Below are 118,150 nucleotides of genomic sequence, written 5' to 3' on the forward strand. Positions count from 1 at the left end.
GTGACACTGTTGGATTTACTTAATTGGAAGGCCTGGTAAGGACTAGATGATATTTAATTCAGTCCTTATAGTGTATTCTCTTTTTTCACAAAACTGTTTTGCTGTCTTGCTACAGTAATATGAAAGATATTGCCATATTAGGCCACAGCTGCTGAGATTAGCTCCGCAAAGCACAAAGACAAACTGTCTAAGGTAAATAAATTCATAAACGGACGCCCCTGAAATTCACCACTAAGCAACATATATCTCAAGTATATGTATTTATTGTAAGTGTTTGTGCTCAGCTTATATCTCAAGCTTTCTCACCCTGATTACTATACAGAATCTTCTGGTAAATGTGTTTGGGTTTTTTTTTTTTAATGTGAAACAACTTCTCTATTCTCATCAACTGGAGCAGACATTTTGACCTGCCTGGAACGGTTCAGTCTTCTTGAAGCTCTAGTTACTGACAGCACACCCATGTTGAAGAACTGCTGCTGTCTTTAAACATGCAGGGACACAACAACCTACAAATAGACACACAGTACCCGAGGGGATCCCAGATGTAGCCAATCATCTCTCAATTTTCTCACAGCATGTCACTGTAATATTTGGAATAGAGTTACAAATTAGAACTGGTAGCATTAGCGTGGACAACCAGCCACATGGTTGGCTATAAAATCAGCTCTTCATTCCTTCCCATCGTGAGCTTTACTGTATGTGTGCTGAAACAACCTCATTTCATTGCCTGAGGGGGGAAAACAAAGAATAACCTGTCACACACACTGACAGGTGTCTAAACGCATCTTAGGAAACTGGAAGTATATTGTGCAGACCCAGAGAGAAAACACACCTGGGTACAGTAGCTAAAGGCCAGCGTGTGTGTATTTAGTGTGTGTGGGTGTGTGTGCCAGAGAAAGCAGGACATGGAGGAAGATAATGATTGTAGAGAAAGAATTGGGGGTATGACAGCATAAATGTGAAATGGCATATCCACAGTGTGCATTTAACTACAAACCTCCTTGAACAAGTGAGTGAGTTAAAACCACAGACTGCACATTTCTGTACACATTTGATGGTTACAGCACCACTTAACAGGTGACCCTGACAACTTCACATTAATCTGGTAGCACTGTGTGCATCGGTCTGTGCTATGATAACGCCTGTGTAGTTATGTATTGGCCGGATTGGAGTGAAACGGATGGAGCTAAGCAGGTAGCTGCTGTCTGAGGAGAAGAGAAAAGCAGTGCGAAACAGCAGAGAGAAGCAGCAAAGCAACAGTAGGAACAATCACCATTCTTCTCCTCTGCTTAAGCCTCTTTCATATTGTGACACACAGAGGAATTATAGCGCAGAGACTAGGTCAGCCACTTATCCATCTCATCCAACACAGCAACAAGCCGCAGCTCCACAGCAATTACTACTTGGCTGAAACCGCTGCCAGAACACATTCACATTTCTGGTGCTGATGCAGACATAAGCGCGATAATAAAGCTGTGGTGCACAGCAGGTGAAAACATTCATGACTTTTGAAAGGTAATAGAGGAAATTTGTTGATTTTCATCTGAAGAGTATGAAGAGATATATGGGTTTTTTATTTTATTTAAACAAACAAAAATCCAATAAAAATGCTAAAAATTTGGGGATAACAGTCACTACAAATACAGACAAAAAAACAGCAAAATAAAGAAAAGAAAAAAACTGAGTTGTTCGCCTGAGGTTAAAGCTGACTGCTCAGTTTCTGCGGTGAAATGTCCCAGTCAGCCAAATTTGGTTGGATTTATATATTTCACACTCACTTGTTAATTAAACCTATCCTCATATGCCTGTGACAACACAAAGCAGTGAAACGTGATTAGATGCTGGAACAAAAGACAGGCTTTGGAAGCGTTTCTGTGTAAAATGGCATTAGGCTGGGTCTCATTTTGCACCAGTTAGATGGCGTACATAATCAGGATTAACTTTAGCACGAGGGGAGAGGGAAGCAGCGACACAGAGTGAGAAATGGGGGTCATGAGCAGAGAGGATTCACCCTCAAAGTCACTCGTTTAGCTGGCAGAGAGTCAAACTGGTGTAGTTATTGCCATATAATGAATATATGAAAAGCAAGGTTTCTATGGGAACGGTGGTTTAGGTGCACATAAGTGTTTCCCTTGTGTAAACATCCAGGCAAAAAGAAACATCCAAAACGTAATCCGTGTTTTATATTTTTGTGCCATTTTTGTTGAATTTTCTGCTGAAGGCAGAGGACACATGAGCGACAATAAATTGCACTTGTTGGATATGATCATTATATGAGCTCAGTCATCCTCATTGTAAAGATTTTCTGATTGTTTACCGTTCTGCTTATAAACATAAAACATTTCTGTATAAATATAATTTCCATTTCCCCGCTAATAACAACTGGGAGGTTTGGGAGACTTTGATAGACTAGGAAAAAGGGTCAGTCTGCTGTTGCCAAGGACAGACGGGATTTCTTCACGCTCTCACACTTTGGTATCTGCTGTAAAGTGAGAATGCACTCAAGCTGACCAGGGTTTAAATAACTTCTCTGTGTAGTGAAATGTAACCGCTTTCAGCAAAGCAAAGTGAGTTATTTAAAAAACACCACTATCCTAAGCTTAATTATTAATATCACAGCTACATGGATACTGTGAGGTGTTAATTTTTGTGGCATGACACCACACTCAGGATGTAAGAGGTGCATCACGGTTAGGCACACCTCTCTACCCAGAGTGCCTGCCCCCTTTCCCATCGTAGTTGGAGTAAAGGCAACAAATGAACAACATGATAACAGATTGATCCTATGTGTTGCTAGGCAACCTATCTAGCAGGCATGGAGTAACGGGGGCTGTATACTGTGGCAATGACAGCCAATTATCAGCTGCCTATCTTGTAAAGAAAGCTCAGTGCACTTTTTACCCGACATGCTGCAGTGCATTTGCACAATGTTTACTGATGCTTGGTGTTCACTGGGTGTGTGGTGAGTGGAAATATCACTTTTTGAATGCCTCCTCTTCAACATTCACCGACAGGATCCATAACACCAAATCAATCCCTTTAAGCATACCCCATACCTCAGTGCGTGAGAGCAGAGTGGGCCGGTGTTCTGGGAATCCATCCTACCTCAAAAAACATCCTACCCAATGTTTTCAACTGCCCCTCCGACAGCCAAACTCATCTGTTCTCTGATTGGATAATTAAATTTGTGATTGACATGACATTTGCCAATCAGATGGAAGAAAAACGGGGTCAAAATTCGTACTTGTAACTTGAAACTTGAGTGCAGAGTTTCACACGTATATTTTGGCTAAGTCCACACACAAATCTTTTTTACACACACACAAATTACTTTTACACATACAAATCCTGATTTACAAGTACAAAATATTTATGACCACAATTTGAGCCCATAGTTATGGTTATGGTTAGGGGTAGGGTTACGTTTAGTCACAAGTCACCGTAAAATTATAAAACGGGTAGGACGATTTGTCAGAGTAGGATGGTTTCTCAGAACACCGGTGTTATATATCTTACAGCTCCCTCTGTTGTCCTCTTTAAGCATTGCACCTTGCAACTGCAGGCTTTTGCTTCATAGTAAAGCTGCTGCTGTGGATGAAGCACCTTTATACATTTCTACTTGGGCAGAGCTTAGTTATACACAAATTTTACAGTTGACATTATAATCTAAAAAGAATTATATACACATATATAATGGGTTATTTATAGGGACAGATGACTATGAAACAGACGGATGACCAGGATGACTTTTGTCATTGCCGTTACAAACATTTATCATTTGAAGTCGAAGCTTGACCAGCTGAAGTATTATTCTATCACAGTGAGGATCTGCTAATTGGTGTTTAGTTTACATCATAAAGCAAACATTCATGAGTGAATGATAACTGAATTGTGTGTTCCAGTGGCACACTGAGTAACCTAATGCTGACAGCACTAGAAATTCAGTTTTCCAGTAATATTAGCACAGCTTAAAATTTGCTTATTCATGTGAATGGATCTTATTGTTCTTAGAATCGTGGGATGGAGGCTATTCCATGTGGTGTTTTTGATCAATTTAATATTTCATTTTATACAAACAAGAAGAAAAAACAAAAGAGTATTTGCTTAGCTGACCCTAAATTTTAAATTTAATATATCTTCCCCATATAGCTACTCGCCTGCTACACAGTGAACACTGGAAAAACTAAAATGCTGTGTAAGTTAATGTCTTCCTTTTAAATAACACTGAGACATTACAATACAGAAAGGGTAGGTCTTTAATTCTTACATAAATATATCACAGAGAGATCTTGCACAAATATTTAATCAGTAACAAGCTCATTTCTTTACATCTTAAAGTGCAGCGCAGTACAAACCAAATGAAAGAATGTAGCTGATGCATGATGCATCCTGGGATGTTTAGATTTGGAACAATAAAGTTTCAAACGATAAACCCCACTGAATCACAGAGCCCTGAAAATACCCGCTGCACTGTGACGTCGGTGCCTTGCAGACCTCAGTTTTGCATGATTTAGAGTTCAGGATAATATCTTATACTGGGTCTTGTACAGCCCCTCAGCTTATCATTTGTCTCAGGCAAGCTGCTGTTCTAGCTGCTCTCCGGTCTACTTAGCAGACTAGCGAGAGAGAAGGCCCCGTCCTTTCTGATTTGATGTCCCTCATGATCCAGGTGGTAGAAATATGATTCAGTTGAGTAAAAGTCACTTAAGTTCACTGGGTAGCTGATCCGGCAATGCTGTGTGACATGACATGCTTACTGCTCCATGTCATTATCATTCTGGAGCGTTTTCATTGCTAGGCCCCACAGAGTTACACTAGAGATAAACTGGCCTTCACTGGACCTATAGGGCCTGCTTGTCCCTGTGAGGGAACTGCAGTAATTGTCTGTAGGAGGCAGGTAGGGCCTCCCCGCTGGGCCTCTATCCATTGGCATGTTCCCGTTCTCGACATACGGACCATATGGCGCTTCCTGCAATACGTGGGGTTTGGCCAGCTTCGTACGATCTGTGGCAGATAGGGTTGCAGTTCTTTCCTGGTGGCCGGATGAAAGGAGGTGATGGGGAACCAGGGAGCGCAGCTCTGGAAGCGGGGTAGATCCTGGGCTCAGTTGAATGCTGGGAGGTGAAGTCTCTATATGTGGTGTTGCTTGTGATGGCGAAGGAGCCGGCGCTGAGGATTTCTCTAACTCTGTGTGGGGCATCATAGCAGAGAAATGCTGCTCACTGGCAGCAGCAGGTTTACTGTGGCTGACAGCTTTGGGTAATGACGTGCCGCCATCTGCGCTATGTGTCTGCTCAGAGTTGACAGTGACCTGACTCTCAACTGGAGGCCCCTTGCAGTGCATGTTGCTATGTCTTCTCAACATGGCAGACCGGGTGAAGCTCTTTCCACAGGTATTGCAGATGTAAGGTTTCTCACCAGTGTGTGACCGTATGTGACGCTGTAGGTCTCCTGAGCCAATGAAACACTTCCCTGTATTAATTCATAAGAAATCTCAAATGAATAACACCGTGTGCACATCATGTTTAAACAATGACAACATGGGGAAAAAAATGCTGTCATAGAAAAACAAGCTTTAAGAGCCTTAAAGAATATGCAGGTAAATGCCATTTACACTTTTGGCTTTCCATTGCATTCCAAGACCAGCTGGACTTGTTAGCTAATGTAATAATATTGCAACAACCTTGGTTGTAGTGTCGATTCCGAGTGTGTCAGTACAAATTGTTGTAAAACGTGGCTCTATAAGACTGAAACAATGTCTGTGAAGGAAACAGACAGCTGCTGTTTTGGTGTTGGGTCTACCTTTGTGGCAAAACTGTACATTGTTAATGGTAATTACATCCATCAAGGAACCTACGTTATGTTATGCATTAAAATTATGCTTACTTCCACAAAGGTCTTTAAGGTCAACTGAATGATTTGTTGGTTGAAAATGTATAAAAAGACTTATAACTAGTTTGGTGGGTATAGTCAGCATATAGATGAACAATAACAGTATTAAAAATATCATATCATAGCTGACCTCTGACCTCTCCTTTAAGGTCAAAAGATTAATCTACGTCAAAGGTCAAAGTGATAATAATAAGGCTACTGTATGTAGAGCTACTTAAAACGATGTTTCTTACAGCCATTGTTTGTATTGATGATATTTAGGAAATCATACGGGTAAATGGGGATTCTAAATATCACATTAAAGTTTGCAACCAAATATGGTGTCAAATTAGACCTCTGATCTCACATTCACATATCACATCTGCATTTCTGTCACGTTGACCCTAAAATGTGTTGATTTAACTGCACTAAAAGTACTTAAAGTGACTTTACAAAGTATTCAAAATACAATACTAGCAGTTGAATATTCTTTTTCTTTTTTGTGCATTTTGCTGTTTTTTGTTTTCAAAAATGGGAACTATTTAACCAACCAGTGTCGAGCTCCACCTAACAGTTTGGCTGCTAGGAAGTTTCTAATCCAGATTTTTTATTATTCCAACCTGAGAATAGATTTGATTTTCCATTACTAAAATACTGCTGAAAGTTATGTTAAATAACTGGGCCTGTTGTAGACTCTTAAAAATATTTTTTTAAATAGATTGTGACATTATAACTTACCACAGGTGGCGCAGCTATGAGGTTTTTCCCCAGCATGCCGGGCCTTGTGCTTCAGAAGCTTTCTGTGCGTGTTGAAGGACTTTCCACACTGGTCACAGGTGAACGTCTTGTCTGTCGCGTGAGTCCTTTTGTGCTCCTTTAGATTGCTCAAGTTGTTAAATCCTGAACAATTAACAAGGAACAAGAAATGCATTTCTCAATAAAAGCAGTTCAAGCTACTATTAAACATCAGCAGGAGCTCACTTTAGCAGCAAGACATTACAAATTCTCAGATTGTTGTATTATCAAATGACTGACTGAGATTATTGCTCGTGCTGAGAGATGCCACAAACCTCGGCCACATATGTCACACAGATGTGGCTTCTCTCCTGTGTGCACCACTTTGTGACGTTGGACATCCCCTGATGCAGTAAAGCTGGAAAACACAGATGAATAATAAAGGACAGTAAAGAAATCATCAGTTTTGATATCTCTATATCTCTATATGGTAAGTGGAAAATATCATATCATATATTTATTGGATATTATAGTATATTATGTGCTAGGCAAGAAAATTATATTTTCTTTCACTTTGTTAATTACTCACAGCAGTTCCTCATTAGTGTGTTATTATGCAACTACAATTATTTATGTGTGAAGTTGAACAAGATAATATTAACAAGCCTGGGAAAACTTTGGAAGCACTTTTTGTCTTAGTAAAGGCAAACTCAGTTAAACCAAGAAAATGCTTAAAGTAGAGACAGGGAGATGGCAAAAGAAGACAAATGAAGATCAATCCAAGTCACTTTACCTTTTCCCGCACAGCTCACAGATGTATGGTTTTTCCCCAGAATGACGCCGCAAATGTGTCTGTAAATTTCCAGCCTGTAAGACAGAATCCGTCTGACATCTGAGTTTAATATGAACATCTAAGAATAACTATTACATTAGAAGAGCACAAAAGAAAATACCTGTGAGAAGTTTCTTCCACAAACGTTGCACTGAAAGGGCTTCTCGCCTATAACAGAACAGATCAGTTTATGCCTAAGAGCATTATAATTCATTCCTATAATTCAACCTTAAATGTGTGATTCTAGAGCCGTTAAAATCAGGAAATACCGGTATGCGAGCGCTTGTGCAGCTCCAGGTTGCTCGGGTGTTTGAAGATCTTCCCACACACCTCACAGCAGTACTGCTTGTGTCCCGATTGCTGAGCTGTCTCCGGCACAGGCTTTAGATTTTGCTCCTCTTCATTCACAGGTGGAGGACTGGGAAGCTGTGCATCTGCAGCTGTGTCTGCAACCTCATCTCTGGCTGCAGTGCTATCTTCTACAGGAGCTTCTGGTGCTTGAACCTGGACCACTGTCTCTCCTTGAAGGCTCTCCTTTGAACAGCTAAGGACAGGTTCAATAACTGATTCAGTGCACATCTCCTCCAAAGCCTTCTGAGACCGAAGATAGTTATATTTCTTCAGGTAGACGGCCTTCTTTGGGCGCATTGGCTTGTTCATTGAGGAGTCTGGGTTAGGAGTGTTTAGATTATCTGAGGGTGTGAGAGAAGAGTCAGGGTTCCTGTCCACACTCACTGATATGGAAGACTGATTAGGCTGAACTGTGTTTCCTGAGTTCACGGGGGTGCTGTTGCCTGCCTGGTTTATCACAAGTTGACACTGCTGCTCTTCCACCACTGAAGGGCCCTGGCTTGAATTTGCACTACTGCTCTGTATTGCACTTTGTTTAAAGTACTGCTTACTGTAGAAGTTGCGGAGCTTGTACCCATGAACTAGCTGCTTTTCTACTGGTGCCTGAGAGCTGCTACCCATTTCACAGTGTGAGCTGCTGTTAGGCACAGAAATTGGCATCCTTCTGGTGTGGTCCATGTCACTGCTGAAGCCAGGCCTCTGGGATTCAGAGGGACAGGGCAGGTCAACATCGTTAGGAAGATTGCTTCCAAGCAGGCAGTCATGCTCTGAACCCAACATGCCTGAGAGCGAAAACGAAGGCATTTCCACTGGTGGAGGACAGGGCTTGAGGAAAGCATTGCACATGCTCTGCACATTCGGAACCTGCAAACACTGTGCGATATCTAGGAGTGCTTGCACATTATCTTGGTTAATATCAAGATGGGAGGTATACATGTAGTCCAATATCTGGCCAATGCCACTGACATCCTGGATAACTAGGTTGAACACGTCATTCTTCTGACTGGGGGAATTTTGGAACAAGGACCTGAAAAGATCAGAGTAATACTTAATGCATCTGGAAACCTTGAAGCAACTCGGTATGATTAACGTTTATTACAAACGAGATAATGGCACCTGAAATAGGAGCTGAAGGCGGCCAGGACGTTTTTGTGGGCTTTGAAGCAAACCCCTTTGACCACCAGCATGCAGTCACAGAGCAGACCCTGAATCCTCTGCTCCTGAAGCTGCTGGAGGAGGTAGGAGCTGTGGCTGGACAAACTGTCCATGGTTACTCAGCGGCTCCACCACTCACTCAAGTCTTCATCAAAAAGCGAGCTAAGGTGACACAAGTTTAAAAACAACAACGAGTGATTAACCAGAGATGTCATTTCTCCTGCCAGCGAGCCAGGAAGCGCTAAGAGCAGTTTCGAACATATGGGATTCAACAGCCGCGCAGAATCCAGTGTGTCTCTGCAGCAAGACCACCCATGCAAAAATTGGACACAAACTGCTAAGCTTTACAAAGCTACGCTAGCCACCCATGTTATTAAGCGGCGTAAATCGATTGAGCACAAAATCCCGAATGCATTACATTTGCAACCGAGAACTGCTCCTCGGTACTGTGACTTATATATTATCTTAGCCCATAAAGATGGGGGTCAAACTTACATTAAAGGATCCCAACTTTTATTTGGATGATAGGTCACTTTTCGACAGGCATGATAATACGTCACTTCCTGGTGTAGCTTGCATTTCGAGTTGCTAAACGCTAATAAATACCGCTAACCATTATACAGATATACCGTGTTAAATAATGGAACGGGTAAAGTCACTGTAAGGAGAGGACATGCTAAAAGTAACCACGTGGTTCATACTTGTAAAAAAAAGGTTACATGAGGCTCGTTTCCAGCCTGCTCGGAACTTTTCTTTGGTTGCATTTGCACAGGGAAGACTAATAATGTAGCGACCAAACGGTCCTTTTTTTTTTTTTTTATTAGCAAAATCAACATACAAACAAAATGCACCATATATTATACATTCAGAAAATACAATTTTCAACCTTTTTAAGAAGAAAAAGAAGACATAAAGACGGGGTCATAAAAGTTAACAGAATATTAACTCACTAAATCAAAATCTTCCAAAAAGGAAACAAAAAATGCAGCCTTTTTCTTTTTAACGAAAGTCAAAGATTTAGATAACAGGTTCAGGTCGTTTTTCCAGTGAAGTAAGGTTGGTTTGGTCTTAAAAAATGACATTTATGTATATATTGCTTACACAAGATTAATAGAACATTAACACCACAATTGACTTTCTTTTCCTTCAGAAACATTCCAAACAATATCATATTTAAGGTAAATGGGGTAATTTGAATCCCACTCGATTGAAGCCAGGCATGAAAATCCAACCAAAAGATTTGTATAAAATTGAAAAAAACAAAAACAAATAGATGGTCCTTTTAGTCAGGGTAAATTCATTCACCTGCACATAAAGATCTGTTACGATCAAAAGACAAGGCAGAGCCTATATTCTCATATAGACAAGGCAAAACGCCTTTGGGATAGCATATATGGCTCTGAACAGAAGTTCAAAAACCTTTATCTTTAACAAAGCGACTCTAAATTCTCAACACAGAAGCACAAATTCAAACATAATGGAAGATTACACAGCCACGAGTAATCCGAAAAATGCCACAGCAAACACTGTGTGGCAACTCCTTGAACAGTACAAAAAAAAACATTACAAAAGAACAGTGGGAGAAATTTCAGGCAGGTCACCCAGATCGCACCACTATAGAGTCTATATGCAACATGTTGGACCTGTGTTCGGATTTGGCAGGTGTAGCACTGAGGCCTGCCCAGGAAAAAAAAAAATCAGTGGCCTTCCCTGCTAAAACTTGCAGCTGCAAGGAACAAATGCCCCAAAAATATAAGGCCATTAGGAAATTGTCCTGCTTTAACAACTGGAGCCTGATTTCCATACGAAAACACCAAAAAACAAAACTAGGCAAAAAACAAAACCAAAAAGAGGAGGGGGAGCAATTTCAGGCAGATTGCTCAGACAGCGACGCCCTCCCTGCTAAAACTTGTTGCTGCAAGGAAAAAAAATGCTCCAAAAATATAAGGTGATTAAGAAATTGTCTTGCCTTAACAATTGGAGCCTGATTTCCATAGAAATCCACCAAGAAACCAAAAAAGACAATAACACGAGAAATCCAGATACTGTCAGCAGTGATGACACAGCAACCTTTACAGAAATCACAGCAGAAAACATGAAATATGGGGGATCGATCATTGTGAATAAAGAAATGGTTAATCAATTTAATATTGATCAATTGCACCTTAGAACACACATGCATCAACACTACAATGAGCGGGTGGAGGGAGGTTTGGAGTCTTCTCTCACCCCCGTTCTCTGCGGCCTGCTGGAGCGGGGGGGCTAGGAGGAGGAGTTGGCCGTCCGACTGCGGTCTGGAGTGTAGGGCCTCCCTGCTGCTGCGGAGCCGGGGCGGTCTGCCTCTCCCCACCGCAGGGAAAAGGGTAACACCACCTGGGTCTGGGTGCAGTTCCCTCCTCCAGGGGCAAGGGTACCTAGACCCGGTTCGTAAAGTACGCTTGGGGAGTGTGATCGTGTGTACAGCGTCTCTTTATGTCTGTCTCCACGTTGGTTGAGTGTGGAGTAAGTGCATATGAGAGCATGAGGGTGGGAATGGATGTTTGTGTCTGTGTGTGCCTGTATGTCTGTGTCTATATGTCAGGTTGGGTATCAGACGCCACCTCTCTGGGGACATCTCAGGCCCTCCAAGGTTTGGAGGCCTATCTCCACCCACCACCACTTTCCCTGCCAGTGGCGGACTCCCTCAGGTGTCGGTGCGTTGGTGGTTCTTTGTGTCTGGGGGTGGGCATCCAGGTACACACCGGCTCACTCCTTGGCGGCCGCTTATCGGGGCCTGGAGCCTGGGGCTCGCTCGGGCCACTTCGGAGGTGGGGTGTCCCCGGCCTCTCGGCCTGGGGCTCGGTCACTCAGGCACAGCTGGCTGCCGGCGGAGCTCACGGGCACGTCACTGCAACTCCCCCTGGCTTCTGCTCCGCGGCTGCTGAGTGAGCCCTCATCTGGGACTCTCCTCAGCTCTTACTGGGACAGTGGCGCGGCTGCCCCTCTGTTGGTTTTCCTTGGTCTCTTGTGTTCTGGGGGCCTCTGGATGTCTGGAGTTTTGATCTCCTCCATACCTGCTTCATGCCCTGGAGGACGGGGCTGTGGCTCCCCACACTCCCTAGCAGATCGTTACATGGAGAAACCTTTGGAATGCAAGCATGCTGATCCACACAGGTGTACACACGGGTATTCACAGACGCGGACTACAGCTTTCTTGGCCGCTGCCTCAAAGCACATTGTGCGCTGTCTATCTTGCGTGCTGCACAATATCGTATATTATTTAGTATCTACTGATATCTACTGCTAGCTAGTTTATTGTGATGGTGCCGTTTTTTTTTTAATTATGTTGCTCTTTGTTGTTTGTTTTCTCTTCTGTTTTTTTTCCTCCATACAGGTGACCCAGGTGTTTTTTTTTTTTTTTGTTGTTTGGTTTTTTTTTTTTCTTTCTTCCCCCCTTCTCACCGTCTCTTCTCCCCTTTGGTTTTCTTTCTCTCCCTCTCTTTCTTTCATTCTTTCTCCCTGTCCTATCCCCCAGTCATGTCTGTCCCGTTTGTAGCAACTGAAAATAAAATAAATTCATAATTATAATAAAGGTCAATCAAATGGACCAATATGGCAAGGCCATGATGATCCACTTGGTAAAATAAATCCGCTTGGCATCTTTCTTGGCCTTAAGACAACAATTCTGATGGCTAAAGATCCAAACGGGACACAAAAAAAAAAAAGATATCGATCAACTAGAATCGCATCAACAGAAAGAAACATACAGATTTTCGGTGGAAATCTGTGTGGAAGCACTTGTTATGTGAGTTGTAAAGGAATCAGGCCAGGTCATCAGTCAGGACAAGGGCGTAGATTTGGTTTTGGCATTGGTGGGGACCGAACCCTGCCCTGTTTTTTTTTTTTTTCCTTTTTGTCTTTGCTTCTTGATAACAAAAAAGGAGAAATATACTTGCCTACATATGCTATTCTACATGCTTTTAAACCATTTAAAATTACAATTCATAGTTTTATATGTGAATTATATAATGTTAAATTACTATTAAACAAATGACTGACTAAGCTTTAGTTTACTTCAGCCATATTCCATATAAATCAGGTATCATACAAAAATAAAAATAGCTTCAAATACAGTCATGACAATAAAAGAATAAGACTTCAAGGACTTAACAACATTAGTTCAGTTATAGTACACCGACATCTGTTATACTTTGGCACTATGGGAACACTGAATGACCTGGTGGTTTTTGTCCATAAAACTACTCATCTAAGATTACCACAAAGTAAAAGATCTCTCAGCAAAATTATGCAACATTTTAGCCGCACTATTGCCCCGATCAAATCAGTGAGCTGGGATTTTTTATTCTAAACATGAACTACTGTTACAGCAACAGACATGGACTACTGGTGTCCCACACAATAACTCAATGTCCACTAAAGGAGCCAAACACATGCCTTCTCTTCTCGTTAACTGAGATAAACTGCTGGCATATTGGTTTTGCATCTATACTGTCCAGTCTCTCCTGGTGGACCTTAGCCATCTTTTTAGTCTTCTGGTGCGCGTACTTCAAACGTGCAGACCCTGAATTGGGACACAGCCTAGTGTGGGGTTGCCTTTGCTGGTTGTCGGTCTGTCTCCATTAGTTGGCGTTCTCTGCATCTCCCTGCTTCACATCCCATGCTTCTCCCTGCATGTTATCATTTCAGGTTTGTTTATTAATTGCCCCAGTTTAGGTAATGTCTTAGTTCTGTCCTCGCCATCCTTGCTTTTGTTTGCTTTCACCTTCTGTAAATAAAGCTCACTCGCATCTCAGCCAGTACCTGCATCTTGGGTCCTTTTCTCACAACGCCACATGGCTTGCCCCGCACACCGACAGGACTGTAGCCAGCTCCACATGTCAATCCAGAAGCGGTGCACTGATTCACAGTAGAAAAACAAGTGATCCAGCTTTTCAATGTTATTTCCACAAAATGTACACACATCTAAGTTAAATTTCCGTCTTAAAAATTCATTGGTTGGGTAAATCTCATTTATGATTTTAAAGTTAACCTCTTTTACTTAGGGGAAAGAGGAAGTGAGACATACTTTCTTCTTATCGCCTTAACCTCCATGGTCTCAAATTCTTTAAGAATATAATTTCTTTTAACCAGATTAGGACAAATTTCATTTATCAAAACATTCCTGATCACCTTGTTTGTAAACCTGCTGTCACCAAATTCAACTCAGTCCAGTAAAAATTTTAGAGTGCACAATATTTTCTTTGATCATTGATCTCATAGGGGCTGGGATGGCTTTTATTAGTGATTTATATCTCTTAGCAGTGCATCTTACGTCAAACTTCTCACAGAACGTCTCATGTTTCTCAACCATAAAATGAGCTACAGCCCAAATCCCTTTGGAGCTCCATTCATCCATGTACACAGATTTCCTACACAGACAGACCTGTTGTTCCATATAAGGGTATTGTGAGTAAAGTTATGTTTATAAATTAATTTCCAATAAAGAAGGACCTGCTGAAGGAAAGCTGAGAGTTTAACAGGTAACGAACTGCAAACAAAGTCATAATGTAACAAAAAGTCTGTTCCACCCATTTCGCCAAAAATCATATTGGGTATAATGTTCCAAAAGGAATTTTTGTTCCCAATGAAAGATCTTAACCATTTCAATTTTAGTACACCATTCATAACATCAAAGTCAATGGCATTAGCCCCACCCTTTTCATAGTTTTTAATCATATCATTTTTCTTTATATAATGACATTTGTTCCTCCATATGAACCTAAAATTAAGATTTATAGATTTAATTCTTTTTGGAGATGTGGACAGAGAAAAGGCTGAATAGATTAGGATGGGTAGACTGTCCATTTTGGTTAGCAGAATCCTCCTGAACAAAGTTATGTCCCTCTGCAACCACCTGTTTAAAATTGACTTACGTTTTTCTATATTGGTACAGATATTCTTATTTTCTGTTAATAACGTATCCTTGGAAATTACGATGCCCAGATACTTCACCTCTTTTTTGATCTGTATATTACTTGTTGACTGCAGGGGACACTCATGCAGAGCCAGTATCTCACATTTATAAATATTCATCTGTAGGCCAGAAGCTTTGGAGAAGCTGTAAGGCTAAAGGAATCTAGTCCTCATTTTTTTAAAACAGGGTGGTATCATCTGCCACCTGACTGATTATTATCTGTTCACCCATCACAGTTAACCCGTCAATGTGACTGTTTTAATCAGAATAGACAACAGTTCAGCAACCATGATGAACAGAAGTGGTGAGCTGCTACATCCCTGCCTTATTCCTCTATTGACCTCAAACATTGAACACGTACCATGTTCTAGCAAAACAGAGTTGTTGTTGTCATTATATAACATCTCTATAACATTCATAAATTCCTCTCCAAAACCAAAAAGACTGCTTTTTTAATATGAACATAGGTTCAACTGAGTCAAATACTTTATAAAAATCCAAGAACAGGATGTATCCCCTCTCTTGGATTTTTTCACTTTACTCAAGGAGGTCCAAAACCAGGCTAATATTATTATGAATTAGTCTTCCTTTCAAAAGACCTAATTGTGTTTCACTGATAATGTTTGAGATGCCTTTCTTTAGCCTCTCAGATACAGCTCCAGACAGGATCTTATAGTCAGTGTTTAGTAAGGTGATGGGTCTTAAATTGTCTAAAATTCTTTTGTCCTTACCCGATTTAGGGACCAGGGTAATCAACCCTTGTTTCATGCTTGGCATCAGTTCTTTCTTCTCTATAGATTCTTTTAATGCATCAAATAATAAGGTTCTTAGGTCCTTCCAGAAGAATTGATAAAAATTGGCAGTGAGTCCATCTGTCCCTGGGGACTTTTTTTAATGCTATTTTCATGACCACTAAATCCAGTTCCTCAATTTTAAGCTCTGAATCACACAGATCTTTAAAAGGTTTGTCAATACATGGGATAAGCTTATGAATCTTATTAAAGAAACTATCAGCATCAGCTGCTGAATATTCTGAGGAGTACAGCTCGGAATAGAAAGTGAAGACTTCCCTTTTATTCCCTCTGAAATCTTAACATTCAGTCCAATTTATCAACAAGCTTGTGATTAAATTTCTCTGCTGTCTACATTTTTCCAGCTTACTAAAATATGATGAGTTTTTTTTCACCTGCCTCAAACCATTTTGCTCTCGATCTTATAATGGCACCCTGGGCTTTCTCAAGGTAAAGATCACCTGATTTAGTTTGTAACTCCATCAATTTAAAGGTTTTTCAAAGAACCTTTTTTTTTAAAACGGTTCTTTTAAAAACATTTTAAGGAACCGTTTTTGAGTAATTCTTTAATGAACCATTTTAAATCTTTCAAAATAGAATGTATGATAAATTAAATTTGAGTAGGGTAAAATAAATATGAGCACATAGACATATATTAGTGGTTTATTGCCATTTCATAGTATACCAAAAAAGGCATTTTAAACCTCAGCACAACATCACTACTAATACATGTCACATATTAGTCATTTAAACAGTAATAATTAAATATATGTTTACTAGACTATAAATAAATACATATAAAAACTATACTAAGATAACACAACAATTAATACATGTAATTTTTAATTAATAAAACATCAGAAAGTGATAAAAACACTTTAGAAATAGCAATAGCTTCATAACAGACCAATAAATCAACACATTTCCATCAGCAGATGTTTGCATGTTCAGTCAAAATATTTCAACACCAAGTTTTTGATTAAAATTATCAATGAACTTCAGCCTCACCTTATGTAAGGTAAGTTTCATGTTGGACTCATGGTCCTTTGTTAGTCCAGTTTAGGATATCTCTGACGTATGTATCATATCAAACATATGTCATATCAAAACAACCCCACACCTGCAGTTGTCTCAGTTTTTCACAGGTGTTTCCTGTCAGCTGGTCAACCTCACTCAGGTGGTCATGCATATCAGCCAACCAAAGGACAAGCTCCTCTCTTTGTGCTTCAAATCCCTCCCACTTTGAGACAAGGAGTTGAGAGAGAGAGAAAAGAGTCAATGAAAAGAAGAGAGAAAAGTGAAACACTCCTCAGAAGGTCTGACTCACATACCTGCAGTCGACCTGTGATGGACTCCAGTTTGGCGTTCACATCATCCCAGCAGCGGCTGCACTCCCTCGACAATGCCAGCAGCCGAGCCTGCAGGGTGCCCTGGAAGAGCCAGGGTAATGTTCGACTCCTCCTGGTCAGGCTCTCCAGCTGAGCCAAGGTCTCGCCTCCTGCCGCAGCCTCTGAACACACAAACAAAAATTCCATCTGAAGCAGGAGGTGCAGATTTTTTTTGCTGTTCTTTTCTAAATCCAGGCTTGATCACGTGGAGGTATTTGGAAAACTTTTTTGGCCAGCAGATGACTGTTGTCTTGCAGAAATAAGAACTGCAACCCAAATCAAATGTATGCGATATACAATCAATTCACAAGAACACATTATAAAAGAAAGTCCTGTTGTTGCCTGATTTTAACTGAATTCTTTATCAAAACAGGGTGACAGAATTAAAACGAGTGTTTGCAGCAAATGTGAGCACAAAGCCTCACTTTGTACAAGTCTGCTATTAAAGTTATTAAAGACGACGTTCCTGTTTTCAAGGTACAACTTGGACCTACTGTACGAATCTCATGGATACACACTAAATGAAACAATAGTGTGCACGACTCGAGATTCTGATCCCTCGTTCTCTCCTGGACTGAGACAGCTCTGAATAGCTGGAGTTTAATCTGGTGACAGCAGGTTTGTAAATAAGGTAATCAGGAATATTTTGATAAATGAAAATTGTCCTAATCCAGTTAAAAGAAATTATATTCTTATAGAATTTGAGACCATGGAAGCTAAAGTAAAAGAGGTTAACTTTAAAATCATAAATGAGATTTACCCAACCCAATGAATTTTTAAGACGGAAATTTAACTTAGATGTGTGTACATTTTGTGGAAATGACACTGAAAGTCTGGATCACTTGTTTTTCTACTGTGAATCAGTGCACTGCTTCTGGAATGACATGTGGAGCTGGCTACAGTCCAGGGGAATTCAGTTACCCCATTTGACGGTGACCGTAATAAAATTTGAAATGCTTGCTGAGAATGCAGATTTTGACTTGATGATTAGAACGGTTTTGTTACTGGGAATTTTTTTTATTCACAAATGCAGATACTTTAAAGCTAAACCATGTATAAACGGATGGCTGAGTGACATTAAACTTTGGGCTAAGTTGCTGAAACTTGTGAATAACAAGTAAGCCTGTAAAATTGTTGTATTATTTAAAAAGTTTAATGTATGTTAGAAGGATACCTCCCTATTTAATGATCATGATTGCCCCTTTTTTATTCATATTATTTGTGCCTTTGGTTTCAAATCCTACAATGACAGTTTTTTAAAAAAAATAAAAAAATAAAAATTTCCTTTTATCTTCATTGTTTTCTCTTATCTCGTTGTACCGCTCAACCGAGGATATTTGGATGCTTCACATGTTATATTGCTGTTTATAAATAAAGTTCATTTAAAAAAAAAGAAAAAAGACAGCCCGGGACTGCCCGGGACATTTAAACAATGGATACCTCCGTATATAAACAAATTCTTGCTTTTCTCCCTTTCTTGAATAACAGCACGGTAAAATAAGAAGAATGGCGCCTAATTAATTACATACTTAATAATACAGATTTAATAATATGTCACGTGAAGATTAATCAGACAGATTAACTGTTTACTGACAATTGACAGTGATGGCGGACATCATCATCACTATTCCAATCAATCCTCTCCACACAGACAATCATAAACACACTCGACTACCACTAAATCAAATTTAACCCGTACACAAACACGATTTGTAATGACGCTGGTTCAGTTTACAATAGTGCTCATTCGCTCGGTCAGCAAGTGGCGGTATCCTCGTACACTGGGGAGTAAACTGCCATTAAACGAAACAGGAGAAGAAGAGAACATCTGCACATGCGCGGTACGGATCGGGGAGTCCTGATCCGTAACTATCTTTTTTTTTTTAGTTTTTGTCTACATTATATCGAAATGTTTCATCACTGAAAACATTTTAAAAGATACTTATTATTGTTAACATCTTAACATATATTCCGTAGCTATCGTAAAATGCTTCGAGCGGAAGTAGTAGCCTTTCGCACATGCGTGGTACCGATCAGGTTTCCGGTACGGGTAGTGGTACCCTAATGTGTGTTTGGAAAAGTTTGGAATATAACGAATCCGCTTAACGTTTGCGCTCAAATACGATTTTGAGGCAACTGATTTAATCCGTCGGCTCACACCGTTTTGACCTCCACTTTTCCCAGGAGAGGGTTTGATTTTGTAGTGTTTTACAGTTTTAGGGGACCCGGGTCTGCCGCCGTTCTTTGGCTAACGTTAGCTCGTATCAGCGCTGTCACATGCGTTCAGCTTTCGCATGAGAGTTTAACCGACTCCGGTTTATAGGTCGGTGCCGCAGAGTCTAGGCCGGTTCAGTTTTGACCGTTATCGCTGCACTCTAGCCAAACAAGAGAGTCTTTGAATATGGTGTTTTTCACCTGCAACGCTTGTGGGGAGTCCCTGAAAAAAGCTCAGGTTGATAAACATGTAAATATCTGCCGGGGCTGCCAGGTCCTGTCCTGTATTGACTGTGGAAAAGACTTCTGGTAATTAATGACTGTTTACTGCTAGCCCAGGCTAACAGGCGCTAGATCAGCCTCGGTGCTAACGATTTGTGTGTGTTTGTCTACTAGGGGCGATGACTACAAAACCCACATTAAATGCATCAGTGAAGATCAGAAGTATGGAGGCAAAGGCTACGAGGCGAAAACAAACAAAGGAGATGTGAAACAGCAGCAGTGGATCCAGGTAAGATTCAGGGAAGAAAAAGAAAAACTCTGTAAAGCTTTTGGATCACTTAGGAAAGCCAACTGTTCTGCCTTTATGTCCTTTTACTGAAGAAAGTCCATGAAGCCATGAACAAACCTGGAGTCAGTGCAAAGCTAAGAGATGTCCTCCAGCAAGTCAGTACTTACGATAACGTACCGAGAAAGAAGGCTAAGTTTCAGGTTAGTATTACTTAAAACTGTACAAAGTAATCAGTTTTCACGTTAATGTTGATTCACTGTCACATTTTTCTTTTCCCATCAGAACTGGATGAAAAATAGTCTCAAAATACCAAACCCCAGTCTGCAGGAGGAAGTGTGGAATATACTTGCTGCAGCTGATAACGTAAGTTAGGCTTGTTAGCTCTCATGTTTTTAGTTTTTTCTGTGAATGTGTGCTTATTAAATTTGAATGTTACCAGGAAATGAGTGGAAGCAAACTGCTCCTTTTAACATCAAGTCTGCCATAAAAATAAAGAGTCTAGCATGTTTACAATAGCTGTAGTGATTGTCTTTAACTGCCACTGTCTGACAGGCTTCAGAGCCCCCACAGCCAGCTCAGCAGACAGAGGCTGAAGTCAAAGTACACACTAATGGAAAAGAAGAGCCGAATGGCCACCCAAGTGATGAGGGAGAGAAGAAGAAAAAACTGAACAAACGGGAACGCAAAGAGGCCCGACAGCAGAAGAATGGGAAAGCTACAAAAGGTGCTGAAAATACAGTCGCACAAGAGCTGGAGAAAGAAATGGTGGACAAAAAGAAAAAGGACAGAAAGAGAAAACAGCTCTCTGAAGAACCCAGTGATGATGATAACAGCTATGGCACTGAAAATGAGACATCAAGCAAGAAAACAAAGGGTGAGTCAAGATTTCTGAAGTGCTAGACATTATCTGTTACTGTCATGGTTAAACTGAGTTTAGGTATTCTCTAACACTCAAGCATTGGGGATGTTTACATCAGCAGCTTTGTGAAGTCTGGTCAGATTTATGTTTTTTTGTTTTTTTTTAAGTGTGTGTGTATTTCAACATTTATTAGATAACTCTGTTATCATCCTTTTCCAGTTGATGAAGAAACTGAGGATGCTGATGATCAAGAGGAGACTGAGGATCGAGCTGCTACTAAAGGTACGGTGGAGCTAGCAATGACTAAGATTGCCCTCCTTTATTAAATGATTAGTCAGTGATTAGGCAGCAGAGGTCAGTGTTGCCTCTTTTGTTCAGAGTGAGAAAGTGACCCTTGGTGATTAGTGTCTGTACTGAAAGCTGATTTCTGTTTCTCATCAGGTAAATTTAACTGGAAGGGGAACATCAAGGCAGTACTGAGAGAGTCACCTGACCAGGAAATGTCAGTGAAAAAACTCAGAAAGAAGGTGAGCCATGAAGTGTTTTCATTGCTATATGAAATGAGGATGTAGTTGTTTATGGTAAATGGCCTGTATTTGTATAGCGCTTTACTAGTCCCTCAGGACCCCAAAGCGCGTTACACATTCAGTCATCCACCCATTCACACACACATTCACACATTATTTGTATATCAAACTCTTAAAGTTTCAAAGATCTATAATCTTTTATTAACACTAAAGTAAAAGCTTGCTCATGTTTTTCAGATTTTGGCTGCCTACTATTCCTACACTGGTGATAGGAATTTTAAGAAGGAGGAAGAAGTGCTAGCACTTTTCAACAACAAGATCAACAAAAATCCAAAGCTTAGAGTTTTGAAAGATAGAGTTAGACTTGTAAAGTAGACTCCTTTTGACATATTGCATAGATTTTTTTTAAATTTCAAAGCCATCATTGTCTTATTGTTGTCTTTTAATACAGTTGACATGATGTTGAAGATAAAATGCTTTTACCACCGATTTAAGTGTCCGGTTCCTGTTTGACTTAAAAATTTTAGTACTGTTTAATGTATGACAATTGTGATAGATGGCTGCTCTGTTACGCATTCCAAGCTCGCGGTAAGGCTGGGAAATGGCACCTTATCTGTGGGATTGGATGTTCGAGTGGGGGAAGGGTAACGGGAGAGGTGCACCTGAGGTGAATTAGACTCTCACACGGGACGAAGTTAATGCACATTCCTCGGCACCCCGAACGGGGCTCACTTGGCCAGGGATACAGAAGCCCCATAGAGGCAAGACGCTTGGTGTCAGCCTCAGGTGAAGTTTTAATGCTGTCTGATTTTGCACGACTAGAATGAGCAGTCTCTTTACCCTGTACGCACACGCAGACACACAGACGCACACACAAACAGGAGGAAATCTGCCCAGCTTTATGAAGCTCAGCTAATCCCAGCAGGTTTAACACTGATGCTCATTCATCACACTGCTTACCTTGTAATTGTATATTACATACTTTGGGCTTTAGTCAAGCTGTAACTGAAGTTTGGTAGTATTAAAATGATGTTTTCTAGTCTACCTGGGCTCAGCTGAACTTAATTCTGTTGATTTAATCCAGACCCCCCAGAATGCTGAAACTACATCTTCACTGCAAAACAAATGCATTCATTCAAGCCTTAATCTGCTGTATATGATTAATAACATGCCGTTGGTATCAAAGTGAAATTATGAAACGTACAGCTCTGTGTAAAATGTTGTTATTTATATTTTACTTACAAAGAGCCAGACTTCCTCAAAAAAATATTTTTTTTAAGTGGTCTTGAGCAATAGTTCTTACAGTTTTAGTTTTTCTTTGGACATTCACTGCATTTCACTTATTTTCAGTCTAGTCTGTATAGCTCTCCATTTTCTTTCACTGATCTATGAATTATTCAAGCGTAGAAAAGCTACCTAACTCAAGGAATTTCCAGATGTTGTGCCTGCACAGGCAGCTTAAAAAACAACCGATTTTTATATTGTGTCTTTGGGGACTTTGTAATCAGCAGGCTGACCAGAAAAACCCAATATAATCCATTCCTGGTTATGTGATCTACAAAATGCAGAAAATAACAAGGTTTCAAAGACAAAATAACATTTTTGCATGAATAAAGTGTTTGCCAAAAAGAAAAGTTGGCATAGATTGACATGGTGTGCGATGTAGCTGAAGGATTTTAATATACTGGAATAGAAAAGAAAATGGCATCTGTTGCAGATGTGAAAACCAGCAAAGACTTGACACAGGAGCGAAAAGATGCATCTGGCCTTGTAGTTTTTGTTGAAGCCTCATCACAAATGGTCACTAAACGGCTCTGTCATGATTTGGAGCTCCATTTCAGCCAGCCTTGTTTGGAGATCGTTTAAAATTATTGGATTGAAGAGCATAGAATAGTACCATCAGATTTTGATCCACCAGGCAGTACAATTTGGAAAGTATCTGATTAGAAAAGGTTTAATTTTGCAGCATGAAAATGATCCCAGACACACTGCCAATGCAGTAAAAGCAGACCGGGAAAGAAAAAAACAAAAATCAGTGAAACACTATCAGTCATGGATTGGCCTCTTCAGATAGATTGGGTGGCTCAAGAGTTTTTTTTTTAAAAACTTATTTATTTTTGGTTCATAAAATTGTGATATACAGTGGGGCAAAAAAGTTTAGTCAGCCACCGATTGTGCAAGTTCCCCCACTTAAAATGATGACAGAGGTCAGTAATTTGCACCAGAGGTACACTTCAACTGTGAGAGACAGAATGTGAAAAAAAAATCTATGAATTCACATGGTAGGATTTGTAAAGAATTTATTCGTAAATTAGGGTGGAAAATAAGTATTTGGTCACCTCAAACAAGGAAAATCTCTGGCTCTCACAGACCTGTAACGTCTTCTGTCCCCCACTCGTTACCTGTATGAATGGCACCTGTTTGAACTCATCATCTGTATAAAAGACACCTGTCCACAGCCTCAAACAGTCAGACTCCAAACTCCGCCATGGCCAAGACCAAAGAGCTTTCGAAGGACACCAGGAAAAGTATTGTAGACCTGCACCAGACTGGGAAGAGTGAATCTACAATAGGCAAGCAGCTTGGTGTGAAAAAATCAACTGTGGGAGCAATCATCAGAAAATGGAAGACATACAAGACCACTGATAATCTCCCTCGATCTGGGGCTCCACGCAAGATCTCATCCCGTGGGGTCAAAATGATCATGAGAACGGTGAGCAAAGATCCCAGAACCACACGGGGGGGACCTGGTGAATGACCTGCAGAGAGCTGGGACCAAAGTAACAAAGGTCACCATCAGTAACACACTACAACGGCAGGGAATCAAATCCCGCAGTGCCAGATGTGTTCCGCTGCTGAAGCCAGTGCATGTCCAGGCCCGTCTGAAGTTTGCCAGAGAGCACATGGATGATACAGCAGAGGATTGGGAGAATGTCATGTGGTCAGATGAAACCAAAGTAGAACTTTTTGGTATAAACTCAACTCGTCGTGTTTGGAGGAAGAAGAATACTGAGTTGCATCCCAAGAACACCATACCTACTGTGAAGCATGGGGGTGGAAACATCATGCTATGGGGCTGTTTTTCTGCCAAGGGGACAGGACGACTGATCCGTGTTAAGGACAGAATGAATGGGGCCATGTATCGTGAGATTTTGAGCCAAAACCTCCTTCCATCAGTGAGAACTTTGAAGATGAAACGAGGCTGGGTCTTCCAACATGACAATGATCCAAAACACACCGCCCGGGCAACAAAGGAGTGGCTCCGTAAGAAGCATTTGAAAGTCCTGGAGTGGCCTAGCCAGTCTCCAGACCTCAATCCCATAGAAAATCTGTGGCGGGAGTTGAAAGTCCGTGTTGCTCGGCGACAGCCCCAAAACATCACTGCTCTCGAGAAGATCTGCATGGAGGAATGGGCCAAAATACCAGCTACTGTGTGTGCAAACCTGGTAAAGACCTATAGTAAACGTTTGACCTCTGTTATTGCCAACAAAGGTTATGTTACAAAGTATTGAGTTGTATTTTTGTTATTGACCAAATACTTATTTTCCACCCTGATTTACGAATAAATTCTTTACAAATCCTACCATGTGGATTCATGGATTTTTTTTCTTTTCTTTTTTTTTTTTTCCCACATTCTGTCTCTCACAGTTGAAGTGTACCTCTGGTGCAAATTACTGACCTCTGTCATCATTTTAGGTGGGGGAACTTGCACAATTGGTGGCTGACTAAATACTTTTTTGCCCCACTGTAAGTGTCACATCTATACGAAGTTAAGCACTGTTACACAGTTTTATTTCAGTGAGGTATTTTAATAAGAGGAGTCATTTCATTTTCCCTAAAGATGACGAAATGCAGGAGTTGTGCAGTTATGTGATTTAAATAATTAGAATTTTAGCAACATGTCAGTCCAATCGTCATATATTACAAAAATAATAAAAACATTCCAACAAAAAGCTGGACTCTGGGATTTATAGCTGCTAAACTGGGTGATAGACAAACCATTAAGTATATTAAAAAAAATCTGTCTCAAGTCTCAACAGAAAAAATTTAGGGCTCACAATTACAAGCAACAATAAGAGAAGTGTCAGATTGCTGCCAGAGCTATGTAAATGTATACATTCACATTCAAGATTAGGCTTGGAGTAAAGCCAGCGACTATGTATTCTGCAAATGTTATGAGGGTTGGCATCAGAAGTACCCCATCAGACCACCCTCCCCTTAATCCTCAGTTACACTAGACGTGCATTTCTTTCCAGACCAGTGGTCCAGTTTGGTTGTTGCTCTACCTTTCCAGCTGCTCCTTAATAAAAGACGGGCACAAAATGTTTTTTATAGATATTCTTTTTAAAACGACAGAAAATTTCTGAACGGCCCATTCCTCTTTGCCAAATTCTATTTTTATACGTGTAAAGATATAAGAAAAAACAGTCGTATCTGTCACTTGAGTTAAAAGATTGAAGAGACTGAGAATACTTTAAATTAAGCATTCTATCTTAGAAAGATCCAATTGAATATATACCTGACGTTAACCTTTCAGAAAGTATTCTGTTTTTACGTTTTACTTCAGCTATTTTATAATCGCTTTAAAGTCAAATGATTAAACATTTAGTTATTCTTATCATTTTATTATAGAATGGGTTTTAAAACTACAACCGTCTCGTTCAAGTGCGTCATAAAAAAGCGACTCAGTGTGTCACAGGAAGTGCCTTCTGATACACAGCTAGCTAACATTTAATGTTCATGTTAAGTTAATGGTAGCGTCAGTAAAATGCTGAACGACAGTGAACTTGCAAACTTACGGAATCGATTTAGAAGAGATGCAGAATTGCTTATGCGACCAGCAGATTCGGGTACCGAAGATGAAAAGAGTAAGGTTTAGAAAATGTATGCTGGCTAACGTTATTAGCCAGTTTGAACTAATATTTCTTCTTCGTCTTCTTCTTCTGAACGAACCATTTACGCTGGAAGCACCGTCACTGTTATCCACAGAGTTAACCCCGGTCTGTGACTTTAAAGGTGTCAAACTGTCACTTGAGTACAAATGGTGGTTGTCTGCCACAGGTACAGCTGCTGACCCGAGCAGAGGTTGATAGAAAAGTAACCTTTCTTTCTTTTTTTTGGTCTTTCTTTAAACCATTTAACGTTTTTCTTTCTTTTCATTACTTCGTCCCGGTGTTGTGGTATTAAGCTACAGGTAATTAAACGCAGACTCCCTCAGCTGTAACACAGCGGCTGGTCATTGTGACTGCAGCCTTTTTATTGTAATGGTGTCTTGTAGGCAGCTTGTACAACCGACACTTGTCCAACTCTGAGGCCTTAGCTGGCAGAAATCCACCAATTCTTGATTGTTTTGACTGTGAGACTGTGAAGAAACTCTGTGTCAGCTCAGCAACATAATACAGGGGACACTCTACCCCTACACAGTTATCAATTCAAGGGTCGTGCCTTTGCTAGTGTAAACTGTAAGATAACCGAGATTGAGATTTCTTATGAATGGCTTTGTGTATATGACACCCATACCTGCTTATCATCACTGGGTCTCTATGGCAAGATAATGTATTATAGTACTATGCCAATGTTACATGAAGGATGAACCATTAGGCTTAACTTTGATTAAGATGTACAGCAGCTACTTATCTAGGGCGTCAAGTTCATAGTGAACTCTTTGTATAGTGGAGTAGCACGCTAAGCCACTTCAGCAGCCAACAACAATCTCTGATACGTTTAATCAACCATTAAATTATAGAGATTAATAGCCCTCTGAGAGGGAAGATTGTCTGAAGGAAACCTATCAGTTTTGCCTCAGAAGCTGCTTAAATGTTAAAGGCTGGAATTTGTACAACAGAGATTTGTCGTATGCCTTCTGATGAGACAAATCTTAGATTTGATTTATGTCATCTGGTGCTATAACTTCAGTTTTCTTTGAGTAATGCAGGGTGTTTAATATAATAACTTTACTTAGCATCTAATTTATAGTAAAACATCGTAACAGTGTACGGTCTGTTCTTCTGAGGTGTCCTGTAATTAAGTATGCTCTTAAAAAGGGCTTGAGTTAATGCAAATAATTTTTGTGCTTTTGTGTTTGTTTGTTTTTGTTTTTTTTTTATCTTTCAGGTCAAGAGGAAAAAGAGGTCAAACCACTCCCTCGCATCAATAAACACTCTGTTTTCTGGATTGTGGCTTCGGTAGTTGTGACATACTACGTGGACTTCCTCCGACACATCATGGAAAATGATGATATAAAAAGGTGAATGTGCTTTGTTGCTCACTCATTCCGCGTTATACTATTATTAAAATTTCTCAGATAATCACAGTAAACATTGTTCTTTTAAAGTGTTTGCTGTAGTTCTTTCTGAATATCATCAACATCAGTATATTTCATTGCATTTTGTGGAAAATGCATAATTTGTGATGATACTCAACATGAGTTCTATTAGCTAAGCAGGTTACTGTCCGCTTAGTTGTTGCATTTTGCCTGGACTATAGAACAGTACTGCTGTTTGGTTCACTAGCTGGTGCATGTGCACACAGACATTAGCTTGTATATTTTCTGCTGTTAATGTCTTTACTGTAGCTTATCTCATATAGAGTGACTGTTCTCTACTCTGCACTCTAATGATGCAGTGATAAGGAGATGCAGATTAGCACAATACCCTTGTATAAAAAGAGTCTTTCTTTTCTTTTCTTTTCTGGGGTGCACCAATTCCACCAAATGCCATACTCAGATACTTTTGTAACTTAATCATAGCTAGATGCTGATAACTGCAATAACAGAAAACATCCCACAATAAGAAGTGACGGATTATCTTCTTAAAGGCGTCACCTCCTCTGTGCACATTGTTTTTTTTTAATATATTTCACATAATTTTTGTCAAATCAGTATTTCAGTTTAAAATTTTTTTTATATTACTTACATAATTGTAGTGTTGGTGTTATAAAGGAATACCTTTTTTTTAACATTACATTTTCTTTCTTTATTTTTTAACTGTATCACCAAGCACTACTTTGTCGTTATGAAAGGTGCTTGAAAATCAAAACCCAAGAGGTGTTTTTTTTGTTTTTGTTTTTTTTTTCTTCTCTTTCAATGACATTGTGATTATATGATACTCGTGCGAATGTTTTCATGATGCAGCATGTTCTCTGTTTGAATAGACTAGCTTTAGATGTTGACACTGATCCTCATTTTAACCTGTTTTGCCAGTTGGTGGTTCAGCGTTGGTCTGTTACTCCTGGGGATCTGCTTGTCTCTGGCCACATTTTGCATTGTGTACTTGGAGTGGTACAAAGGCATCCAGCACTATGACCAAGAGTACCCTGCCATTCCTCCAATCACCACTGCAGCATTTATCGCTGCATCATGCAGGTAAAACGGGACATATCCTGCGTAATTACAAGTTAACTCCAAAGCATTGTTTTCACACAAAAAATGCAGCCATAGGTTTATATGCCAACAACATGTATAGCAAAGGCTATAGTACTTTTCTTCTTTAAATGTTTTTGCATAAACAATTTTATATTCTTTTGGGTATATAGTAAGAGATAATGGTAGGCAACTGACTGTCCAGTAAGATTTAAATGTTACTGTGGCATGTACTGTAATCAAAGTGGATCTTAATCTGTAGGGAATGAAAGCTGCTAAAGCTAGCCTCTATTGACTCAAACTGATCTAAAAGTATGTGTGTAATGTTATGAACAGTAAAAAGTGCCTAGCATTTCAGCACAATTTAAAATATGTAATAATTGACTTGTTTAATGGCAGCCATTTTGATAGCAGGTTAAAAACAAATATTGGTATTTAATCAAGGCTATTTGTGAAAGTGGAATGGAGCAGGTTTAGACATTTTCTTGCAGGTGTTTGTGTGTATACTACTGTGCAAAAAAGATGTTGAACCAACCCTCATTTCTTTATAATTTTCTAGGGAAATTGAAAGTAGGGGCAGCAAATTATTTTCTTTATATATTGTCTTGCATATTTGCAATATGCAATGCAGTATATAAGGCAAAAATAGAGTTTGTACAGTTCTCAAAAGCTGGAAAATCTATATCGTGTGTATATATGGTAATATCAATATGGTATAATGAATTTGTATAACCATTTTTATTTTTTAACACTGTCTGAACTCCCTTAGGCAAATCTTCTTACCATTTATTTAAGTAGTCTTCAGGAATAGTTCTCCAGGCTTCTTGAAGGACATTTAAAGCTCTTCTTTGGATGTTGGCTGACTTTTGTTCCATTCTCTGGCAAAATGATCCCACACTGCTTCAATAATGTTGAGATCTGGGCACTGGGGAGGCCAATCTATGACTGAAAGTTGGGCTGTGCGATATGATGAATTATATTAGAGGATGATATCGAAACGCTTATTGTTTCATATTTATACTCTATCACAAAACACAGTATTAACTGAAATATTCTTTCATTGGCACCACACAAGAACCAGCCAAAAAAAATTTAGGAGCTCGTTATATGATTTTGTGCACTGGTCAAAACATTCAATTCCAGGTACATAACTCCCAGCCGAAAACACTTCACCACGAGTCGATTTGCCTGTTTTATATTACGAGTGTCGGGTAAGTATTGGAGGAAATCAGCAACGTAGCATACTACGCTGGAACAACAGATATGTGGGTGAGCCGAACAACACATCCTTGTAAGAGTTTAATGGTGCACTGCATCCGAAACCGAACACTCTGCAGTCAGTGTCTGCAGAGGTTAGTTTCTTGACAACCATACAGGGACAGTAATGATAGCTGGAGGGCTCAGGGAAGCGCTTTCATGAGTGCAACGGGTCATCTAGTTTGTGTCAATACGCCATGTGGTTAACGCCATGTGAGGGTCATATTTGTTTCACTTTTGATTTAATTTAAATGTAACAAGAAATATTACTTCTGTTTATATAATCAACACATATAATCACAAAATCTACAGAAAATGTACTATATTGTGATATGTGTCATTATCGGGATAACAGATGGTAAATGGCCTGTAAATGGCCTGTATTTATATAGCGCTTTTCAGCGCTATATAAATACAGATGGGTTATATCAGGAGATTTTTGGTCATATCGCACAACACTAACTGATAATGTTGCACTTTTGGTTTCTCTATCCAGTTAAGTTTTTACTTCATTGGCAGTGTGTTTGGGATCATTGTTATGCTGAAAAATAAAGCTGTCAGTCATCTTTCAGTTCATATTGCATGGTGGATCAAAATCTGCCAGTGTTTTTCTGCATTCATAATTCCATCATTTTCGACACAATTTCCAGCACCATTGGCTGAAATGTAGCCTCAAACCATGCCAGAGCCTCACCGAGTTTTACAAATGGCTGTAGGTACTCATTTTTGTACCTCTTCTGACCATGAAAGTGATGATTTGAACAAGAAATTTGAAATTTGGATTAATCGTTCCATAAGACCTCTTACCACATATTTCATTTCAGTTCATGTCTAATTTGGGATAAATCAGCTTTTTTTTTTCTCTCTCTCTCTATTTTTCTTCCTTGAGAATGCCTTCCTGACAGCTAGGGCCAGTGAAGGAAGTAGAAATAAATTGTGTGTTTTTTGTGACAGGCTGCTTTTGTTTTGTTTTTTTCTTTAAGTTGTCTGTTATATGTAGACACAACACTGGGTCATCCCTTGACTTGGGTGCTTTTTTATGCTTCAATGATTCATAGGTCAGTGTTAAGTGGACAAGAAACAACAAAAACAAAATCCTTTGAAAATGGACAGGTACAAGGACTGGACTAATAGTTGAGTGAAAAAGCAGCTAATGTCCAAAGAAAAGCTTTGAAAGGCCTTCAGAGAACCTTGAGAACTATTGATCAAGAGCCCCAAAAAGTTGATTCATCCAAGTGACTTCTTTAGTCTCAGGTGACTGCAGGTTTCGCCATCCTTTTAAACAGTACATTTGCACAATAACTGAAACTAGCACCACTGACGAACAATGGGCGTGAGGTCACTTTCTTGATCATTAATATCCAAATTTTCATCACCACTAATCAACAACCATTGATCAAAGCCCATTGATCAGTGGTTGCTATGAGTACCATTCACAGAGAGTTGGGAAACGGCTGCAGTCACAGCATTGTAAGATGGTGAAAGATGCACCCATAGTCCACCTCCTCAATTAAGAGATGGTCTTTCCCTTTTCAAGTAAATGGTCTCCTTGACCCCCTGCTCAAACCAGTGTTCCTCCCTGTCGAGGATCATTGAAAGAGTGGTCACTGGCCTGTAGGTGTGAGTAGACTCCTGGCCTGACTTTTCTGTGTTGTGCCATCCGCTTAGCCAGAGGTTGTTTGGTTTTCCCAATGTATAAATCATGGTTATCCTCCTGGCACTTAACAGCGTACACTATACTGCTCTGTGTCGGGACATCCGATCCTTGGGGTGGACCAATTTGTGACGCAGTGTGTTTCTGGTGTTAGGAGAAAATGCGTCTCAGCTGTTCTGATATTCCTGACACATAAGGGATCACTACGGGGTTTTCCTGAGGAAGCTCTTGTCCTTCTTCTCTCCTGGATTGCCTGGAGCTTCCTTTAGGTGTCTTCCCAGCTTTGATAAATGTCCAGGGCATTCTCGATATGTTCTTCAGCTTCCCTGGCCGCTGTATCTGTGGGGATGGTGTTCCCACTGTTTTATAATTAAATACACCATTAAATAATTAATTAAATGTGGCAATAATTAATTAAAATTGGAAATATATAATTAAACAAATGTTTAACGCTGCCACTGCAGCTTCTCTAACATTTTCTTGGTTGCCGTGCAAAGTAAGTCAAGACAGGTTGATCCTAGATAATCGATTGCTTGTGTGGACTTGGGGCAGCCAGGTATCCCAGAATGCATTTCAAATCTCAGGCAGCAATGGTGGTGGTGTAAAGTTTTAAAATACCCCATTTTTCTGTCACCAACTACACTTTTTTAATAGTGTTTTAGCCGCGAATGTCATGGCCTAATCTTTACATGTCTGGTCAGGTTGTCAACATAGGACATGTTTTCAGAGATGTCACTAGCTCTGCTAACGGTCAGCTGACAGAGTGCACCGAGCTCACAGCCCCGGTGTTCCATCGTAACTGTATTTTGTTTGTTTGTTTGTTTTTTACATTAACCGGTTTGTTTACATATTCCACTCTCCGTGTTCCACATGTTGCATCTGCAGATTCTCATTTTCACCGAACGATCGTCTCTTTCCGCCTGGTCTTGTGTCTCTGTGCTTCTGTAACATACAGAACGAGCTGACATTTTTCTCACGACACCAGCGATCAGTCAGTTCAACAAGCCCTCAGTTTACCTGCATGCATCCCCCTCCTCACATGTCAGCTGTTTAACACCTGCTGCTAATTCAAGAAACACGTTACCTGGTGATAGTCACAGTTTAGCTGGGCAGTCGTTGTTCGATATAACGCAATGTTGGCGCATTTTTCTGCAAAAGATAAGTAAATACAGTTTTTTTCCAGAGCGCAGAGCTGCTGGAGCTTTTTCCCTACAGAGCACTTTATAGGCGAACCCACTTGATCAGCGGCTGATGTCCAATCACCGGCACAGCTTTGAAATCTCACCTGAGTTTTAGCTCTCAGTGGTTACACACTGGATTTATATAGCTTTAATGCACATAAAAACAGCTGCTTGTTTAAGTGACAATACATGAATGTTTTTTTTTTTTTTTTTTGGCACTAGTAAAGTCAGTTATATCATTATCGCAAATTTTCAAATATATATCGTGATAAATATTTTTGGCCATATCGCCCTACTCTAGCTGGTCGGTGCTGAGATTGGTTCTGGTGCTGAGGTTGGGGTCATCTTGTAATCGCTTACAAACTACCTCCACTGCTTCAGTGACTGGGATGCAAGTGAAGAGAGATGTAACATCGTACGAGACCATGGTTTCATCTGCCTACATAATGACATCTCTCAACAAAATCCAAGGTGTTCTTGATGTGGTGTTTAGAGGTGCCTACTAACGGGTTGAGGATCGAATCCAGAACCGAGATGTTATAGGTGACTGAGTTGATCATAAAGACAATTGGTCTTAAAGGTACACCCTGTTTATGCATCTTTAGCAAACCACATGGACTTGGTGTAGCTTCCCCTGGGTATATCCTGTGGTATGAGGTCTGGTCAATGGCATTGTCTTGTTCTAACTACTTCAGACACCATCTTCCTGTAACCACGTCCTGGGTCTCGTTTCAGGGGCTCATAAGTATTTTTGTCACTGTGGCAAAATGTTCTCATGATAGTCTTTCTGGCTTAGCAAAACTGTGCACCTACCTTTGTCTGCCGGAAGAATGATATTGTTTTCGTCATTACTAAGGGATGTGAGTGCTTTGCTCTCCTCCATGCTCCTCAAAGCTTTGCATTGTTTAGACAGGCTGAAACCTTTGTCCGCAGTTGCTCTGCTTCCACATCTTCAATGTTGTTGTTTCAAATTGCTGTTTCTATGGCTGTGATCGGTTCCACTAGCCATATTTGTGTCGGTATCACAGCAAAGCTCTACCCTTTCGCAAGGATGTTTTTCTCTGCTTGGGTGAGTTGTCTGTCAGACAGATTTTTCACCCACTTGTCCAGTTGTATTTTCACTCATTATGCAAATGGTTGGGGTTGGGGAAAGCTGCAGTCAGCTGAGACTGAAGAAGTCATTTGGATGAGTGACAAATCATTTCTCCCACTGAAAACACCACGTCCAGATGAACAGAATCAACTTTTTGGGATTTCCTTACCTCTATGATTGAGCATGCATAAAGATGTTGCTCTGGAGCATTTTTAAACCGTGTTGCTTCCTTAGGAAAAAACAGAAAGAAATGTGATTCAATAGGAAAAAAAGAGGTGATTCAATACTTTGCCACAATGCATACAGCACAGTATTTATTTAGTAGTTTTTTGTTTGTTTGTGAGTGCAAAAAAAAATTAAAGATCATAATACTTTATTTATCCCATACTTCTTTATTCTCAAAAGATGATAATGGTGATGATGATGATGATGATGATGATGATTATTATTATTATTATTATTATTATTATTATTATTATTATTATTATTAAAGACAGATATATTGCATTATAGCAACTGATAGCATGTGGTGTTTAAAACCTAAAATAAAATAAAATGCCTGTATATGATGAAGGGGCAGAGGAGCTGAATCTGATAGAGAAACAGCTCTGTTGCCTGTCCTCTCACATCTTTTTGTAACAGGGAGCATCTGTATTCAACTAATATTTTACAAATGATCAATACTCAAACATTTCTCAATTATTTGTCTTGCAGCTTTAACATTGCATTATGGCCAGTGTGGTCCTTCTTCACTCCACTCATCCTCTTCACACAGTTCATGGGTGTGGTCATGTTCATCTCTTTGCTTGGATGAATAGGAAAGGTGGGACAGTGTTCTTAGTTTTTTTTTGTTTTTGTTTTTGTTTTTTAAATAACTATACTGTGGACATTTTAATTTTCACAGAGTGTCTTTTTTTTTATCAATCTGTTGACATTGTATTGTCTTTTGGACACATCTTCAAAGTGGCAAAGAGTTTTAAGCACTAAAGTAAAGAGAGACTGCACTGTCCAGCACACTCTGTTAATTGAAATTGTTGGCAGTAAAGGTTAAATTATCTTAACTATTTTGTTGTTGGATATGTCACCAAAAAATACATCTTTCATTGAAACTTAATGCTTTATATAGCACAGTGTTTTCCAACTACTGTGCTGCGGCACATAGGTGTGCTGTGGAAGATGATCTGATTCCATCTGATTAGTACTCTAAGCCAGCGGTCCCCAACCCCCGGGCCTTGGACCGGTACCGGTCCGAGAGTCGTTTGGTACCGGGCCGCGAAACTTGAGGCTCAGGTGTGAAATGTATGGTTTTCAGGGTTTTTATCGGTTTTCAGCGTTATTTTGTTATCGTTTTTATTGTTAACTCTGTTTTCCTGAGTCTTTTCACGTGTGTTATGAATAAATCTTCTTTTTTTCGGTACCTTTCAAAGCTAGTTTTATTTTGTTGTATTTATCCGCGACACCTTAAAGGCCGGTCCTTGAAAATATTGTCGGGCATAAACCGGTCCATGGCGCAAAAACGGTTGGGGACCGCTGCTCTAAGCAATCAGCGGGCAGAACAATTATATTTTCTTCCACTAGAGGGCAGTACAACTACCTGCTGTAATTAAATGGGTTGCTAACTGCCAGTAAAACAGAAGAAAACCAAGAAGAAATTACATAATAGTCATGCTGTGAGAATAGCAATCGATAAATATCTGAAAAGAAAAGTAGTCGATCTGACCTGTGTGATTTTTCTAAAATGAAATATGTGCCGTGGCTCCAAAAGGTTGGGAAACACTGATATAGCAAATAATGGATTTTTATGTAGTGGCTGTCCAAGATGAAATTATGCAAGTTCTAAATGTAGAACCTTCTAGGAAAAAATAAATTACATGTACAGCAGAAATTGTTTCGTAAGTTTCTTTCAGGTAAGTACACTGAGTGTGCAGTGATGGCATAATCGCTATTTTAATTCCTTCTGTTTTATCACTTTATCTTTCATTTGTTAAGTCTCACTTGGCCTACGTGTATACACTTACCAGCCCTCTTTTTTTTTAGCTTGAACCATTTTTACCACATGAAAAGCAATAGTGTACTGAATTTCATTCAGACCTGCCACACTATCCCGCAACCTTTTCAATTCAAAATCTTTCCCATGTTTGATTTACTCTACATACATGCTTTGACACCATTGTCAAGACAAAGCACCATACACTGAGTGATAGGTTTTTTTTGTTGTTGTTTTTTTTAATAGAACTGCTCTCGATGCGTCCAATATCATTTTTGCTTTTTTGTGGTTACAGTCTTTCTTTTCACTTGTCTGAGGAATCTTTGAGTCTTGAAATGCATTACATAAAATAGCAGCATTAGCTAAGTCCCAAAACAAGCTAGAGGTACATGAAATGTCTAGCAGGTAAGGAGCCTGAGCTAGTGAGTGAAGTTGATCCATAGTTTGATGGGACTGGAGTAACTTTGATGCATATTTGGGCAGTGCAACCAGTTTAATGTGGATGGGATGGAATAGACTGGATATTTTATTATTATTTTGACTGGTAAAACACAAGGGAGCAAGGTTTTGGAGGTAATTAAATTTAATACTTGGTGGCAGGGCTCTTGAGGTGGATACGATTTACCCTAAATGTCTGTAAGTTATGTAGCTGTCTTGGATGATGCATGCTAATGCCACATAGAATTTGTGGATTGTGGCTATGACGCAACTGGGAGGAGAATTGGCACCTCAAGTTCTGATTCTTAGCCACAAGCAGGTTGCGTGCCTGCTCTAGCTTTGGAACAAGTTGCTGCTCCAAATAGAGATGTTCAAGTATCTCAGGGTCTTGTACATGAGTGAAGATGGAGTGGAATGGGAAACTGGCAGATGGATCAGTATCATCAGTTGATCTCCATTCCTGTCCTCAGCTAAGGTCACAAGTCCTGGGTTGTAAACCAAAGAATGATTATGTGAAAAAGTGTCAGAAATGAGCTCTTTCCTAAAGATGTGTGAATTGCCGGCATTATAATCAATCAATTGTTACTTATTTTTGAAATAGTCAAGTTGTCATTTTTTTCTCCTTTCCTTTAATGAACTTGGAAATTAGTTGATATAAACTCATTTTATACTCAAACAGATGTTTGGCTTAATTTAGTTGATTAGACCTCTACTAGGTTTTACTTGAATGACATCTCACTGTGGCGTATAGGACAGTGTAATAGTTGAAACCCACAAAATAAAATCTCCTCCCATGTTCTTGGCATGATAAATTAAATGTCAGGTACTTTTTTTCCCTGTAGCTTAAAGAAAACAAAAGCATGATTCATTGTCCCCTTGCTGACCCTGTACATGTACAGAAGCATTGTTGTTGAACCAGTTGTCTCTTAAGCTTATTCTTTTTGTTTGTAATGGACATATTTGAGAGCAGCTGTTTTGATATGAGCAGGGTGAACACAGATGTTACTAATGACATGAATTAAGCTTGCGTGCCTACATCCACATGGACACTTTTTCCCCAAGTACATTTTGAACTATATCTCAGTGAAACTCCCCCAACTAAAAAAATAATTAAAAATAAATCACTCCCTTTCTAAAAAAAACCCCAAACAAATTCCAGCCTTTATTTGTATGTAAATACACAAAGCTGTTTCAGTACACACGCCTTCATCAGAGAATAAAAGTCCATGAACACAGAATCGTTTCTAGTGGTATGCCCCTAGTAGGGCGGTCCAGATATGGTGTTACACCAGTCGCAAGCTACCACCTTATGGTGAATGGAATATTCCACCAGTGAATGTTGTTGTTTTCTTTTTCTTAAACCTATTGTTCAGTGGGAATGGTACACTGGTGATATGGTGATAAACTTTTCATATCTTTTTAAATAACCTCAATTACAATATAAACTGTCTTTGGAGTATAGCCAGGTGAGAATATATTTATTGGGCTGCAAAATCATTAAAGATCACAAAGTGACATACATGTGTTACCAATAGAGAGTTCTAGTACATGCCAACAGCTTTCATCTGAAGTGGCTTACAAAAATTTTCCCTTTTGGTAAATTTCAATGAGTCAGAAGACGCTGACCAGTAAAGGGGATTTGAAATGAAATCTGAGGAAATGGTGTCACATTTTCAGGAACACGGATATAAAAACACTACCCTGCAGAAATCGTAAACTATAGCCTTGGACAGGTGAATGTTACTACACAGTAATGCTCGGAAACCAACAGAAGATAATTACTATTTGTGTCTACATGTATTACAGAGGTGTGTGTGTGTGTGTGGGGGGGGGACCCCAAATAATTTGTAGGAATTAGAGTATTATTGAGAGTGAGTGATGATCTAATGAGTCAAATCTTCCCTGAACCACCCTTAGTTTCAGAAGATCTTAGATTCTGTGTCACAATCCGGTAGGTGAAAGAGATCCAAAAAGAGAGTTTTTCAGAGAGTCTGTTTTCATGGATTCAAAAGACAAAAATGCATAGAAAAAGCCACACTTGCCAAAATACCTGTGTAGATGTAGCCTAAAACAAGGTGAACAAGTTTGGATATTTGCTTTTTTTTTTTTCACTTGTCATATGTTCTCAGATTCTTTCTCATCATGTTAAATATTGTATTTCTGTATGCAACTAATATTTTTTTTTTAAATATTCACTATTCAAACATTTCTCTATACTTGTCTTGCAGCTTTACCATTGAGTTATGGCCAGTGTGGTCCTCCTTTACTCCACTTATTTGATTCACACAGTTCATCGGTGTAATTATATTCATCTCGCAATCTTTGTGTTGCTGTTTTTTGTTTTGGGTTTTTTTTTTTGACTGCTATAAAGATTTTAATTTTCATTGTCTTTTATCAAACAACTGAGATTGTATTGTTTCTGTTTTAAAGATACTAAAGGTAGTACTAAAGGTACTAAAACAAAAAAAAGCTGCACAGTGCATTATGTATAGTAAAATGATTGTAAATAAAGATTAAAACCATTCAACTGTCTTGTTTGTTGTCCAGCCTAATCAACTCCAATTCACTACAGTGTTGAGTTTTGTTTGTGGGTTGTTGTTGTTGTTGTTGTTGTTGTTGTTGTGGGGTTTTTTTTTTTGGTTTTTTTTTTTAAGAATTTCTTTATTTTCTTTATTTACCTTCAGACGTTTTTCTTTGGAGACTTGCTAGGTTTTCATTTAAATTAGTCCAGTCCTTGTACCTAACAGTTTTTAGGGAAGTGTTGTTGTTTTTTTGGTTCATTAAGCTACTTTGCACTGACCGGTGAGTCATTCGACTATTAAAAAAAAAAAAGCATCTAACTCAAGGGAGTCTTGTGTCTAGTGACGCTGGCCGTCTTGCTAAAGAAAAATGTAACAAATTATATATCTATGCGCTTTGTTGCCAGCAGCCTGGCACAATATGGAAGTAATTAAATCCAATTTCTTTTGTTAAATCTATGAAAGATGTCAAAAATAACAGCTTGACAGGCATGAAATAGTGTTTTTGCATGTGAGATATTTCTAGAGATATTGGCTGAAGTCTGTGTGCAATGTGTCCTTAAAAATTTTCAGAAGCTGGGGAAGAGGAGGACAAGACAAATCATCTCATGCGCCACAATGCTGACATGTTAGCTGAGCAAAATGACATTAAATTGGCTCCACTGTAGGCTCCACCTACTTAGCTTGACAAAGTTGCATTTTATTTTTAACATTCCTCTACTGATTAGTTACCAAAAAGTTTCAAATGCTTTCCTACTGCTTGAGGGTGTTGCACACTCACAACCACTCCTTATTGCAAGACAATTGTACAGGTCACTTGACAGGAGGCAACCTTTTACTGTCTGACATGGATTGACTGAAATGACTCTGATTGTTCAAGGTTTGCAAATAATTGCTGTCTAGTTTATAAATGCAAATTGAATCAGACAGCAACAGATAACAACATGTTGTCAATCTTTGCCATTGAATACAACTCCAGGGGACTCGGCTCACTGCCAAATGGTTGTATTCTGGTTATATTCCTATGGAACAGGAAGTTGCAAACTTAAAGTGTAATAAACCTAGCACAAAAGGTAAGGACAGGTGTGTTTGGTCTATTCTTTGGTTTAACAATGCTTCTTGGCAATAAATCTTATACTACTGGAAAGCCTGTTTATTTCCCTTGTAAGGAAATTGTATTTATGGGTTGAGCAGCAGAGTTGAGTATGTGTTATGCCCATGAAAAACTTGCCATTTCTTCTCTTATTCTGCTATTGACTCGTTTGTCAACACCTGGAGTCGGCACCTGTCAAGAAGAGGCTTTGAAGTGGGCGCCCAAAGAAGACGACACCACAATCGTTTCCTCACTCAGCCTTCCATATGCTACTGAAATTTTGTTAAATGAATAAATTGTTTAATTGCCAGTATGTCTTGTTTCTTCATCCATTTCAATAAACAACACCTAACAGGAGTCAATAGCAGAGCAAGCTGTTTGGCAGGGAAGATTTGGCAAGTTTTCAATGGATCCTTCCACATACTGAATGCTGCTGCTCAAACCACAAATGCATTTTCGTTAGAAATGTGGCACCATTTAAGGGAAAACAAACAGGCCTTCCAAAAATATGAGATTCAGTGGCAAGAAGCATTTTTACAACAAAGGCACAAACCAGCGTGGACATGCCAGCAACAGCTTTACTGATTGGGCATAGCATTATGACCACCTGCCTAATATTGTGTTGGCCTGCCTTTTACTGCCAAAGAGCCTTGACCTGCTGGGACATGTGCTCCAATACACCCCTGAAGACGTGCTATGGTATCTGATACCAAGATGTTAGATGGATTTGAATTTTTTCTCCACCATATCCCACACATGCTCAATTGGACTGAGTTGTCAAAGTCAGCGTTGCACTCCTCCAAACATTTCTGAACCATTTTTGCTTTATGGCAGAGTACATTGTCTTTAGCCACAGCTATCGGGGAATAGTGTTTCCATGAAAGGGTGTTCAACAGTTCTTAGATAGATGGTGCATGTCAAAGTAACATCCCGATGGATGGCTAACCCCATGCTTCCAAACTCAACACTGCTCAAACCATGACGCTTCTGCTACACTACATCTTGGTCCCAGGTATTCCCCAAATAAGTAACACACACACACGGCCATCCATACGATGTAAAAGAAAACATGATTCATCAGACCAGGCCACCACCTTCCACTTCTCCATGGTTCAGTTCTGATGCTCACGTGCCATTGTTTGCCTTTTCGGCAGTGGACAAGGGTCAACAATGGGCACTCGACTGGACTGTGGCTATGCAGCCCCATACACAACAAAGTGTGTATTTGACAAATTGCTATCAGAACCAGCATTAACTACTTCTGGCAATTTGAGCAATAGTAGCTCTTCTGTTGGATCAGAAAACAGAGGCCAGCCTTTGATCTGTACACACATCAGTGACTCTTGGCTGTCCATTACCCTGTCTCTGGTTCACTGCTGTACAATTTGACCCTTGTCAAACTAGGTCAAATCCTTATCCTTGCCCATTTTTCCTGCTTCAAACACATAAAACTTTGAGGACAAAATGTCCACTTAGTCCCTAATATAGTCCAACCACTAATATGGGCACGATGTAGAAATAATCAGTGTTCACCTGCCAGTGGTCATAATCTTATGCCTGGTTGGTGTATGTGATTTTCTATAATTTATCACGGTTAATTGCTGCCAACTTGACTCCGTTCAGTCACAGATTGATATAAATGGCCTGTATTTGTATAACGCTTTATTTAGTCCCTAAGGACCCCAAAGCACTTTACACATTCAGTCATCCACCCATTCACACACGCATTCACACACTGGTGAAGGCAAGCTACATTGTAGCCACAGCTGCCCTGGGGCGCACTGACAGAGGCGAGGCTGCTGGAAATTGGTACCACCGGGCCAACTGACCACCACCAGTAGGCAACGTGGGAAGTGTCTTGCCCAAGGACACAACGACCGAGACTGTCGGAGCCGGGGCTCAAACCGGCAACTTTCCGATTACAAGACGAACTGCCAACTCTTGAGCCACGATCGCCCCATATAGACTAATAGTACCCTGACTCTGTCATATGACAGCATTTATGGTAAGTTTTAATGATATTGTTGATATGTCTGACAATCAAATTTTTTAGCAAAAATAGCTAAAGTTATATAACTTTATTTTATTGGAAATGGATAATGGCAAAGTTTAACTTTGAGGATGTAATGTGCAGTTGAAAAAAGGTGATAAATTGGAATTTATATTACTCAGCATCTTGAAATCCGAGCTGCTCGACGAAGCCTGACGCCCACTTTCAGCTAATTTAGAAATTGCATCTTATACACGTTTGTCACAGAGATGAGAGGGGCATTTTTAGCTGGGTTAAACTGCTCGTTCCTTGTGATATTCCACATTAGCACTTTGTTGTTCACTGTCTGTATCTCGACTCTTATGCTTTGATTTTTGACTTTCCTTTTTTCATTTACCAATTTCAAATCCTGCATACTGAACACAGGCAGCTTTTGTTCAGATTTCAGATATATAATCCAAATTCATTCTTTCTTAAGCTGAAGGCAAACCTTTGACATGACATAGTAATAATTAAAGAGCTGGGCCATTACTTTTAAATAAATGTATAAAATTTATTAAAGCTTCGTCAGAATTCTGAACCTTAGTAACAAATCATTTCACCAAAATGATTAACTGTATACGCAATAAACCAACATGGCCCTTGCATCACAAGATGTTAAAATGATAACTAAACAGATATCAATGCATCTAAGCAAAACTGTACTGAAAGCATAAATTTTGACGAATGACTGGCAAGAAATCTTTGGTAACATCTGCAATGCAAAAAAAAAAAAGCTGACAGTAGCTGACACGCACGAGACACCTTGTTATGTAAATACAGTTTCAGTCAGTGAAAACATCTCAAGCCATCATACAATGCAAATAATCCCTTTTACTGACAGGTCATTTGTTTTTGCAGTTGTGCGCTAAAAAATGACATTTTCAAAATAGGAGTCACACTAGTGCTTGTTAAACAGTCAGAAGGGTTTGAGTAGATTCTTCCTTCTGATAACCAGTTTATGAAATACTATTTCGTGTATTTTTTCTTTAAAGTACAACAATCAGGTCTGACAGTGTGAGTACAAGAAAATAATTATTAGAATACAATGTGTTAAATTTGCTCAGATGAGAGGGTCCAGCAGTAGATCAGAGGAATAGGGAAGGATTTGTCTGTGTGTTTCTGTTGGTTTAGCTATAGGCCTGAGAGTGTGTGTAATTGTTTAGAGAGAAAGGAATTTATGGACACTGGGGGTTTGCCTGTCATAAAAGGAGACAGGAAGCTACAGTTGGGGGTTGCTGATGCTGATGCTTGTACCTTTAATAAAAGTTCATAATTGCCATAACTTGGAAGTAGGTTTGCAGGAGACTCTCCACCTTATCTGTAAATGTAAGACAACAAGAGGCCAATGGCCCAGTAGATGCACAGTGGGGGTCTCAGTGTTTGTAATATGCTAACTGTGTTTTGTATGTTGTCTAAAGGAATTTGGTGTAGACTGGGTGAGGAGATTACTGTTGTGACCGGCAGGAAGCCACAGATACAGAGACACACACACACACAGTGCTTTAACTGTTACGCACCCACACCTACATGCACACTCACTCACGTGCACTTACATAGAGACATGGGTATGCGCACACACAGGCACTCACGTGCTCGTGCATACACACACAGACACAGAGTTTGCAGCACACCGTGGGGGTTTTATGATGGGGTCGCTTCTATAAAGCTGACTGTAACAAACAAAGGAGTGGAAGATCTGCAGAGAGACACCGGCCTTGCACATCTCCCCTTCTAGAAGATGCATGCTTAACTGAAGATGAATAAAGGTTTTGTGAAATGACTACTGAGTCCTGTGCCGTCTCTGGATGCCTCGAGGAATAAAAAAAGCACCGGGTGAAACTGGTTTCGTAACAGTTTTGGTGCTGAAAACCTGGGATTTGCTCGAGGCCCAGAGAGGATGAATTGGCAGAGCTGAGATCGTGAAACAAGGCGAACAGAGAGCTAGCTCACATGATTAAAAGGTAAGCACGACCTGTTTATTTTCGAAGCGTGCATATTGAATAAAGCCTAAATTATCTGTTCGCTAAGTTGAGCGTATCCCAGTGTAAATTCACTCAGTAGGTAAAAGAAGCGGTGTTTGATCCATCTTAGTTATTAGTTAATAGAAGCGGTGTTTCATCCGCGGCCGTGTGTGATCTGTCTTAGTTATTAGGAAAAAGTGGCGGTGTTGTGATCCGCCCCCATGCGTTAAAGCAGGAGACGTGTGTTTCTATTTAGTTAGAAAGTGGGGTTTAAGGCCTCGTCACCGGCTGAGGGCCGTGTGTGTTCCGGGCTTGACAGCCCCACTCCCTCTCGGACGCGAGGGTGAGACCTGTGGGACAGGAGGTCCAGGGTGGTAACCTGGGGATTCGGAACTCCTAAGTAACTAACTCGGGCTAGAAGTCCCTGTCACAGTCTAAAGTCTGCATAAAAGCAGGATCGGTTGCTTTCGCCGGTTAGATTCCGAGCTGAGTTGAACCAGTGCCTGATGCAGAAAGAGGACTGTGTAGTGTGTGTGAAAGCGCCGTTAGAGTCTGTGTCTCGTCCGAAGTATGGGAGTCAATTAAAGTAACAAAAAAGAATTTGTGTCTAAAAGTGTCTGTTTGTGGTGTGTAGAAATTGCGGCAAGAGGCCATGTCACGAAATGTTGCAAACTGTGAAGTCAATTGGGGGGTTTAATTTGGTTTTATTTTGGGGAAGAGAGAAACCGCGGCATCGAGTCCGTGGCGCAGTTTGAATAATTCGTGAGGCAAACGTGGCGCGATCTGAAGATCGTGAGCCTAATTGTCCTACAGTGGAGCAAAAAAGTATTTAGTCAGCCACCGATTGTGCAAGTTCCCCCACTTAAAATGATGACAGAGGTCAGTAATTTGCACCAGAGGTACACTTCAACTGTGAGAGACAGAATGTGAAAAAAACAAATCCATGAATCCACATGGTAGGATTTGTAAAGAATTTATTCGTAAATCAGGGTGGAAAATAAGTATTTGGTCAATAACAAAAATACAACTCAATACTTTGTAACATAACCTTTGTTGGCAATAACAGAGGTCAAACGTTTACTATAGGTCTTTACCAGGTTTGCACACACAGTAGCTGGTATTTTGGCCCATTCCTCCATGCAGATCTTCTCGAGAGCAGTGATGTTTTGGGGCTGTCGCCGAGCAACACGGACTTTCAACTCCCGCCACAGATTTTCTATGGGGTTGAGGTCTGGAGACTGGCTAGGCCACTCCAGGACTTTCAAATGCTTCTTACGGAGCCACTCCTTTGTTGCCCGGGCGGTGTGTTTTGGATCATTGTCATGTTGGAAGACCCAGCCTCGTTTCATCTTCAAAGTTCTCACTGATGGAAGGAGGTTTTGGCTCAAAATCTCACGATACATGGCCCCATTCATTCTGTCCTTAACACGGATCAGTCGTCCTGTCCCCTTGGCAGAAAAACAGCCCCATAGCATGATGTTTCCACCCCCATGCTTCACAGTAGGTATGGTGTTCTTGGGATGCAACTCAGTATTCTTCTTCCTCCAAACACGACGAGTTGAGTTTATACCAAAAAGTTCTACTTTGGTTTCATCTGACCACATGACATTCTCCCAATCCTCTGCTGTATCATCCATGTGCTCTCTGGCAAACTTCAGACGGGCCTGGACATGCACTGGCTTCAGCAGCGGAACACGTCTGGCACTGCGGGATTTGATTCCCTGCCGTTGTAGTGTGTTACTGATGGTGACCTTTGTTACTTTGGTCCCAGCTCTCTGCAGGTCATTCACCAGGTCCCCCCGTGTGGTTCTGGGATCTTTGCTCACCGTTCTCATGATCATTTTGACCCCACGGGATGAGATCTTGCGTGGAGCCCCAGATCGAGGGAGATTATCAGTGGTCTTGTATGTCTTCCATTTTCTGATGATTGCTCCCACAGTTGATTTTTTCACACCAAGCTGCTTGCCTATTGTAGATTCACTCTTCCCAGTCTGGTGCAGGTCTACAATACTTTTCCTGGTGTCCTTCGAAAGCTCTTTGGTCTTGGCCATGGCAGAGTTTGGAGTCTGACTGTTTGAGGCTGTGGACAGGTGTCTTTTATACAGATGATGAGTTCAAACAGGTGCCATTCATACAGGTAACGAGTGGGGGACAGAAAAGCTTTTTACAGAAGACGTTACAGGTCTGTGAGAGCCAGAGATTTTCCTTGTTTGAGGTGACCAAATACTTATTTTCCACCCTAATTTACGAATAAATTCTTTACAAATCCTACCATGTGGATTCATGGATTTTTTTTTCACATTCTGTCTCTCACAGTTGAAGTGTACCTCTGGTGCAAATTACTGACCTCTGTCATCATTTTAAGTGGGGGAACTTGCACAATCGGTGGCTGACTAAATACTTTTTTTGCCCCACTGTAGTTTGGTTGAGGTGTAAAAGAGCGGACGGCACCCGCTCTGTGTGCTGATCAGGGCGTTGTCTTGAATCACAGCAAGAGGAAGTGTCTCGCAGAAAGTTGTGAATGGAACTGCGAGAAGCATGAGGTGTGTGAGAGCCAGCCTCGAGGGGCGAGTTCACAGGTGGAACCAATGAGGAGTAAGATGTGTGTGTGTGTGTATGAGAGAGAAATAAAGGTGGGGGCGAGTGACCAGGCTGTGTGTGTGTGTGTGAATTCCTTGATGACAAAAAAGGGAGACAAAGTTGATTTTCTGTGAAATAATAATAGTCAAGAAATCAAAGTGATCAAATAGGAGAAAATGAACTAAAATAAATAAAGAAAACTAAATAGTGGATTAGTGTTAAGGTAATGATAAATAAATTGATAAAATTAACAGTGACATTTAAAGGTGATCAAGTACTTAAGGATGAATCATCATCATCATTTATTTATATAGCACTTTAAAAACACACCTGGTAGACCAAAGTGCTGTACAATACTAATATGAATGGAGAATTTGATTGTGGACTGGATGAGAGCTGTTGGGGAGAAAGGAAAATGAGGTTGGAGGAGTGAGTTAACAGGCTGATGTGTGGGTGTAAAACAATGGATTAAAAAAAAGAAAGAAAAATAATGAAAACAAAGAAAATAAAAAGTGTGGAAGTGTGAGTGAGAAATTGTCTCCAACTGGGGGAAGCAGTGATACTACAGGTCACCTTCTTCCCCTGCTGCTGGACACAAAACAAAACATGATTTGGAGTGTTGTGGATGAAAATAATTAATAACAACATCAAGAAGATTTTTTGTGTTTGCAGTTAAGAACAAATAAAATTTTCATTTTTGGGGGTTTAAAGTCAGGAGAGTTTAAAACAAAATAAGCGGAGATGTGTTGCTTTAGGAGTGATGAAAAAATATGCAGTCACAGTGAATAGTGAAAGTCTCTCAGTCTGTCGATTACAGGTGGGGAACGGACCTGGATCAAATTTCCATGGGCAGCAGTCAGAAGAAAATTATAGGTTAAGATCATTAGAAACACCCAGTCTGAATTTTGGCTGAATTGTTTTGCAGCTTCCCTTCCTAATCCTGAAAAAGCAAGCTCCAAGGAAGATAACCTCTCCTTGAAGACAAGTAGTGCAGTTCCAGAAGCACAGCCATGAACATCAACAGTGGACAGCAGTCCAAGAGACAATACCATAGTCCTGAGCAGAGAGGTCCAGCAGCGCTATGAGCAAATGGCATCAGAAAGAGAAGATCCATCATCTTGATTGGATGAATGGAGATGTGTTTCCAGCAAGCTGCAACTTCACTGTGTGTGAAGGACTTTTGAGAAGATTGTTGGACTTTGACATTTGCCATGTTTGGAGCAAGATGGCAATGAAAGAAAAGAAGAACTGTCATTGGACTGCAAAGTGGGAGAGGAGAACAGAGTGAGAGGAGCAGGTGAGGACACAGAGGAACGCTGCTGTTTTAGTGTGGGGAATTAAATTGGGTTAAGAAATCCGGGGACACAAGCGACTGCCTTAAAGTGGAGAATTGACAGTGTCCAGACCACCACAAAAGGGGGAGGAAGACAAGCACTGAGGTATGCAAGTGTACTGCCTGAGAAAATGGAAAGACAACACCACACATGCACATTATATGCACTACAGATAGCACAAAATCATACATAGAGTGGCACACATCAAAAGAGGGTATTTGTAGAAGGGGTTAACAACAAGCAGCATGGTTGCCTATGGTAACCTGCAAGCATTTGGGGTTTAGCTATGCCTGACTAAGACAGAGATTTTCATTTAGATGTTTCTGAAACAAAAATTTGGAGTGAATGGAGTTTTGTTTCAGAAAAAAGGGGGAAGGTAAATAAAAGGATACACAGAAATATAAAATGTATTAACCCTACTAACACACACACACACACACACACACACACACACACGTAATGAAGCTCATTAGGAACAAACGCGATTTTAAGAAGGCAATACGGTTACCATCATCTGGTCTGGTTCATTGAGTGGGTTGAGAAGTGATACATAGACGACTGAATTAGTATTATTTTGGGGAACATGATTGAATGACAGCAGGGGCGAACAGAATCCTGCAGCGAGGGTTTAAATGAGACTAGCTGATTTTTAGTATTTTGTTTTGTTTTGTTTATGATGTATGGGGAAGGTTTTACCATGGCACACACCTGGGGACAAAGGAAGAAACTGATCATTTCAAAGAATATTGCGTTTGTGTGAAGTGTGTGGGTTGGTTGGTGAAAGTTTTGGGGATTTAATTGGCTGAGGCATTTTTCTTTTTTTCACCAATTTTTAGATTGGGTGTGTTTTCACTTTTTAGAGGAAGAATATTCTGGGACAAGTCCTAAGACCGGGCTTCTGTATTTTTATTTTTCATATTTGATTTGTTATTTTTATTTATTTATTTATTTATTTTTTGGTTTTTGAACAGTGCACTGTGAGTTTTGTTTGGGAGTTTCTTTTCTTTAAGCAGATCTGCATAATGGGAATTAAAAGCGCTATACGATACGTACCGGGAAAGCCATTGCAAGTGAGTTTCTCCAAAATTACAATGGGCTCGGGAGAAAGCCACTTATTTGGGACATTGAGAGTCCCTGTCCAAAAGGATTCAGTGAGGTAATCTAGTCTAAATTCTTCTTTTTCTTTTTGAAATGACGTCATTTTGCTGAGGGTGGAAATGAAATGCGACGATAGGTTCCACTATCAGCAAAGAATGACTGAATGAATGACTGAATAATGAGTGAAAATAAAAATGGGGAACTGACTGGACTGGTAAAAGCTGACAAAAGCTGACAAGACTTGACTGACTTGACCACTAAATGAGTGAAGTGACATTGCTTAAGGAAAGTCACTGATTATAATGTGGAATAAATTGGGATGATTCATTATTTAGTGCAAATTATGGCAATAATTGTAGTTTAATGATTTGAGAAAACCTGCACATGATACTTGTCTCTGTGATGCTGAGTACTTTATTACTCTTATGAGCTACAGCTGGCTGCAAATGTGAAGTTTGATTTAACTTACAGATTTGTCTTCTAGGGTACAGGCTCCAGGTGGAGCTGGGAGCTGAACAAGCTTAACATTTAACCACTGGCTAATGTTTTTGTATGAAATGGTTACAGGCTGGGAGTAGAGTTGCTCCAAGGGAGAAGCCCTGGGAATTTTTTGAGAGAATGTGCAACTTTCTTGTTCATCTCTAATTGTGTGGAGTTGACGCATGGCGAGGTCCATGTGCCAAAAGAGGGTTTTCTGGGGATTTTTATTTTTCAGTTACAGGTGGAGCGATGGAGTTATGGTTCTGTAAGCAGTACAGATACCAGGAGCATGCGGTGCCAGAGGCGAATTGGGTCTGTCGGAAAGGGCTCAAGAAGAAGAGGTCGGGCCCAAGCTGGACCAGAGAATTCAAGGAGGTGGAGAGGATCTTGCACCCAGTCGAGCTGAAAGGAAAGGCGAGACCTGGCAACACGGGAGCCAGTGTGCGGTGGCGGTAGAGCCTAGGAGGTCGGAAAGGCTCTTGGCAAAAAAAGGGGAACTCGGTTGAGACCCCCTACATGGATCCCAGCCCAGGGACAGAATAAATCCCTGATCCATGCAACGAACTGAAGGGTAGTCCACCCCGGAAGTTGAAGAAAGAAGAGGAGCAGAGAATCACCCGACTCGGAAGATAGAAGGATCGACATTAATTCATTGCAGCAACTCTAACATCACAGGTCACGGTGGAGCAAACCAAACACAGACGCCATGATGCTACATTTGGGAAATTGGGAGAGCTTATATGAACACATTTTAGTAACAGATTTAGAGTATTGTTGATCTGCCATGGGGCAGATCAAAAGAGGGATTTGTGAATACAAGAAAATAATTATTAGAATACAATGTGTTAAATTTGCTTAGATGAGAGGGTCCAGCAGTAGATCAGAGGAATAGGGAAGGATTTGTCTGTGTTTTTCAGTTGGTTTAGCTATAGGCCTGAGAGTGTGTGTAATTGTTTAGAGAGAAAGGAATTTATGGACACTGGGGGTTTGCCTGTCATAAAAGGAGACAGGAAGCTACAGTTGGGGGTTGCTGATGCTGATGCTTGTGCCTTTAATAAAAGTTCATAATTGCCATAACTTGGAAGTAGGTTTGCAGGAGACTCTCCACCTTATCTGTAAATGTAAGACAACAAGAGGCCACTGGCAGGTGGATGCAGTGTGGGGGTCTCAGTGTTTGTAATATGCTAACTGTGTTTTGCATGTTGTCTAAAGGAATTTGGTGTAGACTGGGTGAGGAGATTACTGTTGTGACCAGCAGGAAGTCACAGATACAGAGACACACACACAGTGCTTTAACTGTTACGCACCCACACCTACATGCACATTCACTCACGTGCACTCACATAGACACATGGGTATGCGCACACACAGGCACTCACGTGCTCGTGCATACACACACAGACACAGAGTTTGCAGCACACCGTGGGGGTTTTATGATGGGGTCGCTTCTATAAAGCTGACTGTAACAAACAAAGGAGTGGAAGATCTGCAGAGAGACACCGGCCTTGCACATCTCCCCTTCTAGAAGATGCATGCTTAACTGAAGATGAATAAAGGTTTTGTGAAATGACTACTGAGTCCTGTGCCGTCTCTGGATGCCTCGAGGAATAAAAAAAAGCACCGAGTGAAACTGGTTTCGTAACAACAGTGACATTTGAAAAGTTCAATATATGTCCTTGATTTCTGCAGATTAGGGTTCTCTTCCCAATTGATCTCTTTTCACCTGAACCCCTTGTAGTGTCTCTAACCTCATTCATTTGTCTGAAGAAGTGCAGCCTGGTCGAGTTGTGAGTGATCTCTGCTTGAGTTGTCAGTACTTTCATGGAGTCGTTAGCCTGTTACGAACCCCTCTCCCATCCTACTTTTGGGAAAGCAGATCATTGTTCCATACTCTTCTCTGCATACAGAGACTTAAATGAGAAAAACAGGTTTCCAGCAACATTTACAAATGGGACAGTGGAGCTGAGCGGGTCTTGCAGGACTGCTTTAAGACAACTGATTGTTTGAGGACACAGGAGATGGAAAAATCAATTAATCTACAGACACTGTCATTAGTTATATAAGCAAGAGCATTGGCAAAACTGTTACTAAAACCAGTGTCTGCACATGCGCAAACCAGAAAACATGGAGAAAAAATTCGCTTTGTGTGCCTAGCTCAAGACATGGACCTGTGCCTTTAACTTTGGGAACTTGGATGCTTACAAAGCAGCCAAAAAAAAATAAAAAAAAAAACCCCAAAAACCTCTGGAAGTCCATCATAAAGACCAAGAGAGACTACTAGGACAAAGTGGAGTTGACTATAAAATCATAATCAGTGTTCAACCCACCATGTTGCTCCCAGATGAGCTTAACAGCTTCCACATTCATTCTGTCCCAGCCAACAAAGAACAGCCGTTTAGTGGGCAGTGGGGCTGATGTGAGAGTCCTTCATAAAGGTCAACTCAAACAAAGCTCTGGGACCAGACAGCATTCCAAATCATGTTCTCAGAGCAAGTTCTTACCAGCTGGCAGAGGTGTTCACCAACATTTTCAGCCTCTCTCTGAAGTAGTCTATGGTTCCCACATCTTTCAGTGTGCCCACCATTATTCCCCTCTCCAGGAATGATGAAACCAGTGAACAGCATGAAGTGCTGTTGAAAAGATACACCTGTTCCTCCCTCCCTAATGCACTGGACCCTCTTTAATTTCCCTACAAAAGGAACAGAGCCATGGATGATGTCATTACCTTGGCACATACTGCCCTAACCCATCTGGAGGAAGTGAACACATATGAGAATGCTCTTTTCTGATTGCAGCTCAACATTCAGCACCATCGTCCCTTTGAAACATGTGTCCAAACTCACTGACCTTGTGCTTGGGATGTCCACCAGAATTTTCAACTTCTTCACAACTCCTAGTGAGAGTTCCTCCTCTCTTATAACACAGGAACACCACAAGCCTGCGTGTTTATTCCCCTCTTGCATTCTTTGTTCACTCATGACTGTGTTGCTTAGCACAGCTCCAACATTATCATTAAGTTTGCAGATGATATGACCATCATGGGGCTTATCACAGACAATGAGATGGTCTACAGAGAGAAAGGCACTAAATATCTGGTGTCAGGACAACCTCTCTCTCAACATCAGCAAAACAAAGGAAGTGATAGTGGACTATAGAAATCAACACAGAAAAGAACACTAGCCTATCCACATCAGTGGTGTTAAGGTTGAAAGTGTCAGCAGTTTCATGTTCCTTGGTATGAACATTACAGAGGATCTCTCCTGGATCCTTCACAAAGCCACTGTGGTCAGAAACACTTGTCAGTGCTTATACTTCCTAAAGAGCCTTAGGAAGTTTGACAGGAATTCTAGCATCTCCTCTAACTTCTATAGGATCACAATCGAGAACCTGGTGTAGGAGTTGCTCTGCCAACAACTGGAGATCATTACAGAGAGTGGAAGAGGTGGCAGAAAACACCAGTGGCGAGAGCCTTACTGCCATTAAGGCAGAGGCACCCACCCACTCACACACCTCTGCCAGCTGGTAAGAACTTGCTCTGAGAACATGACTTGGGGGCGGCATCACGGGCATCGGCAAAAAAAAAAAAAAAAAAATTGCTCATACTCATGCTGCCCTGACATCATGCCAGCGCATTTTGGGAATGGCATAGGCACCGATCGGTTTTCTATCGCCCATTTGAGTAAGGGCGCCCTCCGGTGCGCAGCATCTAATAACCAACTCGCAAAATAAAACAAAATAAAATAAAAACAAAACAACAAACACGAAAGCACCAGATATCGTGATACAGACTTATAATTTGCACCGATGTTTTTTTGAAATTCTATACGCGAAAAAGTGAGCGCGAGAGCCCTCGGTGCGCCTGCTCGCTGCTGAAGTCAAAGTAAACTTTATCGTCATCTCCGCTACATACAGTCCAGTATATAGAGAGACGAGACGACAAGGCTCCAGTTACAGTAGTGCAAGTAAACAAACAATAAATATAAGAAGAGTAAGAAAATAAATATACACTTTAGGACTAGAGATGGCACGATACCACTTCTTTATGTCCGATACAGATACCATAAATTTGGATATCTGCCGATACCGATATGAATCCGATATAGTGTGTTTTTTAATCAATAAAACTTTTTTTTAATATCTTGCTGCATTTTGTATAAGTTCATACTGAAGTAAAGCTATTCTGTTATACCTGTATGCAAAAAATACACTGCACCCAAAATATTTCATAGTTCAGCAATACTGATCAATCTAATAAACTTACTCCATCCTTCCTATTCTGGTATTTTAAAGAGTACTTAGAAGAAATATTAAGCAACCTAACTAATAGGGTTGCAAACTCCCAGCAAATAAAAAATAGGGAACCACCCCACACCCTCCACCTCATGATTCTTAATCGACGTAATCAACTTTAATTTGATGCAGGTTGGAAAAAAATTGCACAGAAATAAATTATTTTTCAAGAATAATTAAATAGATTCAACATCTTTCTTCTACAGAATTGCAGACTGCACAGATGGTACACAGCAAATCCAGCATGTTCAAATTAACACTGTCGGATTTGATTTCAACACTATTAAAGTGTCTATATGGGTCCACACCAGAGAGTGTTAATTTAACTCTTTTTGGAGAGTTGGTACGTTAACTCTGATGTAGTGTTAAACACTAAATCTGTCTGGAGTTGATAATTTAACACTTGGTGTTAAGAGTTTATATATTAACTCTCAAAGAGTATTTTAGTTTAACTACGTAAGAGTTATCTTCTAATTCATTCTAAAAAGCGGGAATTTTACTGTTCTGAACTTCTAGAAATTTCTTTTGGAAATAAACATTTACTAAAAAGATGCAATGGTTTTTGGAAAACATTTATTCTGAACTGTGCACCACAATTTCAAAACATTTTCTGAAAGATATAACAGTATACATGTTCTCACTTTCATTAGAATTTTGTTTATCAAAAGGTCTGACATAGGTGAGCTGGTAAATGCAAATAACAGCATTCTCATCACTTATTTCTTCAATACAATATGCATGTCCTTCATTCATCCCTTTGTGGAACTTAAACGCACTTCTGTTCTCCCCCATATTCCATCTTCACAAGCATATCCTGTGCGGAGATTGAATAAAAATTAGTTGACACTAATTAATGGCACAAATAATCCAGTAAACAATTGCAGCACAGTAAAAAAAAAAAAAAAAAAAAAAAAAAAAAGGAATCATCTTTGAGCCTTTACTTGTGTTAAGTATTTTCCCAAAAGACAAAGACACAGGCAACAGGTAATACTGAACTAAATGTAAAACCTCAACCTTTTTAATTTTTACCTAAACCGTGTGCACAAAACTCTGGAGGGATCTAAATGCTACCGTAGAACCCAGTCAGGATGTCTGCTACTACTGTTTGCTCGTTTTTTTTTTTTTTGTTTGTTTTGTTTTTTATGGGCGATCATTTTCAGGCTTCAAGTAGCACCATTATACCAACATTTCACATTCTAGACATTGTTTTAGGTGTATTTGACCAAAAGTTTGACTGAAAATTCACATGCAAGCTTTTTTTCAAGGCTGTGGTATTTGCCCGCAAACAATACCTTTCAGCTAGCTAAAACAGAATATTATGCTATCAGCGAGCAACATGGCTAATGCCTTTCACACAGCTTTGTCTCAACTCCAAAGAGCCACAGAAGTAAAAGCTCATAATAATAATTGAAACAATCTTTGAAAAAATGACTTACCAAGCATGGCAAACAACTCAAATATGTAGAGCAAAATGTTCTGAAACGGCTTCACTTCAGCTTCGATTGGAGCCGTGCTGGGGGCGGAGTCTGTGAATTTACTCTGTTGGTGTCATAGCCCCTCTAGGAGTTCAGAGTTAAGAGGTCAAGAGTTAATGTTTCCATTTTAACACCTCCAGATTTGACAGAGAAACACTCATTTTTAACACTCGATTTTAACTACTATCATTTTACACCTCAGAGTTACATTAAAAGAATGTGACTCTGCTTAGAGTAAAATTAACTCTACTTTTGCAAGAAGACTATTAACACCAAAACATTTAACACTTTTGAATTTGCTGTGTACCTTCCCAAAGGAAAAAGTACTATAGCTTACTAGGGTATATTAGACTTAACAGTTACTATATATAGTAATGGACTTCTATACATTTACGTAAGATTCAGATAATTATTTATTAAAAGCTACACATTTTAAATGAGAATAAGAAAGAAAATATGTCTTTGTGCCCCCTTTTCCCTGTTAATGCCCTATCGGCCCCCTCGGCTAAACTTTGCTAGATCCGCCCCTGCACAGTTACCAGCTGTCAGCTAAGTAGAAAAGGAGCCTGGTGTAGAAAGTAATAATAAATAAATTCTAACAACAGCTTATCAAGCTTAAATGTGCTGCTGTTGTTCAGCTGCTGGTTTCCTCTTTCTGGTGCAAAGTGGGCCAAAAACAAACAAGAGAGACGGACTCTTGACAGAAAAGCCGATCAGCTGATCATTGATCGGTTTCATGATTGAAGTAGCAGCAGGAGAGGGAGAGAGAAAAGAGGCAGTCGCTCCATATATCGGTTATTAAGTTTAACGCGGGAATGCTTTACAAACATTCAAAGATGAACTTACACACTTGCTTTACTTCTGGGATCACTTCCTCGGAGATGAAATGCCGGTTTGGTAGAGGCTACAAATACACACAGCCGCTCTATCACGTGAGCACACTGCTACGGTTATGGGCCGAGTTTCACCGCGTCGCAAGTTTTGTGAGGTGCTGATTTATTGGAAAAGATTACATTTTTTATTTCTCTTCGATATCCGATCCAGTAATTTACGTCAGTATCGGACCGATACCGATACGTAATATCGGATCGGTCCATCTCTATTTAGGACTCGGGGTAAAGGATCAATAACAATTGAAAATTTATCATTTACAGTTTGATGATTTAAAGTCTCACACACAACCCATTGAAAGGGGAGGAGGCCGGCTACTTCCAAATAGCGCACATTTCATTCATAATGATCTAAATCCAAGCCCATTATGTATTTATGATTTGAATACTGGGTTGTGTGAAATCCCAGAAATACATCTTAGACAAAGTGAATCTGTGAACTACGGTGTAGGTCTATTAGGTTATGTTGTGGTGATCCTCGGGTTGGGGGATGGGTGTTCATACTGGAGTGCAAAATTAAAACCAATGGAAGATGGACAAGAAAAGTTCAAAGCCATCAGGTGCTCAGTTTATAAAAATGAGTGAATAAGTGTTCGCCCGGGGCGCCATGCAGGCTAGGACCGCCACTGGCACCTACAATCTAAATTTTCAATTAAGTGTTAGTACCTGGGACCCAGGCATCTTTTTAGTACCTACTTGGTTGAATTTCCAAGCAAGCTGAATCAAGCAGAAAATATGTCAACAAACTGAATGTCACTGGACGAGTCATGAGCGCCACTTCTTCACAAGAATCAATTTCATTGTTCTTGACAATGACAATAAATAAATAAATACTAAATACAACCCACCATTTTTGAAACCTGGCAAAGAAGAAACCGACACCGTGTCCACTGACAAAGTGTAGACATTTTTGTGTTGATGACAGAATGTGTTCTGTTTGTGTCACATACAAACGACGTCATGAGGCTTTCAAGTTGCTGTGGTGTAAATAGTCCACTCACATTGAAGTGGCACTCAGTTATGGAAATGACAAAATGAGCGAAACCCAGTAGAGTCGAGTCCAGTCGAGTAGAGCTCAGTAGGCACTAGTGGGGGGGGGGGGGGGGGGGGTTTACAAATGACTGAAAGATTAATAGGCTCTGTTTTGAGTTTTGTTCAAAAAAGAATGACTTCATATAGGGAAAAATATATATCACATGTGCAGGACACATTAAACTAGTTTTTTTTAATTAAGCAGCAAGGCAGAACAAAATCAGGGCTGTATCAAGACACGAGGACTAAACCCCAATTCAACCAGACCCAGAACTGATCCAGAATTAAAACAGGACACAACAGTTCAAAATCAGGACTACTTAGGATTTAACCAAGACAGAACCAGAATCAGAACTAGATGATAGTAGCACTAAAAATCATCATAGACCTGCACTACACTTATTTTTTAATTCTACCAAAGTCCACTATTTAGATTGAGAAAAGTTTATATAATTGTTTAGCCTTGTTGTGCAAACAAGCCTGCAAAACTTAATAAATGTAGAATTTGAAAAATAGCAAACCTAAAAAGAAACACTAGGTACGAGATACATGAGTACCTATGATACGGTGATGCTTTTGGTAAACAACCATTTGACTAACATGTGTGTCTCACCTGCTCTTGTTCCATCTCTGTTCTGTCCTCATTCTCCATCTCCCTCTCTGTTCCTCTCTCTCCCTCTTTGTGCTGACAATCATCAAATATACAGTTGAAACCAGATATTTACAAACTCTTCAGATTAAAAACACAAACACTTTTTTAATTGTAACATCAAATCAGACTAAATGTTTATTTTTTTAGATTGATAAATATAAAAAACATATTTGTTAACTTTAAGAGTAAAGAGAGAAACTGTCTGTATTTCTTAATTGTAAATGGCACCAAATTGTATTCAAACTTGAGCCACAGTTATGGAGCTCCACAGTTCTGTTCCTGGTGTTTTGGTTGACATCTCTTGATGTTCCCATGTCACAGAAACAGGCTCTGTGTTTTGCCTTATATGCATCCACAGCTGTGCCACCAATTTACTCACATGGCCTCTACTAACCTATCAGAAGCTTCTTCAGCTCAGAATGGAATCGTCTGGAATTTTCTTATTAATTAACAATAAACTTAGTGTACATGTACTCCTAAATTTGATGAAAGTGATAAAAAATAGACAGCTCTGTCTCTCTTTATTCTGACATTTAACTAATTCAAAAGATATTTCAATATTTATTTATCCAAAACAAAACAAGTTTACTCTAAATTGATGTTGTACAGTAAAAAAATGTTCTTGTGTTTTCCATAAAGTGTATGTAAATATCTGGTTTCAACTGTGAATATACTGCTGTGTATTGAAGTTCCTCTTGTTTTGCATAGAAATATACTGAACAACATACAAAGCATAATATATAAAATACTACCAGAGTTTTTTCTTTGAAAGAAGCTCCTTATGTCCATTCTTGTATATCAGTGCATTACTGAAACCGATTTATTTAGCCATGGCGGGTAACAACTGAAAATATGAAATAAACACACATGTAAGCTAAGACTCTCTAAAGAAACAGCATTGTTGTTGTTCGGCTTTTCATTTCGCCATTTGTTGATTCAATTGAAGAGCAAGTAACGTAATATGGGTCAAGCGATCAGTTTGATATCAATCTTTTGTGATACACCGTCATATTTACATTATTTGTACAGTACAAATGATTTTCTTTGGTACCTGGTCAAACTTCAGTTCTCCTCTATCTGCCTGGCTGCGTTTCTCCAACAGCGCACTCGTAGGCAGCAGCTGCCCCGCCCCGCTTAGTGCCTGAGCTTGGATCATACCAATATTAGGGGGGGATTTACGCACAGTCGTAAAATCCCACAGTGTGCACTATGTGCTTAGAATATTGTGTGTATTTTTTTGCTTTATACAGTTGTCAGCCAGGCATCTAACTATGAAAAAATTACACTCCAAAAGACTCCGGGCTTCTGAAAAAACAACCCGGGCTACACTTAGCTAATGCTAAAATTAAGACTAGCTGATGAGAGGGAAGGACCGAGAAAAATTAATCAAATATATAACCTACCTCCATGGTGCCACGTCCATATATTTGTTTCAGCAAGTGACTAAAACGTCCTCATGAAATAACACATTAAAAAAAATATGACATTTTAAAGTGAATTCACAAAATAGTAAATGCTCCCCTCTAGTTCATATGCTGATAACCAAACTCTTGCAGTCATAGACTTGAGTTCAAACTGCAATGATTGAAAACTCACAACAAGTTATTTGCAATCTTTTACTGAGTTTATTTTATTATAATATAGTATAGGAGGGCAGCACGGTGGCACGGTGGTTAGCACTGTTGCCGCACAGCAAGAAGGTCCTGAGTTCAATTCCTCCATCAGGCCGGGGTCTTTCTGTGTGGAGTTTGCATGTTCTCCCCGTGTTTGCGTGGGTTCTCTCCGGGTACTCCGGCTTCCTCCCACCGTCCAAAGACATGCAGCTTGTGGGGATAGGTTAATGGATTAATCTAAATTGTCACTAGGTGTGAATGTGAGTGTGAATGGTTGTCTGTCCCTATGTGTTAGCCCTGCGACAGACTGGCGACCTGTCCAGGGTGTACCCCGCCTTTCGCCCTATGTCAGCTGGGATAGGCTCCAGCGCCCCCCGCGACCCTGAAAAGGATAAGCGGAAGCGGATGGATAGTATAGGAGCAGGAAGGTTTGTTGCAGTCTAATCACTGAATGGACTCATGAGTTGGCTGAAGTAAGTGTTAGGTGTGTTATAGTGTGCTATAATTTAATGTCGGTAACATTCATAGATGGTGAAAGGTTTGCAGTTGAAGTGTCTTTGGCAACTGCTACTCTAAGGAAATATGGGATAAGCACTATTATCTTTTCTTTTTCTTTGATAGAATATTTTTTATGCACTCGGGTTTGCAGTAACCTAGTGGATAAAAATCCTGATCTGATTTCTCCTTTCCAGTTTGTTTTGAGGTATATTTAATTGACAAGTAGAGTTTCTGTGATGTATTCAAAATGGAATGACATTAGTTTATTTAATTATATTTGTTTTTAAATTGTTTTGTAAAAAATAAATGTTTTAAAAAAGATATCCATATCTATTTTATTATTTGGATGAACGTGTAAGAAGAACAGAACTAGGACCAACAACTGCAGACAATTCAACAAAACTGTAACAGGGTGAGAAAACTCAATATTTCACTTTTCAGAAAAGTTGGGCCAGCTTGATGCGAGAGGAGTAAGTGTCAACCTAACATTCTGTACTGTGTGCATATTGTGTCAGTGTTCTAAGTCAAACCACCTTTTTTATTGTTGTTTTTTTCATTTGTGAAGTTTCGTAAACTATATCTTGTATTCTGTTGTATGTTTACATGTTGTATATTCGTTGCAGTAAAATATTGCCAGCCTGTTTTCTGTTTAACTAGGAGAATATAAGGCGTGCACTCCCTAACCCTTCATTATTTTACAGTGCTAAATCTTAACAAACTAGATACACTCACACACAAAAACGTGTTCTACACATATTTTTTGTAAACACATGTAGCAGCAAGCTCACTAAATGCTTTATGTAAAATATTATGGATATTCATATGGTGGCTATATAAGATAAATTGATGTATGTTCCAAATGTAGAATGTTTCAGTAAAAAGTAAAGTAAAAATAAATTTACAGCAGACAATTTCTGGGAAAATTAAACATGCTTTTTTAAGGCTCACTTACACTGACCTATCCATTTTAGCTCAGACCATTTTTACCACATGAAAAGCAATAGTGGGCTGAATTTCATTCAGAACTGCCTAGTTGTCTAACAACCCTTTCAATTTAAATTCCTTGTCCTGTTTGATCTGCTCCACCTCCATGCTCTGAGGCCATCTGTCAATCTCCATTGTCAAGTCCAAGCACCAAACACTGAATGATCTTTTTTTTTTTTAGAACTGCTTTTAATGTGACTAATATATTTTTGCTTTTTAGTGGTTACAATAATCTTTCCTATTATGTCAGGACTCTTTGAGTCTCTTGAAATACATTCTATAAAATAATGGCATTATCATTGCAGATTATGCAAACATTAAACAAACGTTTCAACTTCTAGCAGTGGAAGTGAATTACATTGATCATACTGTTATAGTGCAACACTCTTTGTTGAAAACGCTGGGTCATGGCATTCATATGGATAGCACTTTGACACATGCCACCCAAACAAACATTTTCTCAGACAAAGCACACCCTCCCATAGTTACGTCACACCCATCAGGAGGATAATGGCCCACACCACAAAAAAACTACTCAGGAAACCAAATGCATTGACTTGATCTCCAAGATCCTATTATACCTTTGCAGCATCCCCCGGAACAAGCCCAGGCCAGTGATGCTGTCATCCACAGCCCACAGGACTTAAAGGACCCAGCATCTCCATGCCAGTCACGGCAGCATACATCAGAGGTTTAAGCCATTGTAGCAAAGTTTGAACTGAAACTGAGCTCCTAACTTTAGAGTCTAGGACCAACTCGATTAAAAGCCCCCTACATCATAACCCATTTTTCTTTCACCTGGCCTATTATGGCAACCATATGTGAGTTATGTAAATAATAATGCAAGTGGTGAACTGTAGTGCAATAAAATAACTCATTGTTTTTTGAGTTTTTGAAGCAGTAACTTTAAAATATGAGAAGATGAGAATTTGAAATGGTTAAATCTTGCTAATTTTTTTTTAAACAACTGTTATTGTGACTCATTTGTCCAGGGTAACGATTCAAAACAGGGCTATAACTATACTGTTGATGGTAAAATTAATATTTTCAGATTATAACGACATTCTTCACTGCAGCAATTAAGGAGTCAAGATTTTAATCATTTATGCAAGTATACAGGGAAAATACAGTTATGTGTCTAGAGTGATCAGAATGGCCCCTTTTAGTGTCTTCTCTTAAAAAGGGAGACCCCTAAAAGCTATCAATTCAGTGTAGTGGAGTTAAAAAGAATAATAGTAATCACCATACCAGAATGCAGAACACAATAATCTCAAATGACGCTTTTAAAAACATTTTAAAGATATTAAAAAGAGGTTTTTACAGTAAATCTTATTGCTATAGAATTTCCCTCAAGCTACTCTGAAATTCAATGGTCTTTGCTTTGTTTTGTGGATCCAGACGAGCAATCAACAAAGGGCTGAAATGAGTATTTCGGAATTCAATCAAAACCTTTAGACCTGCTCAATAGCCAATTAAAGTATCCAGATAAAGAACAGATTTTACTCTCTTTTTTGTCGAGCGTTTTTATCGCTAATCAAGAAATCACTGGTCCACTCAGCAAATGAGATGGACCCTGACGTGATCATCTTTTGAATACTCGTGATGCCATTGTGTCCCGAGTCCTGCGCCAAAGGATAATGGACACCTCAGCTAATCAGAAACACAAGGCTCGAAAGAGGGAGTTTGTCTTCCTCAGTTCACTGATTGCCAGCTTCAGAACAGTTAGGCTATATGACGCACACCGTAGTCAGCTGGTGCGCGCTGCAGTTTCGCAAATAAGACTAAAAGACCTTTCGTGGAAAGGTTGATTCGTTATGTTGCTGGCAGCAACTGGTGAAATGTGAATTTTCAGAAATGTTAGACTTATATCAAAGCAACTATTGGTGAAATTTATGAAAGAGCCTAAATGCACAAATTTATCCAGTTTTATTTAGTTTTGAAAAATATTTTGAAGTCCATGTTTCTTGACTAGAATGAACTCGGGCTCTTAAATCTTAACGAGAGCCGTTGCGAACCCACCGTTCTGTCTGCATAGAAACACCAGCTGTTTGTTTTTATTTTTTACATTTTATATATTTATTTAAGAAGAATTTGTTTGTTAAACAATATCGCATCAGATTAATCACCGCGATCGGTGTGAGCAGTTATTCTGTTGCTGGGCTGTTTGCGTGTGTCCACCCGGATGTTATTTAATAGGTTACACGGTCATATCCTTAAGAGATCTTACTGCCCATGGCCTACACGGTCTCCCTGACATCCACTCACAAAAAGCCATTGTATACTTGGCCACTGAAATCTGATTCGTCTTCTTCTTCCTTTTTAAACCTACTTGAAAGCAAATATTTTAACCACATCTCAGTCCCAAGTGGATTTGTGTTAGGAGCACTTAGATTTAAGTCACTGTCACAACAGGCCACTCTCCTGCAGCCTGTAAAAATCTCAGATTTGAGAAATGTCATGTTCTCTTTCATCTTATCCAGGCGTGTACGCTTAACACCTGATAGCAGACTTGGACGGACTGTTTGGCAGCTGCTCTAAAGAGGTGGGTTTGGGCACAGCTCAGTTGTTTCTGTTATTGTGGCCAAGCCCACGCATAGTTTTTTTTTTTATTTCTTTAGGTAGCCTGCTGAATGGTTGGCACAGCAGACTCAGCTATTTTTTTTTTTTTTTTTTTGTAAACGTATGGTAGTTCCAAGAAGACCGCGTTCTCGGAAAGACTGAAACATAATCTTCACTTTTCAGTGACTCAGCGAGCCTGGTACACGACCAGATATTTGTTTCAGGGCTACAAGATGACAATGGCATCTATCAAGCCCATTCAAACTATGCGTGGCCACTGAGCCGGATCTTGAAGATTGAATGCATGTTTGGCACGGTACCTATCCATCTGAATCCCCACCTAGAGGCAACAGGTTACACGTCTCGCCTCCCTCAAATGCACTTATAGCGCACGGATTTTGCACGGCTTTGACTTTCCATTTCTCCCAGCACTGCGCCTTTTGCACATGCCTCTCACCATGGTGGAACATAACGGCCTGGATATTATGTGTCCGAACAAGTATAGCAACAGCTCCTCGTCGTCGTCCAGCTCCGAGCAGGACAAGAAGATCTTCAGCAAACTAAAAATCAGTTTGTCCGAAGACTATCCGAAGAAGAACGCGGAGTTCCTGAGCGGGCAATACGGGACCAATCTGCTGTTGATCGGGGCGGCGTTGATGCTTGCCATCGCAAACAAGAACCCCTCCGTTAAAGAAGAGGATCTGCGGTCCTTCACTACCTGCCTCATGATCCTCCAGCTGCTCTGGATGATGTGGTACATCTTGGTACGGGACAGGCAAAAGAGCGTGCCGCCAGAAAAAGATGTACACGCCACCTCAGGCTGGATAAGAGGCGAGTTTGCGAGATTAAACAGGCAAATGCGCACTTATGCAACAGTTTTTTCCGTTAGTGTGAAAATTAAAGGGATTTATGCGCGTGACCACTATATGTTTGTTTCATAACTTAAAGAGAACTTGAATGTTAACATATGTGGTCACAAAGACTTTATTTTCTTTGATTATATCGCTCAATAACTTTCTTTTTCTAGGTGGTTTGACCCTTCTTGCACTCCTTTCACTGATTATGGATGCTTTCCGAATTGGGCAATATGTTGGTTTTCAACCTTGTGTGTCGGCGGTGCTCGTGGTATATCCTGTCATCCACGCAACTCACACTATGGCACAGGTATGTGCACAGCCTAGGTTTAATTTTTAAAATGTGACACTCTTTCAGCAGTATCTTTTTTACCCACATACTATTTCAAGATCTTAGAATAATGTGCTCTTTGTTGTTAAGGCAAGTAGAGAGCGTTGCTGCGACAGTATAATCCGATCATTGTCCATGTCGCTTGAGTGTAACTGCATATATCAGTGGGAATCTTTAAATGCAATGACTTAAGCAAATAAATAGAATTAAGTTTACAATAAGTATGTGCTTAGTATATTATGAAGTGTATTTCTGAAGCTTGATAAAATCACTAAACTGCATTTTGGATATGACTTTGTCAAGCTTTTTTAAGACTTGTGTTTGGGTTTTATTTAGGTGCATTTTCTCTGGTTTCACATCAAGGATGTCATCAAGAGCTTTGAAACATTTGAGAGGTGTGTGAAATGTGCGATAACCTGGGCCTTTAGTCAATATATCCTTTTTTTCTTTTGTTTGTTTTTGCACCTGCAAATCATAAGAAAATTATGTGTTCATAGTTCTATTTTAATCAATGGCATGAAACAAGCTCAACAACACCGCTAAATCCTGTCACTTATACTTGCTGTTAGGTGATCGGGTGTCTTATTTTCAACTGCTGTCTCCTCAGATTTGGTGTAATCCATGCAGTCTTTACCAACATCCTCCTGTGGTGCAGTGGTGTGATGTCAGAGGCTGAACACTTCCTGAACAACCATAAGAGGAGACTTTCTGCCCTGGGCCTCATAAACCTCACTACAGGTAAGGACCCGGGGGTCGATTGCAGGCTTGTTTTTAGAAGAAAAGTACAATAGTCCGCTTGAGAACTCACTTCAGTGGATGAAAGAAAAGGGAAAGAGAGGAGGGCTTGGAAGTGCAAGGGAGGTAAGCCTGGCTGCTCAGCGGGTCTTGTTTGTGTCGAATGTCTCTCTATTAGGTTTCAGAAGACACATATTGTTGCCCCCTCCCCAGTCCTTTCCCCACACTTCAGCCACCACCACCTCCTTTGGCAACCCCCCACTTGACCTCAGACGGCTTTGTCCCCAGGCTGCTTAGTCCCAAGGGTACTGCAATTACAGTAACTGATACATCTAAGCTTAGGGTTGAGGGGTTCTGCTACTCCTCTTCATATCCGGCTGACTGTGAGGCTGGCTGCACCCTGACTGTTGTTCACTTTTTAATTAAAGGGTGCATGACCATAGTAGTGGGCTCGGGGGGAAAGGGGGGGGGGGGGGGCGATGGGGGCCAGGAGCAGGTGAGTTGGGAGGGGGCTTAAGACCTAGAGGGCAACAGTGTAACCATAGGAAGTGTACAAGACGTGCATTCAGCTAATGAAGGAAATTTCAAACGAATACAATATGATTAATAAATACTCAAAAGCAGAAACTTGCTTGCTCTCTTTCTCTCGCAAACAAACAATCACACACAAAAACATATTGGCATTTTCATCATTAAATAAATAAAATAAATAAATAAAAATCACTTTTTTAATTTAGTTCAATTTATTTTTTTTGTACAGCTCAGTGTCACAAATACAGGTTTAAAGGGCTTAAAAGGCATAAAACATATTAAGAGATAAGGTATCCCAACAATTAATGCAATAATATATATATTAAGAAGAAGAAATATTTAAATTCCAAATTAAAAGGGGGTGTACCAGTAAGTACAGTGGGTGGTATACTGGTTGAGAGGCTACAAAATTTTAAAAGAAATCTTTTGCTTTGAAATTCATGTAGTCTTGTAAAACCGAGCAACAAGATGTCAGAAGTAATCATAAAACAAATGTTGTTGAATAAAGAGAATTACAAGTCTCTACAGAATAATACTTTTATTCTTCTGGGTTTTTTCCTTCCATATCATTATTATTATTATTATTATTATTATTATTATTATTATTATTATTATTATTATTATTATTATTATTATTATTATTATTTCCTCAATTTTGGATAAATCAGTGACTACGGCCCAGTAGCACTCACCCCCATCATCACTAAGTGCTTAGAGCAGCTGGTCCTAGCACACTTCAAATCCTGTCTCCCCCCCCACCCTGGACCCCCACCAATTCGCATACCGCCAGAACAGGAGCACAGAGGATGCAGTCTCCATTGCACTGCACTCTGTCCTCTCACACCTGGACAACAACAACACATATGCCAGAAATCTTTATGTTTTTAATGATAATATAATCCATTTTGTTGTTGTTGTCAACCTGTAAAAGATTTACTATTCATTCTATTTTACATTTAAATTATTTCTAACATTTAGCTTTCAGAACAGTATCATTGCTTAACATGTCTTTCATTTTGTTCTTATCTTAAAAAACAGACAGGCTGTACTAATGTAAGACAGCACTGGCATAGTCAGCTTCTTTTTATTGTTCTATTTCCCTGTAACTCATGTGTTTGCCCACATTTTTAACTGTTTTACAGAGTACTCAGAACCACAATGTAACTGCACCACCAGCACATGCTCCATGTTCGCCACCAGCCTCTACTATCTCTACCCCTTCAATATTGAATACCACATTTTTGTTTCTGTCTTGCTTTTCGTGATGTGGAGAAATATTGGACGCACCATTGACCTCACTTCAAACCATAAAAGGCAGGTTGCCAAAAACCGGGGCTTGATCTTAGGTCCTCTTGTGGGTCTACTTGCCCTGGCCAGCAGTATCGGAATACTGGTGGTCTACGTTACTCATGTAGAGAAGTCAATCCAGATGCGAAGGTCAGCCGTTTCCATGTTCTACATTTATGCCATCGTCATGCTGACGGTCATGTGCTGCGCCGGTGCTTCGGGTCTGCTTATATACCGAGTGAACCACATGCCGCTGGACACCTCCAAGAACCCGTCAAGACAGCTGGACACGGAGGTGCTGTTTGGATCCTCCATTGGCTCCTGGTTCATGTCATGGTGCAGCATAGTGTCTGTGCTAAGCACCGGAAGCAACCCTCCTTACCGCTGGACAAATTTGGTCTACTCTCTGTTTATTGTGTTGGAGAAATATGTCCAGAATCTCTTCATCATAGAGTCTTTGTATCGCCAGCAAGAGGATAGAGAGAGGCAGGACCCAGAGTTACCAGCTGCTCCAGAAGTCTTCTCTGTCACTTCCTCTCTCGCTCCGCCGTACAATGGCATCATCAACCGAACTTTTGAATCTCCAGACAGGAGCTGTGTCTCTACTGAGAGCGAGCAGGAGGAGAGTGAGCAGGTTTATGGATGCCCACGGAAACATTCAGATGTGCCAGCGCCTGTGGGAAACGAAACAGTGGAACGCCCAAATATAAAGAGGCAGATCCTGAAGAATATTGCTGTTTTCCTTATTATGTGTAACATTTCGGTAAGCACTGGTTAACTGGTCTGTGATGATTAGTTTTTTAATAGGTGGAATTGATCGAGCTGATGTAAAATCTACTGACCATTTGAAACTTCATTTGATTAAGTGTATTTTACCCAACAAAATGCGAAGTTCATTTCTTTTTGCTAGGATGACTCCCAAAAGTCAAAAGTTATTATTTGTTCATTTTAAGCTTCTGTAATTAATATATTTGCTATTCACTATTGCCATAGTGGTAAACACAAAGAGGGATTCCATGCCAATCACCCTCATTTTAATATGCTTAAGCCACATTTGTATTGTTTTGGTTTAGTTTCACTACTCTCATCAACAACAGATACAAAACTCTCCATTAAGTGTTATGTGACGTGTAACAATCATTAGCTATAACTGAGATTATAACTAAAGTGAGGACGTTACTAGCTTGTGGTGAAGGTAGTGGAGCACTGAGATATTTTCCTCAGGAGTGATGGTAGCAAAAGTAAAAATAGAGGTAATAGAGACTAATTACAGCATTTTTGGCTAATTGAATTTCAAATATAATAATATAAACAGGCAACTTTAAGCCTTATAAAATGACACTGTTGTGTTTCTACCTTGTTGTTCTGCCCCTAAGTAGCTAAAAGTATATGAATTCAGGTGTATCTAATTAGAGCTCTCTCTTTTTTCCATTTCAGCTGTGGATTCTTTCTGCCTTTGGCTGCAGGCCACAGTATGACAACGGACTGGAAGAGGAGACATATGGCTTCAGCATATGGAGCACAGTTCTCAATTTTGCCATCCCTTTGAACCTTTTCTACCGCATGCATGCAGTTGCCTCCCTCTTCGAGGTGTTCTCCAGAGTCTGACAAAATAGCAGATGACTGACAATGGCAACATGCACACGAACACTTGTCACCACTGGCTCTCGAGAGTGTGTCACAGCGCAGGTCAACCATTCAGGAGGCAGTCTGGATCACAGTCCAACAGACTTGAAAGTAATCTGTGGAGACAAACGTTGATCCCTCACTGTGGGGATTGCAGAGGAGGACAAACCTATTAGACCTGGTTCCTTAAAGAATTAGCTTGTGTAATGCAAGGGTTGTTAAAGCTAGTGATGAAAAAAATATTTGGTTTTATGAATTTAGAAAGGGTTCTTTGTACTTTTTATATTGTAGTAACATTACAGTGGGGTTTCTAACAGGTGGATCATGTACAATATATGCTTTAGCTGACATACACTTTCTATATTATTTCATATTAGTGACTGAAAACATAATTACTATTATAAAATAACACCCTACCAACATGATTACCATATACAAAAAGACTGCAGAGGAACTACATAAACACTCATTATTTTCAATATCCAATAGTACTGTATTTAACAGCTACAAGCTCAGCGGTGTACCACCTGATCCTTACTTTATCTGCATTTAAAATGTTCATACTTTACATGGATAAGGTTCTCATTTGCTTGCCTAAGTAGTTAGGTTAGTGAACACTTAAGTTGTAAGTGCCAATCTAAGCACAAACAAATTAAATCATCTTTTGAGTTGGATATTAGTTCTCAGATGTAGCACTTAATTCCCTTTCTCAGCCATTTAAGGTTCCTCAGTGTCTTACTGCGTTCTCATTTGCTGCTCTGTTGAACTAATCAAGAAGTTGTGTTAAAAAAGGCTTCTCTTCTGGACCTTGATAACACTGAACTAATGTGCATTAACACGATTGTGCATAAGGATGGGATTTTTGCAAAACAAACTGTTGCAGTGACAACTGCTGCATGGCACTGCGGACTGATGTTTACATCTGAAGAACCAGAAATGAAAACCATCACACTGATATAAATGACAACACTTGCTTCTCCTCTATTAAAACCACAGATATATAATAGTACTGTACTAGTTTGTATCAGATCACCAAATAATCTTAGACATTCAGCAGGTTCTCAGCCTGGTGCCATATACTGTATGTGCTCTCAATATGTGCCAAGTTGTGCAAAATGTTTTGTTTTGCAGATTTTTCTGCCATCTTAGTAAATACTGTTATACTGACCAAAATCATTTAAAGGGTGCGCTATGATTTTGTGAAATTTCAGTTAAATGGTGCTATTGAGAAATGATGTCTAAAGTTAGTTGTAATTTCATATCTTTTTCCTGTTGAAATAAACAAGAACTATCTTTATGTCATGTCGTGTTGCTTAACCTGCTACACACTCTGTTCACTCTTCAATAAAAGTCTGGAAGGGTAACAGATGCAGTGTGCCTATGCACCACAGGATGGCGCAACGTATTTATGTCTTTTGTTGAGACTGCTTTGGACTATCCAAATGATACTGCCTGATGGTCTTCATTTAAATGACTGTTTTACGATTTCTTAAAAAATAAGTGATAAAGATAGGATAGATTTAGATTTGAAGACATACAAAGTTGCAAAGCATACCAACAGCAACGAAGAACTGCACAATTGTGCTTCTATTTGTGACTTCAAAATAGAAGTCCTATAGTTTGGTGTTAAATTGGAAATAGTAATCCGCAATATACACTTTGCAAAATATCAGTCATCTTTTGCAGCGACCTCCACACCAACCCGTCTATAGATAACTAACGTGTGCTGTCTGCGTAAAAAGGAAATGCAGTGTCGGACACAGGTTGTCTCCTGACATGGCATCACGAGCTTATGTTTATGCTACTTCAGAGAATATGGCATTGAGCGTCGGGGGATGATTTTAACGTTGTGTCAGAACGATTTGACAGGCAGGCGGAGGCGTCTAAAAATACCCGTGACGTTTCAAAGCCGGAAACGGCGAGTCTGCTGCACAGGCACACGACGACGCAGAGCAGCTCCCGGCCTAACATGCTCCCTAGGAGTGTGAATGTGACTCACCTGTTCGGACAACTCGGCTAAATGGGTGGGTTATGACCTTCAGTCGCTGCCGTCGGGAGACAAAAGAATACCGAAAAAAAAGAAAAGATAAAACTTCCATAGTTGAAAATTACCTTTTTTTTAATTAATAAGGCAAACGCAATGAAAGTATCTAAGTAGCCTGTCATATTACCTAAAGATGTGTTAGATGGGTTTTATTATTTTCATTATTCACTGAAAATTTTACATAGATAGATAGATAGATAGATGGGGTTCTCAGCTTTCAGCACCACGGACAGTTCTGCACTGTTAGACTACGAGTAAGGCTCCGTTCTTTCACTGTCACTTCATGGGCGTATGTTGTAGTTTTGTGTGTATAATATAGATTGTAAATGCTCTCTCTGGACTTGGACAGAAATGCACAGTGTTGTCTCTCTGAAGTCTGTCGTAATAATAGGGCTTAAATATAAACCAGGCTATAACACTATCCATAACTGGATGAAAACCCGCAGCTGATAGGAAGTTTGTAATTGCTCTCTTTGGAGTACACACACACACACACACACACACACACACACACACACACACACACACAAGAAAAAAATCCCTGAAAATACCGAATGCTCTCTACCCAGTCCCGACGCAGTGGACGGCTGTGCGTAACATGCATGTGTTACGCACAGCAGTGTCAGTGTATGCGCACAGCCCTGGCTAAGTTAGTGTGTTGGGACTCCCTCCTTACCCACGCTACGCTCAGGATATCTTGTGCAGAAAGCTTCAAAGTGGAAGCCAGGTCAGACGATCCGACCGTAAAGGCTGCAACATGCGCCCGCCACTACGTGCTGCGTTTCAGCCCCTCAGCGCACCTGACACGTCGCCTGGCTCACTTTTAACACGCGCAATTGTCTCGTTCCCTCTGTTTCGCACTCCACATAAGGCTGGCAGCCAGGCTGATCATTGGGGACAAAACGATGGCTGGCCGATAACTGAGCCCGTCCCCGCGCACGGAGCAATGGACTTCAGTTTTACTTGAAGAAGCAAATGGAGAATCCAGCAAAGTATCTCTCGTCAGTGCAGGGTATTGACTCTGCGCGGGCACCCCTCGGAGAGATTATGTGGAACAGTACTGAAACTGAGGCAAAAAGCGACGGGAGAAGGGATATGGTGGCACGCACAGTGACGGGCTGTCTGCTTTCTCTGCTTATCCTATGGACCCTGCTGGGGAACATCTTGGTGTGTTCCGCGGTGCTGCGCTTTCGGCACCTACGGACCAAAGTCACCAACATTTTCATCGTGTCCCTAGCGCTGTCGGATTTATTCGTAGCCGTCCTGGTTATGCCCTGGAAAGCTGTGGCAGAAGTAGCTGGCTATTGGCCGTTTGGCACTTTCTGTAATGTGTGGGTTGCTTTTGATATTATGTGCTCCACCGCTTCCATCCTTAACCTCTGCATTATCAGCGTGGATAGATACTGGGCCATCTCCAGTCCCTTCCGCTACGAGAGGAAAATGACCCAGCGAGTTGCCTTTGTTATGATTAGCATCACTTGGACGTTGTCTGTGCTCATTTCATTCATACCGGTCCAGCTAAATTGGCACAAAGCCAGCGGTGACGACATGGTTGGGGCGCACAACTCTTCCATAAGTAGGCAGGTAGAGGAAAACTGCGACTCCAGTCTGAGCAGAGAGTATGCGATATCCTCCTCCTTGATAAGTTTTTATATCCCAGTGGCAATTATGATTGTAACATATACCAGGATATATCGGATTGCACAAATACAAATTAGAAGAATAGCCTCTCTGGAGAGAGCGGCAGAACATGCGCAAAGTTGCAGGACCAACAGAATAGAGTGCCAACACCACAACACACTGAAAACGTCGATTAAACGTGAAACCAAAGTGTTCAAAACTCTGTCGGTGATCATGGGTGTCTTTGTGTGTTGCTGGCTACCTTTCTTCGTTTTAAACTGCATGGTCCCGTTCTGCGACAGGCCGGCGGCAGACCGGGATGCGGGTCTTCCGTGCGTAAGCGAGACGACCTTTGACGTCTTCGTGTGGTTCGGCTGGACCAACTCCTCCCTGAATCCCATCATATACGCCTTCAACGCTGAGTTCAGGAAGGCCTTCGCCAGCCTCTTGGGCTGCCGCTATTTCTGCTCCAACACGCCAGTGGAAACTGTTAACATCAGCAACGAGCTGGTGTCGTATAACCAAGATACCCTCATCCACAAAGAAATCGCGAACGCTTATGTGAATATGATCCCCAATGTCGTTGAATGTATCGAGCATGAGGAGACTTTCGACAGGATTTCACAATTTTCTCACAACCACGAAAACGCCACCGACTCGGTTTGTGACCTGGAGGACTGCGAGGCAGACATCAGCCTTGACAGGGTGTCACCATTCACACCCAATGGATTACACTGACTCCACACCTTGTCTCTCCCCGTGCGTAACTGGATGTATTGATAATAATTTCATTGTTCACTCAGCTCTTTGCCTCTTCACAGAAGGTTTCTGTGCAGCAGCCCTTGCTTCTGGGTTCAGGGCTGTCTTGGAACCCTCTAAAGTACACTTAAGCAGGGGCATGTCTCTGCAGCCACAAGGCCAACCTGACATGAAATGTGATGTTGTCTTGTTGTCTGAAACAAATTTGATGTGTAGGTGTTTATTTAAATGACAAGTGAAGTCTGTGTTCCTTTGTTCAAGGTTCAGTGTTGCTAAAGCTGTTGTTTACTCAGAGGCTTTAATGGCATCATCGTCTAATGTCCATCATGACTGAGGGAAAGTGTTTGTAAAAACAAGACTCTTTGCTGCTTAATAACTTCATGTGTATCCAGTGTTCGCCTTTCCACTGAGTATGAAAACTGGGGGAAAGCCTTACAGACAGTGAAACCAAGACAGTCAAATGCAGTTATTTCAGAGCCTTATAGCTTATTCAAATAACAGCTTTGAGACATAAAAGGAATGTGTCCTGTAGAATTCAAGTTACACAATGCCAAAATGCAGTATTAAAGCGTTTTGCCACTGCACCACCCCAGTGACTCTTCCAACATGCCTGGATGATAAAAATCACATAATCTAATGCTATAAATACAAAAAAGGGGAATCTGTGTGCATTACTACTTTTTGTGATCATTTATTTCTCATTGAGGCCAAAACTACTGTAATGCTTCTGCTTTATGAGCCCGATTCAACTCTGACTGAAATAACTAAAAGGAGAAAGATTGACCAAAGACTTCAAGGAGAGCATTGATAGACACAACAAGGGTGCAGTGTCATGTCAGCTAGAGGAAATGTTACTATAGAAGCCTAAATACATGTGTGGCCATTGGCCCAACACAACTGGATGTCATGCATCACCTCTCCCACATTTCTCTCTTATATTTGTACTGTACAGATGACCTGATCTGAATGTATACTACTGTCCTTTAAACAGTGAAGTGTGTCATCATTTGTCTAATAAAATGCTGTCATGCATCAGAGTGAGCTGGTATCTTCGCGAACCCAATATTCATGCTAACGGGATTTCAGGTGGTTTCTGTGCAGCTTGGAGAATTTTATTTTAAGCATAACAGGAAGTGAGTTCATTCTTATGCACATCCACATCTGACCCGTTCTTTTGACATGTTTCTTCTTTTGGTATTTTGCATTCTTTGAACATCTTAACAGCTGAGATTGACAGGAAGTGTTGGCAGAGAAACAGCTAGTGAGGGGACATGACATGCACCAGAAGTGCACTCAAAATGAAGAACGTTGTGGTTACTTGGTTGCATGGTATACAAGCTGCTGCCCCACCAAGACTTGATTTGACCTGTCTTCCACAGGTTTGGCCAGCTGGTGTATTTTCTATTACACACGAAGAAAGGTTTGAAGTCACAGTTGTGTAGGTAAGGCAATACAAAGAGCAGAACATGGAAGCGAAGCAGCTCGTTTTTGTACTTACAATTTATTTTTCAGTAAAGCAATATTTTTATTTAATGTAGAAATCAATCAATGTTTAGACATCGTAAATAACATGATATCTGAAGCAAAAGTTTGAATTGCCAGAAACATCTGTTAGTTTAGCCTTTTTTTCCAACAAAAGACAAAACCCACTATGTGAAAATCCCTTCATGGTTTGATCCCTGCGTTTGGCACAAGTAAACAGAAAATGCTCCTTTTTGCCACAGTTATCTAGACTGATGCACTCCAACTCAATCATTTGTCTAAAATTGACTTTTGGATTCTGGATACATCAACCTCGGGTTCAATGCTTTACTAGGCTTCATGATGAGTGACAAGTATTGGCCAAAGGAATATGCGAATAGGGAGGGATTAACAATGGAATGACTGCCAGAGAGTACACAATGCATATCATAGCTGTATAAATCATCAACAAAAGAAAGTCTGTGGCAATAATTCAGATTCCTCAGTCTTCTATATTAAATCTGCAATACCACAAGGAAGCTATTTACCACAACATGTTAATGTACAACAGAAAACACAAGATAATTAATTTCCAAATAACTTCATTTGCATTTTTTGAAAACTTTCTTTTTACTTTGTATGAACTCAGATTTTTAATATTAACCCAAGATGTTCTGTTCACTGTAATTCATTACCTGATTTATGCTGCCAGTGGTGGAAGAATTATTTAGACAGTGTACTTAAATGGGAACTCTACATTGGTAAGCAGCTTCCTGTAACCCACCTATTAAAAAAAGAACGTTTTTGTCTCTTGGCAGGGAGACGCAAACAGATTCTGCATGACATCTGTGAGTTTTGTTTGAGGTGTCACTTTAAGACACCAAGTTAAAAAAAACAAGCAAACAGAAGAACATGCGGGGCTACCCATGTATGCTTGAGGTTATTTGCCATTATTGGCGTCAGACATTCAAATTTCTGAGAAAACTGAAGCCGGTAAAATTGTGGGTAATACAAGCAGATTTTGAAAAGGAAGAAAACTGAGTTTAAAAAAAAGACTTTCAACCTGCTTAAAGCACAAGCTTTATAGTCTGAGTCTGGTGACGTTAGAGGAGTCCAAAACTAAATAAGAGAAAATGCTGTAAAAATATGCAAAAGCATTTAACTTGAGTCAGTCATGCCTTCAAAATAATTTAAAAGCTGTAGTTGTATTTTAATTACTTAATCTAAATCAATCCACTGTATCACGAGTTTATAACAGGCTTCCCATGTAAAATATAAGAAAATAGTGGAATAATGAGTACTATATTTACTTTACTTGCTCAAATACTATTACTTATTTTGCTATATAATAAATCAAATATTAATTAAACCACTCAAAAATAGATGTTTTGATGTCTAAACAGTCACATTTTATTTCCTCTGCAGTTCTTTTTTTTATTTGATAAGTGAATTAACATTTTTAGTGTAGAATTAACTGCTAACAATTACAATAAAGTAAGACATGATAGCACAAAATGGAAAGATATACACTTTTGTTGGCCACACAGACTATCAAGACATAGCTGAAAATTTATAATTCAACAACACTAAAAAAAACAGGAGTTTAAAGCCTCATTGCATGTCTCAAACCTAAAGTTATAACTCAAGTGATGGAGGAAAAAATAATCTACGTCCAATCCAAATGCGCTCTAAATGACACAGCTGTTCTTCTGCAAAGTATCTCCCTTGACACATTTTTCTTTTCTTTTTTTGTTAGAAATTAAGTTATGTTCCCTCATAAGAGAAAATTTCACACAGATGCCAGGGGAATACAATTAAATGACACTGAGAAGAAAGCCTGTTATAACTGGAGCCCAGAGGCTACTCTTCAATGTTATACTAACCTACCACCTCCTTCCCATTGCTGGTCAGTGTTTCTCTCATTTGGATGAAAGGTGGGTGATGGCAGGAGGGGACTGATAAAACAGGCTGCTTCTGACAGAATTGGAAAGTAGGTGATACCTCAGCAAGAACACATCAGGCTTTGACTGATGATTTAGCAGTGACTGGTACCATCATATTCAGGGCTTAAGGAGTGATGCACTTTGACCCTTCATTTTTCATTAATTGCATCAGGGGTATAATTAAAGTAGGAGGTTTTGATGTCAGATTTCCTGGGTCATGACATTTACTTGAACTGACACAGGAGTAATGACACAAAATTGATGTCTTTAAAAAAAAAAAAAAAATTAAGGCTTTTTTTAAGCATTCATTCATTAAATGAGTGAAAAACAGGGAAGTAGAAGAATTCCAGGTTACGAGCTGTTTATTCATTCTCTGTGCTGTGCCATTGCAGTGTGGAACAGATTTGAAAGGTGGTTTGACCTCGATATGCAGGCATGACAGGAGAGCTGGAGAGGAAGTAGAGGCAGGCTTTAGGGGGGTTACACCATCCGTCAGGACACATTCATCAAAATCACTCTGCACGCACGCACACACGCACCCTCAGCCAGCCACATGAAGCACACGCATTCAGAACATTCAAAACCACCGCTACAAGAGATTTGTTCGAATCTGTCTTTTTTACCTTGCTAGAAAGTAGACACTACTTTTTTTTTCATTTCACTCCCTCACTGGGTTCTCAGCATGTCTTTTTCCTTATTCTTCAGAAGATTTCAGTCATCTTAGAAAAAGCAGAAGAGGCAGTTGTTTCTTTTCCTTTTTTGAATGGTGTGAGCTGCAAGCAGGGTAAAAGGGCCCTTTAATTACCCTAACTCAAACCTGGCCTGTATTATGGGATAACCCATCACTACCTACAGATGGTAGTTTCAAAATCATGGACAAGTTCCAAAAACGTCGAAAATTAAGTATCAAGCTACACAGCTTTGTTGACTTTTTTTTTAAAACTGAAAAACATGGCTGACTGTGTCACTGCTTCAAACACTGTTTACGTGAAGAAAAAAGTGTTCCCTTTGAAAATATTAAACAGCTACAAGCATGTTTTACAAGGAAAACATCAGCAAAGAGTGCAACAACAATAAAAATAAATGGCAGAAAATTTGCAGCGGCGGTAAACAGTGTTTATCTAGCAGCTGATGTGAACATCAAACTTCTTCAAAAAAAGATTCAAAAAGAAAATGCATGATGCAATGTTGATGCTTTTTACTGGAATTTCTCCACCGAGACTTCAGGGTAGCTGCGTGATCACAGGAACCCGCCAAAGGAAATTGGACATGACAAGTGACAGCCAGGAGATGAGCACAGGTAACATTTGGCAGGAATTAATATCATGATTTTTTTTTTTTTTTTTTAATTTAAAGAAGAAAGGCTATGCTGTGCGATGCTTGTTTAGGTCTGCTACCATGATTAGCTGGTAGAAGTCACTGATTGATACCAGTGTGACTCAGTTCTGAGTTAGCCTCGGGGTAGAGTGGGCTTGAAATAAGTTTGACTGTATTTTTCTAGGAGACTATAATTTGCATTCGTCTACCCCAAGAGTGCAGTAGACTGGTTTGAACATATAGATCAGTATAACATTTCTGAGTGAAATCTCACTAATATTAATGTCTCTCCATCTTATTCCTTCACTTTTCGTCCTATACCGACACTGTCATGTTCCACTCAGACAATGACTCTTTCAACTCCACCAAAGTTTTAACAATTGCATGTTTTTTCTTCTTGAGATAAAAAAAAGACTTAGGCTGTCTTTTGAACTGCATTGTTAAAGAAGCGCTCTCTTTCAAAATCACCAAAACACTGTTGCATACCTGTATTAGAACAGTTCAACTTTGAAGATCAGACATTCCTCTCTGACACTTTCTTTTAACTGTTGCTGCCATACCATCCTTTTCCTCTCTCTGACGCAGTCTGAGGTTTTGAGTTACTCTGGTGAGCTTGAATGCAGAGACTGACTGGTGTCTATTTCCCCAAAAGGCTCCAGGTCCTGCACAAACTCTCACGTGGGCAGAGCAAAACAGGTGATGTTGAGGCAAGACTCAGTTTGGAGTGTTTGTGGTTTCAGTACAAACAGTTTCTCTCTGAAGGAGAGGGACAGAACAGGAAATACTCAAAAAATACAAGAACAAGAATATACACTTTTAAGGGGGAAAAGTAGTTGCCAGTATTTATTTATTTATTAGAATTAGCCAAATGCTATTATTCTAAATATTATTCTGTTATACTGTTTTTGTGATTTGGTGCTATATAAATAAAACTGAATTGATAGGAACACAACAACAACAACTCAAATAACAACTTGTTACAACAAAAGGTATGCACAAGAGCACATCTGAATGCACAATGCATCAAACCTTAAAGCAGAGACAAACATATATTAACATTTTAACAGTGAGGAAGTTTGATAAATTATTTTCATAAGGGCCATCTAGATGTGCAACATAGCATCTTACAAATGCACAGACTGGCTGGAGTCAGCCAGTTTTTTCATGACAGTAATGCTGTCTGTACCAGACATTTAGTGACTTCTACTGAAGGGATCCTGATCAAGTGCCAGTATAGAGCAAGTTTGAAGCCAGATTGCTCTCCTTTGGAAAACAAAACAAAGTTTACAGATGGCTGACATTGACAAAGAAAGTGATTCTATATAACTATGAATAAAATATTAATACATACTGGCCGGAAATGTAGAGAAATGTAGAGAACCATGCTGCTTATAATAAAAAAAACATATTAAAATACCTTTTTATTGTAAGAAAAGATCCCTGTTCTTGCAGCGCTTATAAAAAAACAGAAAACACTGAACTGACGGAGCCTCTTCTTATAATTAAAACAGCTCTATCACAATAAAGAGATAAAAAAAAATCCCAGTATTGTAATCATGGCATGGTGGGTCATAATTATGAGGTCCTCGTTTGAAAATATTGTGGTAATTTCTGCATATGCAAAAGTTATAATTACATGATTTTTTTTTCCATTGATAACTGAGGAAGAAATATTGTTTCTTTCCATAATCTTCCTCTGAGAGGTGAAAAATATTCACGCAATCAGTTGCGGAGAAATCAGCTACTGAAAACTGTATTCAGGTTTAAATAGTCGTGTGTCAGTATAATTTAATCGTTTCATCAAAATGACCACTATGTGAATCACCTGCCAGACTCCACATGGGAATGAAAGCCCTGAGGCAAGCGTTATGTAGTTTTACAAGGAGGATGAAAGCATAAAATGGAAAATGCTGCATGGAGAGCAATGATGCAGTGCTCTTATGTACAAACATCTGAGCTTTAAGTCAATACTTTAAGATCTGGTGGTTATAAATCAATAATGTGTGGATCTTTTGCTCTGTGACTCTTCATCGCCTTGTATTTTGTTATTGTCATCTAGCAGACGTCGTTCAGATAAATCTGCTCTGTGGAAAATTGGAGTTCACGCGACACGGTCAGGTGCACATTTGTAACACTTTGCAATTGAACAGCAAGAGTCCATCTATCAGCTAAGACTGACTGTTAATTATGGACGCAAATAATTTCATTTGTTTCAGTTTGAGCTGTCTCCCTCACATCGTGATGTGATTTTTAAATACTTTGCAAGGAGATATTTTAATTGATCTTACAACCCTATATTAAAAGCTTTGAATATAAATAAAAACATGCAATGATTTATAAATTGTCACTTGGACTTATTTTAATTTTGTAGATGATCACTTTAATTCATGTTACTAATTAAGTTGCCAATATTGTTTTATGACCTTGTAGATTAAAATATATGAAATGATTTCAGCTACAGCACTTAATTATTTGTTTTATGTACAACATTTTGCTTGTTACGGCTTCTTGTAAAAGGTGTTACTGCTGCTACTGCTTATGTTGGGACTGGTCCGACTGTAGAAGTCTCTGAGTAATATTTAGATATAAGAGAAGAGTGAAAACAGTCAAGTTAACACTTTCCTGTTTTGTTGCTATTTAATGCAAAAGATCTACATCTAATAAAAACTCACTACCTATATTGTAGCTGTCTTGTGTGGTTTTTCAGATCTTTTGGGTTTTGTTGAAAGAAAGTTTTTTTGATCTCACTTTTGGTTTTTAGGCCTAATGAAGGTCTCCCTCACTTGCACTTTCTTGGGCCTTGTATTTCAAATTACAGCGAAAAGCTATAAGACACAAATTCAATACTTTATGCTCCATTTGTCATGAAATAACAAGGGAACAAGCCTCACCTGGCCATGAAACTGCCTGTCAGTCAAGTGTCAAATTATTTTGGAGACCTTGAAAATGAGGGACTATGTAAGGAAAAAAGGAAAGAAAGGATGTCTGGAATATATAAACAGTTAATTCATTTTTGGGGGTAAAAACCTCTTGCATAAAGCTGAAAGTCTGCATGTCAATCACATCCTAATTGTTTCTTTTTCAAATCCATCGTGGGACTAAAGGGACGGGGACTAAACTACAAAGGTTGTGTCTTTTGTTGGGTCCAACAAAAACATGGTGTCCACAGTAAAACTAAACATGTAAAAAATACACATTATATTATTTGATTATTTAGTTTAAATGTATACAATTAGGACAAATAACTAAAATCCAAAAATAGCATGTATATTTTGATCTTATTTAGGAATTTTAGAGATTTAAAAGAAAAATCATTTATGTTTCAGCATAAAATCATCCCTGGAGCTTTTATGATAGCGGTGCACTTTTGCTTTATTTAAGAAACAGTTATCCCTTTGAAAGTGCAAAAAAAAAAATGTTATTACCCCCACACACAAAAAACACAGACACAGATAAGAAATCAGGAGGGGGACAAAGTCACAGTACTGCAAATAATCGTTTACTTTCATATAAATGTCATCATTTTGCTGTGGACACTGAATTGCAAAAGAGACTGTATGAAAAGTGTCATTCCCTTCCAGTTTTATACATTCAATGTTTAGAAGAGTTTAAAATATTAAATGTGCTATAATTTATGGAGGGAAACAGATATTTCGTGTAAATCTGTAATTTATATAGGTATATCAGAGGACGCTCCAACTAAGCTATAAAATGCTTTAATAAGAACAAATAAATGTCTGTGGGCTTTCGAGGGTGTCTGAAAATGAAACTTCACTTCTTTGAGGGCAAAACTGTAAAATAGATTTTTCAGCTGTTTACATTCCTGGTAGTTCTGGTGAAGCCATCTCTGGTACAAGATTTTAAAAGAGAGGTATGTGTCAAAGGAATTCCTCTATTGTAAGTTTTTCATGATACAGAAAACATTAAACAAAATTCATTTCTTAACCATGCTCACCAGACACTTTACTAGGTACACGTGGCTAGATTCAGGCTGAACTCCCCTTTGTTTTTAGAACTGCTTTAGTTCTTCATGACATTGATTCAATAAGATGGTAGAAACGTGGATCAGAGACTTTGGTCCATATTGACATGACAGCATGATATACAGCCATATATCCAGCACCTGTCTTGCTATCTGATACCAACAAGCATATCACATTTACCTAGATCACCTTTGTAATTTGGAGACGTCTTGGCCATGTCTCCATGGATAAATACAATGGCTTGCTGCCAAACCAATGTATTGGTTAATTAGATATTTCTGTTAACGGGCAAATGAACAGGCATACCTAACAAAGTGGCTGGTGAGTGTATACCCTAAAACACTTTAAAGAAATACAAGACCTTGGATGATGCCCTCATCTTCTCAAGGGAAAGGACTCAGCACTTCCCGTAACACAGGTCATCCCTGCAGGTTAACTGCACACAAAGGTGATGGTGCAATCTCGCAACGAGACAATGACAAATGGAACAGCACTTGGAGACTTAAAGCACTGATTATCATAAAATCTATTATTCCATAGCAGACCTGTATGAGTCATAGTCTCTTTCTGGTCTGATCTCCTCCTGTGATGATGGGCAGAAGCAGAAGAGTGAAACTTTGTTCCAGCTGCTTTAATTGGACCAAACTGAGTTAGGCTCTGCTGAGAGTGCATTTAAGAAATTATCTCTGTGAGCAGTATGACAGTTTCTGGTGTGATTATATGATTTAGTGCAGTTATTTGTCTTTTGGCTCTAACATGTACTGTAGTTAACAAAGCTCATTTAGCTTCATTCAGTCATGTTACTCCTAGTTTACTTGCTAATGTACACAGTGCCTTTATAACAGCTGTTATACAATTAATTGTATATTTATCATTACCGGTGTTGCAAACAAATATGCTGTAATTTGCTTGTCCTGAAGTATGAGTCAAGCATAAATTCAGACAGGGAATTATTTTTGTTTTCTTTTTCTTTTCATAAATTATGTTAAAAATAACAGCAACAGCAATGTGTGTGTTCATAAATATGGCTACTAAATAAAATTATAAGGTCTTGAAGATTTATGTCTTAATGAGGTATGTGCATACTGTTATTTGAAATAACAGTCACTGTTGTTAGAGCTTTATATATATATATATATAACATATATAAAGCTCAACACATATATGCGTTGGTATTTTTCAAGTAGTAGTTTGTTTCTGGTAAATAATCTCACAGTGTGAACTATAATCCCTTTGATTTGAGCCCCGTAGTCGCAATAACAAATCACACATTTAGAGTAATTAATTGTAGAGGATAGATTAATACCATAAACTGTTTTTTTAAACTTATCTGTCATTGTCTTTAAATCTGGTTGACAAATTTTTTTTTTTAAAGTATCATTTGCAAACAGAAGAATATTCTTCACATTGTTATGGATGGGCATGAGTGAAGACCCCACTTTAAACTGCAAAGGACAAGCTCTCTAAGTGCTCTAAAAAACTGAAACCAATGTGACATTTTAGCTGAACAAAGAGATACTGTACTTAAGTCTGTTTGTACTCATGAAATCCTCGTAATGCTTAACATTATACCCTTGCAGTTAGCTTTTATATAAGCAGTGCGCTAACAGCTAACAGCACAGGTCAACACATACTTATAGCTATAGGCAGCAAGATATGAAGTTTGTCCTCAACTGTGTTGACATTACAACCTGTAATAACAGAGTAATTACATATAATACCGTTTGAAACCCTTCTGACAATACCTATAATACACGTGATTTAAAATGACAGATTACTTCCTCTTATGCTCTAAACACCATCTCTTTGCTCCTCTCTACATTACTATGCAATGTACTAGTTCAGATTAGGCAAACATCCACTCACTCCACTACTTTATCTACTTCCTAGCTGTAGGGTTTGCTTTGACAGCTCCATGACAACTTTGACCAAAGTTACATGTAATCCTTGGGGCTCAGGGAGTCCTGTGTGAAAGTGGCTAATCCCACCGGTGCCTCTAATAAAGCTTGCCTCGCCAAAATTATTCAACAATGTCAATATTTTCCTCCCACATCACTTCACTATCCTGCTTATTACTCAGTTAAGCTCCAGCAAAGGGCACCTTTTTGTCTGAGAGGGAATTGACTAAAACTCCAAAAATAAAAAATTCATGAACAATTAACCTGATCCGTGATTGAAGTTTACTCATTCTGATTAAACGGTTGCTGCGGCACATTACTGTGATACTTTCAGAGTCAAAACATTTTGCATGCAATGGTGTAGTGTGGCAATACTGATGGAAAGGTAAGAAAAGTATGGTCAGATATAAATCCAACATGCAATACCAGCTGCAAAGCTGCAACATGCAAAGTGTGCTGAAGGATAAACGTGCTCATGCAAAATACTGACTTTCAAGTTCATTAGAACTATACAAACTTTATAAACTACAGTTTCATATATGTTTGCACATGTTTCAATAAATTTTCCAATTTTCCTTTCAAAGTTTAAAGAAATGAAGGCTCAGAAGCTTTCCACACTACTGTATACAAAATGTAAACACATGAGTTTAAAATGAAAGCTGGCTCCACTGTCTAGGCCTTTGTGTCAGTGCGCCCCAGGGTGGCTGTGGCTACAATCTAGCTTGCTATCACCAGTGTGTGAATGGGTGGATGACTGGATATGTAAAGCGCTTTGGGGTCCTTAGGGACTAGTAAAGCGCTATATAAATACAGACCATTTGTTTCAGCAGATTGCAGTGAATAAACATGCACCTTAGTTTGATTTCAGCAGTTTCCTGCAATATTTCCATCTGTTTGCATATAAAGTTATTTTATTCATGAAGCAAACAATTGTTTTTTTGGATTAATGCTCTCTACAGAAACAGGATACTGTGATTGCCTCTACATGCAGGGAGAGAGAGAGAGAGAGAGAGAGAGCGAGTATGTCAACAACCTTCAATTCAATTCCCATTAGACACTAATTGTTTAGATTAGTGATCTCAGCTTCTTAGTCTGCAGCTTATGCTGACCGAATCCATGCATTTGCAATCTGAAATAGTTTCCTGCTTGTTACTAATTGCTATTCAGTCCCCACAAGACCACAACTCATGACGCCATTGATGCGTCAGGTACGTGCTGTACTGTATCCTGTTTCCTCTGGTCCCCACAGTGATCAGGTAATTACTATCAAAATCGGATCCACTGACAAACAACAAAACATTTACTGGTGGAATTACATTGGATTTGGTAATAACTGAATATATCATTAGTCTTGAACAGTGAGGTGAAAATGTGATATTATCGACCAGGCGAACAAACCACCCCGGGTCAAGTAGTTTTATAATGTGAAACGTCATGAAATGCAGAATATAATCATCACACATGAGTCTTGTGTGTTGATCATGCCTGCATGGTAACACAAAAAAGTCTTTGTATTTTGTTGAACACACTCAGAACATTTTATAGTTTTGTTTGTTTGTTTTATTTTGTTTTTGTTTTGGTTCACTTGTTTGCTTTCTATGGTGACATCTGTTGATCTTGGAACCACGGCATTCCTATTTTTATATTAGTACAGAATAATAGCATTATTCTACTTACCTCTGAAGAAACATGCATCTAGATGAAGAAAGTAATAAACCACAAGCAATTACGTCAACATAATTTTTTACAACACTTCAAAGAGAATGCCAAAGATAGCAGGTAAAAAAAATTCTTTTATACGTAGTGCTGAGTATAAATAATTCAATTGGTTCTGTAGCTAGGGAGCAAATTAAATGTCTGATAAGGAATAATTTCTGGAGAATCCACTCGCAATCTAAGCAGAGGCCTACTTCTCACACTGTGTCATCATTGAAGTGGCTGGGTGAAGGTGACAGAGAGCAGAGGTGGTGCTGCCTCTCTGAGTGTTGACCTGTGATGACTGAGGAATCGGTGGCAGGTTAGTGGATGCTGGCTCGGGCTTTGATGACCTCTAATACTAAGGAATCAGGTTGCAAGCCTTTTCTGGTAGCACGGTAGCAGATAATTATGCACCTGTGTGTGGGGCTAAAGAAATTAATAAGTAAATAGATAAATAAATAACTTAGCAAATATGTAAACAACCCAGCCTCACCCTCTACACCCTGCCTCACCCGCCCCACCTTCTTAATGAACAGCTAGCAAAACATTTCCAGTAATTTTGACCTTGTTGGATTATTATGTATTTAATATATTGAGCTGTTTGAATGTATTTAACTTGTTTTCTTCCAGTTTTGACTGCTGTGAAACAATAATTTTTCCAAGTTTTGGGATAAATACATTATATCTGACTTAATTTGATGCACAGTCTTTATATGAGGCAAAATGGGTGCAAACCATAACCTGAAATTTAACACTTGCATATGGGAGTGATGCTGGCATATCTTCCTCTCCAAGCAGGAGCAATCTTAAAAGTTCTTTTAGCACTAGATCCATGAATTCATTCTTCATCTATAATGACTTCAAAGGCAGCTGCCTAATATCTACTGTTATGTATCTCTTAGTCATTGATGGATGTGTTATTTTATCCATAACAACCTTAGTTTCGGGGTGGCTGGAGAGAAGAATTATTCTTAATCAACCGAAGAGTGAAAAAAAAAAAGCAGGAAAATCTACGACCTGACTGCAAGAAGCATTTCATGGTTTCAATAAATAATAAATACGTTCAGTGCTTCTCATTTCTGACACTATAAAGATCGTATGATCAGCAGTGCAAAACATTTCCTTGACAAATAGAGCTTGATATTACTCCACCATGGTGCAGTTCCCATGGAGCTGTCAAATTATTCTGTGTAAACTACTGCTATACAATAATTAAATAATAAATATAAAAAATACAAAAAATAAATTTCTAGTGAATAGAAACAAAAAAAGAGGATGCTATTAGTCTTTAAAGAACACAACACTCAACTATTTATCAAACTAAACCCAGTCAGGAGCTTAAGTTAATATTTTTAATGCACTTGCTATTGAACAAATAAACAAATGGAAATATAATAAATGGAAGAGAGTGCAGGTTTGGCATTTATATGGACTTATGATTTCCAGAGACAGATGTCTCATGACAGCTTGGAACTGGGAGGGAAGTCTTTGTCCCCCACATTTTAAATAAACATTACAAATACATTTAAATTGCTGTTTAGAAAGATATAAAAAGAAAGAAATTCATTCCCTTATCACTTTGCTGCAACTCAGTTGCTTAAAGTTTTCAGTCATGACATTAATACAGAGGATTTACTTCACTAGTTTGATCAAATAGATAATTTGGAGAAATCCTTTTTACTGTGACAGCTGCATGCTTGTTGTACAAGCAGCACACAAAAAGCATTAAATACTGAATGTAACAAGCACGACGTGTTGTGTGGGATCTGGCTGTGGGTGCTATTAATGTTAGCAGTAATAAAGTTAGCAGACATGCCCATTCTTCTTCTTTTCTTTTCTTTTCTCTTTTCTTTTCTTTTCTTTTCCAAAACTAAACACACCATTTAAGTGAGTATTAAATACATGACAAAGACTCAACAGACTTTTTTCTTACTACAAACCTGCTGTATATGTAGCTGGAAATGCAGGCTGAAGAATAACTAAAATAGCTGCCTATATGGTGATAATTCATTTGTCCACTGAAACACAAGGTCTAAATTTAAGGGTCTTTTTGTGTTGCCTTACTTTTTGAGTCCTTAAATGGCCTGTGGCTCAGTAAAGAGGAGTGTGAAACTAGAAACCTCAGCTGTGTAAACCTTTGTAGGGCTAGGAAAGTTAATACACTTTCCTCCCTTTAGGATTTCAAATGCTATGTGGACAAATAATCTAGAAACTGTAACATAGAGTTTCCCAGTATTTAGTTTTTCTCAGGAACTAAATACAAACATAAACTGACATTTTATTAGCAAGTCATCCTTATTGTCTTCTTATCAATTGAACCAATTACTTAAACTGGATGCATCATCAACCACCGAGTACTGGTGGGATTGAATTACGTAGTGAAACAAAGTACTATTTTCAGTGCAATCCTGGGTTTGCCAGGGATTGTTGCTGAATGACTGCTTCATCTTATGTTTTTTTGTGTACAAGGGCACATTATGTGTTGACACTGATGTCCTAAGTGGGCCCCAGGGAGAGCTTCTGTGTCTTTCTTAAATATACTAGGGCAACATGTAATATGACCATTAATGTGGTTGAACCCACGACTGCTGACCAGAGAACAAAGATCTTCAAGAACTTCATTCAACCAGTCAGCTCAGTCAGCTAGAATACAATGCTAAAACTATAATAATAACATATAGAAACCCACTTTTAAAGTTGAGACAGTCTTTTAAATGTAAATAAAAAACAAAATGCAATGATTTTAAAAACTGACTTAATTCCAATAAAGTAAGGAAAACAAATGTTAGAACTAAGAAAATAAGACAAATATTAGCTCATTGTGATTTTAAATGCAGTAACACAACTTTTTTTTTTTAGGTTATTTTTAACAAAAGGCTGGAATAGTAAGAGGGACAAAAAAAGTGAGTTTCTCAGACATAAAGATGAGCAGAGATTCACCAATCTTTTGCATGCAAAAGATGTATATAAAATGTGAAATAATGTCAGAATAATGTTCTTCAGTTTAAAATTGTGAAGAACATTTCATTATACTAAGACCCTACGATAATACAAAGAAAACTCCCTCAATCAGTCTCCCAGATGGTGACAACGGGAAGGAAAAACTCCCTTTAACAGGATGAAACCAGCAGAACCAGGCTCAGGGAGGGACGGCCATCTGGCATGAACCTGAACCTAGACACACCACAGCTTTATCACAATAGTATAATCAAAAGCAGTGCAAAGAAGTATTTTCTGTATAAAACTGTATAAAAAGAGAGAGATAATAGGAAGGAATTGAACGTGTTTTATCCGTGTTTAAGGTATTTGGCGGTTAAACTTTGATGTCCTATCACAGCAGAACAGAGTCCCATCGGTGATAGGGAGCCTAGACGATGGTGGTGTAGATGAAGATGGTGGCTTGAATGGAGACCGAGTGAGGAGGGAGAGGTGGTGATGTGAAGGAGCTCGGTAGCACGAAGATGTCTGCAAGCGAGGATGACAGATACACAGTGAATGCTGATTGGCCTGAAGAAAGCTGGGTGAAAAATAATTGGACTAGATCTGTGATGTCACAATCAGCTTGACAGTGTGAGAAAGTGAAAGTGTGGAAAAGCTTCGATTCTTTGTTATCTTCTCATGAGCTTCATTAGATCATGACTGACTGCTGCCTTAGTCAGCATGTACGACAGGTTCACAAATGTGGTTAAACAGCGTGTATTTTCTTCTCTGTTAACATTTAGCTGAAGCCAGGAGGCTCTTCGTGTTGCTGCAGAGCACATAGAGTGAGAGCTCAGTTGAAAAAGTTAAGTTGCTGCAGGGTGTAAGACATTGTATGTCACATTTTGTGAACAAACATCCACCATATGCAATGACTTCATGGTGTCTCATGTCTTCGTGCTATGTAGCACTAAACTATTTGGTCAATTGCTTTCATTACAAATGAATGGACAGATAAGATGATAGGGTCAGTCTTCCTATCAGCTTTCTGACAATAAAAATAATAAATACATTACATGATACAGTAATACTAAATATCTGAAAAATAACTAAAATATAAAAACTAACATATTTGACATATAAATATGTTAAATCTTTAACATTTTTGGTATTAGTATAATTATTTTTAGTATTTATTTTCTTGTGGTCCATTTAATTTATTCAGCTCCAGGCATAGTGGTCACCGATGAACAAAAATATGAAACAGAATTGGCTAATTTCCATCTGATCCCTTGTTAAATGCTTCATTATAAAGTTAAATGTAAGAGTCATGTGTGGCAGGCAGGATTTGGACCCAAATGCATAACAAAAAAAGAAGCTTTAATGGGAACAAAATATGGAAAAAAGGCTGGCCAGGAAGAAGAAACAAAAGCAGAAAGACACAGAATGATGAGGGATGAACAGAGTCAAACTGAGGGAATAAATACAAAAAGGCGATGAGAGCAAACAACAGACATCTGTGAGGACAGATGACAGTGGACAAAATAAAACAGACTGTAACTTAACTCGGGAACAGAAACATGGACTTGACAGAGAACAAAAACAAACTCAGGGACTTAACTATGACTACAAATTACAATAGGAGACTAAAGCAGGACTGAAAAGAAAATCACAAAAAAGAAACTAAGTGGAAAGATACAAAGGTGAAAATATGAACCACAGGCAAACTAATAAACAACCTGAATATATTTAATCATAACACTTGAATGACCAAAAAGCACAAAACACTGGGCAAAAAACACTCATGACCATGACAGTAAGGTTAAATGCAATTGAAACCTCATAATGTTGTTCTATCTTTTAGCGAATGAGCATATTGTCGTGTAATACTTTGGCATTTATCCCAGTTTCATAATTATACAGCTCAGGCTCAGGTCATTCACTCACTGGAAGATAAAGACACTTGGTCTAGCATCTTTGTTATGTACTGTACGTGTATGTGAGATATTGACAATGTGCAATCAATTAGAATGGAAAAGTATTACTTAAAGCAACCCACTTACTATGCGCCGGAGTGTTATCTTAAAGAAAAGCTGTGGCTTCAAGGTGATCCTGCTTTTATTGCTTGTGATTTTGTTGACCCAGGAAAAATAAGAAATTCTTGCAGACAGGCTTTACTTCGGATAAATGTTTCTGCTGCTCAGAGCATTTCTTGCTTTTCAAGTTATATTTTGGTGTCTGAGTTATCCAGGACTTGGTTTCAAAATTGATCCACTTGTCTATTCATGCCTTTGTAATTTTCTTGTCATTGTGTGACTTGATAATCTTTTCAATCCCTTTTGATTGTTTTGTCTTTGACCTTATGTTTTCAGCTTTTCTTGCTTCTCAGAGCCACTGCCAATACCAAACAATCTGTAAAGCTTCAACAGAGTTTTTGATAATCGTTGATTTGATTGATTGATTCTCTTCTGAAACAAAAACACAAGCCTTCAAACAGCGGCCCTAAACCTTTTTAGTGCAACATTCGCACAACAGTCAAGATAGCGATGTCCAGAAACACAACAAATTGAAGTGGACTTGTTGGTCAATTGTGTCTGTTTCTTTGCCTACTTCATTGCCCAGCTATTATTGAATGTGTGACCTGGTACACCAAATCCCCAAGAAACACTATGACTGTCCAGTGACGTAACATGTCCTTCTTTTCATGCTGGTTGCACTTGGGTGAGTGTGTGAGCTGTAGTGTATGTGCAGCAGCTGAGCACATATTCTTTAGTGCATGTACTGTACGTGTAAACACTTAACAGATCCTGTTTCCAGTAACCTGTAATTAGATGAAAACTAACCCACTGCACAAAAGTGACTCATGTTCTGCAGAGCTTCAGTGATAACAGATGCTAAATCAGAATCACAGTCCTCTAAGTACTCAAATATAAATATGAAAGATGAAAAATTTGAACTCTATATATCAATAAATAAAACAAATACGCTCAGAGTACACTGTTAGATTAGATATTAAAAACTGAACAACACTGCATACGATGTAAACAAAATATTACAAGAAATTATAACAAGAAATAGACCAGGTGTTAAGTGGTGGCCACAGGCAAGAAGGATTTCCTGAAGTTCTGTGGTGCATCGTGGTCGAATCTGTCACTGAGTGAGCTCCTGTAGCTGTCCAGCAGGAGATGGAAAGGGTGGGAAATATTGTCCAGTGTTGGCTGCAATTATAAAACACTGTTAGAAAGTTAAGAGAAAGAGTCAGAAAGTTAAGCTTCACGCCCACAGTGTTGCTGGTCTTGCTGATCAGTTTATTGAGCCTGTCAGTGTCAACCACCCTCAGTCTGCCGTCCGAGCACACCACAGGATAAATTATTAAAACCACCTTATTGCCCTGGTCCATGCTTCAGTTATAAAAAAAAAAGATAGTTCCTTTTTTAAAAAGAGCATTTATAGAGTATTTCATAAGAGTAGGGTATAATGATTAGTTAAAATAACATTTTACAAGCACTGCATGTTGTAACTTTGGCCAGAAATTGAGACTTCCAGGAATTTTACCCCAGAATCCAGCTCTGTTATCATTTTATTGGACTTCTTTTATTGCTGATGCAGTTTTTCCTCCATGTACCTTCTCTTGTCTATTGTTTGCTGCTGTTTTTGTCACGCGGGTATTTTGATGAACACCCATCTTTGAGAACAGGCTCAATGTGATGATTCAGCGCTAAGGACAACAAGGAGCATTGCTCTTATCAGCAGCATGGAGTTTGCTTAAAATATGTGCATATTTGATTAAACACTAATTAAAAACAGAGAAACAAGAAGCTCTCCGCATAATAATTCTTCTGGCATTCGTGTTATAGAGGATAATTGTGATGTAATGGACCAAACAAAATAAGTGTATTCAGAAAAATCACATAAATTCATATTTGTATTCCCAATATTTGAACCACTCTGAACATACTGTTACCTGACTTTGATTTCCCTCTAACGTGTTGAGCGTCCTCTGACTTGTGTAAACAAGATTAGGCTTAAAACTTTCCTTTTTGCTAAAGCATATAGTTAGGGCTGGACCAGGTGACCCTGAATCCTCCCTTAGTTAAGCTGCAATAGACTTAGGCTGCCGAGGATTCCCATGATGCATTACGTTTTTCCTTTCCAGTCACCTTTCTCACTCACTATGTGTTAACAGACCTCTCTGCATTGAATCATATCTGTTATTAACCTCTGGCTCTCTTCCACAGCATGTCTTTATCCTGTCTTCCTTCTCTCACCCCAACCGGTCGCAGCAGATGGCCCCGCCCCTCCCTCAGCCTGGTTCTGCCAGAGGTTTCTTCCTGTTAAAAGGGAGTTTTTCCTTCCCACTGTTGCCAAAGTGCTTGCTCATAGGGGGTCATATGATTGTTGGGTTTTTCTCTGTATCTATGAAGCGCCTTGAGGCGACTTTTGTTGTGATTTGGCGCTATATAAATAAAATTGAATTGAATTGAATTGAACCACAGAGGGAGCATTCTTTTCTCATTGAAAGTAGGCCACAGGTTAAAGGAGAGCAGGAGGATCCTGGGTACTCTGGCTGCGGTTGTCATTTCATCTCTGCATCCTACAGTCTTACAGGATTACTGGTAACAGGCTATGGGGGTTGCTAGACTCAAATTACTCTTGCAGAAGCATAATATTTTCCCCAAGTCCACTGTAAAGATCGGATGGCGCTCAAGGCAGCCAAACAGCTCGTTTAAGTAACCCTGACTCACATAGCTGCCCAGGAGTGATAAGTGAACAATGAGGTTGTGCTGCACAAGACAATAAAAAGAGATAAGGATGACGGCCTTTGGCTTAATGGCTGGATCAGTTGTCAAAGTTTAAAAATAGAGGCCAAATTGACATCATGACAGAGGCCTTTCACGTATATTGATACAACGATCAATGCTCTGCTACTCTGGGCAGAAGCTGTCTGATTTCAGAAAGAAAACCTAGAAACATGAGACGTGAGATACGTGAGATACGTGCAAGCATGCATGTGTGGAATCTGGATGACACAGCTTCTACCTCTTTATGTAGCTCTTTATTCAAGTGCTTTATATTTACAAAGTTTAAGTGTCTACAGGGTCAGTGAAGAGCTGGGACAGTCAGACGATGTCACAGTCAAATATCTCCAAACATTGCCACAGTGGGGTGGATAATACAACCCTCCAAATGTGACCCGGGACACACAACATCATTCACACATCAGCTGCTCTAAAACAAACTGAGAGGCTTGTGAACAAACAAGCTGATGTTCAGTCTGCCTTTTTATTGTCCATTTTTATTTCAGTGTTAGTATCTACCCTGTTTTATTTCTGTTATCTTTTTTCAAGTGTTTTCATTAAATAGTTCTCCACATTTTCCAAGGTCTTGGAAATGTGTTTGGACAACAAATGGTTGCTTATTTTCTTATAACAAATATTATTCATGTATTTACATGAAAATCCTTGAATCATGTAACTATGTTTGATTTCAAATGTGAGCCTGTGCAGCGTAATTGTGTATTACAGTTTTTTTGCTTTGAAGGACTGTCAATGTACAAAACCTGCTCTGCATTTTGTAGATTTTTTTCTTCTTGTTTGTTTGTGAGTGCAGGCCTATCCTGAGCTGCCCTCACCACGAGAAGTCCTTGCAATTAAACTGATAAACAGGATGTTTGCATAAGAACGACTATGTTTTCAGTGTGTGAACAACTGCAGTGTGGGTCAAAGTCAGCTTAAAATATTGTCTGAAAATAATAAGTTTGTCTTTAAAAACAGTTAATTTTTTTCTCAGCACATCCTTTAACCTCTGGGGGTTAATGTTATTCATGTTATTTTTAAAAACTGTTCTCTCACATTTTAATTAATTAGAAAATAATAAATGTGACGTTTAAATGTTTGGGTTTTTTTGTATGTTGATTATGTTGTTTTTGCTTTTTCTGATTGCAGCCATGACTTACAACATGAAACAAGTGACATCAAATTGTCCTAGGATAAACTGCAACAGTATATATATATATATATATATATATATATATATATATATATATATATATATAGGTAAAAAGCAACATCTAAGTCTTAATTCATGCTCAATAATCCAGGTAAGGAAATATCCCCAAAATTTATTCTGTTCATCTGGATCAGATAATGATCAGATCAATGGGATTTTTGGATTAACATTTTTATGTTTCTAATTTCATTACTGGAGCCAGCCTAGCTAGTTCTCTTTTTTTCATTTGATCTATAAACACTAACTAGCTGATTGCTTTCTATTTTGGCTATTCATCTCTTCAGTTAGGTCAGTAGCAATGTGGTTTAGCTTAAAAATGTCAAGGTACTTTTGTAAAGATTTGCATTTGTATTTTCATTGTAAGGAATAGTATCATCTAACCTCTTTAATAGTAAGCTCATTTGTGTTTGTGTTTCATAATAAGTTCAGCTTTGATCTTATGAGAGCTGGTCTCCATACTGCTATAAAGGTGCACATTAGTGGTGCATAACTGTTGCTATTTTGGAAACCATAATACCAATATAGCTCCTATTACGGGCGATCGTGGCTCAAGAGTTGGGAGTTCGCCTGTAATTGGAAGGTTGCCGGTTCGAGCCCCGGCTTGGACAGTCTCGGTCGTTGTGTCCTTGGGCAAGACACTTCACCCGTTGCCTACTGGTGGTGGTCAGAGGGCCTGGTGGCGCCAGCCTCGCATCTGTCAGTGCGCCCCAGGTTGGCTGTGGCTACAATGTAGCTTGCCATCACCAATGTGTGTGTGAATGGGTGGATGACTGGTTGTGTAAAGTGCTTTGGGGTCCTTAGGGACTAGAAAAGTGCTATACAAATACAGACCATTTACCATTTTATTTATTAATTATACCTCCCTCTGTGCATAAACACACTGACTGCAGTGCATGGTATGTAGAAATGCTTTCCCAGAGCTAATCAGTCATTTCATGGTGCAAAATTTCTGTTTTCCAGATGTTAATTTGACATTTGATTAACTGTTGCACCGTTAGACAGTTGTTTTGAATGTCTCACTGCAGTAATTGACTTTGGGCACTTCAGTGAATTTTTGTTACAGCTTTTCTGGCAGCTCAGACATTTCTTTTTGACTTTGCTTCCTGTTTCATTCTCCATGCGGTGCTGAGGGTGAGCTACAAATATACCTTTCTTTAAACTATTTCAAACCTTAGTCTATAAATGTGAATGTGAAGTGGCCACCTGTTCACCTTGAAATTTTGAAACACTTCTCAGTCTGTAATAGATTATTAAAACTCCACCGTGGAGAATATTCAGATCTGTATGGCTGGAAGAACCCATTTTACGCCTGTGCACTAAAAATTTCATTATATCTGCAAGTGGTGAAATCGGGTGGACTGGGCCTTCCAGAAATTATGTCAACAAATTAGATTTTTTTTCACTACATTTGAGTTAAACTGACATCTGGCTTTTACACTGCACAAAGTGTAAAAAGCACAGTGCTGTGAGATGCCCACCACTGGCAGAACAAATGAGTGAAGAGAGAATACAATTTTAATCAGTTTAAGCTGATGGTGGGTGTCCTTGACAGGTGTGCCAGTGGATCCTGTGGTGGAAATTTGCAATGCAAATCCCGGTGTCTAGACTTTTCCCTTAACTATAGAGGTCAGTGTTATGTTCACTGCACAGGTTTGTAAACAATCTCAGGAACCTGAGGACCTAGTGATGAAAAAGAAAGATAAATTATTAGGCTTGGTGAAGGGAAAACCCCACACAAACACACACAATTTTTAAAATCCTTTTCAGCTATAAATTATATCGATAATTATTTTGCATCATGAAGAATTGTCCCTAAGGCTTTACTGTGTTATTGTGACTAGACTAGATTATTACATGTGAGTGCATGAATATGTATGTACATGAACATAAACATTTTGAAAGCAACAGAAGGGGCTTTAAACAATGTCTATTTCATTTGTTGTGGTGCGTTATGCCAACCTAAACACATAAATAATGTCACATAAAATTTTAGCATCTCATCATAAACAGACTGTAATAAGTTAAAGAGTAATTAACCAAAGAAATGTGCAAATGATAAGCAGCAACACCCCAATCTCAACTGCCCCAGTGACAGAGAGCAGAGAGAATCTGTTCATTAGTCACAGAGAGGTCTGCCCATAAGGTTGAGAGTATATAGTTATATATGTTACAAAATGTGAGAACTTGTAGAATAAAATGTGAAAAAGTGGGAAAAAAATTGGACTTGTCAGAGAGGGCTGGTTGAGCGATTAGGGGAAAGGGGAAAAAAGAGTGCACAGGGTGACAGAACAAAACAGAGACTAAGGAAGGTGAGGAGACATAGATTTAATGGCATGCTGCAGTGGTGATATAAACACCTGGTGAGTGAAAAGAAAAGTGAGTGGAGATAAAGTGGCCGGTCCTACAGCAGACTGACCCTCTAGCAGTATAACTGGAGAATGCTTTATAAGCTTTATCAAAAAGAAAAGTTTTAAACCTAAAACTAGAGAGACAGAGTTTGTCTCGCCTCTCCACTGCAGCATTTTGGACTGACTGAAGAATTTTCAGGGAACTTTTAGAACAATCTGATAGTAATGAACTCCAGCAGTCCAGACTAAAAGTAATGAACGCACACATTCGTTTTTCAGCATTTCTCTGAATGGAGGTTTCTAATTTTAACAATAATGCACAGATAAAAGAAAGAAGGCCTACATATTTGTTTAATATTTGCATATCCTAATCAAAGATGACCCTAAGATTTCTCAAAGTGTTGCTCAAGGCCAAGGTAATGCCATCCAAAGTCAGTATCTGTTAAGACACGTGGTGCTGAGTTTGCTTGTTTTTAGAGCCAAATAACCTAAATTCTGTCTGAATTCATGAGAACTATGCTACATAGATAAACATAGCTGGTTATCATCTGCATAGCAATGCAAATGCATGCAGGTGTTTATAATAGATGTTTATAATAGTATGTGTAATATGTAAAACCAGCATGTATTCAACAGAAGGTCAGAAAAGCATTGCCTGGTTTTGATTGTGTAAACATCATAAAACCGTGGATGCATCCTACCTTTTATCAACAGTTCAGGTGGCTGCTAATGGTGGAGTGGTGTAGGAGGCATTTTTATTGGCTTAAACACAACAATCTAAGTCAGTACTGGTGCTGACTATGTCCGTCCCTTTAAGACCACAGTCTAACCATATTTTAGCGGTTTCGCCCACTACTAGCAGGGTGTAACTGATATAGTTTCCAGTGAGTTGAACCTGCACCACACTCATTACCAGAGATGGGCAGTAACGCGTTACTTGTAATCTGATTACTTTTTTCAAGTAACGAGTAAATTAAGGGATTACTATTGCAAAAACGGTAATTAGATTACTGTTACATTCCCGTAGGAACGCTGCGTTACTGCGTTACTAAAACCGTGATTTTTTGCGAGAATGTCTCACGACAGTGATGTAAGCGAGTGCGCCGTTAGTGGCAACAGCTGTGTGCAGATCAACAATGGATCATATATCGATTGTGGGAGAGAGTATGAGCGTGCAGCGTTTAAAGCGTGGAAGTACTGACCTTACTTTGAGTTTGATTCCATAAAAAGTGACAAAAACATTAGCGTCCGTTGTGCGTGGGAAGAAAACTTCTTTTTACAGCGAAAAAAACCCCTAAACAAGCACCGAGTGCGCAACGACGTAATGGGAAATTCACAGAGAAATTCGCGGATTCTTCAACTGACCGCAGCACACCTGCACCAGGGTAAACCTCCACCTACCCCAGTCCTGCTTTACAGGTGAAAATAGAGCAACAGGACCGCTGAGTCTTTGACTTTACTTATTTTCTGCTGTGTTTTACTTGCATCTATTTGAAAGACTGAGTGTAAACACAAAAAATATTTTATTTTATGTGCTGGGATGTGCAGAAAATAGGTTTAAATGTTAAACTAATTTATTCAAGTCAGAGAATGTTGCATATAATTAAATTTTTGCTTGATGCATAAAGTTAAAAGATTAAAACTGATGAAACAAGTTAAAAAAAAAGATACTTTTCCATTTGATTACATTTTGTATGATGGATTATGCAGAAAAAGTAGAATTGGGCTGAAAGATCTATCGCTTTATCACCTCTTCAGGCTGTAAATCGTGTTTTTAAAAAGTAACTAAGTAACTAAGTAACTAAGTAATTAATTACTTTTGAAAATAAGTAATCAGTAAAGTAACGGGATTACTTTTTGGGGGAAGTAATCAGAAATTAGTTACTGATTACTTTTTTCAAGTAACTTGACCAACACTGCTCATTACATACTATAAATTCCAGATATTCCACTAAATATAGTTGGGTGACGTCTCCCATAGCTCCCTGGTATTCTAGTGGTTAGGATTTGGCTAACCACTACAAGTCAATAAATGAAAAGTATTAAAATGATCATATGTGACGTTAAGAGGTGCAAAATATCATAAGGATTGGTAAACAGACTTCAGACAGAGAGTGTATCTGGCTATGAGTAAAGGCGCTCTCTTTGGACTTCTGCAGATGAGGAGGCTGCACATTCTGGAAAGCAGCAGAGCAGGGACAACTGGCCTGGTAAGTGCGAGGGATTAAGTTGCATGGTCTACCTACAAACATACACAAAAGCACAAAAGCATTAATGATAGGTTTGTAGCTTGAACCCATCCGCTGGAACGTTAAAGGCAATATAATTACACTGCAAAGCAAGACACAAGTAGGCAAGCTTCTTCATGTTTCTCGTGCACGGGAGAGAACCGGACAGGCACCGTTCCTTCGCTTGACCCCAGTTGCTCTCGTCCGTTCTCCCGTACCACTGTTCTTTTATTGAGGTTACATGAATATGCATAAGTTCATTAACATATACTTAGCCAAATAATATTAATGACCTGAAATAAAAGGCTTCTTTTCACTGACAGACACAGACAGCAGTTCACCTGTTCGAAGCATAGCAGACTGTCACACACTGTGCTCGCTCTGTTTATGTAAAAATGTTAAAACAAAAAAATGTGAGACCACTTTCAATCATACAGCTGGTTTCTTGATTCTTTAAATTCACCCTGTACATGTGCACAATAAACCATAAACTGCAGGGCCACAGTTGAAACGTCTCCTTTTCGGGTGTAATATTTTGACTGCTGAAGAAGTTATGGGATAATGAGGCATTTTGTGACAACAGCAAGCGCTGAGTTTAGCATTGCTTCTTTAAAACTGTTTTTCTTTAAAAGCAGGCTGAAATATTCTACCCTGCAGTTATCATTATGCTAAAAAATAAAAAGATGGAAGTTAGACTGTCACTTAAACTCTGAAAGTTTGTTGTGAATGAGTCTAAATAACATACTGCCACACAGGCTTTTCATGGGCTAATTTGGCTCTGTGGGATTTTAATGTTTGAAGTGTGTCAGCATTTTTCGCTAAAAGACCTTGGTGAATGTTAAACCTGCATCTCTGAATAACTTAAAGATTTACTCAGGAAAATTAAATGGACAGATGGCAACAGTCAGCAGTGGGCTCTGGCTTTTTATTGCGAGAAAAGTAGGTTATTTTGTTTTTTTTTAGGATGACACAGACGGAAAGAGAGAGAGAAAGAGATTTCCTCTCCAGTCACATGAACACTTATTTTTGTACTAATATTTTAAATCGTCCAACTGTGTTTTAGACAGACAGGTGGCTTTTAGGTATAACCTAGAAATCCATGGCCTAAATCCCTTGCTTATCATCCTCCAGAGATTCACAAACTCATGGACACACACACACACAACTACAAAAACAAACAAAGCAGCACAGGAACACAGCTCACAAGATCAAACGGGCTGCATCTGATGCCTCTGGTAAAATTTTCCACATTACAAAACCTCTTGGTGATTGGTTGCACTTAAAAGTTGTTTTGTGTGTGTGTGTGTGTGTGTGTGTGTGTGTGTGTGTGTGTGTGTGTGTGTGTGTGTGTGTGTGTGTGTGTGTCTTCCACACTACAAACCTTTAGAGGCCGGGGAGTTAGGGAGTTATGTTCTCTGAATGTTTTTATCTGAGTATACTGCAACAATGTGACAGCTTCTTGAGATCCTGGTGGCTACTTTGTGTCCTCTTTCAATTCACTGTAAGCCGTCACCCCACGTGTTTGAATGTAACTTTGTAATTTTGGTTTCTTGTTTGTTCTCACAAGAAAAAGTCACTGCTCTCTAAGGCAAAACAATAATGCCCATATTTCACTACAAAATGATCCACAGGGATCATTCTCTAAATGCTCCTGCTGTGGGTGTGAAAGATGATTCCTCTCTTAAGAATTCACATCCAACCTGCATCCAAGATTGCATTAATGGACTAAAAGATAAACCCTCTGGGTGTGCTTTTTGATATTTAATGGGTCTTCTTTTTTTAATCAGCTGGCTCTCTTTTCCTTGTATGTATTTGGAAAACAAGACATTTAGAAATCTGAAATCTGCTGTATCTTTAGGCTAACTGCATCAGACTACAAACCCAACTGGAGAGTTGTGATGGGTAATGAGGGACAAATTAAAGGAGGAAACAAAAAAACTACAAAAGTAGCTCGAATGTTGCTCAAAGCATTTTCAGTGCTACTAAACATACTACTGCTACTACTTGCTACCATCGCTACTGACTCAACTTGAGCACTAACAGAGCTTTCTTAATTTAATTCACCCATTCATACAAGTGCTTTTTTCTACACTTTTCTATGCTTTGCAGTTCATACACAGGCTGGGGGAAGCAGGGAATCAAACCACCAACCTTCCAATAAGTAGAAGACCCACTCTACCTTTTGATATAGACACTTATGTAATATAGATAAGGCTGCATGTCTCTTGGATTGGAAACAAAATATTCATAGAAGTTTTAGGAGTGTTCCCTGCTGTCATTCTTCTTAACCCAGTTTACCCAGTTAACAACATTCTCAACCCAGTAACAATGTTGTTACATTCTTACTGTCATAGTCCGGGTGTGCGGCTGTAAAATTCCACTGGATGTCTGAGCTTCCCTGGTATCTGCCCAATGGCAGGGCCAACAGCCCCCCTCCCTGGAGCTGATTGAGGCAATTAGGCTGAAGATTTAAGCTCCTCGCTGACACTGCTTCTTCGCCAGTTTGTCAACGATCCTCTGTTGGTAACCAGGTCTCACGCTTCATGCTAGTAATTCTCAACTGCTTTTAGATTGGCCTAGGACCTGCCATCTAATGGTTAAAAATCAAGAACGCTAGGCTAGTTAAAATGAAGCATATGATGCTGGAAATAACAATTGGTTGGCATTCAATCAGCTAATGTCAATCTAGGTTCTTGGCTAGCTTAGCAGCATAATGCTGTTGTTTCTGCATTATGCTGCCAACATAATTAAACCTAACCATGAACAAAATGTTTCATTTTAAGATTATTCTCCTTTGTCATTTTGCAAAACACACATTACCAAACACCACAAGGATAGTACTGGAAGGTTTTCATATCAGCATAAGAGTTTGTTTGAATTGAACTGAAAAGTTTGTGAGATCTTCTTCACCTCAAAACTTGGTGTAATCCCATCTCATTAAAACAGAAGACATTGGGTCATCGTGGATTCATAATTTTTATTTAGACATTGATGGAATGTGAAAAATGAGTATTTAACGCATCTTTTCTATTTAGTGCTTGGATTTAAACACTAGGGACTGACTCTGATTATGATTCTGAGATTGAATGGAGACTTGGCTCCCACTTGGTCCAAAAGACCTCGAGGTTTGACTTAAACTTCATTCAAAGGACTTAAGAGTAGCCTTGAAACTGCCTGCAGCTGTTATGTTTCCAATGCCCCACACCAACAGATATCTTTCTTGTCTGCTGGCTAAAAGCCTTCAAGCACTGGACACCAATCTTTTCCCATCACTTCAAATTCTACACGACTGTAACATTTTTCGCAGTCCTCAACAGAATTAATGGAGGTCAAGGTGCACAACTTTTAAATGCAAAACTTCAAACAGCTTCAATTTCAGGTCTTACTCTCTGCCTTGGGCCTGTTCAAGAGGACTGACTTCAGCAAAAGTGTGCTTCACTCAGAATTTAGAAGAACTCAGAAGAAAGTTGGTGTTGTATTCAAGACAGGTTGTGATCAACCGTTCTTAAATACCAGCTTTGCCTGCTTATTTATAGGTGCCCTATTTATTCTCTGAGTTGGAAGAAAGTAAGTAACAGAAAAAATCTCGTTTTGCTGAAGGACATTAATTACTGTTCAATCCAAGATAAAGTTCAGTTATTCAGTCATTCCTTTAGTGTGAATCCATTTTAAGCATGGCCTATGAAAAGGGGGCAAAGCTTTAGGCAAAATAAAAAGGATATGTGACAAAAGTGAAGTTATAACCCAGAGGCTGACGTTCATCTAATATGGGGATTATATGATAGTGATGACTGATAGAATTAAAGAAAGACAATGAAAGAAAAAAGAAAGAGACATCTGATTTATTGCTTGCTGTTATTCTATTCTCTCTGAACCTTATCAGCTCAGAGCTGCTCCTTTATGGGTTGTATATTGCTTCAATTCAGCATTCCCATCTAAAGAAAGAGGTTAATTGCCTTCTTCTTTCATTCACTTTTACATTGTCACCTCCAGAGCTCCAACTAGCTGTCAGTCATCCTTTGCTAAATATGAATTTTGCTGACCTGGCGCAATTTCACACTTTACATTCAGGTTCAGCAAGGCTCTGTTTTTTTTTTTCTACAGCAAGTCGACTGCAGGGTTTTGTCTGTCTGCTTGTCGACATGTTTACACAAAAGCTACCAAGTGAAACTTTGGAATTTTATTTCCAGCTTGTACAAAGGAAGAACCCATTGAATTTTAAAGTAGTTCTACATCACATCAATAAAACTGCGAAACAGCCCAACTGGCCTAAACAGAGGGTGCTCTCTCCATGTGTCCAGTTATTTAATAATGAGAGGACATTTCTGCCTTCAAAGAGAAGATCAATAGCTGTGTTAATTTGTTACTCAGCCCATCATTGGGGAATCACTGGTTACTTATGTACTACTGGGATGCTCCTCGAGCATTTAATGAGATAGTTGCAGCGGAAAGATAAGACTGCAAACTGGTGAGGAAAGCTTAAAGCAGTGAAAAACCTGATTCTTTTTCTTTTAAGGCCACGTATAAACATCTGTTTCCTATTCGTGTTCCTACTTTCATTGGGCTCTGCTCTACTTTGCTGCTTCTCTGGAGTCTTAATTTATTACTCAAGCTCAGTATTGCAATAAATAAAGTTCACTTATTTCAAATGATCACCCCCTATTGAAATGTCAGTATGTGACAAGTTGATTCTGTAAAGTTGTTTCGTGTGTGTGTGTGTGTGCGTGCGTGCGTGCGTGCGTGCGTGCGTGCGTGCGTGCGTGCGTGCGTGCGTGCGTGTGTGTGTGTGTGTGTGTGTGTGTGTGTGTGTCTCATCGACCAAGCTATTCTTAGCCTGGGTTTGCCTTTTCTCTGCCCTCCACTGCAAGGGTTTGTGTTCTTGCTACTATGGCTTCATCAGAAGAGAGGCAGAAGTACAGTTTTCTACCATTATTCATCACAGCTACAGAGCTTCCTTCCTGCAAAACATTCCTCTTCTGTACCTAAACACGAACACTGTGCATCCTGACAGCTCCAGCAAAGACAAAACACGATTTTTGTTTGTTTTCCCTCCCTGTACTCTAGATAAGAAAATTGTTTCTACAGTTTGTTTTTCAAAACAAAATCTACATTATTAAAGTGAGTTTCTCAAAAAAAGGTATATGTGTATATAAGCTTTTCACAGAACATCACAAAGCTGTTTATATACTGACAGTTGAGTTGATGATTACACCCCCTGGTGCCCCTGGACACATCGTCAGTGATGTAACCTGGGGTCATTGGGGGTTTTGGGTCTTTCAACAATCAGACCCCCTCTCCCAGGCGACCCAGCCAGGGTTGATCAAGCCCCAGCTTGTGTCCAGGTAACGCTACCCTACATGCCATGCCTCTCCTCTTTTGATCCACAGCCACCTCGACGCTGCTTCTGCTGCGTTGTTGACCACCTTGATAGCTCTTCCCTGGTTAGCCCCTACGATGCCTAGCATTTGATTTAGTGAATGGGTGGATGACTGGATATGTAAAGCGCTTTGGGGTCCTTAGGGACTAGTAAAGCGCTATATAAATACAGGCCATTTACCATTTTGTATGCCCTGCAAAGGGACTGACCCACAAATCCTCGACATCCCACTTCGATGGGTTGGCACCTTGCTCCCCAGTCATTACTCCGGCACTCCTCCACTTTATTGGTATTGGTAAAGTTTGGAGAATATACCTCTTGATTTTTTCCTCAATGGGTGATTTAAAAGACCACTCATCCTAAAGATAAAACGATCCCAAGGAGGCTTGAGAGCAGCTTGTGTCAGCATTTCCCCTGGGGTTGAGAGAAGAGACATTCTCATTATAACTGTGCAGAGACCAGTGGGGCAGAATTAGTTCAAAGAAATCTTCAAATGTTCCATTTATCCCGCAGTACAGTGCATAAAATTATTTTCCAGGGCACTATGCTCTATCCTGATCCCTGGGATATCCACAAAGTTAGGTAGTGGATAATGTTAATGGGGAATGCATCTCCTATAGCTAGTAGTTGCTCTGCCCTATATCAGTAAGCACCCTAAATGTGGTTTAAAGTGAAAGAAGGGGCCTTCACTTTTCATTTACAGTGTTGATATCTACTTGATAAAAATGTATGTGAAATGAAAATGGTTTCCTTTAATCCTTCAGCAGCTGGTGAGAAAGCCCTGAAAGACCTCATCATTTTGTTAAATTGACCATCAAGAAGAAATTGTCTGTAAGGACAACTACAGCACACTCAATCAATACTCTAGGCGGTTTTATAAGACAGCCGCTTTGTAATTGGATATGTCCAAAGGTTAAAATGAGATAGGTCTGTCTAGAGCTGAGCTGCAACATACTGACAATTGACAATTAAAAATTTATAGTGTTACTGATGTTAACATTTGAAACAAGGATAGCGTACCATTATACGCAACTGGGGTTTTTTGTACTGTGCCCCCCAGGCCACCATGCTAAACACCTTCCTTATCTTTTATCTGTCTTAAATATTTTTTTTTAAAAAGTCTTCATTTTAACAAAATGCAATTTAATACAGCAGAGGTCTACTTCAGATAAGCTAGATTTTACACAAAGCTAGCTGTCAAGCCAAATCTCATAACTACTGAGCTGGCTTTGGTCATTTGAAAATATAAATATAAAATATAAGAGGATCTTAAACAAAAAAAATACTACATAAATTACTTTATAGCTTTAAAATCTATTTATGTGCATGTCTTATCACACCATTTAAAACAATAGTGACTGGATTACCTTTTAATATAATTATCAAAAAGATAGGTCTATACATAACTGTCCATTCATGTGACTATATCTGTTATACAGTTTGGAAGAGAGATTTTCTGATTGCTGAGGATAAATTACTGTAGGTAAAGGAGAACATCTGCACTCATTACCCACAATCAGACAAGAGCAAAAAATGGCAAACTTGGTTATGCTTCTGAAATGACATTGAACATGGGGCTAGATTTAGGCATGCGAGTATGGTGAAGACAACCTGCTGAAGTTCAAACCTAGCATTTGAATAGGAAGGAAAGGTGATTTAAGTAACTCTGAATGTAGCATGTTTGTTGGTGCCAGATGGGCTGGTCTGAGTATGTTAGAAACTGTTGGTATTTTCCCACATAACCATCACTAGGGTTTACAGAGGATGGTCAGAGAAAGAGAAAATATTCAGTGAGCGGTCGGAGGAGAATGCACAGACATCATCGATCTGATAGGATGTTAAGTGTAGTCTAGAGGATAGAATAAATAAGGTTGTAAAGGGATGGATTTAAAATAAAGGCTCATTTGTGGCGAAGTGTATTATATATAACATTTTTAGGCATAATACCTTAAATAAAATGCTAACTATTGAATGAAATGCTATAAAATGCTGGTAAGCTGCAATGCTCTCATGGCCACATGCTGTCTAGACTATTCAGAGAAACTGTATCTGTTTTATTGTGTGGATGCCTTAATAGGCATCCACACTATTGAGATCCTGTTTCTCTTTCTTCTTTATTATTATACCGGGTGTTTCCGTACACTTTTTGCCGTGGATCTACTTCCACAATTTTTGTGCTATTTTCACCGTTCAAACTCTAAACTGTTCTGCTCTTTCTGCTAATGCCGGCTATGACTTTTGGTGTTTATTACTATTATACTTTTTAAAATATTACACTTTTTTCCTTTAATTTGTCCCATTGAAATGAATGGGAAACTTCCACAATTCTGCTAAAACTTTCTTGTCTTTGAAACTTAACTACTGCCTCATACTTTCACCTAGAAACTCCATTCAAACTTTAAAATGTTCTCAAATGATTTGGCTATTCCTGTATGATTCAGCTTTTTCAGATCTTCTACCATTTTAATCTTATCCCTCTTTGAGTTTTCAGTTGCAAAATTGTGATTTTTCAGAAAATACATGCGTTGCTATGGTTGCTATGCAATTAACTCAGAGGGGACAGTGAAACTGTTTGAATTTTCTCTTCATGTCCAAACAACTTCTTGCTACTCGCTCAATTTCCACTCAAGCCCCACAAATTATACATCAAAACATAGGTATTTTTGCTGGCTTTCAGAAAATGTCACTATCATTGTTGTGGGACTCATAGATATTTTGCAAATCTCCTCAGAGTAACACAAAGTCAGAAAACTCTCCATATAAACTCAATGGAGAGTTTGTTCAAAATCACCGCTGGATTTCTCTAATGAGAGGCATTTTCAAATTGTCATATCTCCTTAACGAAGCGAAGTTAAGACATGAGGCTTGTCCCCGTATATGTTCAGACACTCCTGACGCTCACAATTCAAGAATTTCTTTCTCACCTATTACCATTCTGAAATGAGTTGGACTTGTTTGAGGGTAGGAAATTTGTCCCTCGCTCAGATTTCATCAGATTTCAATCTCTGGAAATGAACCACTTTTTTCTCTCGTCATATCTTTTTGATGGATTTCCACAGAGCCCTGAAAATTTCCATGACTGTTCACCAAAGCCTGCTGTTTCTTACGGTGAAAGAATGATTTTGATGCTCCATATAGATTTAGAGTTACCAAAGGTTGTTTGAGCGCAAGTCAAGGCAGTTTTTGCTTCGCCTCTACTCAGTTACAGTGTATTACAAGTCATATATCTTTAATAATTTATGTTTTATCTCTGAATTATGAAGACCTGAAGATTCCCCCATCTCTTCTGAATAAAACGATGCCTGAATGACCGTTCTAGCCTCTACGGTTAGGAAATTATGGCCATTTGTTCGAGGGGAATCCTGAATGTCAGAAATACACTGAAGAAAACTCACACCTCTCTCTGTGCCTGCGTGTGTAAGGGCTGACTACAGCAGGTGCAGCTAATTTAACTGACCTACATATACCAAGCCCAGACTCTCAACAGCTCCTGTTCCCTTTACTGTCTGTGTATGTGTGTCTGTGTATCAATATTTCTCCTATGTTTAGGTATTACTCCTCAATCATAGTATTTCTGCTAAAGCAAAGTACTTCTACTACATCTTAGTACTTCTGCTAAATCATAGTATTTCTGCCAATTCATAGTATTTTTGCAAAATCATGGTATTTGTGCAAAATCATGGTTTTGGGGCCAAACATTTCTGTTATTTTATAATATATGTGCTGAATATATTATATGTGCCAAATCATAGTATTTATCCCAAATTATAGTATTTATGCCAAATTACAGTATTTCTGCTAAACCAGAGTATTCCTGCCAAATCATAGTATTTGTACTGAAACATGGTACTTCTGCCCAATCATAGTATTTGTACTAAATCATAGTACTTGTGCCAAATCATAGTATTTATACCCAATCATAGTATTTCTGCTAAATCATAGCATTTGTGCCAAATCATGGTATTTGTGCAAAAACATAGTATGTCTGCAAAACCATAGTATATCTGTTATGTTATAGTATTACTACTAAGGCATAGTATTTCTGCCAAATCATAGTGTGTGTGCCAAATCGCAGTATTTATACCAAATCACAGTATTTGTGGTAAAACATAGTATTTCTGCCATATTGTGGTATTTGTGCAAGAACATTGAACTGTTATGTTATAGTATTACTACTAAGTCATAGTATTTCTGCGTTGTTATAGTATTTGTGCTAAAACGTAGTATCTCTGCCAAGTCATAGAATTACTGCAATTTCATAGTTTTTTTTAGGAAATCTGTTATGTTATAGTATTACTACTCAGTCATAGTATTTCTGCCAAATCATAGTATTTGTGTGAATTTGTATACTGTAATATCACTGTATTATGTAGTGGCTAAGTAGGGGCTGTTTACTAAGTGCATCAGTGTAAATAGGTCATCTCTTGTGTTGGAGTGCCCTCTTGTGGCGCCTTTTGGGTAGTGCCTTAGTAAACAGGAACCCTGTAAAAAGTGGCATCAGACTGATTTGTAGTGGAGGAATTTGTTACCAGTTTTCTTAATCTTTAATCTGTATGCATGTTGTAATGCATACCCTGTTCTTAATCATAGAAACCACACCATATCACCTCTCCACATCCTCCTACTGTATGCCATACCTCCCTGTACCATCCATCTGACCGCAATAAACTCCACCTCGTGGTAATCTAATCCCTGGATGTCAGCCTCTCCTTCTGACCGAGGATAGTTATAGTATTTGAGCCAAATCATAGTATTTGTGCTAAAACATAGTATTTCTTCCAAATCATAGTATTTGTGCCAAAGTATAGTATTTCTTCCAAATCATAGTATAACTGCATAATAAAGGTTCTTGAGCCACATCAGTGTTTGTGCCAAATCTTAGTATTTCTTCTAAATCCTAGTAATTCTGCTCAATGATAGAATTTCTGCTATGCTTTAGTACTTTTTTCCTAGATTGTAGTACTTCTGCTAAGTCAAAGTATTTTATGTAAATTATAGTATTTCTACCAAGTCCCAATGTTTCTGCTAAATCATAAATAATGTTTTAGTACAAATTGTATGATTTGGTGGAACTTTCTGTGTTCCAGCACAAATGCTATGATTTGGCAGGAAAAAAATATTATTTAGCATAAATACTAAGTTTTAGCAGAAATGCTATGTTTAAACTTTAAAAAATTCTGCTATTTCTGCTGATGTGTGTTATGACTTTTGACCATTGAAATGAATGGAACACATTATCAATGTGGTCACTGATTTTGCATGATGGGCTGAGCTGTGTTTTACCTCAGTGAGATAAGCATCCGTTCTCAGACTGGGAGGCCTGGGTTCAAATCCAGCTTATGGCAACATTTCTTTCACTTAACAGTTAAACTTTTTTTAAACTCTTTTCAACACAAATTTCATTTTTTTCACCCCTTTTCAGCAAAATTTTCAGTTTTTTTAACCCCTTTTCAGCACAAATCCAAACTTTTTCAGCTCTTTTTCAGCAAAAACCTCTTTTCAGCAGAATTCTGCTCAGTCACCTCTTTTCAGCAGAAATTCTGCTGATTGAACTCTTTTCAGCAGAATTTTCACCCCCTTTTTTTTGCCCAAATTCTGCTAGCACAATTGTCAATCTCTCCACCTTTTCTTTGTGAGAAAGTGTTTGGCTCAGTGAGCTTAATAGCTACCCTTTGACCAGGAGGGCCAGGTTCGAATCCTGCTCAGGGCATCTTTTTTTTTTTTTTTTTTTTTTGTTTCAACTTTTTCAGCTTTTTTCAGCAGATGTCTTCAGCCGTTAAGGCATCCACACTGCATTTTCGCAGGAAATGCAAATTTTTCTAGTTTTGTTTGTTTTCTGCATCTGTTTTCTGAGCATTATGGGCTGAGGGTTGAAAAATGAACTATGCATATGCATATAATATTGCACTGTCAAAATGTATGCCTGAATTCTGGACAAAAACCTGTTGTATGAAAAATAGACTGTTGGGGTGGAATTGCTCATAGAAAAAACAAGCAAAAAAACATTTCCCAAGCTATAAGAGTTTCTGCAAGTGTGTTTGTCGGTGGCAAATGCAGTTCTAAAAAAGCTGTTGCCTTGATCGGGGAAAAATAGAAATGTCTGTTGTGATTTCTGCTAAATGTTCCTGCCACACTGCCATACCATGTAAGACAGAAAAGCTCTGCTGCAATTCTTTTTTGAGTAATAAAGAAAAATGCAGCAGGTTAGTTCATGTTTACTCCCCTCCTTTCCTATCATGAGTCACTTATTGTTGATATGATATGTGTTAAACCGTCAGTCCAGAAAATTATCTCATAAACCAGACTTTATTATTATAGAAAAGGCTTTTTCAAGGAAACCATGGACATATAAAGCATCAAAATGAAGAATGTGCTGAAATAATGTGATTATAATCTGCAAATAGGTCCATTATTCCAGCTTTTTTTTAATATAATGTATGAAATTTGACTCTGACATGTATGCCAGTGAAACATACAAGCCCAACTCATGCTTTGTTTTTAAAGAATCTACATTTTAGTTGTTGTTGTGCAGCCGAGGTCTATATTTGTTTAAAGGTAAAACAACAGATTTATACCATCTGGTTTCCCTAAACCAGCCACTATCAGTTGTTATCAGTTCTATAAATATTTCCTGTTGGGGACTTCCTCTACCTTCAAGTCGGTTCAGTGGGCTGTTATCATCCATTGTGATTTCTGACAAGCAGAGAGCAATATGGATCAGGTAGACATGCTCTAGTGGTTGTGCAAAGAAGTGCTTTTAAAATTTGCGGTAAGGTAGCAAATGCAGTTATGTAAATGTGAAAGGGTGCATTTTAACCCAAGCTGTGATTTCTTTAAATAATTCTAATAATTTGCTTTTTATTAAATAATAATAATGATAAAATGAAAGATGCTGGCATTTGAAAACTAAAATAAAAAGCAAATCATAAAAAATTGACATGAAAGTGTAAAAGGGAATTTATATTTAAATTGGTATGTAACAGATGTAAGTTGATTGGGTTAAGCCTTCACCAATAAAATTTAATGTTTTTAAAAAAAAACAATAACATGGCATTGTTTTTATGAGAAGAAACACATTCGCCTCATTTTTTAGATTTCAAATGCAGAGTTTACTGCAAGTATACTGCATAAGCTGTATTTTTATTACAGAAATACTGAGCATGACTATATGAAAAATCAACAGGGTGATGTTAAATTAAGAGTTCAGTGACTGTTCTGGATCTTTTAGAGGTATCAGACTATTTATCTTGGCAGACTGAATTCATTAGTTGCTACAACAAAATTCATTTTCTGAGCCAATGTTTTGCATCAGTGCCATAGCATTTACAAAATTAACTGTTGTGAAAACCAGTAACTGACCATGCTTCTGTTGAGTGCACATTTTAACCAAATACTAAACAAAATCATTATCATTTTGGGCAGTTCACATGTTGCAGGGATTTAGTGTGTAGACAAAGGCTAATCCCATGTAATCACTGTGAAAGCTCTCAGTGGGATGATGCTCCAGTAGGCAAATAATCCTCAACTGATACAATTATAGACTTTTCAGATAAGCATGTTTTTGACAATTTATTATCACCGTTCCTTAAATATACTTTAAAATAACAACATCCATCTACAGTCTTAAGATAAACGTCTGTTTGAACAGAAGAGCGTAAACTGTGTGGATCATGATGAGATTAGGCATTTTCAGATTATGGAGGGGGAATGTGACTGAGCAGCAGGTGCTGTATTTATGAACCTGTGAGGAAAGATGTGGCCCAGTTCTACATCACCCATTAAGGTTACTGCACTCATCAGCTGTACAAATGGTGCACTGACATGCTGCCATTTGAAACCTTTTCAAGAGGTGAATAGTGTTGTTCTTTATTAACAGCCAGGAGACCGATGAACATCCATTTGTCTGAATCAGACTGGCGTTAAAACAGGTAAATTTGTGTATGGGGATTATTTAAAAATGTTACATTTTAGCAAATAATTCTTTATATATTATTTATTAGCTCACCACCTGTCATTAAAAACAAGACAATGAAAATATTTTAGTCAAAAATGAGTTTAAAACTAAAAATGATATTCTGCTTTATTAGGCTTTATTGGCTGCTGTTACAACCAAATTTCCCCTTGTGGGACAATTAAAGGATTATTCTATTCTATTCTATTCTATTCTATTCTATTCTAAATAACTACATTCACATTAATGAGGAATGCAGCAATGCATGTAAATGACTGCAGCTTGGTCTCTTAATCAAATAATAATAATAATGTGCTTCATTTAAACAGATAACAACAATAGTTATATTTTAGCAATAAATATATCATTTTGATTAAAGATTAAAGGTGGAGGAACCATTACATAAACATAAAGAATAATATTGGTAATGACCAGTATCAGTTTAATGCAGCTGTGGCGTAAAACCTTATGATGGGTGGTGGTCTAATAATTTCCTTTTTAAACTGTAGAAACTGTTTACATGCTAACTTAAAGTTAAGGCAGATTTCATTATCCCAGCTTCTTTTTTTTTCGTTCCCTTTTTTTGTGGCAAGATGTTTATCTCCAGGATTTTACTAAGCTGTACTGATAATGTTTGGCAGCTGAAAACTGATTTTATTTGGATAAAGCATTGCATTGAGTTATTTAAGGTTTGTGAAAGGTGATGGAAAATCTTATTTTCAATCTTTGAGTGAGAATGTAGAAAAAAATGAACACAATCACACTGCAACACATAATCATCTGATGAGATCTGTAGATAAATTTCGTATCTGTGTGTCACAGCCTGCAAATCTGCCTCTAAAAGGCTGAGTAGAGCACACAGTACTCTTGCTTAGATTAATTTGTTGTTGTAGAAGATTTTTGCTCTCCTACACCCTGCACCCACTAATAGCCCATGAGACCGCTGGGTCTAATGACTTTTCTCGGTATGCAGATTTGTCCTGTTTATTGTACTTACGCAGTAACATGGGGAAAATTAATCAGCTAGACCAAAGCATCTTTGTTCATCTTGCTCCTAAATAATTTTGTAAAACTGAAGGCAGATATAGACTAAACTACTGCAGACTACTTTACCTCCTCTAGATAAAGAGTGGCTTCAGTGGAAATGAAGCTGACTGTGAGGTCAAGCACAAAAGCAATCTCAAGCTATTAGACTACTGAGACATTGAGAAGCTTCCCTATATTAAAGGTGATAAACCCATTCAGTGTTTTAAAATGGGTTTGGACTTCTAGAAGAAAATGTGCAGTGTCCTGGAGTGTTTCTTGATGGCTTCGGGTCAAGAGATTTTGCAATAGTTTACGGGGCAGTTGTCTCCATTTCATACTCAATGGCTATACCTGCTTTTTAAAATAAATAAATAAATTCCCAAATCAATTCAAAGTGGCACTAGGAAACCTTAAATAAATCCCACCCCACAATGTGACCAGATCAATTTCCATTTTAAAGCACCCTGTAAAATTAGGTTAATAGTTTTTGCCACTTTCTGATCTAGTGGATCGACCCTCTGGAGTCTCAGAGCTTTTACTAGACATTAAGAAAATAAGCACGGTGGCACCGTGGTTAGCACTGTTGCCGCACAGCAAGAAGGTCCTGAGTTCAATTCCAACATCAGGCCGGGGTCTTTCTGTGTGGAGTTTGCATGTTCTCCCCGTGTTTGCGTGGGTTCCCTCCGGGTACTCCGGCTTCCTCCCACCGTCCAAAGACATGCAGCTTGTGGGGATAGGTTAATTGATAAATCCAAATTGCCACTAGGTGTGAATGTGCGAGTGAATGTGAGTGTGAATGGTTGTCTGGCCCTGCGACAGACTGGAGACCTGTCCAGGGTGTACCCCGCCTCTCGCCCTATGACAGCTGGGATAAGCTCCAGCGCCCCCCACGACCCTGAAAAGGATAAGCGGAAGCAAATGGATGGATGGATGGACCTGTTGAGTTAAATGGGATTGTCATAACAATATTCATATACTTGAAAGGTAGTTATTTTCACACTTAAGACATTAATGGCAACAATGGTAATTTACATTACAACAAATAGGGAGGAAGGCTTATGAGGACTGAAAATGAGTCATAAATCAAAAACTTTTACAGGAAAACAAAAGCTTGTGAATCAGTTGGTATCTTGGCGCATGTAATTCTGGGACTACAAATTGTGATGGTTTATTTCAGTGCACTGAGCTTTGTATGTATAATCCTCTCCACTTACTCTCCAGCTTCTGACCACATGAACAAGCTTTTCCTGCAGCTACAATCCAGTTGTTTCAAGCGATACTGCACTCTCACTGAAAGAACAGTGATGACACACATTTCCTGAAATCCTTTTCACAGGCTTCAGATATTGAATTTCCTATGTGCTGTCTGACCTGCTGCACTGGGCTCAGACTGCACTTAATTCAAATGAATCTCTGCAACATGTACTTTCTGGTTTTGAATATTATATTTCATTCATTTGAGACTTTTTCCTCAATGGCTAAGTTTTTTTTAAAGGTCGAGTAATGAAACACAGTCGAACTATATTTTCAGCATGAACACATAACTAACAAACAGTAAACTAACAAATACAATAAATCTGTTTTAACCCTTAAAATCAGAGCTGCTGCAGTGTGCTTATCTTTATAATATTCTAGTTTCTTAATGCCGCAAACCATTAAAATGTATTAAAATTTTGGTGATTTGAGCAGTGCTAGAGCAATGTTTAAACCTGAACTGAAATCATCTAAACCCAATATATACAGTTAGGTCTATGAGACTTTGGATAATGACACAGTTTCTGTTATTTTAAATCAAACAATTGTGATGTGAAGTGCAGAATTTGACCTTCAATGAGTTCACAAATTGTATAGCATTATTTCTCTTTAGAAATTACAGCCATGTTTATTCAGTTTTCAGATGTTCAGAAGTAATGGGATAGTAATAATATTTAAACTTAGTAATGAACAGCCTTTATGATTAAAGAATTGTTTTAAATGTTTGATGAAAATTCACTGCAGCCACCGTCAGTCAGTTGCAGCTTGTTTGTGCGTCTTTCTGCCTTTCTAGGATCAGGTGTGACTTGGTTATTAAAGAAAATATCTGATTTCTTTGCTTTGAGAAACTCTTATTAGGTTGTATTTTGCAGCATGCCTTTGGTCATTATCCATTTGCACTGGGAAGTACTGTCTGCAGCATTTGGTTGAATCTGAGCAGAGAGTAAAGCCCTGTACACGTCAGAATCCATCCTGCTACTCAGCAGACACATCCTTAATAAACACTACTGATCTGGCTGCCAGTGAAACCATACCATAATACTGCCTCCACCATGTCTGACAGATAATGTGGTATGCTTCAGGACATGAGACTTTTGTCACCTCCTCCATCTTTGTAGTTTTCTCTTCAAATTCATCTTGGTTTCATGTATCCAAAAAATTCTAGTTTAGGTTTTCTTGGTTGTTATTTAGTCCCGGTCATGTGTTTGTCTTGTCTCTGTCCTTCCCTCAGCTTCCCCCAGTTACGTCATTTTCGTCTTTATGTTTGTCTCGTTACCTGTTCCTCCAGTCACGTCTCTGTGTGTGTCTCGTGCCTCTCACCCTCCCGCCCCTTGCTCTGTCTCTCACTCTCTCTCATCCCTTGATCTGCCTTTCGGCCTCTTTTTGTCCCTCGCTCTCTGTCCCTCTGTTGTCTGTGTTTCGTCTGTATGCGTCCCAGTGTGTGTGTTTCTCATTCATCCTGTTTTAGTTTGTCAGTCTCTTGTCCTGTGCGTGTTCCATGTTCATCTGTGTTCCCTCCTCTGGTTTGTTTGCCCTTGTGTGTATTTATGTCCCTGTCGCCGTCTGTAATGCGTCGCAATCTCTCTCATTCCCTGGCTGTGTTCTCTGCCTGTCCGTGTAGTTCCTAGTTTCTTCCAGTTTGCTTTCATGTACTTTGCACTCCAGCTATAAAGCTGCATGTTGAGTTCATCCTGTCTCTGAGAGTCTGCTTTATGGGTCCTCAATCCAGCTTGCTTCACACCACCATTTGACAATTTATGGTCATTGAAGTGTCTCTTAATAATGACTTTGATGCACCTACCTCCTCGATGGTGTTCTTGACATGTTTATTGTTTATTGTTTGTTGCAAAGTTATTGTACTTGACCAAATAATGAATTCTGAGATAACCCACTTTGTCTTCTGTGGTCTTTCAAGCCTTTTTTGTGCTTCTGAGCTGCTCATTGTATTCCTTCTTTTTAAGAATAAACCATATTGTTGATTCCCTCCTAAAGTTTCTGCTATCTCTCTGATAGGTTTATTTTGTCTTTTCAGTCTAAGGATGGTACTTGTGTCAGCATAATGAGACACTACAAAAACGCTCACTTGTCAGTTAATTGCCCAACTAATTTTGAGCATCTTAGCTGAATGTCTGTACTTTTCTTGGTGTGTGTGTGTGTGTGTGTGTGTGTGTGTGTGTGTGTGTGTGTGTGTGTGTGTGTGTGTGTGTGTGTGTGTGTGTGTGTGTGAGCGCGTGAGATCAAATTTCTGTAAGTGCAATTAATGCTACAAGCTAATATACATTTGGATAAGACATGAACACCAAATGTCTTAAAGCTTAAAACTTTCCCCATCCCCTCTACTCTCCTCCTTTTTACTCCCCATATACAACTATTGCATTTAATCAATTTTGATATTTCTTTCACCCACGCTTTGTCCTCTCTCTCTCCTGTCCTCTCACACTCTTTCTTTCAGCAGGTATCTGCTGGAATCTTTTTTCCTCAGTTCTCACCAAATGCTTGTTAGATGGAACTTTGGTGTTTTCCTCTATAATAGTTCATCTGCAGGTGTTAATGTGATTTAGCGCTACATGAATAAAACTGAACTGAGCTGATCTGATCTGTAACTCTGAAGAAGACATCAGATGATCTGCCAAGGTGAGTTCTGAGTGACAACAAGGTTTAGAGTCCTCTTTGGTCCTCTCATTGCTCATGTCTTTTGAGAACTGCCATTAATCGGTGTGTGGTTCTCCAGCTGCACCACAGCACAGAGAAAGGCACTCCAGAGGGTCATCAATATGGCCCAAAAAATCATTGGACATCCTCTTCCCTCCCTGAAGGACCTGTACAGCACTCGCTGTCTCAAGGGGGCACGCAGCATCCTACGGGACTGCACACACCCAGGACACCGGGTGTTTAAGCTGCTGCCGTCTGGCAGGAGATTCAGGCTGCTGAGGTCCCGAACAAATAGACTCAAGGACAGCTTTTACAACAGGGCAATACCCTGATCAATGCAAATAGCTGACCTGACTGGCTACCTACATGGACTTTTTTGGGGGGGTTAACAACGGTAAAAACAGTAATAATAATAATATTTATATTTATAACAAGGTGCAATAATAATTAATGTGCAATAATAACAGTGTGCAATACAAATACAGTTATTCTTCTTTTTTATACTAAGTTAATATACTGTGTTGTGTTGCGTTGTGATGTGTCGTATCGTATCGTGTTGTGTTACATGTAGTGCCGACGTAGGACAGTTTTCCAATTTCATTGTACTATTGTACTATGTATGACTGTGCAATGACAATAAAGAGTTATCTTATCTTAAGGTCAGGAAGAGTCACTGAGTCAATTCACATTTGAAACAACCCATAACTTATCAGCTGCTTCCTTCTTCAGCAGTATACAGAAATACACTTGCTCAAACAGACACACAGCTCCTCTTGACATGTTGCTCAACCATTAAAAAAGTTCAGCCACAGCCATAGAGCCTGTCTTTTTTAATTAGCTCAAGCACTTTGGTCCTGTCAGTTCTGCTGCTTTGGGACAGTTGCTGACTGATTGAGACGATAGAGAAAAGGAAATCAGAATTCATTATTGGAACTGGCAGATGGCACGAAAAAGGAAAATAATAAATGAAATCAGATCAAAGATATGAAGTTGATGGATGAGTCCCACTGGGCATTGGTAAACATGAAGTTTCCCTATGATCAGAAGAAATG

The 118,150-nt window shown here is 39.1% G+C and overlaps 5 protein-coding genes across 8 annotated transcripts; 4 read left to right on the forward strand and 1 right to left on the reverse strand.

The window, feature by feature from the left end:
- Window positions 1-4,238: 4,238 nt before the first annotated feature.
- On the reverse strand, window positions 4,239-9,614 carry zbtb49 (zinc finger and BTB domain containing 49). 2 transcript variants are annotated; one of them, XM_004545273.4, is made up of 8 exons: window positions 9,440-9,614; window positions 8,906-9,106; window positions 7,708-8,816; window positions 7,560-7,606; window positions 7,400-7,491; window positions 6,942-7,024; window positions 6,610-6,771; window positions 4,239-5,472 (listed from the first exon to the last, which is right to left on the reverse strand). In XM_004545273.4, the coding sequence occupies exons 2-8, from the start codon at window positions 9,055-9,057 to the stop codon at window positions 4,754-4,756; spliced, it is 2,364 nt and encodes a 787-aa protein (XP_004545330.2). In that variant the 5' UTR covers window positions 9,058-9,106; window positions 9,440-9,614; the 3' UTR covers window positions 4,239-4,753. The 2 variants fall into 2 exon arrangements, with proteins under 2 accessions (XP_004545330.2, XP_004545331.2); XM_004545274.5 differs by having other exon boundaries at window positions 7,400-7,473; window positions 9,440-9,613.
- A 9,449-nt stretch (window positions 9,615-19,063) lies between these two features.
- lyar (Ly1 antibody reactive homolog (mouse)) lies at window positions 19,064-21,676 on the forward strand. The gene is made up of 8 exons (XM_012917457.4): window positions 19,064-19,599; window positions 19,687-19,801; window positions 19,894-20,001; window positions 20,084-20,164; window positions 20,354-20,675; window positions 20,880-20,942; window positions 21,102-21,187; window positions 21,425-21,676. Exons 1-8 carry the CDS (start codon window positions 19,478-19,480, stop codon window positions 21,560-21,562), a joined length of 1,035 nt encoding a protein of 344 aa, XP_012772911.1. The 5' UTR covers window positions 19,064-19,477; the 3' UTR covers window positions 21,563-21,676.
- A 4,201-nt stretch (window positions 21,677-25,877) lies between these two features.
- tmem128 (transmembrane protein 128) lies at window positions 25,878-40,065 on the forward strand. Of its 3 annotated transcripts, XM_004545270.4 has the most exons (5): window positions 25,878-26,055; window positions 27,302-27,434; window positions 28,389-28,550; window positions 34,447-34,555; window positions 38,386-38,684. In XM_004545270.4, exons 1-4 carry the CDS (start codon window positions 25,956-25,958, stop codon window positions 34,544-34,546), a joined length of 495 nt encoding a protein of 164 aa, XP_004545327.1. In that variant the 5' UTR covers window positions 25,878-25,955; the 3' UTR covers window positions 34,547-34,555; window positions 38,386-38,684. The 3 variants fall into 3 exon arrangements, with proteins under 3 accessions (XP_004545327.1, XP_076739955.1, XP_076739954.1); XM_076883840.1 differs by lacking the exons at window positions 34,447-34,555; window positions 38,386-38,684 and adding an exon at window positions 39,250-40,065; XM_076883839.1 differs by having other exon boundaries at window positions 34,447-38,684.
- A 22,848-nt stretch (window positions 40,066-62,913) lies between these two features.
- On the forward strand, window positions 62,914-69,901 carry otop1 (otopetrin 1). Its single transcript, XM_004545269.2, has 6 exons — window positions 62,914-64,078; window positions 64,275-64,411; window positions 64,769-64,827; window positions 65,040-65,170; window positions 66,841-67,748; window positions 68,423-69,901. Exons 1-6 carry the CDS (start codon window positions 63,694-63,696, stop codon window positions 68,591-68,593), a joined length of 1,791 nt encoding a protein of 596 aa, XP_004545326.1. The 5' UTR covers window positions 62,914-63,693; the 3' UTR covers window positions 68,594-69,901.
- A 1,310-nt stretch (window positions 69,902-71,211) lies between these two features.
- On the forward strand, window positions 71,212-74,069 carry drd5a (dopamine receptor D5a). Its single transcript, XM_004545268.3, has one exon. The coding sequence runs from the start codon at window positions 71,631-71,633 to the stop codon at window positions 73,011-73,013; it is 1,383 nt and encodes a 460-aa protein (XP_004545325.1). The 5' UTR covers window positions 71,212-71,630; the 3' UTR covers window positions 73,014-74,069.
- The last annotated feature ends 44,081 nt before the right edge of the window (window positions 74,070-118,150 follow it).

The sequence above is a fragment of the Maylandia zebra genome, linkage group LG5 (genome assembly GCF_041146795.1).
Source record: "Maylandia zebra isolate NMK-2024a linkage group LG5, Mzebra_GT3a, whole genome shotgun sequence".
Taxonomy (NCBI): Eukaryota; Metazoa; Chordata; class Actinopteri; order Cichliformes; family Cichlidae; genus Maylandia; species Maylandia zebra.

Coding starts and splice junctions, on each gene's coding strand:
- tmem128 (XM_076883839.1), top strand. CDS start 25,956: ATGCTGAACGACAGTGAACTTGCAAACTTACGGAATCGATTTAGAAGA. Junction 26,056..27,301: donor GGGTACCGAAGATGAAAAGA/GTAAGGTTTAGA, acceptor TTTATCTTTCAG/GTCAAGAGGAAAAAGAGGTC. Junction 27,435..28,388: donor GAAAATGATGATATAAAAAG/GTGAATGTGCTT, acceptor CTGTTTTGCCAG/TTGGTGGTTCAGCGTTGGTC.
- otop1 (XM_004545269.2), top strand. CDS start 63,694: ATGCCTCTCACCATGGTGGAACATAACGGCCTGGATATTATGTGTCCG. Junction 64,412..64,768: donor CAACTCACACTATGGCACAG/GTATGTGCACAG, acceptor GGTTTTATTTAG/GTGCATTTTCTCTGGTTTCA. Junction 67,749..68,422: donor TTATTATGTGTAACATTTCG/GTAAGCACTGGT, acceptor TTTCCATTTCAG/CTGTGGATTCTTTCTGCCTT.
- lyar (XM_012917457.4), top strand. CDS start 19,478: ATGGTGTTTTTCACCTGCAACGCTTGTGGGGAGTCCCTGAAAAAAGCT. Junction 20,676..20,879: donor ATCAAGCAAGAAAACAAAGG/GTGAGTCAAGAT, acceptor ATCCTTTTCCAG/TTGATGAAGAAACTGAGGAT. Junction 21,188..21,424: donor TGAAAAAACTCAGAAAGAAG/GTGAGCCATGAA, acceptor CATGTTTTTCAG/ATTTTGGCTGCCTACTATTC.
- drd5a (XM_004545268.3), top strand. CDS start 71,631: ATGGAGAATCCAGCAAAGTATCTCTCGTCAGTGCAGGGTATTGACTCT.
- zbtb49 (XM_004545273.4), bottom strand. CDS start 9,057: ATGGACAGTTTGTCCAGCCACAGCTCCTACCTCCTCCAGCAGCTTCAG. Junction 7,492..7,559: donor GTGGAAGAAACTTCTCACAG/GTATTTTCTTTT, acceptor CTCAGATGTCAG/ACGGATTCTGTCTTACAGGC. Junction 7,025..7,399: donor TGTGAGCTGTGCGGGAAAAG/GTAAAGTGACTT, acceptor TGTGTTTTCCAG/CTTTACTGCATCAGGGGATG.